General features: G+C 34.1%; 3 protein-coding genes and 1 long non-coding RNA gene across 5 annotated transcripts; all 4 read right to left on the bottom strand.

The window, feature by feature from the left end:
* Positions 1 to 6,478: 6,478 nt before the first annotated feature.
* Positions 6,479 to 17,642, bottom strand: LOC120085874 (P-loop containing nucleoside triphosphate hydrolases superfamily protein). Of its 2 annotated transcripts, XM_039042121.2 has the most exons (25): positions 17,324 to 17,642; positions 16,339 to 16,944; positions 16,122 to 16,246; positions 15,928 to 16,022; positions 15,592 to 15,825; positions 15,357 to 15,450; positions 14,856 to 14,907; positions 13,947 to 14,012; positions 11,836 to 11,987; positions 11,652 to 11,722; positions 10,791 to 10,985; positions 10,669 to 10,707; positions 10,480 to 10,587; positions 10,189 to 10,278; positions 9,935 to 10,010; positions 9,221 to 9,317; positions 9,048 to 9,114; positions 8,793 to 8,969; positions 8,571 to 8,693; positions 8,259 to 8,342; positions 7,806 to 7,990; positions 7,529 to 7,667; positions 7,392 to 7,451; positions 7,200 to 7,271; positions 6,479 to 6,833 (listed from the first exon to the last, which is right to left on the bottom strand). In XM_039042121.2, the coding sequence occupies exons 2-25, from the start codon at positions 16,917 to 16,919 to the stop codon at positions 6,720 to 6,722; spliced, it is 3,096 nt and encodes a 1,031-aa protein (XP_038898049.1). In that variant the 5' UTR covers positions 16,920 to 16,944; positions 17,324 to 17,642; the 3' UTR covers positions 6,479 to 6,719. The 2 variants fall into 2 exon arrangements, with proteins under 2 accessions (XP_038898049.1, XP_038898050.1); XM_039042122.2 differs by lacking the exon at positions 13,947 to 14,012.
* Positions 17,643 to 33,138: 15,496 nt separating this feature from the next.
* Positions 33,139 to 38,774, bottom strand: LOC120087112 (glutamine synthetase nodule isozyme-like). The gene is made up of 13 exons (XM_039043993.2): positions 38,431 to 38,774; positions 38,301 to 38,340; positions 37,460 to 37,563; positions 37,202 to 37,250; positions 36,992 to 37,098; positions 35,161 to 35,248; positions 34,564 to 34,692; positions 34,378 to 34,452; positions 34,231 to 34,284; positions 34,088 to 34,125; positions 33,828 to 33,987; positions 33,563 to 33,623; positions 33,139 to 33,462 (listed from the first exon to the last, which is right to left on the bottom strand). Exons 1-13 carry the CDS (start codon positions 38,502 to 38,504, stop codon positions 33,371 to 33,373), a joined length of 1,071 nt encoding a protein of 356 aa, XP_038899921.1. The 5' UTR covers positions 38,505 to 38,774; the 3' UTR covers positions 33,139 to 33,370.
* Positions 38,775 to 70,929: 32,155 nt separating this feature from the next.
* Positions 70,930 to 77,984, bottom strand: GH9C1 (glycosyl hydrolase 9C1). The gene is made up of 8 exons (XM_039043181.2): positions 77,772 to 77,984; positions 76,857 to 77,270; positions 75,912 to 75,998; positions 75,656 to 75,820; positions 74,719 to 74,842; positions 73,045 to 73,551; positions 72,886 to 72,957; positions 70,930 to 71,605 (listed from the first exon to the last, which is right to left on the bottom strand). The coding sequence occupies exons 1-8, from the start codon at positions 77,967 to 77,969 to the stop codon at positions 71,316 to 71,318; spliced, it is 1,857 nt and encodes a 618-aa protein (XP_038899109.1). The 5' UTR covers positions 77,970 to 77,984; the 3' UTR covers positions 70,930 to 71,315.
* Positions 77,985 to 91,301: 13,317 nt separating this feature from the next.
* LOC150033656 (uncharacterized) lies at positions 91,302 to 92,208 on the bottom strand. Its single transcript, XR_016532422.1, has 2 exons — positions 91,766 to 92,208; positions 91,302 to 91,661 (listed from the first exon to the last, which is right to left on the bottom strand). It is a non-coding gene; the product is annotated as an uncharacterized LOC150033656 (long non-coding RNA).
* Positions 92,209 to 111,229: the final 19,021 nt, after the last annotated feature.

Below are 111,229 nucleotides of genomic sequence, written 5' to 3'. Positions count from 1 at the left end.
GAAAGCTTAAGGATCTATTAAACAATTTTTAAAGCTCGTAAGCTTAGTGATATAAAATTGAACGTTCAAGCTCTATTAAGCACTTTTTAAAGATTTAGTGACCTATTAAATACAGACCTAAAAGTTAAAAGACTAAATTTTATAATTTAACCATTTATGTTTTAGTTTTAACGGGGAGAGCATATTTTTCTTTTTTTAAAAAAAATAAATCAAATATATACATAATTTAAATTTCTTTTCTTCCACATCAATTGGTCCATCCAATTATCACATGTGAATATATCTCAACAATAACGGATGAAATTTAAACTTTCTTACAAATCACAAATGTTTGGTTTAGGATTTTAAAAGGAATAATCAATTATAGAAACATGGATTCATCTCAAAATTAACTGAGAAAAGTAACTTATTACTTAGAAAATGAGACATGTTTGTATTAGTAACTTGATTTTTTCTAATTGTAACCTTCTCCTTTTATTTATATGTTATGTCATGTCAAATCAACCAATATTTTATTTAGGAAACGTTTGATATTGTCATTTAATTGATGATATTAATCCATCAAGAACTAATTAAAAGTTCAAAGTTCAAAGTACAAGCATAACGATATTAAAAACCAAAATAATGAATTGTTATGGATGAACGCTTTTTATGGTAAACGATAACACTTTATTTTGATTATTATTTTTACTTCTTTTTGTTAAAATAGAGTGCATGGTCCATAAAAAAATTAAAAAAAAAAAAAAAAAATTAATACATTGCTTAAAATAATAAGCATATTGTATTTATCGTTTTATTTTGTCTAGTTATTCATTTTTTTCCATTATTGATACGACGCATCATATCATGTCAAATCAATCAATATTTATTTAAGAAATGTACGACGTTATTACTTGATGAATGATATTAATAATATAAACTAATAAAAATCATAATTTAAACTCATGGACATTGTAAAAAGCTTCAAAAGTATTAAAATTAAATAGATACAAATAAAATGAAAGAATTAAATTGATAGTTTAATCTAAGAATTAAAACTTGCTCATCCACCACTTGTACTTTCATTCCTCCCAATTCAACTTTCATGGCAGCCAACAACGGCTAATCTACTCAACAACAAATCAACACTAGAATTATATCTTCAAGAATTCACACACATCAATTTTAGAGCATGTTAAAATTTGTCCATTTTCATATAACATACATTACATCTACACGTTATTTTTTAGATAAAATTTAAGTTTAAATACTACTTTAATCCCTATATTTTTTGTTTTGATTCATTTTGATCCCTATTACTTTGAAAGTGTTCATTTTGGTCTTTATACTTCCAACTTTGGTTAATTTTGATCGTTGTACACTTTCAAAATGTTCATTTTGGTTCTTATATTTTGAAAAGTGACCATCTTAGTCCATTCATTTTCAATTTTATTCATTATGGATTATTAAAATGGTCATTTTCTGAAAGTTTAAGGTCAAAGATGAACCGCAATTGAAAGTACAATGACTAAAATAAACATTTTGAAAATATAAAAACCAAAATAAACCAAAAGATAAAATACAGGAACCAAAATGAACATTTTGGAAGTATAGAGCAAAATGAACCAAAATTAAAATATAGAGACCAAAGTAGTATTCAAACTTAAAATTTACATTAAACTATAATTTAAACTAATACTAAATAGTTGACCTGTAAAGTTTAAGTCCACACGAAATTTTCTCCAAACAAGAATTATTAGAAAATTGTAATGAATAATTGATATACACAAGGACTATGTACAAAAACTATGAATATAGTTCGCATAATTATCATGTATTATTTTCTGCAAAATACAATTATAGCTTCTTTAGAACTTCCATTTTTGTTAATCAGTAGCTTGATTTGTTTTTCCTCTCCCATAGTCTGGCATTTAATCTATCAACTTTCTTTTTTTTTTTTTCTTTACTGAAAAGAGAAGGGAAAAAAAAACATCACTCAACCAACAAAATACACACAAATTGAATCATTTTTTTTAATAATTACACTTCTGGTTCTTCAAATTTAGTTTAGATTGCATTCGAGTCTCCTAATTTTCAAACTCGATAATTTTATCAATACTTAGTCCCTCTGTCATTTTTTTTTTTTTGTAATTACTAAGGGGAAGCTCACATACTATTTAAAAAAATTTCTCTCCATTCTCTCCACTTCTTTCTCTCTTTTGTTTTCTTTTTCCTTCGGTGTCACTTCAGAATTTCCAGTCATTTTCAGTGACACTCCAGAATTCGAAGTTTTTTTTAGTACAATTAGAGATAAGAAAATTTAAACTATAGACTTCGTAATTATTAATACAGTCCCATGTCAAGTGAGTTATCTCGAATTGAAGATAACCTATAAACTACATCATCTCTGTGAACTCTAAATCTGCTTTGAGAAACAACTTTCCTTCTCCTGCTCCATTCTCCACCACCAGGAGATCCATGACATTGATTTTGCTTGCTTCAATTCTTTTTAATTATTGAAGACTTAATTTAATTCTGGTTCAAAATATCGTTTTCGTCCCTAGATTTTGATATTGGTTCAATTTTGCCTCTATAATTTCAAATATCCAATTTTAATTTAATTACTTAATGGATCTTTGATTTAGTCACTACTAATTTATTATTGATTTTTTCAAAAACCTTTTATTATTTTTTTCATTTTAGAAACATATTCACATTATATTTAAAATTGTTATTATTGTTATTGAACCAATTTTGATAAATTAACTTCAAGACATTAATAGATGGTTTGGGGCGAGAATTGAGATAGAATATTTGGAGTTTATATGCATGTATTTGGAGTGTAGAATTATGCAATTTTTTAAACTTTTTTATTCAATAATATGCTTTTATGATTACTATTTTTGTTTTGAAACTTTTTTATTCAATAATTCTATCCGTCTTTGTTTGAATAAAATATAGATTGCAATTTTTTCTTTTAATTTTTAAAATTTTTCTTTTCTCTTTCTTTTTTGGGTAGTGAACAATTAACCCATTACATTTCTTGTAGAAATATGTTTAAATAAAATGAGAAACAAAAGCGAAATCAAAACTTTTGATTCTAGCTAATTTTTCTCCATGAATTTCGTTATCTTCTTCTTTTTCTTCTTCTTCCTATTATTGTTGCTCTATATTTTTACTATGTCATGAATTGTTTTGTAACAGCCAATGAAATGTCACCACATTTCTTCAACAATTTCACTTTCATTTCTTCTAAATTTGGAGAATCATCAGAAAATAAATCTCTATTTTCACTAATTTTTGCTAGAAAATGTTCTAAATTTTTTTTTTTTTCATTTTATGGTTTTTTTTTTGTTATATGTAACATGCTTTTCAACTACATACATACTTTTTATCTAAATCTTCTTAAGACTCATTTGATATATGAACTCAATTAAATAAAAATATTTTTTTACAAATTTTTATGTATAATTATTGCACTTAATGTAGACAAAATAATATATTTTTTTTTATATATAATCAACAACCCTACAACATACTTTTAACAATCATCAGTCTTATGTAGTCAGATGTGGTTGTCAAAGTTGATTATCAAAGAAGATCTTTGCTACAGTTCGTAGTCAGAGGTGGTTGTCGGAACCTGAAGTTGGTTGCATGAAGGTGGTTGTATTAGAGTTGGTTGTCAAAGTTGGTCATCGGAGGTGATTTTCGAATCCCGGAGTTGGATGGGCAAAAGTAGTTGTCAAAGTCGATCATCAAAGATGATTTTCATTAGAGATTATAGTCGAAGGTGACTGTCAGAGCCCAAAGTTAGTTGCATAAAGGTGGTATTAGAGTTGGTTGTTGGAGTTTGTCGTCGAAGGTGGTTGTCAAATCCCAAGTTGGTTGTCGAAGCTACTCGCTCAAACGTGATCATCGAAGGTGATTTTTATTGAAGTTTGTAGTCGGAGTTCATTGTCGGAGCTAATCGGTAGTCAGGGTTGGGTCACCGGAGGTCGTTGTCGGAGGCCAGAATTGGTTATTAGAGTTGATCGCATGAAGGTTGTTGAAGCTCGAAGTTGGTCGTCGGAGCTGTCATCGAAGGTAGTTTGTAAGAGTCCAGATTTCATCATCGGAATTGTCATTGAAGGTAGTTGTCGAAGCCTAAAGTTGGTCACCGAAGTTGTCATCAGAGATAATTGTCGGAGCCCAAAGTTAGTTCTCAGAGTATGAGAGTGGTCGATGGATAAAAGCATTGAAAACATGGGAAGAAGAGAGAGTTGGGATGAATTGGTAAAATATATCAACTCAATTCCACCAACATTTAAAGTTTGTAGGCCAAACAATGAATTGGTATATTATACAACTCAATTCAACTCATGTTAGCTAAACAGTCCCTAAGAGTTCGTTTGAGATTGTTGTAACTTTTAAAATAGTTGTTAGTAATTATGCTTCTAGAAAAATCAACTATGGATAGAGATGGCAAAATTCCCAAGCGGGTCCAACAACCCGATCGAGGCAAGGGATCCCTGATTTGATCGGATATGGGGGTCAAATCGGAGATTTACATCGGGTCCCCGATTGGGGACAGGGAAGGGTGGGACCCCGTCCCCACCCCTACCCCAATTTTTTTAATTACTAACACACACACACACATATATATAAACTAAAATAGTATAAAAACTACTTTTAATTATAATAATAATAATAATATTATTATTATTATTATTATTATTATTATTATTATTATAATATATATATAAACTACTAAAACGGTTTAAGTTAATTTTTTTTTAAAAAAAAAGTTTTTTAACAAAATAAATATATAATAAAAAATATAAAAATATTTTTTTAATGATTAATTTAAACAAATATATCTAATAATAATATTAATTTATTATAAAAAATTCACAATTTCAATATAAATATTAATTTTAGTTAATTTTAAATAATAAAATGATAATAAAAAACAGAATTTTTTTCCGCGGGGACAAGATTAAAAATCCCCACGAGGACGGGGAATGCATCCCCACCCTACCTCGACCTCGTTGCCATCCTTAGCTATGGATAGAATAAGAGAGTGTTCATTAAATTTTAATTTTAAATTAGAAAAAACAAGTTAAGGTGTTTGGTAAATTAATATTAAATTAGTATAGTTTGGTTATATAATTATTTGAACATATGATTTGAATTGTAACCATTTTTATTTAATTGAAAAATTTTATGATCTTTTTAAAAAATAATTATTATAAGAATTTAAACTAATTAGAATTTGGAATAAATGTGAGAATAAAATTGAGATAGGTAAGGGAAGATATTAAATTTTTAGGAAAGCTAAAATCTAAAAGTTTCATTAAATAACTTTTGCACGTTAAAACAATTTTAAAAGTGCATCTGATAGATTAATTAATAAGTTTTTACCGGTCAGCCTAGGCGGTTAAGATTATCTTAAAATAATTTTTTAGGATTTCAAAAGCAATCCAAACGTGTCTTAAATTTAAGATTTATTGAAAATACAAAAAATAAAATTGAACATTTGAAAGCATGAAAACTAAAATGGAACAAACATTAACCATTTATATAAGTTCATAAATTCAAATACTAATTTTGAACTTTCAATTTGATATTTTCATTGCACGTGTTCATTACTAGTCCAAACAAAGGGCAAAAAATATTGAAATCAGCCTCAAACAACCCTCCCAAATATAACATATGAAGCACAAATACAATTACACGATACGAATACGATCAGATATGATAATTCGTCCATTTCTAAAAAATTAAGATACAGATACGTTTAAGGATACGTCATTTTTTATATATTTTTTAATATATATATTTCTAAAAAACGAGAATACTGATATATTGAAGATACATTTTCTTTTTCTTAAAAAAAATCTAGGATATAAATAAACTTAACTTACGAGTTAACAACAATAGCACAAAATAGAATACAAACACTAAAATACAATACAAAAAATGCAATATCTAAGATGTTGAAGTACACTAGTTAATAAAATGCAATAGAAAAGTGACTTATATTACAAAGAAGAAAAAAAGATTAGAGGAAGAAGTATGAAGATAAACGAAGAACTTCTTCTGAAGATATCCAAATGGTTTATATTTTGATGGAGTTTATGGAAACTCAAATGCAAAGATGAAGATTAGATGATTTTAAGATTTTGTCTTTTATTTATTTTTTTCCTTTTAGTTTCAGACTCGAGTAGTAAACTTTTTAAATAGGTTGTCTAGTTTTAGATTGAGAAAAATTAGATGAGTTACTTGTCTTTTTTCTTTAAAAAATGTGCAGGTAGAAATAGATACGTCAAATTGTGTCAAATACGTATTTGGGAAGTATCTAGAAATATAAGTATCTGATACATGTCTGATGCAGATTTTTTGCCTCACATGAAGTATTTGTGCTTCATAGGATATAATCCGTTAAAATGTTAGGATTTCAAAGAGCCATTACAGCGAGAAAAATATGTAAAGATAAAAAAGAAAAACCCAACAAATCATATTGAAAAGAAAGAAATAACTTTTTAAAATATGAGAAGAATGGTTCCTATAATAATATGTTACAGGAAGAAAACTTGGGCAACAGACAATTGAAACTAATACATTCAACAAGAGATGAAGCCTAACTCTACTGGGACTCAAAAAGGAATGGGAAATGTGTTCCCGTTAGAAAAATAAATTAAAAGACTGTTTCTTTTTTCCTCTTCTTCTATTTTCTTTATTAATCAATCAAATGTGTTACCTTAGTTTCCAAAGCCGAAGGGCGATTTCCTCCGGCTACCGCCTTCTCCGTACTGTTCATTCCATTTTCTTAATTCATTCATGCTCGTAGCGTCGAAGGCGACCGATGGCCCCACCTGTTTGCATCAAAACAGAGTATGGGTTAGTTGATTGCAGAGAGCAAAAAAAACTACTTTTAAAATTAGTTTCTTGAAGACAAAAGAATAGAGCAACAATGACAACGGGGAAAATCTACTTCAGCCAGAAACCGAGCTTAGATAGTCATTCCAAACAGACATTTAATCTCATTACTATCTTCGATGGGAAAGTTAACAACATCGATAAGAGAACAAAAAAATAGGTACACAAATGGAAGATTAACCAGAGCAAATTACTATTGCAAATCTTATATAACTCTTTAAAATGCGTGGAATCCTTGAAACTTGTTTTAATCAAATAAAGATTTTAAAAAAAAGTTTAAATTGTTGAATATGAGGACATACCTTGGCTTTTGATTTAATAAAGTCATCCAAATTAAGTGGCCTCAGTGGAGTAGCACTGTCTTTTTGGCCTCCCTGTAGTGAAGTAAATGCAACAGTTTAAAATTACATCGGTAATCTTGCCAACAAAGGGGAACACATTTACAAATCAAATACATTCAACAGTTTATTTATTTGATTTAGCATATGATTTACCTGATTTTCTTCTTCTAAAAGTTCTTGGACGGGTCTATACGCCGCAGCAATACAAAGATTCTACAAATCAAAAAAACAATGTTTGGTAAGTTCGATCAATGACCTAGAATCTTTTTAATGTTATCGATTGCTGTTACCTTTAAATCACTGCCAGAGTATCCCTCCGTTGCATTTGCAAGTTCTTCAAACTGGAAATCAGGTACTATATTTTCTTGTGCAAGAAATATTTTAAGAATCTTCATACGGTTTGCAGCATCCGGTAGGTCTACGTATATCCTGATGAATAAGAAAACAAGAACTATCAACAATTAAATTGACATGTCGATTCCACTTAATTTGTTGTTTCTTAATTATCTTATTCTGCTGTTCTCTCAGTCCAGTTCTTCCGTACAGAAAGATGAACATCAAAGTTACCTTCTAGGTAGTCTTCGAATGACGGCGTCATCCAGGTCAAATGGCCGATTCGTTGCACCAAGGATAAGAATCCGTTGGTTGTCCTTTGTCCGTAACCCGTCCCATGCTGCCATAAACTCATTTCTCATTCTTCTTGTAGCTTCATGCTCAAAAGCACCACCACGGGCACCAAGTAAACTGTCAACCTAAAATAACGAATTCACATCTGAAAAATGTTAAATCAAATAAAGGAAGATATTTTTCCAAAATCCAAATAATAAAATCTTTGAATTGAAGAAAGGAAATATGATGTATACAGCTACTTTTATTAATTTTGGTAGCTAAGCTGTTTTCATCAGTTTCAGCAAAAATTATTATAAAAAGCTGACATTTTTTCAAATGAAATATAAAATTTGATTTCACATACAGTATCAAAAAGGAAAGTACGTCTCCATATTGATACGTACAACTCACCTCATCAACAAAAATAATGACAGGAGCTAGTTTACTGGCAAAGGAGAAGAGGGCCTTTGTAAGCTTTTCAGCATCACCAAACCACTGTTTGCGGAACAAAAAAACAACAATAATCTTCAGCCAACATAACACAATTTAAGACAGCGCCCTCCAAAAAAAAAAAAAAAAGAACAGTCACATAAATCTCACAGGCAGTTTCAAGTTATTCACTTTGCTAACATATTCGAGTGATATTCAAACTGGTTGTTCACAGACAGAACCAACCTTAAATCCAATAAAAAATGTCTGATATTTCGATATCCTAAGACAAACCTTAGATGTAAGTGTTGATCCGGTTATACTGATGAAGTTTGCTCCTGCTTCAGTAGCGAGTGCCTTGGCAAGAAGTGTTTTCCCAGTACCAGGAGGCCCGAAAAGTAATATGCCTTTACAAGGCTGATAAATTTTTTATGAAGTTAAAAGACTGCCACTCCAAGTAATGATAACTATTTTGAAATGTATATTAATCAGAGATAGAAGAGGAAAACCACATACTCGCAACAAGTTCCCACGAGAGAAAAGCTCGGGCCTTCTCATTGGAAGAATTACTAGTTCATTAAGTGCTTTTTTCACATCTTCAAGGGCACCTATATCTTCAAACTTCACACCAATCTCACCAGAAGGTACCACAGCTGAAACAAAGTTGCTCTCGTACTCATCCTTTGCAAGGTTCTGTAGCATGTAAATTTAAGATGTGAAGAAGTGTATAAAGATTTCCACTATCAACTCTCAAATTACTAGATTACAGACCTTCAAACTTTGAGAGGGTTTCCGAGAAGTTTCTTGATCCTTTAATCTTGCAATTGCAATCTCGAGGCTTTACAAAAGTAACAATAGAAATCAGACCATAGTGTTTGCACATCTGTCAAAAATCACCTCAATCTAGATATAAAAAGTAATATTTTAAAAACCAAAATTAAAACCTTTCACGTGGCAGCTGTAAGCAATCCCCTTTTATGCTTGGACGCAGGCATGACGATAAGTAATGATTTTTAGCCCAGCCAACAACCTTTTCAGCATCTGCTATTATCAGGATGTCAGAGCTTGATCTCAACCCCATCAAGATATATATATATATTATGAGAAACAGTCAATAACAATTTCATTGATGGTATGAAATTACAAAAGGGCAAATTGTGGTGAGAGATTACATAATACTATTCCACTATGAAATATGAGTGTAAGGTTGTAATTACAAAAGGATGGGGTGAACTTCCACCAAGTGAGAGCAATATACAAAAGATGATCAAAGAACCGAGTGAAATTCGTCTCTCAATAAATAAACTCTTTTGAAAGAACTATTAACTTACACCATACAAATATGTGTTCTTACCAAATGCTTCTAATTCTACATGTAAACATTTGGAGTTTCAAAAGCAAAGTATAAACAGAAAGAAATGAGTTACTCTTCTATGTTTCAATTTCTTAATGATCCTCATCTAATCATACACCAAAATCTTGTAACAGCCTATATATTTGAAACTGACGAAGAGATAACCGACCATTTGAAGTTTGAAAGGTAGAATGTAAAAAGCATGCAGTGTTTCAATTCCACCATACTCCAACATCAGAGTATATGAATTATGGATCAGTTTCGAAAGCAGGAAATTGAAATTTTAATTAAAGCTGTATCTTACTCTTCTTGGTTAATATAACTCCATCAGTAATTACATGCAACAGTTCCAAGCATGACAGCTCATTTTCCTCGAGAACCTGCAACGTAGTTTTAATTGAAAGTCAAATTAGACAATGAGATGGAGATACAATTAGGCATGTACCACATATTAAACTTCGTCTTCTAGAGACCAAAAGATATCCGAAAAGGAAGTTTTCAAAAAGTAACTCGTCAACTTGAGTACACCATTAAAGGCCATGCAATGCATTTCCCTACCTTATGTAATTCATTTAAATTACTCCGAGAAATCACAATTCTTCTGTCCTCTTCGAGTTGTTTACTGAAAGCTCTGAGGACTTCTTCTTCCTGGATGAGGAACGAAAGAGAGGTTACATGAAAGCCAAGGAAAAAATAAAGATCCATAAGAACATTGAATAGCAGAAACAATTTTCTTCAGTCTTCGGGGGCTTTTGTTTAGAGAGAGAGAAGAAAAAGAACCAATTTCATTGATGGTCTGAATTACAAAAGAAGGGGGAGACCCCAAAGAGGAGTTACAGTTCCAGCTACCTTGGGAGGATGCAGACACAAAATATTAGTGAAGAGCTTATATATTTCGTTGTCTTCGGATCTCTTTGTTGCCTTAAGCCCCTCAGTAAGACGCTTCAATGATAGAGGCTGAAAAATAAAAAATAAGAAATAGCATATAAAGAACAATGTAATAAAAGAAAAATAAGATATAAGTGTAAAGAATATTACCAACTTGGCAATGCGTGCAACGTTTGGAAGTATCATAGTCTGGGGGAAAAAAAGAGTTAAGCATTGCTTACAGATGTAGAAAGTCTAGTGACTAGGTACATTAGTAAAACCCTGGAGCTTACAAATTTTTCTTTCTCCTTTGAGCCTGATTCAATTTTATTCTGCCCACAGATCAAAACCACAGGGCCGGATATTTTGTCAAAGATTTCCTCCATCTTCTGAACATATTCTCTACGGTTGGCCTTGGGAACCGCCCGAGACAACCATTGAGAAGAGTCTGGAAAATAGACAATAATAGGTTGCATCGACTTAACCACCTGCGAGAAAAAAGAGCAAAAATCAATCACAAGTGAATGTCATAATAAGGCATAATAAGATAATAACTCATTCTTTTAGTTTTTTAGAAAAAAATTATAATATTCTATTAAAATATAAAATAATGGGGGGCACTGAGTTGAGTTATGAAGTATAGAGTTAATATGTTGGATTTAGGAAGTCTGTGTTTGGGATAAAGAGTTGTGAAGATAAAGTTCTTCGATGAATGAGCAAAAGAGAGAAAGAGGGAAATATAGGGTTCCTTCATAAATGCGCAACTTCAATAGTGAAGTTAGTTGAGTTGAGTTATTTAACACCGACTTATGAAGTCGGTGGGCCAAACACCCCATAAAGTTATTTTTCTCATTGATGTATCCAAAGAGTACGGGGAATATTTCTAGACTAGGGAAGAGCATTTAGGAGATAATAAAAGATTATTTCTCTCATTGATATTCACAGCACAAAAGCTCTTCTGGAACTTTCCTTTTCATTTTAATAATTACAAAATTTTGATGCCAAGAAAAGGATTTTTTGGTCCTTCCTCAGGCCGATGCCTTGTTACCCATTCAATTTCTGTGCCTTTTATTAAAAGGGCCCCTGATTCCTATAAATGAATATACAAAAAGATTCATTACAATAAGAAATTTGGAAATTTCTAAGATTTGTACCTCAGATAGAACCTCCATTGCAATAATGCAATCATCAGACTGTGTATCAAGATCATGCTCGATGTCCTTAGCTACAGGAGGGAATAAATATTATCATTTTGTTTGACACCTAAAGAATCTGAGGTCCAAACTAGTGAAACTAAATCATTGTTAGAAGCCACTATATCTGCAAAAATAAAATTACCATGTATCCAATAGATTGGAGGTTTTGGTGGAGACTCTGAGGATTTTTCATCTTTGTTTCCATCTGTTTTTACATCATTGACATCCAAAATTACGGCAACTCGATCTCCATCAACCTCATAGACTTCCCCACGTTGACCATTTGATAAAGGCCTACAAGTACATGAAACAAGCTTTCAAATCACACAACATACGTTGGTTTCATCAAAATGCTGAAAGAATTCCAAACACTTCAATATTTTCTTTCCTTCAAATCAGTATCATAGATTAGTTAAACATGAGAAAGAGGTCATATAATACGGTGAGAACAAGGTGGAGGCCAAAAACATCAAACCACCCATAAGCATTTTCCATGAGCAAAATAACATTCTAGTACTTGAACCAACTATAATACATAGCTGCATTGAAGAGATCACAAAATACTGTGAAAACTTACGTAATTTGAAAAAAATAATAATGAAAGCAACAAGGCTGCTGCTACAACTTACCAGAAAAGTAAGATAACAATAGATGAAAAAACCCCAGGAAATGACAGCATAAAACTCTCAGAAATTAAAGTAACTGTGCTTATCACCAAAGAATAAAAAAAAACGAAGCATATAAAAAGCATATTAATCAGAGCACTCCAAAGAAGGCTAAGAAACAAACAAGATCCCAAACTTCCACAGAGACCTACCAACTATTAAAAATCCTTCCACTGTCTCATGCCAAAGCTCCCAAATGATAACCCTACCCACAAAGAATTTGTCTATGAAAACATTGCCTTATCCTTGGATGAATGATCATAAAGCGTTTGGAGAAAGAAACAGTTACTATGCTTTGGACAAGCCATCTGATGGTAGGAAGAGGTGCAAGAAGTTGATCCGAAACTTGGCCCAAAGTGCACAGAAGAAACAAGCAGCAGGCATCAAAGGATTTAAATGCTGAAAAGAGAAAAGGCTAAAAAGGAAAGAATGTTTTCGCAATAGTGGAACATAGTTGGAATTGACCTGGTGCCCATCTGTCCACGATATCTTTGAAGTAATTCTCCTAGTTCAAGTCAAACAAGTGAAATTTTCCGTACTAATAAGTAATCATTGAGGTGGCTCCTCCTTGCCAACTCCCACAACCAAGCTTCTAGCTTCTCGAAACAGAAAACTCTCTCAGAAGGATATATATATTTTATCTAAGTACTAGTTTGTGCACAAAGATATATCAAAACTCCATGTATTTTTGTTTAAGAAAAAGGATGTCCAAGACCGACTTAAGCTACATTGACCAATTCTAAAGAACATTGGTTTGACACACATGTGATCTCAAGAAATTATGGTTATTAATATCCAATAAACGACCACCAAGGACCGAACTATCGCCTCAAAAGTGCCTAAGTTTACTACTTGTCTCTTGACATTGAACCAACCAAGGTAGTGACAATTACTCCTGTTTTGAAGAAACCCAATTGTTTAAATATACAATATATTATACTCCTCTATATAAAGCTAGAGAAGCAAAACACTACTTCCCAAAAGCACTACTTCTAAACTTTCACTTTTTATAACATTCTAACCAAGCCTTACATTTTTTAAAAAAATATATCTTTTTTTAAAAAAATAAATAAATAAGAGTGATGAAGGGCTGAATCTCAGTGGATCATGGCAGCAAAGCCAATCTGGTAACCAAGCCTTACATCTTTACATAATAAATGTACAAAATATTGAGACCTGAAAAAAAATAACCGGGGACAGAAATTAAGAATAACACTGAATGCCCTTTTTAAACTAGTCAACTAAAGGGTGTGCAATTATCTAGGAAGGTGACAAGGGATTATTGGTGTTTCAATAATTTTTGAAAGACCTAGCTGTACAACAATGAGAAAAATTATATCCTGAACTATAAAATACGTGGTACAATATCACTCAAGCTCAATGAAACCTATTAAGATCATCATGAAAGTTGCATAAAATAGAAATAAAAATACAAAAAACACAAACAACTTAGGGATATACGTATACCCTTGAACGAGAGGTCAGAAGTTTGAATTTCTTACCACATGTTGAACTCAAAAAATAAAATAGAAATTAAAAAAATGAGGAAGCTTCAGAATTCTATACATACGATGACTTACCAACCCACCTGCCACGAATAATGGTATAAGCACTTTTTGGACCTTCAGATGTTGAAATCTTCCCCAATGTGATCCTGTGATGCATTTTATTTCTTAAAATCAGGTTGGGAGTTCACATAGGGGACGAGATCTGTAGACCAATTTATTGAACTCCCAACAGAATGCTTTAAGTTGTTCAAATCAACAAGATCCAACCAACAAGCATTCCAGTAGCATGGCTATCTAAAACTAGATCCTAGCTATTTACCTAAGCCCCGACAACATCAAACCACATAAATTTAGAAGCTACATTCCACACAGCAAAAACACAAACATAAACATTATTTTCTGATAAGAGCCACAAGAAATTTCTACAGATACATTTCAGAATAAAAAATAAGAAACTGATCACATGAACAGTGAACACAAAAAACATACATGATGATACTGAATAGAAAAATAAAAACTTGCAGATGATAGGCTTTTGGGGAGAAATTCGAAATTCATAGAGCCAGTTACACATAATACATAAACAAACGATATTTTTCTATTTAACATGAAATGCCGGTATAGATATAGGGAAGAATGTTGAAGTCAAACTGCAAGGAAAAGGGAGATAATAACAGGCGTCTCTCATTTGGTTAAAGTAAAAAAGAAAAAAGAGAAAAAAGGAGGGTAAATAACAAAACTCATTGATGGGAACTGTCCAACACAACAACAATCATAAGAACTGAACCCTAATCTAAACTTCACTCTGCACTCTGTTTGAGCTATAAACAAAATCCTCCTATAACGCTCTTCTAAATCTCCAAAAGCAAAGTTAAAAAAGGCCCATCAATGTCCTATACATCTCACAGTCTTCCCTTCGGAATAAGAAATAATATTATCCTTTGTGTTCAAATCATATAGTGATGTAAAAAACAAAGTTAGAAAGCCACCTCTTATCAGCTTCAACATGTATAGAAGGGCCTACATACTTCACTCGATCACCTAGGGAAGAATATAAAAGTTAAGGAAAATTTTAAACTATGAATAAATTTTATATATATATATATATATATATATATATATATATAGATGAACAATTAAACTGGAAATACATAGAAAGGGGGAAAACTTCTCTTTTAAGATCAGGTTTATAAGTAAAGCAAGAATTTATTGATTATTAGACTAACTACAACAGCACCATACTACTTCTTAAAGAAATATTGGCCTTTAAATACAAATCTCATGATCTCGTCGCAACAGAGAACATTATGATTTCATAAAGAAAAATGAGAAGCATGCATGCATCAAAACACATACATACATGTGCAAATGTATAAAGAAGAACATGGAGCACAATCCAACACAAAGAGGAAAAGCTAATAGAAATATAGATGTATCAACTGGGACAAAGGTAACAGATCGTAAAACTAAAAATAGAATCTACGTCTTACCTTTCCTTAGCGGTCTGTTTGACTTAACAGAAGTTTCACTAGGCTCGGATTGTGATGATGACTCAGAAGAACCGTCAGATACTCCATTCACTCTCTGCCGCAAATGTAAACAATAATCAGAAACCTGGGGGGAAAAAAACAAAACAAAACAAACTAGATGTTCTTCTACATGGTGTGGGTTGTTCCAATAACACAGATTTTCTCTTTTTTATCAGAGTGGAGTGCATAAGCATACTTTCTCAAACTCTTCAATGCTGCATGGAAGAAGTTTTTTAAGGGCTGCTTCTGCAGTTGCCTCAACATCAACTTCATCACTCTCACTACAATCTGATTTTGACTCCCCACCGCTTGTCCACTCCTCGTTAATCGCACTGTTTTCATTCTCATCCTCTGAGTCTGATGCACAATCCTCACCAGATTCTGCTTCATCATCTGAGTCACACTCTGAGGAGCAATCATCACCAAAGTCCTGCATCAAAAGATGGATGACATAATTAGTAAAATTGTTAAATCTATAATTTACAAGAAAAGTTTTCATGACTTTAATTGGCTGATTTAGTTCATGTCTTACATAAGGAGCAAGAACACTGCTGTCTAGCACCAGTAAAGGAACTTTTAGATCTCGGGCAAGTGCTTTGACTAACCTCTCGCGATAGAGCTCAGTGCCTGCAGATGGAATCATTGAAAGGACGTCGTGAGCTAAGAAGTTCAGTAGACAATACTTTCAAATTGCATGACTGCTTGAGTGAAATGGTACTTTCCTACCTGGAATGCTTTGAAGTAGAATTCTGCCACTTGAGGAAGTCAAACGAGCACCATATAAGGAAGTGAAATTTTTGTGCTTCAAATGGGAAGCAGCACATTCCACCAATAAATTTTTTGAGTGTTCACTAAAGACCAAGAAAAATATCCGGACCATTATCAAAAAATATAATAGCATAATTGTCAAAAGAACAAGAAAAATCAAAGTGACAGTGATTACTTTAAGTAATATGGAAAGGTATCCCACGAAACAGAGATTTTCTCCCAAGGAACAATCCTTCGTAAGAACTCGTTTTTAAACCTTTCATATCTAGTGATGAATGGAGATTCTCGCTTTTTACTCTCCATTGCAAGCTTCTCATTCTTAAGCCATTCCTTTTGATCTTGTACTCCAAGTTCAGCATGAGGATCCGTATGTTTCGCATCTTCCCTGATTACTTCTTCCCTATCCTTTCCCTTTTCAAAATTTGCTGCATCCTTTACGGGTATGTGCTTACCCTCACTAGCATTCCTTCCATCACCATCTGAACTATACCGACGTAGCTGAGCACTTCTTAAAAATGAATTTGAAGTCCGATCCAAGTTAGCCTGACAATTTAAGTAGCTACCTCCTGCCCCCAAGGAAGCTAAAAGATGTCTTGTAATTGAATTATCACGTACAAACCTACTCCGAGAAAAACTTTTACAATTCAAATATTGATGATAACCACCATCCAGACCACCTGGCCTGCTTAAATATTTGGATGGCCGAAATACTAAATCCCATCTCTGATTTCTACACTTTATTCTTCTCGCGTACATTGCAACTTCTTCAACTTCTACCACTCTGCAGATATTAAAAATTCGATCCATCACCCATCGCATGTAAGTTCAAATACAGGAAAGAACAATAACTTCAACTTACTTTCATTAACAACAGAAAATAAACTATAAACAAATTCCATCCTAATCATGTTTCAAATCTGCAAACTGAGAGGGAAAACATAACGAGATAGCAAAGCAAAGTAATACTCCACCTAAATTCCTCAAATATACACTAAATAGAAATGAATAGATTAAAAAAACCATACAATGGATGCTTAACAGCAAAACTTACAAAAATCTAAATTTCTGAAAACAGAGTAATACTTAAACAAACTAGATTCCTTCCGCAACTTATTCGAAACAACTTCAAAGTTCCATGAATGAGGGAAAAAGGAGGGTACCTGACATTAAAAAGAAGAAAAAACCAATCTTGTTTTTTTCCCTCCAAAAACTCTGCCCCGGACAAATCTGAAAGTTAGAAGGATCCTGTAAATTGAAACAGTTGGTGATAGAAGAAGATGGAAAAAGGAATAAACATAGACGGCCAGCGGTAGCCCAAGATTAGCTGGTGGCCATGGTAGAGCGAAGGGAAGTGAGAGGAGGTGCGAGAAAAGCGAGGGACTGTGGGATGGAGGAAGGCAGAGATAAAAGAAAGCCCCAGAAACAGAAATAGGGTCTTTTTTTTCTCTTCTTCTTCTGTTTTTTCTCAGTGGAGCTGATAGGTGAAGACGAAAACAGGAGTTGGCCCAAACATTGTTTGCTGCAACATACAACATAATTTGGGCCGGCCCAACTTGTAACCTAATAAAGCCCCAATTCGAACGCTCATTCCCTTCCTTATATAGCACGTCTATCTTTTTAAATTAAAATATTATATTTATTTTTTTGACAAATTTTTTATATGTTTTAAATAATATGTTACTATTTTGTTGGTAACATGTTATTGTTACCATAGTATTAAATTTTCGTTGAAATGTCGATATTTCTATCAACATTTAACGTTTCCATAGGTCGACATGAGAGATAAAACGATATTTATATTGCATCGTAGAAAGCCCATGAAACACAAAAAAAAAAAAATCATCATCATCATCAAAATGCTATTTAAATATAATATAAATAATAGACATGTTAACTTGTTTGGAAATTATTAAATATTTATTTACTAATCTAAATTTATTTTTTGATTTTTTTGTTTTTATAATTTTTTTAGAAATATCCATAGAAATCAATATTTCTATTGAAATTTCTGTAAAATTAAGACCTCGATATTTTCATCGATATCGATATTTTGAACCTAGATTGTTATACATGTTTCATAGTTGAATTTGAGGGGGGAAAACTATATGTGTATTGTTAAATGTTAAATAAAACAAATCTCCTTTTGCCCAATTTCCTTTATACTATTAGGATATATTAGGTACTTTGATCAATGAAAATTGAAAAATATATTTAAAATCAAATTATGATTAAAAATCTATCTCCAACCTTCTAATTTAATTTTGATTTACGGGAAAAATAAAGAATTTAATTGGGTTCAAAATAAAATCAAATTAGGATTTGAAATCTTTATTTTTTATTTTTCTAGATTAAACCTCTTATCTCGTATTTTTTTAAACGAAGAATCAACTTTTAATTTTTCTTTTTATCCCTTTTATTTGATCACTATGAGGATATATTAGTTAATCTTATTAACAAAAATTTTAAAAATTTATTTAAAATCAAATTATGATTTAATATCTAATTTCAATATCCCAATCTTCTAACTAAATTGTGATTTATAAAATAAATAACAATCCATATATACTTGAAAAAAAATATATATAATTTGGTTCAAAAAATTAAATTAGGATTTGAAATTTAAAATCTCTCCATAAATGGCTAAATTAAACCTCTTACACCCTATTTTTATCAAAAATATTTATTTCGAAATTTGAGAGACTAAATAGACACCTATCTTAAAACTTGAGTATCGAAAGCATGTCCATAAAATTTTATGTTTTTTCTATAAGTATCACTAATTTCTCTAATGAATAATAAGGCATAGTCCAACTATGATCAAATCCCTCTCTAGCCAAGAGAGAGTGTGACGTCACATAGTTCAAGCCCCAGAATCAGCAATTTATCTACTTTCTCCGACATTGGGGAATGAGTGAATTTCATCTTCTATAGTTGTGTTCCAACTCCTCAATCAGACGAATCCCTAAAATGGTAGGCTTATTGGAACGAATCTGGCCACTCACTCATACAAATCAAAGGACCACCTTCATAGGCAGAAGTTCTGAAACGCATTCAAAAGTGCATTTTTTGGATTTAGAATTTAGTTAGTTTTGTGCTTAATTTGAGATATTTGATGCTTTTATTGTTTAATTTTAAGAAATCGAGCAATTGGATGAAAACAAACATTTTTTAAAGATTAATGACCAAAATACCTCCAAGAAGGTCAAAGTTTTGAACTAGGGTAATGATCAAAGAAGAAAAGGGAAAGAAAATGCATAAATCAGAGGCAGGGCAGCGTTGAACTGTAAGAGTATATCATCATGCAGAGGAAGCAACAAGGATCAATAAGCATTATGATTCATTAATTTTGGCAGAAATTAAAGCACACTCATCTAATATAAGAGAGTTTGAAGTTATACTTTTGTAGTATTCTCCAAGATCATGATCCTCAATAGTTGTCTTCTCCAAAACTTGTCGTGAACCACCTAAAGATCTTCCCCAATATCCTCTTGGAGCTTTAGAATGAGTTATGGGACTCAAGAACAGCTTGAATGAACAGAAAACTAGGGAGAACATCACTACAACAGTTCATTTGAATAACTCTTTCTTCAGCACGAATTTTTCTCAAAAATCACTTTGAATGCATCCCCAATTCTGCTCCAATCTTCTTTATTTATTGTAGGTGAACATACAAAAAAGATGGTTGCATGAGATGTAGATCATACTTGGAGTGAATGTTAACGGGTTTTGAGTGAGCTAGTTGAAGATAGTAATGGAAAAACTCATTTTTCCATTTTGTGCAATTTTCCAATATTTCTATTTTCATAAAAAATGATTTCAAAATCCACTTGATTTTAAAACCGAAAATATTATTAATTTTCTAGTAAAATTAATAAATAATTATTTAAATAATTTTAATTAATTTAATATCAAATATTAAATTATTTTTTACACAAATCCATATTCATATATTTAAATCATATTTAAATATAAATTCTCCGATTCCGTTTCATTCTAATTTGAACGTTTCAAATTAACTTATCATGCTACTCTAAAGCTTATCCATTTACGAGCTAGTAGGGGGACTGTAGGATTGTATTAACCGCAGCGAAAGCACAAGGATCATCTAAGCATTCAAATTCACTAATTTTGGCATAATATAAAGCATGCTTCTGCAGAAAAAATGGGTTTCAAGACATACCTCTTGTAGAACTTTTTCAAAGCTTATTCTCCAGCTGCAGTCTTCTCCATATCTTGTTGTAGACCACCTCAAGATCTTCCCCACTATTCTCTTGGTGCTCTAGATTGAGTTGTGGGACTCAAAACAAGCTTGAATCAAGGGATGAAGGAGAAAAGCTCACTGCAGCAACCTTGTTGAAGAACCATTCTTCAAATCGAATTTTCTCTCAAAATTCTGTAGATTGCATACCCGATTTTCACTCCAATCGCTTCATTATATTGCAAATAAATATGCAAAGAGAAGAGTTGCATGAGTTGCAGCTCATGCTTGGAGAAAACAAAGGCAAGACATTGCAATATGTGTGAGCTAGTTAGGTGATGGATAATGGAGAAATCCATTTTTCTATTTTGTGTTTTTGTTTTCTTTTCCTTTTTCAATTTTATCTAAAAATCAAATTTTGATTTCATAAAATCTATTTTGATTTTAAAAATAAAAAATTAATTAATTTCATAAATTAATTATTAAATAAAACTTAATTAATTTAATATCAAATATTAAATTAATTTTAACACATATTCATCTTTATATATTTAAATCATATTTAAATATATAAATTCTCTCATTCTGTTTAATTCTAAAATTAAACATAATTATATCTCATATAATTACTAATTTCCTTAATTCTAATTTGAACGTTTCAAATTAACTTATCACGCTATTCTAGAGCTAGTCCATTACGAGCTAGTAGAGGGACCTCACGGACCTACAGATCATGGGCTCCAACGATCCGAGATTAATTGGCTAAACTCATTAGACCAGATTAATCTCCATTCGTTAACTAATGGGTCATTCCACTAAAGCCCATAGTTGTATACTGTGGATATATTATGTCCACATGATTTAACTATAATCAGCAAGTCAACCCTTCACAAGTTGTTTGTAATAACGGTTGGGTCAAATATTTGTTTATCCCCGAGATTATGTCTTATTCCTCAAGTTCCTACTGATCCTCTAATGAACAACTGGTTTGTGATCCAATCACCAAACCAAACTCTCTCAACCCAATGAGAGGGTGAAGCCCCTTGTTCAAGACCTGGATTCAGTACTTGAGAGAACAACCTTTCTTCTATCCCTAAATCGGGTAGATGTGAACTTCATCTTGAAAGGCTATGTCTCCATCTATTCATCCGGTCTTATCCCCAAATTGGTAAGCTTATTGAGCAGTGTTGTTGAACTACTCTTACCGTTTGCAGATCAAAGGATAATCCCGAACAAACAAGAGTTCATAGCTAGCTCAGGATTAAGATTGAGTTAATCTAGGTTATATAGGTGAAATAGTCAGTCTTAAACAGTAAACAACGTTATAAAGTAAGAGTGACTTATTTCTTGGCTCTGATCTTATGCAAACTCATTGCATAGGACGCCCGCACTCCTCATGTCATAACATGTACGAATTAGGATCACATCGTATGTAGCACTTTACAACTCTTTGTAACAACTACAAAGTAGGCCACATCCAATGGTGTTACCAGAATAAGGTACCCAACCTCACTCATGTACCATAGATCATTTTAACTATTTACTCAAACCCGATCCACTCTTATGTCACCACATAAAGTTCAAGTACTCATACAATAGTCATGAGTCTTGGTTTATTGGATTTAGACTTTCATACAATTTATGAGATCAATAACAAGTATATTGATAATAGAAAATGTTTATCATTTTACAAACTGCGAGTTTTTAGGACATAAAACCTAACAAGGACCTCGCGGATCTATAGATCATGAGCTCCAACGATCTGAGATTAATTGGCTAAACTCATTATACCGAATTAATCCCCATTTGTTAACTAATGGGTCACTCCACTGTAGCCCGTAGTTGAACTCTTCTCTTTGTAGATATATTATGTTCACTTAATATAACTATAATCAGTAAGTCGATCATTCACAGGTTGTTCGTAATCACAACTGGATCAAGATTACCGTTTTACCCCTGTGAATACATCTTGTTCCTTAAGTTTCTATTGACCCTCTAATGAACAATTTGTTGGGGTCGATGCCCTAAAGTCTCGTGTTCTGTAGTTTGTAAACAGTTTGTACAAACGCTTGTGTTGTTAATATATGATATTTACTTCACATCTTGTAATTTTGTTCAGTTACTTATTTTATTTGCTTTATCACAAACCAATAAATATAAAATCCCTGGTTATTTGTGTGTGACTCAAGCATGTATGTGGTGACATACGAGTGGATCATGTCTTGAGAGATAACCAAAATGGTTTGTAGTATATGGATATAGGAGGGAAACCTTATCCTAGTAACGCTACGGATGCGGCTCGCTTTGTGGAGTGGTCACAAGTGTCGTGACTTGTCATAGATGGGCTGATCCTGATCATTCGTGTTGGGGACATGCGAGCGGGGGCGTCTTATACAAAGAGTTTATATGAGACCTGACTACGAAGTGTTAACGTCTCGTTATCTAATACCGTTCATGACAGAGACTTTACTTCACTAGGATGACCATAGGTAACGTGACCCCAATCTTGAGTAAGTTAGGAACTCCTACCATTGATGGTGGTTCTTTGATTTGTATGGGTGCGAGTGGCCAGTTCGTCAATTCAAACCTACCATTTTGGAGATTCGTCTGATTTGGGAGCTGACAATTCAGCTACACAAGATGGAATTCACTCCTTCCCCGAAACAGAGGTAAGTAGATAGATAGCTCCCTTAAGGGCTGATTTTGGGGCTTGAACGATGTGGCGCCACACACCTTCTCTTAGCTTGAGAGGTGTTCACACATAGTTGGACCATGTTGTATTGTTCATTAGAGGAATCAGTGGTACTTAAGGAGTAAGATGTAACTACAGGGGCATAACGGTAATTTGACCGAGCTGTACTTACAAGCATTTGTGAAAGGTCATTGTACTCATGATTGGTTATATCCGATGGACACAAAAATATATTTGTGGTAAGAAGAGTTCAGCTGTTGGTCTTTAATGGAATGCCTGACAGTTAACGGAAGGTGGATCTCGTGGCTAAAGAGTTTAGTTCAGCTATTGGTCTTTAGTGGAATGTCACCATAAAGTTTGTTCCTATGTGTTCTATCGAAATTTGACAATTATGAACTCTTTTTTTAATTACTAGAAACTTCATCTCTACATGTTTTTACTTCGTATTGCTTCTGTTGTTGTTGGAATACATCACTGCCGACTTATTATCACAAAATAAATTTTGTGGTTTTTTATGTCAACCACTATCCGCAACCTAGTGACAAAATTTTGCGACCATATTCCATGATTGGATGTCTCATAATATGCTATAAACTTTGTAGCCATGGTAGAAGAAGTCATAAGCGTTTATTTAACACTTTTCTAGAATACAGCTTCTCCAGCCAACATGAAGATATAGCCTGAAGTGGATCACAAAGTGTCTTGACATCTAACATAATCAGAATCAGAATACCCAATGGTCTCCAAAACTTTTGATCTCCGGTAAGTGAGCATATAATCTTCTGTTCTCTATAAATACCTCATAACTCATTTGGTTGCTTTCCAATGATCCATCACAGGGTTACTCAAATATTTTCCTAACACTTTAACTATGAACGCAATATTTGGACGCAGACATACTTGAGCATACATTAGTCTAATGGTTGTTGCATATGGAACCTTCTACATCTCCTTAGTATCGAGTGTGGTCTTGGGGCATTGACCTAAATGAAATTTATCACCTTTAGCGATCAGAGTATCTTCTAGTGCACAATCTTTCATGCCAAATCTAATCAAAATCTTTTCATTGTAGTTCTTTTGTGACAATCTCAAAATACCTTGAGAACGATCTCACAGTATTTAAATTCCTAATACAAAAGAAGCACCACCAAGATCCTTCATCTCAAAATTCCTTTTGAGAAATCTCTTAGCGTCATGCAATAAACCTACATCATTACTAGCTATGAATATGTCATCGACATATAACACTAGAAATATTGATTTACTCCCACTGAACTTGTGATATACACAATATTCCACTATGTTCGCCTTAAAACCAAAGGAGGTTATCACTTCATGGAATTTGTGGTACCGTTGATGAGAGGCTTGTTTGAGACCGTAGATGAATTTCTTCAATTTGCTCACCACAGACTTTGAATTATCAGACACAAAGATTTTCGGTTGCACTATATAAATCGTCTCATCAATGTTCCCATTGAGAAACACAGTTTATACGTCCATCTGGTGTAGCTCTAAATCAAAGTGAGCTACCAGTGCCATGATTACCCTAAAAGAGTCCTTCGATGAAACTGGAGAGAAAGTCTTTTTGTAATCAATGCCTTCCTTTTGAGTAAAACCCTTTGCAACAAGGCGAGCCTTATATCTTTCGATATTGTCATGTGAATCCTTTTTGGTTTTAAATATCTATTTACAACCTATGGGTTTCACTCCAGATGGCAGTTCAACAAGTTCCCAAACGTCATTGTCTTTCATGGATTTTATTTCCTCTTTCATATCACTTATCCACTTTTGAGAGTTAAAACTTTGTAAAGTTTGTTGGAAGTTGATTGGATCATCTTCCATTACGCCCACATCATCCCTATGTTCTTGAAGAAATACAATATAATCATCTAGAATTGCACTTATTCTCTCTTTAGTAGATCTTCTTAGTGGCACTTCTTGAGGTTGTTGGGTTTGAACTTCAGGTTCAACAACGAGGACTTTAATGTTGTCTTGTTCTATAATTGGTTCAATAATGAAGTCAGGAACTGGAGCTTGAACATCATTTATAACTACATGAGGAAAAGAAACCAAATCATCTTCAAAGAAAACTTTCCTTATGTTATCTCTCCCCCTCCCAAACTCAACATCCTCAAGGAATCTAGCATTTCCTGTCTCAAACAATAATCTAGAACTGGGATCACAAAACTTGAAATCCCGAGAGCACTCAGAATACCCAACAAAATAACAGCTAATAGTTCTTGAGTCCAATTTTCTTTCATTAAGCCTATAAGGCCTAGCCTCACCTAGACAACCCCATATGTGAAGATGTCTAATACTAGGCTTCTTTCCTGTCCACAGCTCATAAGGGGTTTTAGCTACTGCTTTACTAGGTACCCTATTAAGGATATATGATACAGTCTTTAGTGCCTCACCCCAGAGGGATTCTGGTAGAGAAGAACGACTAATCATACTTCTTACCATATCCTTGAGTATTTTATTTCGCCTTTCCGCTACACCATTCATGTTGGATTTGCTCGACATAGTGTATTGCGGGACAATTCCACATTTCTCTAGGTATTTGGCAAATAGCCTTGGACGTTGTTCACCTGATCCATCATATCTACCATAATATTCACCACCACGATCAGATTTAACAACCTTAATTTTCTTTCCAAGTTGAAGTTCAACTTCAGCTTTGAAAAACTTGAAAATGTCCGAGGATTACGACTTCTCATGAATTAAAGACTTGAAAACGTCTAAGTACAACTGAGCCAAAATTATTGTTTTATCTCTATAGGTATATTTAACTCCTCAAGTATCACTAATTTCTCTAATGAATAATAAGTCATAGTCCAACTATGACCAAACCTCTCTTGGGCCAAGAGAGAGTGTGACACCACATAGTTTAAGCCCCAAAATCAGCCTTTAAGGGAACAATTTATCTACTTTCTCCGACATTGGAGAAGAAGTGAATTCCGTCTTCTGTAGCTGTGTTCTAACTCCCTAATCAAACGAATCCTCAAAATAGTAGGCTTATTGGAATGAATCTGGCTACTTTTACCTATACAAATCAAAGGACCACCTTCATAGGCAGAAGTTCTGAAATGCATCTAAAAAGTGTGTTTTCTGAGCTTAGAATTTAGTTAGTTTTATGCTTAATTTGAGATCTTTGATGCTTTTATTGTTTGATTGTAGAAAATCGAGCAATTGGATGAAAATAAACAATTTTGAAAGATTAATGACCAAAATACCTCCAAGAGGGTAAAGTTTTGACCTAGGGTAATGATCAAAGGAGAAAAAGGAAAGAAAATGTAGAAATCAGATGCAGGGCAGCATTGAACAAGTGTTGCAATGCTGCAAGGTAGAGAACATATAAAAATAGGACAGCAAAACGTTGCGACGCTATGATTAATGCTGCACGCTACGGATTTAATTGATGCCAACGTTGCAATGCTTCCTTGGAACGTTGCAACACTGCGACCAATGTCTATATAAGCAATTTATGGCCGACTTGATTTGGGGAGGAGACTTTTAGGGCTATTTTGAGAGCGTAAAGTAATATTTAAGAGAGGCATCCCTAGGGAGTGTAATTTTGGATAGAGGCGACATCTCGGAGTTTCAAAAGATCGAAGATTTAAAGAGTTCGTTGGGTTGTGATTCAGGATTCGAGGACAAGAGTCAAGAACACGACTTGCAATTTATTCCTTCTCTTATTTTTGTCCTCTGTGTTTAGAAATCTCATGAATGGTCTATGTTTGTGTTGTAACCATGAGTGATTAATTTGCATTTCTAGGGTGTTGATTTAGTTTTATAGATTGTGAAAATTGAATTAGTTGCTTCTTGGATTGAATTTATGCATAATTATTTTAGCATATTTGTTCTCAATACTTTTGATTAACTGATCACTAATTGAATGTTCTTTACTTAATGTCTATCTCGAGAGAAGGTGTTGAGCTAGATCTAGCATGTTAAACTGTTAATCGAGTATGCACGAGAGTGATAGGAGATTAATAGAGATTGTTGATAGAGGAACTTAATGTTATGGCTAGTCAAGCGATAGAAGAGATTTGGGTCGATGGTTAGTCATTAGAAAGGGTTGAGCTCGATAGAGGATACCTGGATAAAAGACTCATAGATTTATAATTTACATGAATCAATCTAAGGTCAAAATAATTAATTTGGTTAACCCGTTTAACGAAACCATACCCTAAAACATGTCTTTGTCTAGTTTCATCCCAGTTTTATCTTTTCTTGATTTTTAGGATTAAATTAGTTAGGTTCTCATCACAGTCTGGTCCCCTAAATAAAAATAGAAGAATCTCTGACTAGCTAAAAGAGTCAAACCAATTCTTCAGAGGACGATACTCGATCTCTCGATCGTTTTACTATATTATATGTTGACATGTGCGCTTGCGCTGCCATTAAGTTCACGACTCACTCAAGATTCAAGTCATGTCACCTATAGTCATCTTGGTGAAATGTAAGCCTCTATGATGAATGATGTTATATAGTAAGACTAGTCATTTCATGGTCTGGTTTTATACAAACTCTTTTGTATAGAAAACCCCTGCTCACATGTCTCCACATGATTGATTAGGATCAGATCATTTGTAGCACTTTACAACAATTGTAACATCTATAAAAAGGGTCGTATTTGTAGTGTCACCAGGATAAGGTATCCAACCTTATCCATGTACTATAGATCATTTAGGTTATCACTTAAACATGATCCACCTATATGTCTATACATACATGTTTAAGCTACAAATGAGAACCTTGGATGTTAGTTTATTGGTTTGTGGGTTTTTAATTATACTAAATGTCAAATAAAACATCCCATATTTTATTAAATAAATAAATAATTTGTATAATACAATTATAAACTAAGGACCCAACGAGATTTAGGGCATCAACCCAAACACATGGAGCCGGTGAGGTGGAACTGAAATTTTAATCAGGGAAGAATCTCACCTTGAAAGATGTCCTGTACACTCCGGAGATAAGAAAAAAACTTGGTTTCGAGCTATCTCCTTAACAAGTTCGGGTTTACCTAGATAATATAGGAAGATTTATATACCCTTACTAAGAATAATGTATTTGTAGGGAAGGAAATGTTCAACTTAAATATAGACTGAAATAAAGTGAAATCTTTTGTTTATATGCTGTGTTCCTTGAATGTTTGGCATGTTATACTTTGTCATGTTAATAAGAGATTAATTAGTAACATGATTAGGCTGGAAATAATACCTAAGTTATCCATGAATGAATTTGATAAATGTGAGCATTGTAGTCAAGCTAAAATAACAATGACTCCGCTTAAATCTGTACTCAGGGAATCTAAGCCTTTAGATTTAATTCATTATGACTAATGTGAATTTGATGGCATCTTGACTAGGAATAGTAAAAGATATTTTTATTACTTTTATTGATGATTACTCTGATTTTACTTTTGTATATTTGCTAATAAACAAAAGTGATACATTTGGTGCTTCAAATTGTTTGTAATTGATGTAGAAAATCAGTTTAACAGAAAGGTTAAAAGACCTTGTAGGGATAGGGGAACTGAGTACAACTCAGATAGCTTTAATGAGTTCTTTAACTCACATGGAATAATACATAAAAAGACTACACCTTACTCTATTGAAATGAATGGAAAAGTCTAAAGGAAAAATAGAACTTTAGTTGAGCTAGTAATTGGTATTTTACTCAGTTTAGGAGCCGCATCTTATTGGTGGGGTGAAATAATCCTACCATATGTTATGTCCCAAATAGAATACCAAAATCTAAAAACACAACTTCACCTTACGAAGTCAACAAGAATAAGAAACCAAACTTGTCATATTTTAGAACTTGGGGATGTCCAGCCTTTGTAAGAATTCTATACTCTAAAAGAAGAAAGCTTGCTAGTAGAGCCTATGAGTGAAGTTATGTCATAAATAGTAAAGCCTATAGGTTCTATGACCTAGTAAACCAAGTAATCATTGAGTCAAATGATGTTGACTTGTTTGAGGATAGATTTCCCTTTAAATCGAGAAATAGTGGGGTTCAGGATCCAGTAGTCTAACCCCAGTTAGAAATCCTACCTCTACAGAGGAAGCCAATCCATAACCTAGAAGAAGTAAAAGAACTAGAACCGTCAAGGATTTTGGGGATGACTTCCAGACCTATAATGTAGAAGAAGATCCTAAAGACTTTTGTCCTTTGTAGATGTCAACTTATGGCAAGAAGTTATAGATGATGAGATGGACTCTCTTGAGTCAAATAGGACTTGACACTTAGTAGACCTACCTCCAGGTTGTAAGGCAATAAGGTGCAAATGGATCCTAAGGAAAAAGCTTAGACTTGATGGAACAGTTGACAAGTTTAAAGCCAAATTAGTGGAAAAGGACCTTAGACAAAGAGAAAACATAGACTTCTTTAATATCTTCTCCCCTGTCACTATAATTAACTCAATCTGTATTTTGTTTTCTCTCAATGCCCTTTATAACCTCGTAGTACATCAAATGGATGTAAAGACCACTTTCCTAAATGGTGAACTTGAAGAAGATATTTATATGGAAGAATCTGAGGGCTTTATAGTCCATGATTAAGAAAATAAGGTTTGTAAGCTAGATAAATCTCTCTATGATCTGAAACAAACTCCTAAGCAATGACATGAAAAGTTTGATAACCTAATCCTATCTAAAGGTTTCAAGGTTAATGAAAGTGAAAATGCATCTATTATAAGTTTGAAAATAATCTCTGCACTATCATGTATCTGTATATAGATGATTTTTTAATCTTTGGATCGAACTTGCACGTCATAAATGATGTAAAATCCACGTTGAGTGTAAACTTCGATATGAAAGACTTAAGAGAAGCGAGTGTAAACTTAGACATAAAAGTGACTAGGTTTGAAAAGGGAATTTATTTGGATCAATCTCACTATGTAGAAAATATTCTAAAGAAATATAATTACTTTGAATGTAAACCAACATGGACTCCCTATGACCCTGTGTTAAGTTGTTCAAGAACATTGGTGACAGTATTAGTCAAATTAAATATGCAAGCATTATAGGCAGTTTTAGATAGTTGCTGACTACACTAGGCCTAATATAGCTTATGCTATAGAATTACTTTGTAGGTTTACAAGCAGACTTCATATACAACATTTGAATGCGATAGAAAGGGTTATGAGGTACTTGAAGAAAACCCAAAACCTAGATTATACTATCAGAAGTTTCCTGCTCTCTTGGAAGGGTTTAGCGATGCTGACTGAAACTCCCTCTCGGATGATTCAAAGGCTATAAGTGGTCATATTTTCAATATAGCAGGCAGAGCTATCTCTTAGAAGCCCAAGAAATAATTGATACCAATCATATTGATCTATTGCGATAGTACTTGCAAAAATTGAAAAAGTTCAGAACCGTTATTACAATGGAAAGAGACGAAAAATACGTCATAATCACAATACCATCAAAGAGTTCCTCACTACTAGTACAGTTAGAGTGGATCACGTATGAACCGATGAAAACTTGGCAAATCCTTTAATGAAAGGACTGGCCAAAGAGAAGATTTTCAAAACCTAAAAAAATTCCTACAGAGAGATGAATCATCTGTGAGGAAAACCCAACCTATAGACTGAAGATCCCAATAAATAGGTTCAATGGATAATAACTAATCACAAGTGATATGTAGTGAATTATGCTAAAATGAACACAAAGTTCTCTTCCGATGACTTAGTGTTTGAGCATGATATCCTGAAGCGTAAGAAATATTGAACCTAGTTCTTTATGAAATCTATACTTGATTTTAAGTGAGGTACCTAGCTGCATGAGTACTATTGATAGACTCACCTGTGTAAATGTGGAAGTGGCGGTCGCTTCATATGGAGTTTTTGGCAAACTCTCTAGAACGTTCACTAAATCAGGATACACGTACTAGACCTTAAAGCATGGGCTTTTGAACTACACCCTAATGATATTGTGTGTGAAATGTTGTTAGAGATACAATTCAAAACCATGAGTTACTTTAGTATATTCTGAATCATCTACACTATGTAAAGGATCAAGTCGTAAGACACCTTTGCTTATGCACAATGTTGTATAGATTGATATTGCTCGACCACAAATGCTTTTCTTATGTTTTTAAATTTTCAAGTGGGGGATTGTTGCTGAAAATTCAAGTTTTTAAAAGGAAAAAAAAGCTTTGGTTGAGAATCCAACATTACTTATTTTTTAAAGATGAGTCTCCTTCTTATACTCCCACCTAAGGCTATGGGTTTGGGCCCCAATGGGTTACCATATTCTAGAGGGAGTGAAGAGATAGACAAATGTGGGTATGGTAGACATCCTACACGTGCGTCGCTGCTATTCGATCTGGCAGGCGAGTGTTATTATTGAAAAAAATATTTTTATTATTTATTTAATTTTTCTTTTTATTATTTAAAAATAAATAAAAGAAAAGGTCTCAGTCTTCCGCTTGCGTCGACAATTCAGTCTTCCATCCGCATCTTACGCACACATTCTATGGCTCTACGCGCCTCTCTCCCCGTCAGTTTTGTGCAGTAGTTGGCCTTCGAGGCCTATAAAAGGCTCGAGCCCTTTCATTAGTCTTAACATCTCATTTTTATATCTTCACAGATTTTCTCTCTCGATCTCTTATTCCTTTCCATTTTCCATTCCCATTTTTCGAGCATCTCAATCCTGAAGGTCGGGCCTAGTTCAACTCCGATCGAGACAGTTTTGTAAATTATGGGTTATTTTATCTTGGAGACGACATGACATTTCTGTAGAACTTCTTGCACACTTGGGTAGAGCCACGGACCACGGAACGTCTTAAAGAGAGCAAAATCCATGACTCAATCTATAACAAATTATTGTCTTGCAGATTCCGTTTTTTTTACGATTGTTGTTCGTGACTGTTAGTTGTTTTGAAATCTTGATCATTGGAGGGTAGCCGGTTCCAATGACAAATAATTTAATTATGGCATGGAAAGTGATGATAATTATAGTAGTAACATATTGTAGCCGGTTCCAACGACAACTAATTTAATTATGGCATGGAAAGTGATGATAATTGTAGTGATAACATATTTTAATTTCCAAAGCTCCCGAATTCTTTATTTTTGCTCAGGGGCGTTTGGAGAGGAGTTGGCTGGTTTTAAAAAATTTATAATACAAAAGTATTTTGTTCCCATTATGGCAAAAGACTCCACGCTAAAGTCAATTGATTTCACAACATTTTTAAAAATGTGTGACAAACTGTTAAAGGAGTTAAAATATTAATTTTTCATAGTAAAAAATTTTTTTTTTGGGTCAAATAGAATTATTAGCACTACTCATTGATTAGTCCAAAAAGGTGCTATAAATACACTCTTATGTTTCATAATTTATGAACTCCTTAGTCTAAGAGTGTCACGATTGAACCATTTAAGGAATAATTATCTGATTTATCCCTAAATTTTCTAAATATATCTTTTAGTCCATGAATTTTTAAAAATAAACTAAAAAAATCCTTGCTCTTCCCTGAAATTATTTTTTAAACATATTTTTTAAATTCAAGATTTCATATAATTATATAAATAGAATAAAAAATAATTTTTTTAAACCTATTCTTAAAAACTTGAGACAAAATACATTTTAAAAATTTAGGTACCTATTCTAAAAAGTCAAAAAGATGTTAGAAAAGTCAAAAACCAATTGCACCTATTTTCTAAAATTCGTGGACTTAAAAGGTAGATATTTATAAAAGATATCTATGAGGTGACATTTGACTTAGAGTTGAATTGGTAATTATTATAGGAATCGTAAATAACGAGATAATAAACCTTTTTAATAATTGTTGAACCAAATAGTGGTGAATTTTTTTACCCATCCAACCCAACCCAACTTGGGGGTGAAACATCCCTATGTATTATCTTATGCTCTATACATATATTTGTCAAAATTCCCCGAAATAAATAACGATAAATATTTTAAATTCTTTTTAGGTTATTTTAATCATTATTTTTTTCCATATGAAAGTGGGATGCACGCGTGCATTGTGCATTCGTTTGATGATCTAACAACAATTTTACCCCTTTCCCAAAAACAATAAATAACGATGAAGAAAGAGCGGAAGCATAAAAGAAAATAAATTTATTTTAGATTATTATTATAAATATAAAAGATAAAAAGGGGAACAACTAGATTCTAGTTTCTAGTTTAGTGGTTCAACAAGCAAATAATAAAATAAACCTGCAACTGAACACAATCACAAGAGGGCACAAATAAGAAATAGAAACCAAGTTTACGACATCCATCATGTATCAATCAAAAGCTTCAAACGGAGAACGCCGGCCAACCGAGAGACTGTTTAAGGCTTCCCCAGAATGGTTGTTTCGGCGATCATGGAAGTCACGACGTAAGGATCCATGTTTGAAGCTGGCCTTCGATCCTCGAAGTAGCCTGTAAACATTAGATTGGTTAAGAATAGAAGTTTTTAACTTCGATTTTTCTTAAGGACGATGGAGAGAATAATGGAAATAAAGGTTTCAAAGTAACTTGCCTTTGCCGGCCTTTTCAGTTTCGCGGCCAACACGAACAGAGGCTCCTCTGTTTGCAACTCCCTGTAATTTTACATCCACAACGTTTAGTCTCAGAATGTTAAAATAAACTAAACTTATATATGGAAAGTTTTTACGACTAAAATGTACCTTTCAAAAGTAAAATGAGATCTGAAACTAATTTTAAATGTTCAAATATTTCGATATGATCACAGGGACAGTACAAGCTGAAATTAAAATAAATAAAGGGGGCTATAAACAACATACCCAAGAGAAGGTGTTGATATCTGCAGTTTCATGGCGGCCAGTCAACCTCCTCTCGTTGCCTTCTCCATAAGCAGCAATGTGTTCTTTATGGCGCAAACTCAGTTTTTCGATGGCCTTCTTGATCACATCAATACCACCGTCGTTTCTCATTGATTTGGTGCTGAGGCCAACCGAAAATAAAACCCAAAATCATTTCAGATGATATGCTCAACTCAAATTATTACAGAATAGAACAAACAAGACAAAGAAGAAAACAACACCTGTAATTGGTGTGAGCACCAGCGCCATTCCAATCGCCCTGGTAGATATTCAAACAATATGTCACAAACCCAAATGATTCAGTGTGTAAGATCACAAGGCCAACATAGATTTAGTCGTCTACTAATTGAATTTAAACACACACCTGAATTGGCTTTGGGTCGAAGGTGACAACGACTCCTGCAATTTCTGCGATCCTCTGTTTCAACCACAAACCCAGGTTATTTCCATGTCTTAACCATGATCATACCATAAAATAAGTTAGTATTTTCATATTTGAATTAGAGTATACCTCGAGGATGTATCGGGACATCCATAGCTGATCACCAGAAGCAATACCAACGGCAGGACCGACTTGGTATTCCCACTGTCCACCCAATAAGATAAATAAATGAGAATCGTCATTTTAAGGGAGAAAAAGAAAACTCTGGGTATTTATACGTGTTTATGGATATAGGATATTATAATGGGGACGCACCTGTCCGGGCATGACTTCACCATTGATTCCACTAATATTGATTCCGGCATAAAGGCAGGCCTTATAGTGAGCGTCCACAATATCTCGACCGAAGGCCTTGTCTGCTCCTGTACCACAGTAGTAAGGACCCTGCATCCCACAGGTAATTAGATAAATACTTGGAACAAAACCTAGTTTAACAATGCATTACTCTTAATGTATTTACTTATGAAAAAAAAAAAACAACTTTCTGGAACTCTCAATCAAACAAGATAACTACTTTGAGTGAAAAGTATGCGCGTCCTCATTCCATTTTTTTAATCAAATTCCGAAAACAGAGACTACATAGTGTTAAAAACTGATTTTTTTTTCCCTAATTCAAAAATTTAACTTGAAAGTAGATTAAAATGGTAAACGAACATCGTTCTTAACAATAACAAACAAATAGAATTGCTATCCAATTGACTTGAAACCGTTTGAAACTTATTTATTCAATACTCAAATATTTTTCCTAAGGTTTTCTTTTAAATTATTGTAAATGATTTGGCAATAAAATATCTACACATTCGGCGAAGAAGAGCAGCTTTGATGATGATGAACAAACAGCATGTAGAGTACCTGTGGGCCTGGGAAGCCACCGACGGGCCAACCGAGGGGCCAGTGAATATCCTTTTGGAGGAGAGTGTATTCCTGTTCAATTCCATACCTGTTGCCACCATCAAAATACATCTAAGACATGAATGATACAACTGAACCAATAAGCTGTATGTTTATATCTAGATTTAATTACTTATAGTTATAATCATAAATTTATCATAAATTAAGACCCATAATATTCATATTCAATGAAAAAGAAATACCATTTAGAATAAGACAAAGCAAAAAGAAAATTATCATGTGGAAGTGGAAGTGGAACACGTGAAAAAAGGAACGGATGAGAGACACCAGATCAAAGAGTAAAAGAGGCAGGACCTTGAGAATTCGAAGTGCTTAACTTTAATGCTGAGATGTGATAAAATAAGTTATTGTGTTAAGCACGCATGGTACGTTGGTGAAGCACCTACCTAAAATATCAGCTTTTGCTGCATATGGGACCAATATTTTTTAGGTCCGCAAATTTATGGTTAATTTAATAAGCACGATCGCAAAATGCCACACACTATAATTATTAAAACCATAGTAGCATCACAGCACGGAGGAATTACAGTCAAAAGCTGACGGTGGACATATTTTAATTACGGCTCAAATTCAACATTTATCACACATTCCTGACAATTCCCAATTATATATTCGAACACCAACCCCACTCATGAAAAAAGTGACAGCTGCCAAGTTCCAAATCAATGGGGAGTGGAGACGTGTTCATGAATGTTTTTAGGAAAAGTAAAATAAGAAAAATAATCATGGGGCTATAAAGAATTCTTTTTAGCTTTTATTTCAATGTTTTTGATAATCGTGATGGAATGATCGGTAAAAGTCAACATTGTTTTTTACTTTGAAAATACCATTCCCCAATTTGTGATTATGAAAAGAATGGTTGGAAAATTAATTTGTTTCCTTCGAGCTAAGGAATCAAATAAATGGGAATGAATAAAGGGTAAATTGAAACCAACTGGAATAAGAATAGTAAAATCAAAATAAAATGTACCATAACTATGTATAAATTTCATCTTAACATGTGATATTTCCAATAAAATTTAAACATTTTATTCTATTAGATTTGACATCGACAAAGGAAAAAATTAACATTTTTATGATATCATGAAAATACATAAATATATTTTTTTTTTAACATAAAGCAAAAAAAATTCAAATATAGTATAAAACAATAAATAATTCAACTGGTTTAAAGTTATAAAACTTTTGTTTATCAATTTAAACAGTTTTTTTTCTTCATAATTTTTCTAAAAATATTAGATGGACATTTTAAACATTGATCATAACAAAATTGAGGAAAAGTTCAAAAAATTCAAAGCACTATTGAAACTTTTTGCTATAAAATGTAAATATTTCAAAATTTATACAGATATTTTAAATATACATATTAAGAATATATATTTTATTGTATACCACTGCACGTAATAATGATTAATTTATGTTAAATATGGTAAAAATCCCAAAACATATATATAATGCGCAAATGTAAATTGATAAAAGGAATGAGATTCGATCATTCTTCCTCCTGATTTTGTCTGAACTAAAAAAAAAATTATTCATTTAAAAAAACTGTAAAGAATTGTCAAAATTTTACTTTGGGCAATACTTAGATGTCCTTTCTCTATGTATCCCATTTTTAGCACTCATTTAAAAAAAAATCAAAAAGAAAATAAGAAGAGAATTTACTACATGATAGAATAATTTAATAGATTGTAATTAAGGTAGGTTTCGACTCGGTAATTATTTTTTTTGACAAATTTTTTTGTATTAATAATATTAGATGTCAGATTACCAAGGTTCCTCGGCAATGACGTCAGGGTTGCTAAAAATCTTGGCGGCGTTGAATCTCTTGTTGGTGGGAATCGGCTCTCCAGCTGGCGTATAGGCATCACACATCACCTAATATTTCGGGCCCATTTTCAAACAAAAAGACGAAATTACCCCTCAACTCGCTTTTAGAATACCAAAAATGACCGTAGAAAAACCGGTGAATCCACCATACCAGGATGTTGTTTCCTCTTCTGAACGGATCCTTGAAAACCGCCTGGGGACTGTTAACAGCCAAACAAAACTAACGCCGTTAAATGTGAAAATTTCAGATAGGAACAAAAAAGTCAAAGATTCTGCTTGAATCATGGAATATTCAACAATATTAATTTTGGATACTCTCGATCAGGACCGTTGATTACGATCCTGAGATAGCAACAGTTACATGATGGACAGGTGGCGTATGGTAATGGGGTGGGAGCGATGTACATACTATATGATGACTTCACTGTTGTCTCCGGGGGCTTGATTCGTACTGGAACCGTCGTAGTTCCACTTTGGGAGTTTCGCTGGATCGGTTACCGGGCCCGGAAGAGTCTGAAAATTGTTTTTAAAGAGAATCATTCAGAAAACGATGCAACGATCTGTACGGATACATTCCGAACAATTCCATAGAGAATAAAAATCTGTACTGAAATGCTTTCCAGAAAAAAAACGACCGATTATGATGTAAAACAAACGTTGAAATCTGAAGAAAGTATACGTAATTTCTCCAGAAAAGTATCAATACGTACAACTGTATTCAAGGAGGAAGAAAGGAAAAATAAATGAGAGCAACGTTCGTAATCGGAAGACACGATCTACACGGTATTGAAAATTTCTTAAGCGAATTGATACAGCAAGAAAAATCTCTAAAAATTAGCTTCTAAAAAATGAACGATTCAGAAGACTCGCACAAAAAATCGAAAAACCAACAAAAAAATAAAAAAAAAAACAGAGAGAAGCATTTGAAATCTGAAGAAATGATCTGCATATATGATTTTCCTAACGATTTCAAACATCCAGAAACCGAAAAATAAAACTTCAAATGATAAAACAAACAGAGAGAGAAACATCCGATATCTGAAGAAAATGATCTGTAAACATAAAGAAATTATCTCCAGAAAAAACTTCGAAAAAAGCACGATCGATTCGGAATTCTCAAACAAAAAATAGACTAAAAGGCAAGAAAACAAAAAAAACAGAGACAAACTCAGTAATCATCATCACAAACAGCGAAAACAAACAGAATCTGATCCAAACACGGAAGAAACGGAAAAAGAATCCATTCATACCCTAGCTTTGCTCCTCAAATCGAGTCCCGATCCTCCGATCCTGTAAGAGGAGAATTTTTTTTTTAAAAAAAGAAAATAGCCGATGATCAGGAGAAGATAATGGATAGAGCGATTGAGAGAAAGTAATTACCATACGTATTCGGCGATGATCTTCTCGGTGGTATCAGTGAGGTTAAGATTGATGAGATCGAAGAGGAGAGACATGGCGACTGAGGCAGAGGAAAATGAGCGAAAGAGAGAGAAGGGAAAATGATGAGAGAGACAACCAGGAAGGAGGGTTTTAATAGGGGACTGCCAATGCCTTCGCTACTTACGTCGCGGACGTTAGGACTTATGACAGGCCAAAATGACGGCCACTTTCCGAAAAGAAAATGGTTAAAATATTATTTCGCAATATACTCTTAAATTCATTTAATTTTCAATAAATTTTTAAATTAATCCTTTAAAATTAATTTTCGTTGAAATTAACTAAACAATAACAATATTTTGATGCAGCGAAATATATTATATGAATATGTTAACATTGGGCATTTGAAACTATTAAGATTGAGCAAATTTTAAGGTATGTGAATTGTAATAATATTTTAACAACAAATTAGTAAATTAAATTTGATTAAACTTAATTTAATTTAAATGGGGTCTTAGTCAGCAAGCAGAAGGAGAAAAGTTCCGAGAAATTTGGAATCGTCTCGTGATTTTTAGATTATTTCGGCAAAACTGGCAATGGGTAGCCACTCATACCTTTTATTATTATTATTATTATTATTATTATGGGAGTTAATCGCTAATGATAATTAAAATTGTAAAACTAATTAACTAAATGCCTAAAATAACCTTACCGCATCCGTACGCGATACGCGGTACGTCTGACACGAGAATTGTTTATTTATTTTTTGGATTAAATCCTCCCCTTGAATTTTATTATATTTTGATCAACCTTCAAACACTTTCGGTCTAGTCCCTAATTTTTTTTTTAAAAAAAAAATGTTTATTTTAATTTTTACTATTAAAATTATGATAATTTTTTAATAAATATGTGAAGGAGCTTATATTTTTAGATAACTATCCTCTAGATGTATTGAACAAGATGAAGGTAAAGTAAAATGTTAACAAGCCAAAATATTGAATGACAAAAAATTTGAATTAAAAATGTCTTTTAAATTCTCCGGCTTTGTCACCTTATTCAAAATTGAAAATCTAGATTTTCAGCGTAGTCAACTTATTTGGTAGCCTAGTCATCCAAATTTACAAATCACCTTGCCATTTTGTTAAAGAGTCAACAAAATCTTAATATAGTAGGGACTAAAATAAACATCTTTTAAAAGTTCAAGGACTAAAACGAACAATTTTAAAAGTTTAGGGACCAAAATAAAATAATATCCAAAGTTCAGAGACTAAAATAGACATTTTAAAAAATTTAAAGACCAAAATAGAACATTAGGTAAAATTTAGGAACCAAAATAATATTTAAACCTTATTCTTTTAAGGTTTATTTATTTATTAAAGCCCCGTTCAAAAACAATATATTCTTTAAAGGTTAAATTATAAGTTTAATTACTGATTGTTTGGGTCTATTTAATTTCTAACGTTCTGGTAACCATTTCGTAAATCGTTTTATTTTATTTATTTATGAAACTAGTACTTTTGTTTTATTTTCAAATTTTGGCTTATTTTAAAAATGTTGATAAAAGGTATAAAAAAAATTTAATAAATTTACGAGTGAAAGGACACTTCAAAGTCTTAATTTAAAATAATAATAATAATAATAAACCTATAAACACATATTTCCCCTCTAAATTTCTTGATCGGTTATCTATTTTCCATCAATTTTTTAAAACTAAAAAAGTATATATATATTTTTTAACGTTAGCTAATATTCAACTATTTTACTTAATAAATATGATTTTTTTTTTTAACGTTAGCTAATTTCCCCTCTAGATTTCCATTTTGTGTCTAACAGATCGTTTAACTTTAATAGTGTAATATTAGATCCTTCACTTTCAACTTTATTTATACAATATGATATTGATGCATTCAAAAACTAAACAATTAATTAATTAATTAGATATAAATTTGATTTTTTTTGTAACTAGAATGTTAAGACCATATTTGATAATCATTTGATTTTTAAATTTTGTTTAACAAGCCTTTTGAACCCTTAAATACAAAGTTGGCCACTATGATACTTACTTTTATTTTGTTTGAATTTCACACATAGACTCTTTTTTTTTCTTTCCCAAAGCTATCTAGATAAATTCATATTAGCTATTGTTGATGCCAATCTTTGACAAAGCCAATGTACTTGATCTTTAAAGGGCAACAATAGTAAATTTGTATTTTTGGAGGAAGAGAGTTCGTCTGCAAACAAACAGAAATTTGAATACCGATGTGGTGTAAGCCACAGCTACTCTGATGCTTAAGTCAGAATGTTGGAAGGAGAAGAAAATATTTTATTTTGTTTAGAGAACTTACTTCGTTTGTACTCTGCTCCGTCTTATTATAGATTATGGCCTTTTTCCTATTCCTTATCGATTAGGGTTTCTGACTAGGCTATCTGTTTATAAAATCCTTTTAGGTCGAGGCCGACCAACCCACATTCTCACCCAGCGCTAGGATTTCATCCCTTTCTAACTAAGCCTATGTTGGTTCGAACTGACCTCTGGTTGTCGTTAATAGGGTCAGCCTCGGTGCCGAGGCCAACCGAACCTACTTTTCTTTTGGTTTTATTTGACTCCTCTTCTTTTGTTCTTTGTTGTCCATTTCACTTTTGATTCCAAAATCCACCCAGAACATTAGCTTGTTGGGATCGGTGTCCTAATTCTCAAAAAGTCTCGTAGTTTGTAAACTGTACACATTGTTATGAATAAAACAAGAGTTATTTTATTTGGCATTTACTCATATCCAATAAACAAAACTCCATGGTTATTGTATGTAAACTTAAGCATGTATATGAGATATACAAGTGGATCATGCCTTAAGTAGGTTTGTAGTATAAGGATTAAGGAGTGATACCTCATCCTGGTGACACTACGGATACGACCTGCTTTGTAGAGGTTTACAAGTGTTGTGAACTATACAGATGGTAGATCCTAACCATGTGGAGACATGTGAGCGAGGGTGTCCTATACAAAGAGTTTGTATAAGACCGGACCACGAGATGACTAGTTTCTTTATATAACGTCGTTGATACTTGAGACTTACATCTCACCTAAATGACCATAGGTGACATGACCTCAATCTTGAGTGCTTTGAGAACTCCTGCCTTTGAGGGTGGTCCTTTGATCAGTATGGGACAGAGTGGCCAGATTTCCAACTCAACATGCCTACCTTTTTGGGAATTTGTCTGATTTGGGAGCTAGGAACTCAGTTACACAAGATGGAATTCACCCTTCCCCGAAGTAGGGGTAAGTAGATAGATTGCTCCCTTAAGGGCTGATTCTGGATCTTGAACATAGTGGCCACAGCTTCTCTTTGGAAGAGAGGACTCAGTCATAGTAGGACTATGATTTATGTTCATTAGAGGGATAAGTGATACTTAAGGAGTTAGATGTAACTACAGGGGCATAACCGACATTGGTCCAATTGTACTTACGAGCGATCTGTGAAGGGTTATTACACCGTTGATTGGTTGATATGGACACAAAATATATCTGTAGTAAGAGAGTGCAACTGTCGGTCTTTAGTGGAGTGTCCGACAGTTCACATATGGTGAATCCCGTGACTAAAGAGTTTAATTAGTTATTCACGTATCGTCGGAGCTTCAAGCTACAAGTCCATAAGATCCCCTTGATAACTCAATAGATACAAGTTGAGAATCAGTTCTTGGGGTTGATTTGAAATGTTCAAATTGACAAGAGGAAATTCAATTATATACGATATGATCAGTGTGATGTATGAGATACATCAAGTGGAGGATTAATGTAAATATGATTTACATTAAGTACCATAAAATAGAAAAAAAGCTATGGTTTATATGTTTCATGGAAATATTAAAACTATAGGTTATAAATATAATATGGTAAGTTGGTTATCATATATATTTATAATAATATTAATTATTGGATACTTATCTCTTTTTCTCTAATAACCAATTGAGTGGGAGGTTATTGGTAGTTTTATGGTAACCGTGACATCAAAGAAAAATGTTTTCCTAAATTTAGAGGAGTTTCTATTCTCGGAAAGGAACTCACAAAATTGCTATCAAGTGAAATTGTTTCACAAAAGGATAGCTGAAAGAGAGACTAAACGATCGTAGAGTGTACTATACGATAGTTCACTAAGTTGATTGTGGCTAAACGATCGTAAGGCATAATCTATATGATAAGTTTTCGTCTTCTAAACGATTGAGCATTCGTCTATACAATAGACTCTTCTCATCTCCCATTTGCTCAATCGTCTACACAATTGTTACTCCCCCAATCTCTTCCTCTAACCAAGTCCATACAGAGCCCACACTTCTGGATTCTCACACCAAGAATACCAAGGTAACACTTGTGGTGGTGTCCTCACTCAACTCGACTGAGTTCGAGGTTTTGGAGGCTATTCGTTGTGTGTTCGTGGTGTTTGTGTGGTGGTTACTGTTGATCATGTTGTGTTATAGTCATTGTGTTTGAGCGTTTGTGAATTGTTGTCTTGGAGACTGAACGAGCGTTCGTTATCGAGGGAGTTTGAAGAATGAGTCTTCAAAGGTATGTATTTGTTATCTCTTGATTATCTAAAACATGTTGTAATTACATATTGAGCATGACCTGTTAGTTTCCATTTCTTGTATTGTAATTGTGTATATTCAATATCGAATGGAATTTGGAACAATCATTCCGCTGCTCATGGAAATTCTCATGTCTGATTTCCTTCAATTGGTATCAGAGTTAAGTTGTTCTGATATTCCAAATTTCACTTCTGTTTTGAACTTCTTTTATAGTTGTAGTGGGTTTTATGCATTTGCGTTTAAGTGTTAAATGCATTTGTGGATGACGTTGATGAATGTTTACGGGTTAATTTCCTCTGTTTAAAGCTTTTTTTTTTTTTTATTACAAAGTGTTAATTTGTAAGGGCCACTGTGTTTTTTGGGCATAATTAACAAGTAATCGAGTCTGTAATTCGAAGTGTTTGAGTTTGTTGAGTCATTCGTGATGAAGTTTTGAAGCATGGAGATACGGTTCTCAATAAAGAAGAAGACCAAGGGCTGGTCGTATTGTGTAGCCTCAGGTAAACGATCGTTGGGATTTTGCTAAACGATCGTGTAGATTTTTCTATGTGATCGTGTAGTATTTACTAAACCATTGTTTAGCTGGGTTAAAGTGTTTGCTCTATCACGTATCATTGGTTGCTCGATCGTGTAGATGCTGGAGGTAAATGATCGAGTGGGAGCATATGATGCTCATCGTTTTACAAAAGGTGTGCGCACTAAACAATCGTATAGTTAGCATGCCTCATCGCATAGTTACTGACTACATAATCACGTGGTATATGAGACTTTGGTGCTCACTCAGTGATCATTTAGATGATCGTGCTTCATCGCATCATTGTCATTTAGACGATCATTTAAGGTTTGCATTATGCGTTGCACGCTGCATGATCGCGTACCTCATGCTTCATCGCATAGAAAAAGGTACACGATCGTTGCTAAACGATCATTTAGCTCTAGAAGTGTTGGTAAACGATTGAGTAAAGTGTTTACTCTTTCGTGTAGGCGATCATTCAAGTTTGGTACACGATCAGTGGAGACGCGGACTTCGACTGAACGGTTCAAGACCCAGTTTGCCTGTTTGAATTGGAGACTCTTTGCTTTTGTAATAGTTAGCTTTTGGTTTTTTGGATTTGAGGCTAATTATCCCGGTATACATGAAATGTATGTGGTTTATATGGCATAGTGTATGACATATAGATTTGAAACCCACCTTAGGTTGTGCAATTATTCATGCATCATGCATTATAAGTGTTATAATATAGCATGATGAAATTACAAGAGAGCATGTGCATGCATCACGAAATATAAGAGTTATATTTTTGGCATGCAGTAAGTATATTCATACATCATTTTTATATTATAAGCATTATAGTATAAGGGTGAATGGAAGCATGTTTTGCTTGATTCGTTGCTATTTTGTATAAGTGTTATATAAAAAGTAGCAATAAATGAATGATGCATGGAGCATGACACTTAGTCTATTTATAATCGTTATGAATGCCTTGTATGTGTTTGCTCTGCGTTGTGGTTAATTTTGGTTGTTTCCGTTATAAGCATTATAATAAAAATTATAACTAAAATCGATAAGAAAGAGTTGCATGTGGACTTAGGGTGAACTCATGTTTTAAAATGGTTTTAAAATTGGATTGAGATAGACCTAAGTTCAAGGTTCTATTGGGATTAGCAACTTAGTTTAATCTTTTTAAATCAGTTTAATAGGATTAAATTGATTGGCATAAAATATTAAAGTTGTATTAAATTTATCTATAAGAGACCTTTTGTCTAAGGTAGGTTCTATCTAGGCTGGGGTACTTAAGCTGGCGGAAACGGAACACCCCTACCTGGGAACCTACCTGGAAAGGTGAATTAGATAGATTTTCTGCAAGCATGCAATAGTTGGTCAAGGACTCTGTTAAATAGTTTAATGGATGATGATTAAAAGTTTTTCAACTATTCAAGGTAAAAGTTACTCTTGGGAAAACCTAAAAAGTCACTTAGTTAAAATTCTCAGTCGTGTTTTTTCTAAGTAAACTAAACTCTAAGCTATAAAATACTCAATGGGAAGAAGAGATATATATGGTATGTCAATTATTCCACTCGTGTTTCTCCCTGAATGTTCATGCTGTGAGATTCATGCTTGGCCTTGTGGTGCCCTGAGAGCATCCCCTTTCAGATGGTATTTGCATGAGTCAATATCAAGGTGGACAGAGAGAGTATTTATAGTAAGTGGGTGAAGGGTATGTGTCAACACATCCTACGGTCTTCTTCATTGGTACGCACCATGATATCATTCTTGCATTACTTCTCGTGGTGCCCTGGGAGAGTCCCTCTTTAGATGGGTTTTATGTGATTGGTCAACATCAAGGTGAACTCCAAAAATGGATAGGGTCACTTTAGTTTTTGCCCCAATCAGATTTTTTCCCTTTGGATTGGCTGCTTGGGACGGAACTCTAAGGCCTAAAATGGCGGGTCACACTTGCGAAAAATTGTTAAGTAAGTTAATGATTTCTTAACCAAATCAATGATGGCTAGTCGTTATAGGAGCAAGAGTTGTTCTAGTATTAATGACTGGTTAAGAATGTCTCAATTCAGAAGAGGGATAAATTGACCATCCTTTGGTGGCTTTTGTCCTAAACCTTTGGAGCATCATTGCGAAACTAGATGTCACATAGGTTTATGTTAGTTTTACTAAATCATATTGGATGATGTTTGTTTTTCAACGAGTATTTTTTTAAAACCTAACGTAGGTCAATGTGTTTTGTTTTCAGCAACATGTTTGATTTTCCATAAATGCCTCTAGTTTGACCGACTTCATACAGTGGAAAGTCTTGTAAAACGTATTTCGTGGTAGCGACCTCGAGTTTGTCATGGTCGAGGAGTGTTCTCAAGTTCTGACCCTTGATGCACCGCCGAAGTGTTCGTAATGCATATGAGGTGTGGATGAAGGCTAATTCATGGGCCCAACTTCACATATTGGCTAGCATACCTGATGCTTTAGCCAAAAAGGTTGAGAACATGGTCATTGTACGCATATCATGGATTAGTTGCAAGATTTGTTTAACGTCAGTTCTTACTTTTCGAGCACAGAGGGACGGATGACAAAGACACCAGTAGTATTAGTTCCCAAGTTAAACTCTTGGAAGAGAAAGCAAGTGTGGTTGACTTTGTTAAAGTTCATAGAAGATAAGTGTTATCTGAAATGGAACTTGGAGCTTATTTAAGTTCTGATGTTAATCTCACTACTCTCCAAAAGAGGAGAAAGTCTAAAGACAGTAAATATGATTTATTGGCCTTGTAGACGTGTTTGGTAGAGAATGATGATTCTGCCTGGATCCTTGATTCGGGTGCTACTAACCACGTCAATTCCTTTTACCAAGGATTCAGTTCCTGGTAAACATTGCCACAGAGAGAGATGACTCTTCGAGTCGGTACTGGTAAAGTTGTTTCAGCTATTGCTGTAGGCAGGCTAAAGTTATTTTCGGACAAGAAACGTTATCTGGTACTGGATACTATTTTCGTAGTTCCTCATATTAAGAGGAACTTAATCTCGGTTTCTTGTCTCATTGAACAAGGTTATACCGTCTCCTTTTCTGAGTGTAAAGTGTTTATTTTCAAGAATGAGATGGAGATTGGTTTTGGTTCGATGAAAAGTAACTTCTATGTACTAAGGTCGTTAGTCATAAAAGCCTTGTTTAATACTGAAATGTTTAGTACGACAACGACAGCTAAAAAACCAAAGGTTTCCCCTAAGGAAAACACCCATCTTTGGCATCTAAGGTTAGGTCATATCAACCTTAATAGGATTGAGTAGTTAGTGAAATGTGGACTTCTAAAGAGTTTAGAAGAAAACTTTTTGTCATTGTGTGAATCATGCCTCGAAGGCAAGATGACCAAACGACCTTTTGTTGGAAAAGGTTACTGAGCTAAGGAAGCCTTGGAGCTTGTACATTCTGACCTCTGTGATCTAATGAGTGTTAGGGCTCGAGGTGGGTATGAATATTTTATCACTTTCATAGATGATTATTCAAGGTACAGGTATCTATACTTAATGCGATGTAAGTCTAAATCCCTTGACAAGTTCAAGGAGTATAAGGCTGAAGTTGAAAACTTGTTAAATAAGAAGATAAAAACACTACGATTTGATCGTTGTGCAGAGTATATGGACCTTCAATTCCAGAACTATATGATATAATATGAAATTATGTCCCAACTTTCGGCCCTAGGTACATCTCAACAGAATGGTGTATCAGAAAGAAGAAACAGAACCTTGTTGGACATGGTTCGGTCTATGATGAGTTATGCTCACCTTCCAAACTCGTTTTGGGATTTTGCAGTGGAGACTGCATGTTATATTCTGAACAATGTTCCTTCGAAAAGTGTTTCTGAAACACCTTTTGAGTTGTGGAGAAGCCGTAAAGGTAGTTTACGCCATTTCAAGATTTGAGGGTGTCCAACCCATGAGCCTGTGGCTAACCCGAAGAAGTTGGAATTGTGTTTGAAAGTTTTCCTTTTTGTAGGATACCCCAGGGAAACGAGGGGTGGATACTTCTATGATCCCAGTTAGAATAAAGTGTTTTTTTCTACAAAAGCTATCTTCTTGAAAGATGACCACATCAGGGATCATTAGCCACAAAGTAAGCTTATTTTATGTGAGACTTCTAGTGAGACTATTGAGGGTTTAACAAGAATTGTTGAACAGACTGATAGATCAACAAGAATTGTTGAGGTCGATACATCTAGTCAACCATCTTAAGAGTTGAGATTGCCTCGATGTAGTAGGAGGGTTATGAACCCACCAGATTGCTACATGGATTTAACTGAAGCCCATAACGTCATTTCTAATGTTGGGGTCGATGATCCTGAAAGATTTCTTACCGAAGAGTTCCATGAACACGTTCGGATTGCTCCGATCTCACAATGATAAAAATACAACAATATACATTCAAACACACAGTTATGCAAACAAAACTTAATTAACGACATGCTATGAACAAGATATATCAAGGGAAAGAGTTTCATACTAGTTGAAGACAGTCTTCGAAATTTCAGAACTCACCACAACGAAAACCTCCATCCAATCATCAATGTAGCAGCGCACACAACCGCAAACTCATGACACCACTAGAAAAGAGCCCCGGGTATTCTCGGAGTGAGAACCAAGCGTGGTCTTTGGTGAATTTGGTAGAGGAAGGAGGAAACACGGATCGTGTAGGCGATAAGCAAGTGGGAGGAAAAAAGCGCTATTGCACAGCACGATGCTTATCGTTTAGGAGAAGCTACACAATCGTGTAGATTTTACTGAACGATCATTTAGGAAATGGTATATGATCATTTAGCAAACTCGAAACATATTACGATCGTTTAGAGAAGCTATGTGATGTGTAGGAACTAGTGTGCGATCGTTTAGGCACGAGGTGGACGATCGTTTAGGCAGAGATGAGCTAACGTATAGGCTCTCAATTTTCTTAATCGATCGTTTTCTTTTCACCAACATGTGCTCTCTCTCTTTTTCGGAGGGCGATTGAAAATGAAACAATTTCATTTTTATTTCATCGATTACAATAACTAGTGTGCGATCGTTTATCCTATAGTTTGATATCACATATCTACTATAATATTCTCTCCTCTACTTGATATAAATCATATTTATATCTTATTTCCTCCAAAATAATGTATCTCATACATTTTGCCAATTTTATCATATATAATTAACCCGTCCAATTCTATCATATATAATTGAACTTCCTCTTGTCAATTTGAACATTTCAAATTAACTTAAACACTGGTTCTCAACTTTATCCAAGCTACCCAGGGGACCTAATGGACCTGTGGCTCGAAGCTCAACGGTTTGTGAATAGCTGACTGAACTCTTTAGCCACAAGATCCACCATCCTTAACTGTCAGGCATTCCATTAAAGACCAACAGCTGAACTATTCTTACCACAGATATGTTTCTGTGTTCATCGGATATAACCAATCATGAGTACGATGGCACTTCATAGATGCTTATAAGTATAGTTGGGCCAAATTACCGTTTTGCTCCTGTAGTTACATCTCACGCCTTAAGTTCCACTGACTTCTCTAATGAACAATATAACATAGTCCAACTATGTGTGAACACCTCTCGGGCTAAGAGAAGATGTGTGGCGCCACATCGTTCAAGCCCTAGAATAAGCCCTTAAAGGAGCTATTTATTTACTTACTCCTGCCTCGGGGAAGAAGTGAATTCCATCTTGTGTAGCTGAGTTCCCAGCTCCAAAATCAGACGAATCCCCAAAATGGTAGGTTTGAATCGACGACCTGGTCACTCGCACCCATACAAATAAAAGGTCCGCCCTCAATGGCAAGAGTTCCCAACACACTCAGGATTAAGCCATGTTACCTATGGTCATCCTAGTGAAGTGAGGTATCTATCATGAACGGTGTTATATAACGAGACGTTAACACTTCGTGGTCAGGTCTTATACAAACTCTTTGTATAGACGCTCTCGCTTGCATATCCCCAACACGAATGATCAGGATCAGATCATCTGTGACAAGTCACAACACTTGTGACCATTCCACAAGGCAGGTCGCATCTGTACCGTTACCAGGATAAGGTTTCTCTCCTATATCCATATACTACAGACTATTTTTGTCATCACTCAAGACATGATCCACTTGTGTGTCACCACATACATGCTTGAGTCACATACAGATAACCAGAGATTTTATGTTTATTGGTTTGTGGTAAAGGAAATAAAACAAGCAACTGAGTAAAAATACAAGATGTGAAGTAAATATCATATATTATACAACACAAACGTTCGTACAAACTGTTTATAAACTACAGGACACGATAATTTAGGGCATCAACCTCAATAATCTCTCACTAGTCCTAAAGAGAAGTGGGATGTACAATAAACTAGGGCATAAAAGCCCAATACAAGAAAATCTCTCACATGCCTTAGTCCAGTCGCGGGCGATCCTGTAGACCCATGCTTCGTAGCTGACCTTCAAACATTGTAGCCATGAAAGCCTTTGTAAATGGGTCAACAACATTAAAATAGACCGGGTTAGATTGATCTATCTCATCTCCTCAAACACTGGAGGTGTCTTAGGACACATGATCTTAGACAAAGTGACTCCATGTCTGAACAGTAGTAAGCTCTTCTTGGAGTCCTGCATCGAGTACTTGAGCAACATCTTGTCAATGTACGATGCCTGAGATAGTGCTAGCACTTTGTTCTTACGTTCCTGAAAAATTTGTATACCTAGAACAAACTGAGCCTTTCCCAAATCTTTCATTTGGAATTGGGTCGCTAGCCAGTTCTTAACAGCAGTCAGTAGACCTACATCATTCCTAATGAATAGGATATCGTCTACGTACAACACTAAGAAGACTATTGAAGCATTGATGATCTTCTTGTAGACATAAGATTCATCAACGTTTTGGTCAAAACCATACAACTTGATCACAGTATCAAACCATATGTTCCAAAATCGAGACGCATGTTTCAGTCCATAAATGGACCGATTCAGTTTGCAAACCTTTTCCTCTTGACTTTGGGCTATGAATCCCTCGGGCTGCACCATATAAATGGTCTTCTCAAGATTGCCATTCAGAAAGGCCGTCTTGACGTCCATTTTCCAAATCTCATAATTGTAATAAGCCGCAATGGACAGAAGGATGCGAATCGACTTTAACATGGCAACAAGCGAGAAAGTCTCCTCATAGCCGACTCCCTCTACTTGGGTATAACCCTTTGCCACAAGTTGAGCCTTGAAGGTCTGTACCTTCCCATCAGCACCCCGTTTGCACTTGTAGATTCATTTACAACCTATAGGTCGAACCCATTAGGCTGATCTACAAGATCTCATACTGGGTTGAAGTACATCGACTCCATCTCGAGATCCATGGCCTTGACCCATCCATCCCAGCCAATATCCTACATTGACTTCTTATAAGACAACGGATCCTCAACGTCGTCATCTGCTACCATAGCAAGGATTTTCGTGAAACCCAGATAGTCAACGGGTAGGTTCGCAACCTTCCCACTACTTCGAGGTTCCTTCAACTCTTGAAGTGGAACCAACCTACTGGATGAACTCCTATCAACTACTCTTGCTGATATAGTAGGCTCTTCAACAACTCTTGTTAAAGTTTCAGTTGTTTCATTGGAAAGCTCACGCAATATGACTTTGCTTCGTGGACTGTGCTCTCTTATATGATCCTCCTCCAGGAAACAAATACCCTATTTTCTGTCGGATCATAAAAATAACCCCCTCGTGTATCTATGAGGTAGCCTACAAAGAGGTATAACCTCGACTGTGGTTCCAACTCCTTGGGATTAGCCTCAAGCACATGTGCAGGGTAACCCCAAATGTGGAAATGACGTAAATTAGCTTTACGCCCGTTCCACAACTCCAGAGGTGTTCTTGTAACACTCTTGGAGGGAACTTAGTTAAGTATGTATACCGCAATCTCCACTGGGAAACCCCAAAACGAGTTCGGTAAGGAAGCGTAACTCATCATCAAGCGAACCATGTCTAACAAGGTTCTATTTCTCCTCTTTGCTACACCATTCTGCCGAGGTGTACTCAACGCTGAAAGTTGGGAAATGATTCCATGTTTTATCAAATAGTCCTGGAATGTCGAGTCCAACCTTATACTATAACATCATAATATCAAGATGATACATGTCTATACTTTTTATTCATGCATAAATATAACTCTCATATTATATGATGCATGAGCATGCTCTTACATAATTAAATCATGCTTCTCTAAATTATAACAATCACAATAAAGAGATGATACATGACCATTGCATAACCTAAGGTATGATTTCCTATATGTACATACCATATGACATATAAAAAACATACATCACATGTAAAAATAAAGGATTAATGGACCGGGATGAGCCTTTAAAAAAAAAGGAATGAAAAAACCCTATCTATTACATTTTTCATCGAGAAAACTGGTGGTTCACAGACGAGCGTGGTCTTGAACTACCAGGAGGTCTTCATCGTGTAGCAAACACCACAGGTAGACGATCGTTCGGCGCACACTAGATGATAGAAGCATAATTAAACGATCACATAGACGACGACAAGGCTACGAAGCCTAATCGTCTATGTGATCGCATAACGCGACGACAGGTAAACGATTTACCATGCGTTACTAAGCGATCGTTTAGTCAGTTACTAAGCGATAAAGCTTGCTGACCTAAACGATCTTCTAGCACGTGCGTTAAACAATCCACGAGCATTTTATCGTCTACACGACGTGATACTCAGTGATCGCGTACCCGATCGTCAACACGATACAATCAACTTTTGATTGCATACCCCATCGTTTAGCCGATGCATTCAACAACGATCGGTACTCCATCGTCGATGCGATCAACAACGATCACGTACCACATGTTCTGCACAATGCGATCAACCCTAAATCGCCTCCTTCCTTGAAGAACCGCAACGCTTGCCCAGAACTTCTTCGAAAGACTCAAAACTTCAAACAAACTTTGAATACATACTCGATAACGATTATTAATGCCCAAAAATGCATGGGTCTTTACAAACAATCGCAAATGTAAAAGGATTTAAATAAAACCAAGGCTAATCATCCACGAAAACATCCATTAATCCCGCACATCCACAACACATTTAACCATTAAACATGTAGGAATGAACCCACCAAGAACGTAAATGTCATTTCGTTGCACCATATGAAATTGGAGTATCAGAACCCTACTCTGATACCAATTGAATGATCTCTTACCGAAGAGTTCCATGAGCAAGTTCAGATCGTTCCGATCTGACAGTGGCCGAAATACAACGATATACATTCAAACGCAAAGTTATCCAAAAAAATCTTAATTAACGACATACTATGAACAAGATATAATAGGGAAAAAATTCCATACCAGTTGAAGAAAGTCTTCGAAACTTCAGAACTCACCGCAGCGGAAGCCTCCACCCAATCGTCAACGTATCAACACGCACAACTGCAAACTCACGACCGCAACGGGGACAACACCACCAGAAAAGAGCTCCGGGTATTTTTGAAGTTAGAACCCAAAGTGTGGTCTTTCGTGAATTTAGTAGAGGAAGGAGGAAACATGGATCGTGTAGGCGATAAGCAAGTGGGAAGGAAAAAGACGCTATCGCATAGAAAAATGCTTATCATTTAGGAGAAGCTACACGATCGTGTAGGTTTTACTGAACGATTGTTTAGGAAATGGTATACGATCGTTTAACAAAATCGGCACATTATACGATCGTTTAGAGAAGCTATGCGATCGTGTAGAAAATAGTGTGCGATCGTTTATGCGCGAGGCAGATGATAGTTTAGGCTGAGAAAAGCTATCGTATAGGCTCTTGATTTTCTTAAGCGATCGTTTTTTTATTCACCAACGCGTGCTCTCTCTCTTTTTTGGACGGGCGATTCAAAATGAAACAATTTCATTTTTATTTCATCGGTTACAATAATCGATGCTGCCCCAGTAACCTACGTCCAAACATGATTTTTTAGATTAATTATCATATAATTAATCAACTAAAATATTAATAAATATAATCATATTATATTTTTATCCTATAGTTTGATATCACATATCTACTATAGTATTTTTTTCCTCTACTTGATATAAATCATATTTATATCTTATTTCCTCCAAAATAATGTATCTCATATATTTAGCCAATTAAATCATATATAATTAACCAGTCCAATTATATCATATATAATCGAACTTCCTCTTGTCAATTTGAACATTTCAAATTAACTCAAACATTGGTTCTCGACTTTATCTAAGCTGCATAGAGAACCTAACAGATCTGTGCTCGAAGCTCCAACGGTTCGTGAATAGCCGGCTAAACTATTTAGCCACGAGATCCACCATCCGTTAACTGTCAAGCATTCCATTAAAGACCAACAACTGAACTATTCTTACCACAGATATGTTTCTGTGTTCATCAGATATAACCAATCATGAGTATGATGACACTTCATAGATGCTTATAAGTATAGTTGGGCCAAATTACCATTTTGCTCATGTAGTTACATCTCACGCCTTAAGTTCCACTGACTCCTCTAATGAACAATACAACATAGTCCAACTATATGTGAACACCTCTTGGGCTAAGAGAAGGCGTGTGGCGTTACATCGTTCAAGCCCAGAATAAGCCCTTAAAGGAGCTATCTATCTACTTACCCCTGCCTCGGGGAAGCAGTGAATTCCATCTTGTCTAGCTGAGTTCCCAGCTCCCAAATCAGATGAATCCCCCAAAATGATAGGTTTGAATCGGCAACCTAGCCACTCGCATCCATACAAATCAAATGATTGCCCTCAATGGCAGGAGTTCCTAACTCACTCAGGATTAAGGTCATGTTATCTATGGTCATCCTAGTGAAGTGAAGTCTCTGTCATGAACGGTGTTATATAACGAGACGTTAACACTTCATGGTTAGGTCCTATACAAACTCTTTGTATAGGACGTCCCCGCTCGCATGTTCCCAACGTGAATGATTAGGATTAGATCATCTGTGACAAATCACAACACTTGTGACCATTCCACAAAGCGGGTCGCATTCGTAGCATTACCATGATAAGGTTTCCCTCCTATGTCCATATACTACAGACCATTTTGTTTATCACTTAAGACATGATCCACTTGTGTGTCACCACATACATGCTTAAGTCACATACAGATAACCAGGGATTTTATGTTTATTGGTTTATGGTAAAGCAAATAGAACAAGCAATTGAGCAAAAATACAAGATGTGAAGTAAATATCATATATTATACAGCACAAGCGTTCGTACAAACTGTTTACAAACTACAGGACACGAGACTTTAGAGCATCAACTCCAACAGATTCATTGTCTTATAAGCAAGCAATGGAGGATGTTGACAAGCATGATGGATTAAGACCATGAACTAGGAAATGGAGTCTATGTACTTCAATAACTTCTGGGAACTTGTGGATCAACCTGGTGGGGTAAATCCTATAGGGTGTAAGTGGATCTACAAGCGAAAACGAGGTGTAAATGGAAAGGTGTAAACCTTTAAGGCTAGACTCGTGATAAAGGGTTATATCCATGTCGAGGGAGTGGACTATGAGGAAACTTTCTCACTTGTTGTCATGCTAAAGTCTTTCAGGATACTCCTGTCCATAGCCACATTTTATGATTATGAGATATAGAAAATGGACATCAAGACTGCTTTTCTTAATGGTAATCTCGAGGAGACCATCTACATAGCTCAACTAGAGGGTTCGTAGTTCTAGATCAAGAGCAAAGAGTTTGCAAGCTTAATAGATCCATTTATGGGCTAAAACAAGCGTCTAGATCATGGAACATTAGATATGACGGTGCGATCAAATCGTTTGGCTTTGATCAGAACGTTGATGAGCCTTGTGTTTACAAGAAGATCATCAACAGCTCAGTAGCTTTTCTGGTACTGTATGTGGATGATATCCTACTCATTAGGAATGATGTAGGATTTTTGACTGACATTAAAAAGTGACTAGCTGTCAGTTCCAAAAGAAAGATTTGGGTGAGGCACAGTATGTTCTAGGGATCCAGATCATTCAGGATCGTAAGAACAAGAGGTTAGCCTTGTCTCAGGCATCGTACATCGATTAAATGTTGATCAGGTATAGGATGCAAGATTCCAAGAGAGGTTTATTACCTTTTAGGCATGGAATCGTTTTGTCTAAGGATCAATGTCCAAAGACACCTCAAGAGATTGAGGAGATGAGACGGATTCCCTATGCTTCAATGAAAGCTTAATGTATGCAATGTTGTGTACCAGACCCGACATTTTCTATGCTGTAGGGATTGTTAGTCGCTATCAATCCAATCCAGGATTAGATCACTGAATGGCGATGAAGACGATCCTCAAGTATCTTTGGAGAACGAAAGACTACATGCTCGTGTATGGAGATAAGGATTTGATCCTTACAGGATACACAAACTCTAACTTTCAGACTGATAGAGATTCTCGTAAATCAACATTGGGGTCAGTGTTCACTCTGAATGGAAGAGTTGTGGTGTAGCGAAGGATCAGGCAAGGATGCATCGTGGACTCCACTATGGAAGTCGAATACGTAGCACCTTATGAAGCTATTAAAGAGGTTGTTTGGCTGAGAAAATTCCTTACAGATTTGGAAGTTGTTCCAAATATGGATTTGCCAATCCTTCTTTATTGTCATAGCAGCGGGACTGTGAAAAATTCGAAAGAACCTTAGAGTCATTGTAAAGATAAGCATATCGAACTGAAATACTACTTGATCAGGGAGATTATGCATCGCGGTGATATGATAGTCATGAAAATCGCTTCGGAGGACAACGTTGCTTATCCGTTTATAAAGGCTCTCACGGCTAAACTGTTCGAGGGTCATCTAGAGATTCTGGGTCTACGGGACATGCGACATATTGTCTAGGGCAAGTGAGAGATGATACTGGGGTATAGAGTATGCCCTAGTTTATTATATATTGTACTTGTATTTTTCATGTATTGTACATTAGTCTCCCGAGGCATTAAGACAAGTGGGAGATTGTTAGGATGGTGTCCTAATTCTCCCGGAATCTTATAGTTTGTAAACTGTACATTGTTCTGAATAAAATAAGAGTTATTTTATTTGACATTTACTTATATCCAATAAACAAAGCTCCATGGTTATTGTATGTAAATTTAAGCATGTATATAAGATATACAAGTGGATCATGCCTTAAGTGATAACCTAAAAAGGTGTGTGGTATAAGGATTAAAAAGAGATACTTGATCCTGGGGACACTATGAATATGGCTCACTTTGTAGAGGTCTACAAGTGCTGTGAACAACTACAGATGGTAGATCCTGACCATTCATGTGGAGACATACGAGCGGGGGTGTCCTTTAGAAAGAGTTTGTATAAGACCGCACCACGAGATGACTAGTCTCTTTATATGACATTGCTGATACTTGAGACTTGTGTTTGTTATAAACATGGGAATGTTATGCTGTGTTTGTAAGGCTATTTTTAATCTTAAAGCATATGGACAAATATGAATATGAATGGTACAAGCTCATGTCCCCGGCAATAGCATCATAAACTTATTATGCGATAAAAATTAATCTTTCAGCATATGGACAATGTGAATATGAATCATACAAGCTCATGTCCCCGGCAACGGAGCCATAACTTGTTGCACGATAATCATGGAAGTGTTATGCTGTGTTTGTTTTGTATTGCTTATGCACATTACTAATGATGAAAATGATTCGAGTTCATATTGCCATAAACTTGATGACCGAAATTTATATCTTTATCTAACTCTAAGCCATGGCTTGTGAATGAAATGAATGATGTGCTAAATGCGTTCAAGTGCTTTGCGATAAAGACATTTTATGCGATACTACGTCTAAGTTATGCGTTGATAGTGATATGCTCGTAGTATGTGATGAAGTAGTGCGTGTCACAAGTTTCCTTACGTTGAAACCAAGTATAATTCTAATGCAAGTTTCTCATAATGATCCGAGGTCAAACACAGGGATTGTTGTCATTAATGCGATACTTATGTGATACATGTGACAAGTTTTAATAATGAATAAAGAATTTGGGTTTGTACAGAAATATAAATTGCGATAAAAGTAAAAATGTGTTAATAAAGCAAATTCCTAAGCTACTATGATACATGATACATAATACAGAAGTCAAGGACTGGTTATGAAGTTGTACAAAAGAGTCGATGGATGCGATGGCAAGTCTTATGAATGAATCAGAAAGAGAAAGAGTAAAGAGTAAAAACATTGCAAGTTTTTCAATCGCGTTAAGGATGTAACTAAGGTTCTACTTTTCCTTGGCGTACACCTCTTAGTGATCGGTCGCGTTCCCATATGTCTATGGTGAAACAGAGATGAATGTGATGAACGTAAGGTTGTTTCCATCTCTAGAAATATTTCTCGCTTTAGTTAACGCATTCTTCCCACCTTCTTTCGATAGGCAGAATAACATCTTCACTTCTGCTCTCACAGGTGAAGATATCGTCAAGCATGCTTTAGCTAAACTTAATTGATTCCTTAACACAAATTAATCACTCGCTTAATTCTCACTTTTTACCCTGGGGTTAAGAACACATCATGGAGAAAATGGATGATAAATGTGTGGAAAGAGACAAAAAGATGATAATGGTGACTATGATAACATTTAAATCTAAAATTAAGCATTTGATACATGTTGTGAATGAGAGATTAAAGAAGATGAATATAGAAGATGAAATAGAGAATAGAAATAAATACGGAAAGAGTGTCAACGTCTTGACACAGATCCCAATCGGATATTTTTGCTTGTCGGCGTGTGGATGTGGTGGAAAGGAAAGATTCCCTCTCAGGCTTGCTTTCCCGGTAGAATTGACCTTTGCACAGAGCTTCTACTTCGGGAATCGAAAGAATTCTCTGCTCAGAGACTCACCTCTCGGCCTTGTCTCATAGTTCTCCTGGATTTACTCTATAAGTCACTTCATACCAGTCTCTCTTTCAGTATCAGTATCAGCACCAATATATCATGCATACCTTTCAGCAAATTTGAGGGAGCTATTTATAGGCGATACCTTGGCTCTTTGAATTTGTGGTCCCCACTGTTTAATTTTGATAGTTCCTGAAATGGCGGAATAGGCAGTTCCTTTCTGTTACGCGATAAATCCGTCAGAAATGCACAATTAAAAGCTAGACACTTGTCAGAATCATCCGCAAATGCGTTACTCTTCACATTTTCGATCGATCGCCGTATGCGGTGTTATTTTTTATTACTGCATGCGGTTGAAATTGCGCTGTTCGCTAAAGCTCAAGATCGATTGTCGCATGCGCCTTCATTGCGTAGATCATTTCTTCGTTCTTAATTGATGGGTGCATGTGATGTAGATGCGTTGTTTATTTTGTCTTTGAGCCATTAACGCATGTGGTGACCTATTTCCTGCAAAACAGAAACTGAAACATTTTATCTCGCCATTGCAATGGTGTTAATGAGTGTGTTTACGACATTTCATAATTTTCGTATTTCTTAGCCAATTTGTATACTATCAATGCAACTTTCCTTTTTTTTTAGCCTCAATATCTAAATAAAACAGCATAAATAACTTTTATTTCTACAAGTTATCAATTTGCATCTCACCTAAATGACCATAATTAACATGACCTCAATCCTGAGTGTTTTGGGAACTTTTACCTTTGAGAGTGGTCCCTTGATTAGTATGGGTGAGAGTGGCCAGATTGTCAACTCAACATGTATACCTTTTTGGGGATTTGTCTGATTTGGGAGCTGGGAAATTACACAAGATGGAATTCACTCCTCCATCGAAACAGGGGTAAGTAGATAGATTGCTTCTTTAAGGGCTGATTCTGGGTCTTGAACATAGTGGCCACAACTTCTTTTTGGAAGAGAGAACTCGGTCATAGTATGACTATGACTTATATTCATTAGAGGGATCAGTGGTACTTAAGAAGATAGATGTAACTACACGTGCATAACGGTATATTTTTTGGGGTCGATACCCTAAACTCTTCTTGGGTCCTGTAGTTTGTAAACACAATATTGAAAAAATTCTTATGATGTAATCATTTATGATATTTTTCTTCACTATTGTCCATAGAACATTGGATGTTTTAATTGCTTTACTACAAACCAATAAACTAAGATCCCTGGTTGTCGTTGTAACTTAAGCATGTATGTGGAGACATGCAGGTGGATCACACCTTAAGTGATAACCAAAATGGTCTATAGTATATGGATATAAAAGGGAAACCTTATTCTGGTAACGCTATGAATGTGGTCTGCTTTGTAGATTGAAGCTCCAACGATACTTGAATAATTAATTAAACACTTTTAATTAAATTATTCAACATCCATTAACTGTCGGCCACTCCATTAAAGACCGACAGCTGCAATCTTTGTACTACAGATATATTTTTATGTCCATAGGATATAACCAGTCAACAGTTCAATGACCTTTCACAAATTGCTCGTAAGTACAACTATTAAAAAATTACCGTTTTTCCCCTATAGTTACATCTAACACCTTAAGCACCACTAATCCCTCTAATGAACAATAAGTCATAGTCCAATTATGACCAAACTCCTCCCAGGCCAAGAGAGGGTGTAGCACCACATTATTTAAGCCCCATAATAAGCTCTTAAGAGAGTAATTTATTTACTTACCCCGATTTTTGTCAGGAAAAAGAGTGAATTTCGTCTTGTGTAGCTGTGTTCCAAACTTTCCAATCAGAAAAATTATGAAAATGGTATGTTTATTGAGTCAGTGATCTGGCCGCTTTCACCCATACAAATCAAAGGACTGCCTTCATAGGTAGGAGTTCACAACTCACTCAAGATTCAAATAATGTCAATTATGGTCATCCTAGTAAAATGTAAGTCTCCATTATGAACGACGTTATATAATGAGACTAGTCATTTCGTGGTTCGGTCTTATACAAACTTCTTTGTATAGAATACCTCTACTCACACATCTCCACATGAGTGATTAGGATCGGATCATTTGTAGTACTTTACAACAATTGTAACATCTACAAAGTGTGTCGTATTCATAGTGTCACCAGGAGAAGGTATCCAGCCTTATCCATCTACTATAGACCATTTAGGTTATCACTTAAACATGATCCACATGTATATCTATACATACATATTTAAGCTACAGATGATGACCTTAGATATTAGTTTATTGGTTTTTTGGTTTAATTCTACTAAATGTCAAATAAAACATCTCATATTTTATTAATTAAATAAAATGTTTGTACAATACAATTACAAACTACAAAATCCTACAAGATTTAGGGCATTAACCCTAATAATTCAAAATTAACTATATACACTATATTAATTGTATCATATACAATTTACATATGTTTCTCTAAATTAATTTGAATATTTCAAATTATTCTTTAAAAAATTTGGTCCTTGTTAATCCATATTGAGCTAGCAGACCTAATGAACCTATAAATTATCAGCTTCAATGATCCAAGATTAATTAATTAAACCCTTTAATTAGTTAACCAATATTTATTTACTATATGGCAAACCACTATAGATCCATATTTTCGCTCTTATGTACTGTAGAACATGTTGCATCCACGGATGTAATCATGATGCATAAGTCGATCATTCACGAGTTGTAAATAATTACATCTAGGTCAAATGTCCATTTTACCTTTGTAATTAGCTTTGTATCCTTAACTACCACTTATCCTCTAAGGAACAATTTGTTTATGGTCTAACCATAGACCAAGTCCCTTTTGGGCCAATGAGAGGATAAAGATCTACTGTTCAAGACCTGGAGCCAGCATTTAAGAAAATTACTTATCTACTTACCCTATACGGGAATGAGCGAATTCCATATTGTGAAGTTATATTCTCAGCTCCTCACTCATCCAAGTCCCCAAATGAAGGAATCGAATCCCAATATGGAAGCGTGTGAACGTCAGTGTCAATGATTTCGATTTTGAAAAAAAAAAAAAAAGAAAAACATTAAAAAAAAATACAATATAGGCGAATGCATGCTTTTACAGGAGAAAAAAAATCTACCTTTGAAAACCGTCTTCAACTTAATTCCGTCCCATATGAACTCCTACATACAACAAACTTTTTCGTCAAACAAGATCCAACAAGACATTATTACTGGTATTAACTTGCTATTCTCAAGAAAGAACGGGATGGTAGGATCCAAATGTTTTGGAAGGAGAAAATGATTTTATAGAGGATTTTTTTGTAAAATACTTTTTTGAGAGAGAGAGAGCTTTTTTTTTATTATTATTTTTAGAAAAAAAAAATACCATTTTAGGTTTTGGGTCTAGTTTCTATTTAGTCCTTAAGTTTTGATTTTGGTTTTAATTTAGTCCTTAGGTTTCAAAATGCTACAATTTTACTCTTGACATTTAAAATTTGCCTCAATTTAGTCCATATATCTCGAGGTTCACACTTTTAATCTCAATTTTCATTAAATACTCATTTTCCGTCTCTTGGAGTCAATTTATGTTAATAAATTAAAAATCGTTAAAAGAATTATAATTAATTAAATTTCACTATTTTTATCACTTTTAAAATTAACTTTAACATTTCACTTCTAATTATTTTTAATTAATTAATAGAAATTGATATCGATGATTGAAAGTAAGTATTTAATGAAAATTTAAAGTTAAACAATCTTGAAATCCATTGAATAAATTGAAACAAAATTCAAATCTCAAAGGTGAAATTGTAACATTTTGAAACGTATAGACTAAATTGAAACAAAACTCAAAACTTAAGAATTAAATGCGTAACATTTTGAAACCTAGGGACCAAAAAAGCATTATTCTTTTTTTAGAACTGAGAGAGGGCACCTGGAATTAATTCAACGTCATATCCTCTTCTAAATCTCAAATAAGTGAGAGAGGGAGTTAATTGGAGTCAGAGTTACAACTCCCCTCCACTAACTTGTTGGATAACTCCCTATGAGAGTTATTTTATTTAAAAAGTTTATTTAATTTATATATTAAATTTAATTTAATATATAACTAAATAAATAACAATAATTAATCAATAAGTTAAATATCACATATTTAACTAAAATTATATTTGAATCATATTCAAATATAATTCTCTTTCATAACCCATAGTTTTGATATGAATCTCATACACATTAGTTTTAACCAATAGTTTTATAATATATATCTCTCTTGTATTATAAAGTTTAATTATGAATCTCATTCAAAATTAACTTTATATTATAATGTATCCATATACATGATATTTAATTACATCTCATACAATTAATTTATTTTCCCTTATTAATTTGAATTCAAATGACTCAAATGCTAAATGATTCTTGTTTTATCCTTAGGGACTATGTGGGGTGTGGTGTTGAGATATGATGTCTGGACTGTAGAGTTTATATCTCTATGTTTGGGTACAGAGTTTAGTTCATATGTCTGGGGTTCATATATATTCTACTTTTATTATTATTATTTTCATTTTGAAACTCTTTTATTCAATAATTCTACCCATATTTGATTGAATAAAATATGGCTTCCATTTTTTTCTTTTAATTTTTAATGTTTTTCTTTGTTTCTTTCTTTTTTTGGGTAATAAACAACAATTGATCCACTATATTTCTTACAAGAATATGGTTAAATAAAATGGAAAACCAAAGAGAGATAAAAACTTTTAGTTTCTAATTTTTCTCCATGAATTTCAACATCTTTCTTCTTCTTCTTCTGCTTCTTCTTCTTTTTTTTTTTTTTTTTTTTTGTCTTCTTGTTGTTGTTGTTTTGTATTTTTTCCCTATCGTGAATTTTTTTAAAAATTGAATCTCCTCCATTATATTAACAGCTAATGGAATTCCACCACATTTTTTTTTTGAACAATTTCACTTTTAATTCCTCCAAATTTGGAGGATCATCAGAGAACGAATCTCCATTTTTCACTATTTCTCGCTAGAGAATGTTCTAAGAAAAATCTCTATTCTATGGCTTTTCTTTATTATTTGTTACATACTTTTCAACTATATACATACTCTCTAAATATTCTTAACATTTACTTAACATGTGAATTCAATTAAATAAAAATGTATTTTACAAATTTCTAGATATAAATATTGCACTTATTGTAGAAAAAATACTATTACTTATATAATCAATAACTCTATAATATACTTTAATAGTCATCGATCTAATAATAGTTTGAAGTGGTTGTTGAAGTTGATTATTGAAGATGATTTTTGATTAAGTTTGTAGTTGGAGGTGGTTGTGGAGCCCAAAGTTGGTTGCATAAAGATGATATTGGAGTTGGTCTCTTGAGTATGTCATCGAAGATGGTTGTTGAAGCCTAAGTTGGTCGTCAGAGTTGCTAGCTCAAAAGTGGTCATTGAAGGTGATTTTTGCTGAAGTTTCCAATCGAATAGTCAAAACCTAGAGTTAGTTGCACGAAGGTAGTTGTCGGAGTTGGTCATCATACTTTATTGTTAGAGACTGAAATTGGTTGTGAGAGTTGGTTGCGTGAAGGTGGTCGTCGGAGTTGGTCACAGGAGTTGTCATTGGAGGTGGTTGTTGATGTCGAAATTGGTTTTCGGAGTTGGTCATGTGAAGTGGTCATCGGAGTTGGTTGGTAGAGTTTTCATCGAATATAGTTGCTATACTATGAAATTGGCCGTCGAAGTTGGTTTCGTGAAGGTGGTTGTCAAAGTTTTCATCGAAAGTAGTTGTCAGAGCTTGGAGTTGGTTCTCATAAAGTGGCAGCAATCGTTATGGATGGTAGCCAATAGGTGGAGCCATTGAAAATATTGGAAGAAGTGAGAGTTGAGGTGAGTTGTGGTGAATTGGTAAAATATACCAACTCAACTCCATCAACATCTAAAGTTGGTAGGTTGTGAAACATTGAGTTGGTATATTATACTAACTTAACTCAACTCATGTTGCTGAGCCAAACATCCTTTTAGTGAGCTAGTAATGGGACCTGATGAACCTACAGATTAGAAACTCTACTGATACGAGATTAATTATTTAAACTCTTTAATTAAGTTAATCAACATTAATTAATTGTGAGTTACCATACTAGAGATCAACAACTGCATTCTTCACACTGTAGATATATTTTTATATCCACGAATATAACCATTACCAGTAAGTCAACCCTTTACGAACTGCTTGTAATTACAACTGGGTCAAATCGTTTTACCCTGTAACTACCTGTTACTCCTCAAGTACCATTGATCTCTAATGAACAATCAGTTTATAATCCAGTAAATCCCCCTCGAGTCAATGAGAAGGTGATACCTCATTATTCAAGAACTGGAATCAACCCTTAAAGGAGCAATTCATCTACTTAATTATCCTAAAGACATGAATGAGAGAATTCCATCCTATGTAGCTTTGTTCCCAACTCCCTACTCGAACAAATCCTCAAAGTGGTAGGCATATTAAGTCGACATAACTGGTCACACATACAAATCGAAGGACCGTCCTATGAACTCCATATATTACAGACCTTTTAGGTTATTACTTGACTATGATCCACCTGTATATCTACCACATACTGTTCTAATTACATACAATAACATTAGATCTTAGTTTATTGGATTTAGTTCTAAACAAGTAAAATAACTCTTTATTTTATTAATTAAACAATTTATTTATACAAGATTACAAACTACGAGATTCACAAAATTTAGAGCACTAATCCCAACACTAAAATGGTAGGCTTATTGAGTAGGTGACTCGGTCCACTCTCACCCATACAAATCAAATAACATGTCCTCACAAGCAGAGTTCATGACTCACTTAGAATTAAGATCAAGTTACATATGATCATCATGTGAAATATTAATGATTTTGTGGTCCCGTCTTATACATACTTATTGTATATGATGCTCCCACTCACATGTCTCCCACATGAACAATTTGGTTCACATCGTTTGAAATAATTACAAAGTGGGTTGTATCTATAGCATTACCATGATAAGACATCCTAGGAGAACCGGTCGATAACAAACTCACGAGAGACCTGCAATGACGATGAATAAGTACAAATTGCCCATGTCGACAATAATTATTTTAAATTAATAATAAACTATTTTTGCCCTCATTATTTATTTTGTCTATGTTTTACTGTTTTAAAATATCTAGTATTATTGATTCATTCATGTGATACACGCTACAAACACAATCATTTTCATTTCTATATTCAAATGGCAACAAATATGCCTTTTATGATTGATTTCATATTTAAAATTTGTAACATACTTCTGTTTTCTTTTCTGCCATCAATCAACTCATTAGTCACATTCTATCTGTATCACACCATTTTTGTATGGTAAATTAAAGATGATTTATAGTTTTTTAAATATTATTTTGATCTATATATTTGGTTTGATTTTAGTTTTTTATTCTCAAATAGCAATAATAATTGCTATACTTGGAATAAATCTTAAATTTGGTTTCTCAAAATTAGCTTAATAATTAAAAATAATTTTCATAGTGAAAATGTAATAGATACTATAAAAGTTTTTGAAAATTTAATAATAAACTAGTAGTAGAGACTAAATTTAAGATTTAAAGTACAAAAACTAAAATTAAATATTTGAAATTTCACTTGACTAAAGTCGAACAAATCTCAAAATACATAAATCAAAATAATTTTAATTTTAAGAATAGTTTACAGAGGTTTAAGTTTATGTTTATTATGTCCATAAATTTGAAAGTATTTAAAAAGTTCTTAAACTTCTAACCTCCATCAACGTCATTTTTTAAAATTAATCTATCTAATATATATGTAGATAAAGTTAAGTCATAGATTTTTATTTTTGTGTAGATGTTTTTCCTTTTAAAATTTAAATAGTATAACAATTTATTAGAAAAAATTTAAAAATTTATTTGACATAGAAAGAGGACTTGTGAAACCCTTTCTAAGTTTCATAAATTTATTGGACACAGAGTTAAAACTAAAAAGTATATTGGATAGTTTTAAAGTTAAATACCAATCAATTAAATACAAAGTTGAGTGTAACGGTAAGAGATTGTTTGAAAGGTTTGAATGTAATTAAAATTATTTGGAATCAATAGAGTGTTAGAATGAGTGAGGAATTGAGGATGGACTAAAAATAGGATCGTGAAGCTGGAAAGAGGATAGGTTGAAAATTATGGGAACGGAATGAGTTTGATATTACAAATTATATCCAAAATGTTTAATCCAAACACGAATTTTAGATAATCACATTATATTACAATCTCATTCCGTTATGATGACTCAAAAAGTTCTTAAGTTCTTCGTCTAAATTTGTAATTTAAGTTATAAAATGCTTTCTAGAAAAGTTAGATTTAATTGTTTTTTTAAATTGCTAATCAATCATGAATGTTCAATCAAACAAACAAAAATATTTTTTCTGAATATATTAAGCATATGATAAAATGACATATTTTTAAATGATAAAAGAAAAAAGTTTATGTTTGCAATAAAACAATGTATACACCGTTGAGAATTTATCATTTGTTGTCTATTTCAACATTTTTTATTTTTAAAATTGACTGACATGGAATATAATATATATAATTATTGTAACTTACATATACTAGTGAAAAAAACACCTATGCACGTAGAATCTTGTAGTCTTTATCATAAAAATTTTAAAATAAATAAATTATTATAATTTTTAAGAGTTAGAAAATGTGACAATTTTTATTTTATTTTTTTATATTTTCATTTTTCATAAAACAAAATATTCTATAGTGTACAGTCCCAAACAATTTTTTGTTTTTGTTAGTAATTACTTGAGGAGAATAATAAAGAGAATTTTATGAAAAATTAAGAATTAATTAGTAAGACAAATATTCTCTGCTATAAGCCGTAAAATTTGTAACTTTAATTTAAAATAGTTAAAAAAATGTTTAATTCTTGTTTATATCATTTTTTTCATAATAAACATTATTTAAAGTTTGGTTTTATATCCCAAAATTTTATGAAAAAAATTAATACGATAGAATTTTAAAATTATATTTTGATTTTAAAAAACCAATACAATACATGTAAATATTTTAATTTCAAAACTAATAACTTCTTTTAGAATTAGTAATCTCAATTTTCTTAATTGTTTTGAAATATTTATTCTAATTTTTAAGTACAAAATCAAGATTTTTAACTGACTTATGCACGTGTGTGTAGGATTTAAGTCTTTGAACTTTTTTAATGTATAAATCTACTTATAAATTTGTCTCTTTAAAAGATGTTACTTTTTTTCCCTAAATTTTTGCTATATGAAACATCTTTTTAATCAAGAACATAATAAAAGTATTTAGTTTTTTTTATTTATTTTATATATGCATTTCATATCTACGTAAAAAGAAGCATATATTTGATGTGTAACCACTACCATCTAAATAGTCACATCTCATTGACATTATTTGCATAAATTTGTACTCATCAAAGATATATATTCAAAGAGTTGCGTCTTGCCAACACCAATTGCACTTATTCTACATAAAACTTTAATTTTTAAATAGATAAATATATTTTGTGAATTAAAAATTAGAAATGTCACATATATTATCTTTCGAATGGATACCTACATTTGAAAAGGCTCATTCTGTTAATAAAAAGTGTAATATAGTAATAGGGGTGAGCAACTGTCGGTTTTGTTCTTTGATCTTTTTTTTAAAAAAAATTTGTCGATTTGGAATTTTCTCAAACTGATACCAACCGACCCTTCTCCTTCTCCGATCGACCAACTTCGGTTCGATTGGTCGGTTCAATTTTTCCATCTATCATGCTCATCCCTATATAGTAATTTATTAAAAATAAAAGGGCAAAATAGGTATATAAAATTTATCTACTTCTAGCCCATTTTAATATATAGAATATATTAAAAAAAAATAAGTAAATATGAATCTAAACAAATCAATGTAGATACCTTGTTGCCGTAATGCCTTGGGAATGCCATAAAATCTTATCCAAATATATTGATTATTCACCTTTCGACAAAAAATCAAATGAATATAAAAATTATTCCTACAAAAATATAATCAAATGAAAATTGCTAATAAAAAAACACAAAAATGTGTATCTAAAAAAAAAAACAAACAACAACTAATTTGTGATTCCAACACATTCTAAAACATTTACAATGCACCTGTGCAACGCAAATCGTAAAAATTGCAAGACCATTAACATTTTATCCAAAAAGTAATTCGGACAAAAATAAAAGATAGGAAAAGAGAACATGGAATTATCATTTTGAAATTCATCCTTAATATTTCATTTTGGAATTTTCACTTGATCATATCAATTGTGACATAGATTTTAGAGTCACATGCTCTTTCCGGTCCCATTTTGATATCTAGTAATTTAGAAATAGTTACTTATTAACAACTAATAAAAACAAAATCCTACAAAGACTTAGGTGGTTATTGTAGAAGGGATAGAGTCTCTTTGCAGAAGGTTATTTCGATGAAAGGATTTAATTGATGAGGGTTTAAGGGATAGAGTCACGTATGCTTTTCGGTATCATTTCGATATCTCAAAAGATTTTAATCGAAGAGTAATAGATAGCGACAAGATGAGAATCGTTAAAAATTGTAAAGACAAAAAAAATTTAGAAAAAATATGCACTTATTGTCCTTTTTAATATAGTAAGCATAGATTATATGCATTTTATAAGTCATTCTATTAGAAGACAAAATGGAGTGGGGTTGACAAGTTAACATCAAACAGTGTCCAAATAAATTGGGTTATCTCATGATCCATCACTGGCAACGAATTTGCAATATTCTAAGTTGGGTTAAAATATAATTTTATTTCCTAACATTTAATTCATAAACTTCAATAACTAATAATTTAGTTGATCACAATGATTTAGTCTCTATCATAAAAATTATAGATAAGATTCAATAAAATTGTTTACATGTTTAAATGGATAAAATTGATGGTAAATAAGAATCAAATTTATTAATGAACTATAAAGACCAAATCATTATCTAATAAAATTGAGATTTATCTTTGAGGAGATGATTTTAGGATAAGAGTTAGAATGTTGAATTTTAAAGTATAGAATCTAAATTATTATATGATTAAATTGATAAATTTAAAAATTTATGACTCTTCATCCTCTAAAATTCAATTATTAAATTGTCACTTTTATTTTTAAAAAAATGATTAAAAAAAATCAAAAGTGCTTCCTGACCTAAATTATATATATTATTCTACTATGAAATTGATTAATTGCATTAGAAAAAAGAAATACCCAAAATAATACATCAAACACAATTGAAATTCTAGTTTTACTAAATAAAATTATTGGGTTGTTTTTTTTAAAAAAAAACTTTCCAAGATTGTATCTCCTAAATCTCTCAACTCCCTATTTTCATGTTTTAGCTAATTTTTTAGATATAAAATTTATTTATATGTCTGTTATTTTAAAAATTTTAGATATATTTAGGTCCCATTTGATAAGTATTTAGTTTTTTTTCCACATTTTTTACAATAACTTGCATATTTTTAAGTACAATGGTTGAATTCTTAGTCAAATTCTAAAATAAAAACAACTTTTTGAAAGCTACTTTTTTTAGTTCTCAAAATTTAGCTTGGGTTTTTAAACCATGGATAAAAAGGAGATAACAAATGAAGAAATTTGAAGGTGGAAGTATTGTCCATAAGCTTAATCTTCAAAAACAAAAATAAAAACAACCTTATTTTTTCGTTACAATAAAAATATGAGAATTTAAACTACAAACCTCTTGTCACTATAATATTCCTATGGCAGTTGAACTATATTTATTCATATAAATATTTTTAGGGGCTGGAGCACTGAGATGATATAGGATGTGGGAAGTTCTAATGTCTAGAGAGTTCTAATGTTTAGAGAGTTCTGATCGAGTATGTTCAAGCACTGAGATGATATACGATACATGGAAGAAAAATGACGATGAGATATGAAACACGTTCCAAAAATGGATGACGATGAGATATGAAACACGTTCCAAAAATGGATGACGATGAGATATGAAACACGTTAAAAAAATGGACACTGAGATGATATAGGATGTGTGAATATACCATCTACCATCTCATGTTAGGCCCCAAAACAGCCTCTTAGATTTATCATATACAAACTAATTTTAAGTTGATGATGATTGTTATAAAAAAAAAATTTAAAAAAAAAAACCTTGCTTAAAAATGATCAATGGGACTAACGTTCTCAAACTAGTACCTACTCTTGTGTCTAAATTATGAGTTTTTCTTTTATAAAAAAAATTATTCAATGGTGCTAGAACCCACATAAATATTAGAATATGACGTGACAATAAATTAATAGAAATAGTATCTGATTAAGGTTAAGTGATGAGGAGAATATTTGGATTATTTGTATAATTTAATAAATATTAGTGTAGATGTCAAACTCTTAAAAATGATTAGGCTTGACATGTAAAGAGTAAAATTTAAAAATTTCCACGTATTCATCATCTCTTTCACCTTTTTCCCAAATGAATAAAAATAGAAATCAAGAAGATTACAAGACTGATCCATCTTATATGGAGAGCCAAATCATGTTTCTCCCTCAAATCAACTCAAAGTATAACAAATCAAAAAACATCTCTCTCTTTTATATTACATGAAACTCTCTACATTCAAATTCTTCTCATTTTTCCACAAGAAAAAAATGAAAAGAGAAAAGAAATTAAGAAACACATCTCGTTGATGAAGAATTTGTTTAGATTGACTTTCTAAAAACGGGTTTCAAACCACTTTTGTAAGTGTTTAGAAAGTTATTCTAAACCAACACGAAACCAAACCTGCTTGGAAGGAAATAGAGTGTTTGTTAATGGTAGCTAGAAACAGTGACTTTGGCCTGAGGACCTTCCTGAATGTAGATAAAAACACATTCAGAGCCAGGTTGAAGCACTCTTAGCCACGTTGGAAGTTCGTAAATCCCTTTATGTTCTGTTGGAGAGAGTCCCCAAATGGGACCTGAGAGATTTTCGAGCTGGAGTCTTAAATTGTTGATTGACTTTCCTGATATGTTCTTGATCTTCACTTGGTGCCTGTAATAACTTTCCTTGTTTACCGTCCATGTACTCGTTATTGTGTGGATGAACTCCACTGGGCTCCCTATAAAATATTCACAAGTACGTGTTAAAGAATGTGAAGAAATATATCAGAGTTCTTATCATCTTTATTTTTAATCGTCGATCCAACATAGTTTAGTGAATAAGATGTCAATTATCATCTATGAGTCAATGATTTGATTAGTCACTCAATAGTTGTAGAAAAAAAAGAGAGAGAGAGATGTCTTAAGTTTTCTTTTTAAGTTGGTTGGTACGTTAAGATGGTAATTAACAAATAGAGTTAAGAAATTTTGATAATATGTGGACGAGGAGAATCAAACGTCTAATCTTTGAGATAATTTTTCTATAAAATATCTTGTGATAAGAAAGAAATTTATGATTTTTTTCTCGAACAATTTGTAAGATGGAAGAATCGAACATCTAATCTTAAGGTCTTAAACTAATCAAAAGTTACTTGACAGAACTAACCGTAGTTAAACTTAGCAAAAAAATGTCCCAAGTAAAATAATTTTGTATTTGACATGAAAAAGTTAAGAAATGGTCTTCACAAAAATAATAATATGAAAGAGACATTGAAAATAAAAAGTTTAATTGCAAGTTTAGTTTCTTAATTGAGCCCATAAACTTAAAAAAATATTTGAGTTCCCGAACTTCCAATTTTGTATATAATATGACTCCAAAAACTTTGGAAGTTTTTTAAATTAAATTATTTATTAAACGTGAATTTGATCTATATTTTTAATAAAATTCAAAACTTTATTGTAAACCTAACAAACAAAAGCTATTTCTTCGGTTTCTATAAAATCTCATTTGGTAATTATATTTTTTTAAAAAAATTAAATCTATGAACACTGTTATCTACCATTTTCACCAATAATTTTAAAAAACTAAGTCAAATTTTGAGAATTAAAAAAAATTATTTTCAAAAAATTATTTTTGTTTTTAGAATTTGGCTAAAATTTCAACCATTATAAAGATTCAAATCATTGTAAAAAAATATAAATGAAATAAGCTTAATTTTCAAAAATAAAAACAAAAAAACCAAATAATTACTAAATAGAACCTAAATTTTTAGCCAAATTTAAAAAATAAAAACAAAATTTGAGAAACTCTCCGACTTTTATTTTCAAAAATAAAAAACAAAAAATAAAATGATTGACCACCTAAATTTTTTATTTTTGAACTTCATAAACAAAATAAACACAAATTTAAAAATTCAAAACTAATTTTATAATTCAACTAAAATAAAATTAAAATTAAGATGGATAAATTAAGGAAATGAAACAGTTAATAGAAAAGATATCCCCTGCTTTTTCAGCTCACCTGCAGATACAGGGGCATTCCCGTCATGGGATTCATTTTCAGGTTTCACCGGCGGCTTATTTCCCCGTGATCCTGTTTTCAACGGACAAACATAAAATCAGCAAAGAAATTCACAAAAACAATCTCAAACCCTAAAATCAAATCCACCTCTGAAATTACCAGGAATGGAATCACCATTGACGGAGCTCTGCAACTTGGAGAAGAGACCAATCAGAGGAGCACAAGCGGTAAGAGTAGGCTCAGACTGTTCATAATCGGATCGATCGTCATCAAATCTGTCGTTCTTGTCGGGACCGCCGACGAGAGCGCCGAGAAGAATGTTAGGGTTTCCTTGAGGGCGATGGTACCAGAAATCGAAGCCTTGAACGCAGCCGATTGGAGAGGGATTAGTGAAAATTGAAGCGATGGAAGAGGCTCTGTGGTGGAGTTTTTGGGGGAATTTGGAACCGTAGCCAATTAAATAGCTGAGGGAGTTAGGGTTTTTGCCGAGGATGTAATCGATTTGGGATTGAGCGAAGTTGAGGAGATCTTTAGGCTGGAAGACGCCGTCGGGACAAGTGAGCTTCGCGTTGGCATCGGAGAGGTAGTCGGAGTAGACGGCCATGAGGAATGAGGCGGCGGAGACGTATTGCATATTGTTCCATTGGTGGGCGTACATCAATCCGCCTGCGTTTTTTCCCCCACGAAAATCAAATCAGAAAAAAATTAATCTGTTTTCCGTTCAATTATAATTAATTAATCACTTTTAAAAATTAATTTTAAAATTTCACTCATAATTGGTTTATTATTATTATTATTTTTGTCAAATATGCAAGTGTGAGAAAACCAACCATCTAATTTCAAGTTTAATAGGATAAGCACAATGAAGACTAAAGTTGGTAAAAAATTAAGGTAAAAAATGTAAAATTTAAAATCTAAAAACAGAAGTTAAAATTGAAACAAAATCTAAATTTTAATGGTAAAATTATAATTTAGAGAGTAAATTAAAATAAAATTCAAAATTTAATGATAAAAAATGTAACATTTTAAAAAATAGATACTAAATGAAAATTAGACTTAAGATGTAATGACCAAAAAGAAAAAGATATTTTCTCAATTTAAATTTGCATATATTGGACACTTATACATATTCTAAATTAGATAAACATAAATCGTAGGTTCCGCTTGGTAACCATTTGATTTGTAGTTATTGTCTTTGAAAAATTAAGTTTGTAAACAATATTTTTATCTCCAAATTTCTTTATTTGTTATCGACTTTTTGCCAATAATTAAAAAATCAAGCCAAAAATTGAAAAATAAAAAATACTTTTTAAAAAAACTTGTTTTTTTTTTTTTGAAATTTAACTAATAATTCAATCATTGTACTTGATGTAAATCATTGTAAAAAAAAAAAAAATGAAGAAATTAGCTTAATTTTCAAAAACCAACTACTTAATTTTTTTTTTTTTTTAGAAAGCTGAACTTACAAACCTCAAAGTTATCAAACATATGATTTAATCCTTCTACTTCCTATCTGTACATTTATTTATAACTATCATCTAACAACTTTAATACTTCATGTTTTAACAAATAGATCAGAGTAACAATCTAGTAGTCAAAACGACCATAATTCAACTAGCATTCGAAAGTATTATTGATTATGAGTTTTATGGTTCTAATCTCCTTAATAATAGTTCTACTTCTATTTGAGATTAGAGGTTCGATTTCTCTACTCCAGTATTTAATTATAATATCTTTGTAAATAATAATAATAATAGTTCTACTTCTTTTTGAGGTCTACCCTCATACAAAAATTAAAAACTTAAAAATTTATATGGAAGTATTTGTGCTTACCAGGAGTTTTATTGATGTTGAATCCATCATTCTTCTGAAGACAGGCACAAGCAAAATAGTCAGCTTTCGCCTGATATTGCCTCAACGTTGACTCATAACCACCGCCCCGTCCTTCCAACAGCACCTAATAAATCAAATAGTTTCCATTAAAAATCATTTGAGAAGAACTTATTAGGCATTTGATTTAAGGGAATTTACCATGGGTGACAAATCTAGAATGTATAATGAGGAACATGCCTTTAATATATGGAGAATTGTAGATATGATAAAATTTTCAAATTTAAATTTCCATTTATTCGGTATTCCAGTTTTTCCTTTTTAATAAATCCATGTTTTGTGGTATATGAGTCAACTATTATACCAGATTTAAAGTATATCAGTTGTGTATTTTTCTCCATTGATTTGAATACCTTTTGCATCTTTCGTTTGTAGCAATATGAATTATTACTTACTATAATTTTTGTATTCGCTACATTTTTTTTATCTCTCTTGTAGTTCCCCCTTTTTAATGATGTTTCTTTCATTTTTAAATACAAATGTACAATAGGTCAGAGAAAATCAATCTAAAGTTCACTAACACTCAGTTTAGTATACTTGTTTTAACAATTTAGTCGTGTTTGGAATAACTACAGAAAAAGTATTTTTCAATAAAATCATTTTTATGATCCTTTTTAAAATAATTAAATACCGTGTATCAACGAGCAATGCATCTAGTGTATCAGACATATACTAGTAGTATATTAAGTGTAAATCGATAGTGTATAAGGATATCGAGTATATCAAGTGAGTTGAACTTGCTTTTTATTATTTTTGCAGAGTAATAAGTCTAAACTACAAATCTAATTTTTTAAACTTATTTTACCAAATTTGTAACAAGCCCTTGATTTAATTTATATTCAAAGGAAAAAATAAAACTTAAATATGAATTAAGTTTTACCTTAGTTAAAAGAACTTGAACGCCGGCATATTTGTTATCCCAAGAGAACTCTTTCATTGCCCATCCAGTTCCACCAAACGACACCGCTTTATCTACCGTGTACTTCAAGTAATATTCGTCTCCGGTAGCTCTGAACAACCACGCCGCCGCCCACAGCAGTTCATCCTTCAATTTTACAAAATAATAACTAATTAATTAATTAAGTAAATCGAAATTGAGGAATTAATCAGAGGAAAGAGGGATTCAAAATTCTTACCCAATATCCTGATGAAGTGTAGAACCCTGAAGCACATGGAATAGAATCATCGTATACACCTCTAAATGTGTCTGCAAATGTGAACAACTGAAAAAAAATATCGTGAGAAAGATAATTATATATAGTAAAAATAGTTAACTACATCGTAAACTACACTCATTTTTGTATATTATCTAATAGTTCAATCATAATTTGACGTGTAAATTTTTTTTATTTTTTTATTTTAAATAATTTTAGTAAGATATATGCAGATGAATGTATCTAATATTATTATTATATGTGCGTCTTTTTAAGTTTAAATTTTAGGTGTTTTGTAATACTTTAATTCTTATTATTTGGATATTTTGTTTAACTATAAGCTGTTAAAATGAAGTCAACCAAAAATTCAACTCATTAGTAATTATCTAACTTTTTTTTAATTAATTTTAAAAGTAAAAAAAAAAAAAATCCTGTTTGTAACCATTTATTTTTTTGTTTTTTGTTTTTGAAAATTAAACATATAGACGCTACTTAGTACTTACTTCTCCAATTTTTTTCATTTGTTATATATTCTGTACCAATAGTTTAAAAATATAGCCAAAATTAGAAAACTAAAAAATATATATTTTCAAAACTTGTCTTTATTTTTAAAATTTAGTTAAGAATTCAACCATCATAATTGTGGAATATGCAAATCACGGTTAGAAATAGGGAGGAAATAAATTTAATTTTTAAAAATCAAAACAAAAACCAAAATGATTAGTCTTAATTAATTATAAATCTTTTAATTAATAAACATTAACACTAAAAACTAAAATTCAGTATTTAATGAAAAAATTGAGATTAAAAATATAAATATTAAAAACCATCAAAATTAAAACAAAAAATGTAAAATTGTTACACTAAATTAAAATTAAACGTAAGACAAATTTTCCAAAAGGAGAAGGAATAACGATGATATCTAACCTCCTTAGCATGAACCAACAAGAGATCAGAATAAGAAGAGTTGTACGTCTTGAAAGCAATGGAAGCGGCAGCCAAAGCGGCGGAGGTTTCGCCGGCGAGGTCGGAGCCAGGATGGGACTCATCGATCTTGAAAGCGGTCCGAGGAGTGCTCATATCCTCGGGCCGCTCCCAGCAGAAGTGATCGGAGGCGCCATCGCCGACCTGTCCCCAAAGAACGTTGGGCTGAGGGTGGGCCTTGATCAAGTAATCAGTAGCCCATTTAATAGCCTTCAAAGCGTTGTCTATATGGTTGAGATGTGTAATTTCCTTGTTGAAATCAATGACTCCCCATGAAAGAATTGTTGTCACGAATGCCATTGGTAGCCCGAACTTCACGTTGTCTCCCGCATCGTAGTACCCTCCCACTAAATTCACCTGCCATTTCTCATCAAATCACTTCCATTAATGAAATCATCCATTTGAAAATTAAAGTGTAAGTTCTTTTTTTGTTATCTATTTTTTCCATTAGTCAAAATTTATAATATAGTTCAACTGATATCATAATATATTAGTAAGTTTTTTATTTGAATCCTTTTATTTCTATTATACTAAAAAATTAAGTTAATTTGTTAAAACTAACTCTCGATTTGATAATCATTTGAATTTTTAGTTTTTGATTTTCATCTCATTTTCTTATTATAAAGTAAAATAAATTGAATGTTCAGTCAAATTTTATTTAAAAGTTATCTTTTTAATTTTCAAAATTTGGTTTCTTTTTTGAAAATATTGGTAAAAAGTAGATAATGCAAAAGTATTTATTTAAATAAGCTTTAAGTTTCAAAGATTATTATTTTTTAATTTGTTGTGCAAATTGGCGCCATATAGAGTTTTAAAATAAAAAATGACAAATAACCAATTTTATTGCCCGAAACTTACTCCTTGTGCAAAACCATCCTTAAGGCCAGAGTCCCCCCGCCACTTAACACGGCGGTCCGCCGGAAGTTTACCGGACCTTTGCGCCTCCATGTACAAGAAACTCAAATCCAGAGCATCGCCGTAGTTAAATTCACCGGCAGCGGCAGCTTCAAAACAGAGCACAGCGGCGATCAAAGCCAATAAGAAGCCACGCGCCATTGTACTTCGATGATCTTCTAAGTTTTCTTTTTTTCTTTGTGAATTGAAGATTTCAAATTTTCGTTTGCTTTTTATAACAAACTGGAAATTAGCAGAAATTTGAAAAAAATTTATTAAGTGGTAGCCTTCACGTTTGTTGAAGAAGGGCTGCTTTACGACACTGTCGGATCGAGGCCCTCACGTCGTTTCTTAGTGGGGCGCAAATATGAAGTGTCGTTTCGGTATTTCTTTATTGTGGTCAGCTGTTTCATCTGGGCCGTCCATTGCGCCGGGATTGTTTTGATGGAGTTTCTATCGTTGACTGTGATCTGACTTTTTGAAGGAATGCTAATTTATTTATTGGAAATTTGGAATAAAATCCAAAGGATTTGGATTTTATTTTCTGCTTTTTAGTTCATTAGATATGGAATGTTAGGAAGCCACGTGGTGGCTTGTGTGTCGTTTGATTTGGGAACAGGGAGTAGACCGTGCGTTTTTTTTTTTCTCGAGAAAAGTAGACCGTGTGATTATTTATATAAATTAATTAAAAGAATATTCTGAACTAATTAATCATGAATCAAAACCCAGGTACATGTACATTTTCTTTTTAAAATTAATTTCTTTTTAGTTCCATATACATTTTGTTAACAACAAGGGGGTATATACATTGGATTGGGAAAATTTATTGGACCAACTTAAAAATTCAGATTGGTCGAATTGACTATCCAAATAATCTGAATAGGGTCTCCAACCCAATCCAACCCTTAAAATATAGATTGAGTTGGATTAGGTTGTTGGATTATTTATTTTTTTAATTACATTTTTTATTAACTTAAAATACTTAAATTTATGTACATCACATATAAATAACTAAATTTTCATGAAACTCAAATGTTAAATATCAAATTCAAGATATCTACTACAAACTTCAAATAAACATCATAAAATATATATGAGTTATAACTAACCCAGGGTTGGGTAGTTCGGGTTGTTCGGGTCATTTGAACACCCCTATTAACAACATTGTAGCATGATATATGTAGAATCGAGGATTTGAACTAAGGTGTCTCTTGAGATACTAAGGTTGATCATCCTCCAGATTTGGGAAAATTAGTTTTAACAATTACTACTCGTAGAAACTAGGATTTTATTAAAAGTAAGTGTAAATTGGATTTTTTATAGCTAATGAAAAATTGCAATGGGTGGCAAAATAGATTAACTATTTGCAATATGCCTTTGAAGTTTGTGAATTTGCAAATATACCAAAATCCTCACTTTCAGATCTTTATTTTAATTTATTCCAATTTTACCCTTTTTAACAAATTCGTTATTTTCCCTCTCGTTTTCTTCTATTCGGATTCTTTTTCCTTTTCCAAAATTATAGAGAAAAATAAGGATCTAAAATCCAGTTGGAAGGTTGCATATAATCATGGACATCAAATTCGTCGTTGAGGATGTTGTCGCTACCTCCATCATTAATGTCGAGATTACCGATGGTGGAAACTCTGTTACTCCTCGTCATCCTCCTCTCGATGGAGCGGATTTTTGAAATTCGGCAGGGATAGGACTTTTGTTGTAAACCTCAAACCCTGTTTTTCCTATATAAGTATGTTAATTAGTGTATTAAGTGCGATTGATTTATGATAAAACTATGATTGTAGGAAAAGGGTTTGAGAAGGACAAAAGAAGAAAAAAATAATTCTAAGTGTTGAAAGCATATGACTCTCGGGTAAGTAGTTGCTTGCGCACCTAGTAAAAAGAAGGAATGTGCCTACGTGTTGAACTTAGCGTTGAAGGCTTGATGGCCAAGGAAGTATACGACAACAAAATGCATTTGTTGAGGTTAGGTTGGGTGCAAAACTTACGTGAGGCAAGGAGTAGGCGCTGGCCAAGTGATGGCCGAGGATGAGACCAAGCGTGAGCAAGGATTATGCGCAGGTCAAGCTTTGTGTTGAGGTTAGAAGGCATGGATGCATACGACATTGGACAAGGTTGCCTTAGGCGCTATGGCAGTGTATGTGTGTGACGGTCGGGCAAGGGCGTGCGTACAAGTGAGGCTATGTGATGGCCGCAAGACTAAGCGATGGCATGGGGAGGTGCAGAAGCACGCGTTGCCCGAGTATGGTACATGCATCCGAGTGAGCCTTGTGTTGATGAATATTTGAAGAATGAGCTATGCGTTGGTGATTTAAGGAAGCCCTCAGCTTAATCACCGACCTAAGTGGGTCAGCTGTCGAGGTTAAGGAAATTAAACTCATTTATTGGGCTAGCTGGCATGTTAAGTTTAAGTTGAGGCATGCAGCTTCTACTATAAAAAGAAGTTTCATTTCAGGCTTCCGGTTTAGCCAATCCTTTCGTGAAAAAGAAAAGTTTTTAAAGTTCAATTGAAAGTTGATGAATGTTGTTGATGCTCTTAAGCTGCTGGAAGAAAAATCCTACGAAATCGAGTTGATATCTAAAGATTTTCTCAAGAAGGTCAAACTCTCGGGTGTTTGAGAACAAGGTGTGAAGATTGATTGATTTCAGTCAGATTAAGAAGAATTTGAAGTTCATATTTTAAGGTAAGCAAGTTAAGACATTTTAAATCAAGCTTGTAGAAGGAAATTTTCCAAAATAAAGTTTGGAAAAAGAGTTATTCGAGCTCAAAGTTGAATATGGATATTTTGGTTGAATAAGTAGGCAGTTGCTTCAGCTGAGTAAACAGGCAACTCGACCAGCCAGGCGGAAGTGCTGGTAGATTTGCGCGCAAGGACGAGGTTGGGGCTAGTCGTTGTGCTAGACGTGCGCGCAAGGGTTGTGCGAGGTTGTGAGCACAAGGTGTGAGCGAGGAAGCATGCACAGTTGCATTAGGTAGGAAGCGTTGGCACACAGGCAAGGTGCACAGCGCATATGCTTGTGAGTGAGGCTTAGCGCAAAGGGTGAACACTTATTGCTGCATCACCTAGCCATTCGACCTAAGGTATTCCTTGAGTATGCCATGTGTTGGTAGCCATGCATTGAGGGAAAGATTGGCACTCACGATTAAATGTTAAGCTTGTTTTTATATGTTAGGCTCATTGGGAAGTTAATAACATTTACCAAAAATGTTTATCATTTTTACCGAACACATGCCAATAGGGGAAGCTTATCAACCCTATAAAAGACGTCCAAGATAGTGAGTGACAAACTAAGTGTTTACAAATGTTTAGTAAATGCATGTTGATTTAAAAGATTAGTTTCATACTTGTCTTCATTTCTAAGTATGATTAAAACGGTTTCCAAGCAAACTAGCTTCCAAAGATTTTTGAATGCATATTTAGTTTAAAGGTGTTTATGAAAGCATGATTTAAGTATTTCCATTCTTAATGTTCACGAGGCATGTGTTGATAGTTTTCATGCTATACGATGAATTTGATTTTAGCATATGACTTAAGGAACTTATGCTTTCAAGTATGCTTATCTCAAAGAATGAGTTTTGTGATGATTACGATGAACTCGATACAGAAGGACTTAAAAAGGTATTTGGACTCTAGTACCTAAGGTATGATGGTACTTAGTTATTACCATGTGCACGTAGGTAGAATTGATATTGGTTGTGTTGAGGTTACTCTGTACCAACTAAGGTTTGGCATTGAGGGATTAAGCAAAAGGGTTCTCTCTCAACTAAGGATTACGTCAATTAATGATTTCCAACAGTTTTATGTTTAAAGGTTTTAAGTATGAGTTTACTTGGTAGTTTTCAGTACATATATTTTATATGTTCACCCATTGGGCCAGTAGCTCACTCTTTCAAATGTTTCATTTTCCCTAGGTAGTGGCCATCTTGTTAATAAAATAAGTGTTATTTTATAAGCATATACTCAATACAATAAACTAAGATCCTAGGTTATTTTGTGTAATTTAAACTAGTATGTAGATACATACAAGTGGATCTTGTTTAAATAATAACCAAAACAGTTTGTAGTAGATGGATAAGGCTAGGTACCTTATCCTGGTGACACTACAAATATGGCCCGCTTTGTAGGTGTTACAAGTGTTGTAAAGTGTTACAAATGATCTGATCCTGATCATTCATCTAGAGACATGTGAGAGAGGGTATCTTATACAAAAAGTTTGTATAAGATAGGACCACGAAATGATTAGTTTCTTTATATAACGCCGTTAATAATAAAGACTTACATTTCACTAGGATGACCATAGGTGACATGACTTGAATCCTAAGTGAGTTGTGTACTCTTACTCATGAAGGCGGTCATTTAATTTGTATGGGTGAGAGTGGCCAGATTGCCAACTTAATAAGCATACCATTTTAAGGATTGGTCTGACTGGGGCGTTGGGAATATAGCTACACGAGACAGAATTCACTCCTTAACCGATACAAGGGCATTGCTCCCCTAAGGGCTGATTCCGGGGCATGAACATAGTGGTCACTCTCTCCTTTGATCCGAGAGGGACTTGGTCATAGTTGGACTATGACTTATTGTTCATTAGAGGGATCAGTGGTACTTAAGAAGTTAGATGTAAATATAAGGGCAAAACGGTAATCTTGGCCCAGTTGTACTTACGAGCAATTTTTGAAAGGTCATCGCTCTGTTGATTGGTTATATCCAATGAACATAAAAATATATCTGTAATGCGAAAAATGTAGCTATCGGTCTTTAGTGGAATGACCGGCAGTTAGTAGATGTTGGGTAGTTTAATTAATTATCCAACGATTGTTGGAGCTTTAATCTACAGGTCCATGAAGTCCCTTCTGTAGTTCAACAGGGATTTAATAGAGAATTATTTTTTAATTAATTTGAAGTGTTCAAATTAATTGAGGGAATTAATTGTATATGATATAATTAATTAAATTAATTATAAATGTGATATAGTTTATTTGATACATTATAATATAAAGTAATATGAGAGGAATTTGAATATGATTCAAATACTAATTATATGAATGAGATTCATGTAATTAAATTTAACATAAATATTATTTATATTAAATTCCATAATTATGTTGAGATGAATTAAATATTTGAATATGATTCAAATACTAATTATGTGAATGAGATTCATAATTATTTATATTAAATGCCATGTATTAATGAAAGAAAATAACACTAGATTATATTGTATTCGATACAATATAAAACTATAGGTTATATGTTATATTTGATATAACATATAGTATACATATATATAATAAAATAGTTATTATATATTATTATTAATTTAATTAAAGGGGGGAGTTACAACTACTCCATATTTTTCTCTCATCTTTTTATGTGCAAAGAGTTATGGTTGTCTTCTTCCACAAAAAGTGGACCTGATATTTGGTTCTCTGAAAAAAAAAAAAAAAAACTCACTGCCAAAAAAAAAAAAAAAATGCAGAGAAGAAAGGTTCTTCTTTTCCCTTTATCAATCCTCTCTTTCCCTTTACCAAATCTAAGGCTGAGCCCATACCTCCTACAAATTCTCAAACCCTAAAGAGAATATAAGAGGCTTATTTTTAGTAGTGTCCCATTTGGGAGATCCGTTCGTGTCTTTGTTCGAGGGATTACATGAAGAAAAGGTTTCTTCAAAGGTAAAGTTTTTTCTTCTCCCTTCTATCTAATTAGAAAAGCATGTTGTAGGTTAAATTTTAATGCATAATCCTTATTTTTTTAATTCTGTAATTTTTGTAAGTTCTGTGAAAAACGAAAATTGGGACCGATCCCCGCATTGAGCTGCATAAACCTTCAATGGTTTTCCCTTCATATCTCTCCAGAGATTAGCTACCCTGCTACTCTGCCACTAAATAACTCAACTTAAAACTCAAAGACATGAGTGAAGTTTAGGTGTTTATCATAGTTATGTCCTTACTTATGTTATGTTCACGCTTAAGGACTTGTAAAGGGTTTTGGGAACCTAGTAGGTTTTGATTTCTGTAATTATGTCATATGTACAGTGTATATACTGGACCTGGTCACTCAAGTTATTTTATTAAGTTACATTCAGATTTGTTTTGTAGTAGTATCTTATATCCAGGATTCTTTAAGTAGGTTAAGAAAGTCTAGAAAGTCTAGATAGGTAGCAAGGTCCATAAACACTGCTAGGGCATTCGTCAGACCGAACGAAATCATAATGAACTCATAATGCCCATATCTCGAACGGAATGCTGTCTTGGGTATATCACCATCCTTTATCCTCAACTGATGGTATCCTGACTGAAGATCTTAAGGAAATTGGATTCGAGATTTCCATGAGTAGCGGAAGAAAGATTATTCCAAATCACAATCATGAATGAACGTACATTTACAGTCGACTTCAAACAAGCGATTATACAATTCATATAGAAATTACAGCATGAAAACTCAAATGCACAAAGGGAAAAACTATACGAACAATTGAATATGCGTCTCCACGCTCCTTGGCACACGACCGCTCAAACAACAGCAACCTCGAACGCTCGATCTACACGACCGCAACACAGCACGAACTCTTCGCACTCGTCCTCAACGATCGCCTCGGTCACGAACTCCTTAGCAACAGCACGAACGGCCTCCAGAAAACCTCGATGGTATCGAGTTGAGTCCGACACCACCAACAAAGCTACCTTGGTATTCTTGGTGTGAGAATCCAGAGGGTGGGTTCTGTTCAAACTTGGAATGAGGCAGACAAAGGAGGAAATACCGATCGCTACACAACTGGGCAAGTGGGAGATGGCGGAGACCTATCGTATAGGTCGATGCCTAATCGTTTAGAGAAAGCTATGCGATCGTCTAGCAAAAGCTATGCGGTTATCTAGCAAAAGCTATGTGATCGTTTAGCTCGGTCTGTCGCCTACAGACTCTACACAATCGTTTAGTTTGGACAAGCGATCGTCTAGAAAAACTATGCGATCGTTTAGCTCGCCACTGCACGATCGTTTAGCTCGCCATTGCACGATCATTTAGCTCACCTAGCCGTCATTCAGTAAATCCGTATTTACTTGACGACTACCGTGAGATCCATTTTTTTCGCCGAGAAAAATCTCAAAAAATTTTATCAACCTTTTTTAAACTTCTTATTCAAAATAGGAAAACCACGTTCCTTTTAAACTCATGGTTACCATGAATCCAATAACCACCCACTTACTTGGTTATTAAAGAAAAAGAATTAATTATCCAATAATTAATATTATTATAAATATAAATGATAACCAACTTATCATACTATATTTATAACCTATAGTTTTAATATTTCATCTCATGAAGCATAAAAACCATAGTTCTTTTTCTATTCCATGGTACTTAATGTAAATCTCATATACATCAATCCTCCACTAGATGTATCTCAAACATCATACCGATTATATCATATATAATCAAAATACCTCTTGTCAATTTGAACATTTCAAAACAACACCAAGAACTGATCCTCAATTGAATTCATTGAGCTACCGAGGAGACCTTATGGACCTGTAGCTCGAAGCTTCAACGGTACGTGAATAACTGACTAAACTCTTTAGTCACAGGATCCACCATCCGTTAACTGTCAGGCACTCCACTAAAGACCAACAGTTGAACTCTCCTTACCACAAATATCTTGTGTGTCCATCTTAACCAATTAGCAGTGCGACAACCCTTCACAGATCGCTCGTAAATACAGCTGGGCCAATAACGTTATACCCCTATAGTTACATCTATCTCCTTAAGTACCACTGATCCTTCTAATGAATTTAAGTCATAGTCTTACTATGACTGAGTCTTCTCTTCCAAAAAGAAGTTGTGGCCACTATGTTCAATCCCCGGAATCAGCTCTTAAGAGAGCAATCTCTCTACTTATCTCTGCTTCGGGAAAGGAGTGAATTCCATTTTGTAGATAGAGTTCCCAACTCCCAGATTAGACAAGTCCCCAAAAGGATAGGCATGTTGAGTTGGTAATCTGGTCACTCTCACCCATACTAATCAAAGGACTGCCCTCAAAGGCAGAAGTTTCCAAAACACTCGGAATTGAGGTCGTGTCACCTATGGTCGTTTAGGTGAAATGTAAGTCTCTAGTATTAATGGCGTTATATATAGAGTTTAGTCATCTCGTGGTCCATGTCTTATACAAACTCTTTGTATAGAACACCCTCGTTCGCACGTCTCCACATGAATGGTTAGGATCTACCATCTATAGTAGTTTACAACACTTGCAAATCTCTACAAAGCGGGCCGTATCCGTAGTGTCACCAGGATCAGGTATCCCACCATAATCCTTATACTACAGACCTATTTAGGTTATCACTTAAGGCATGATCCACTTGTATATCACATATACATGCTTAAGTTCACATAAGATAACCAAGGAGCTTTGTTTATTGGATGTGTATAAATGCTAGAATTAAATAACACTTATTTTATTCATTAAACAATGTGTATCTTTACAAAACAATGAGACTCCGGGAGAATTAGGACACCAATCCCAACAAGATCAATCTTTGAGAACTGTAGCTCCCTGCAAATGGTTGAACAAGTCATCAATCCTGGGAAGTGGATATTTATTCTTTATGGTCACTTTATTTAATTCTCTATAGTCAATGCACAGACGCAATGATACATCCTTCTTCTTTACAAAAAGTACTAACGCACCCCATGGTGATACATTGAGTCGTATGAAGCCCTTATCCAACAACTCTTGCAACTGGACTTTAAGTTTCCTCAACTCTGCTGGTGCCATCTTGGATGGAGCTTTCCAAATGGGAGTTATGCTTGACTCCAACTCAATAGAAAAATCTATCTCCTGCTGCGGGGGCAATTGATAACGGGCATTAATGCACGTTATTACAGCGCAAAGATATAAAACAATGAAGGATTGTGATGGTAAAAATATATAAAATTGCGTCCAAAAGCATTAAATTTATAATATTACGATCGCATGCATCCATCGCATTAAAAACAACTAACTTATGTATTTTGTGCAGAAAATACGTTGGCGCAAGGCGGAATTGCGATCCAAAGAAATTAATGTCTGAGCGCATTAAGAGATTGCGACCGCAAGGCTATACGATCATTTGCGTTCGCGAAAATCTGCTCAAGAAGGTGGCCGCATAGAGCCAATGCATCAAAGTGAAAGCTTAATAAATCACAATGGGACAAAAAGCTGATGACGGTCAATTTTGAATTAAGTTGACAAGCCATTAACGACACTGTAGCAAGTACACTCAACTTTTCGGTGATAATTATTCGGCGCATCAAATAGAGAATTAATGACATCCCATCAGTACAATCATTTGAGAAAAAAAGCTCTTCACCCTGAAGCTCTATAAATACCGAAGGCCACCTTCATTGAAGGAGTTTGGTTTTTCATTCCAGTTGAGCCATATAGAAGATAGTTAGCCCTTATTTATAGTTTCCTTATACTTAGAAGACAGAAGCAAGAGAAGAGAGAAGATGCTGGAAGATCATCCTGGTCAGCTCGAGAGAGTGCCAAGGAGCGTGGAAAATAGAGAGAGGGCCGACTCTTGCGAAAGCAAGAATATCTTTTGAGCAGGGTAGAGAAAACAGTGTAAAAGCCTTGGGAAGAAAGAAATTGCTAATAGGCTCCTTATCTTTATTTCACATTGTCATTCTGTATTTCGATTTCATTTATAGAATGGAACATGCATTTCTACATCTATTCACCCTCTTTACAATACGCATGAGTAACTAAACTTTTGAATGGGTTGAGAAGTACTTAGCTAACATGACCTAGGATCTTCATTGCATGCGATTATCTTGTCTTATGTTGCGTCCATGACCCCTTTAGAGCTACTTGAGAGAGAGTCTAAAGAAAGAACCTAAAACTTGAAAGAGCTAGGTTAGAATCTAGACTTGAGAAAGTAAGATTAGATCTGCATAAACAAGAGATAGAGACTTAGAGATAAGCTCTATTTGCCAACATGTATCGCATGCACCCTAGAAATAGGTTATGGTAGTATGCGGTCGCCTTGTGTATGTGTATGCCATTCATCATCGCATAAACAAAAATAAAGTCTTAGACGTAGATCCTATAGACATCATCGCATACATCACATGCGTTCTAAAACTAGAAGCCATAGCATTTGCATTGAAAGATGACTTGTTGTTGTATGTATGTAGCATGATCGCATAACATGAATGCAATCTTAGGAAGTGTTTGCTAAAAACCTTCTCAACCCGTTTCCTTGCATACTCATTGTACTTTCGTATTATTAACTTTTTTCTCAAATCCGCCTCATAAACTTTATTCTTTAAACAATATACCAACCAACGCATTGATTTATTTGTTACCGCAAAATAATCGAAAATTACCATCGCATATTGTTTCCTTAGTCCTTGTATTTGACCCTGGGCTTACCAGGTAACTCAGTAGGATTTATACTTGGATCTTGCTGCGAAAACTTGCATGCACAATGCATATTCCACCATCAAATTCTACACCATTATTTCATGGCATTAACAACGCATCAGCAGTCCGGGAAGATCCTCTGGAAAAACATCTAGAAAGTCTCTTACTACTAGTTCTGAAGTCAATGAGACTTCAGTCTCTCCAGTGTCAACCACACTGGCTATAATACCCTAGGCTCCTTGGTCAAACAGTCTATTGACCTTCAATGCTGAAATCACTTTGGGTAGGACCACAGTCCCAACCTCCTTAAACATAAACTGGCTTTGGTAGAAGGGTTAAAGATGATCTCCATACGAGAGCAATCTATGCTGGCATGATTAGCAGCTAACCAATCCATGCTCAGTATCACATCAAAATCATGCATGTCTAGAATTATCAAGGTTACATCTAATGCATGATTTTCTATCTCGACTTGACATGCCTTTATCTTTTTAGTAGCTAACATGATTTCTCCTGATGGAGTGGAAATTGACAGAGTATACTGTAAGGGTTCTGATCTTAACATGGCATGCTTTACAAATGTTGAGTATATGAAAGAGTGCAAAGAATCGGAGTCAAACAAAACTAGAGCATGGTATCCCAAGATGGGAAGCATACCTATCACAATTGTGCCTGACTTCTCGGCCTCACGCCGAGTAGTATAAAACACTCTACCCTGTTGTTGTTGACGACTTGGGCCTCCTAAAACAAGCTTGTGGGCTGGCCCCTGATCTCAGACACGTTCCTCCTTGGGCATTTCTCTGACATATGCCCCTTCTGACCACACCGGAAACAAACTCCAACACTAGCCAGACAATGCCCCCAATGACATCTACCATAGGTTGTAGAAATCGGCTTATCTTTCTTGACAGTTACAGCTTGAGAGACCTATTGTCCCCACTGACGCGGAGCATTAACTGCATTCTGTTTCCTTTGTTGAGGCTCATGAGCCCTTGGCTCAACCTTCCTTTTCTAACCTGTAGAGGTCCTAATTCCAAGCGATTTTCTGTACTCTTCTCCATCATGGGAGTCAGCATCAATCCTCATGGCTGCCCATAGTGCCGCAACATATGTCTTGTGGTCCAAGGCATGTACCATACCTCGCAATCCACTCCTCAGACCCTGGATGAACCTCTATGTCCTTGTTACCTCGGTGGCTACCAACTTAGGGGCAAAGTGGGATAGCTTATCAAATTCTTGCTCATATTCCTCCACCGGCATAACACCTTGTTTCAAATTCAAGATCTCTGCTTGCTTGTTATATCAGGTGTTGGCTGATAAATATTTCTCGTAAAAATGTTCCTTAAACTGCTCCCAGGTCGCAAGTCCTCCACTGGTATCAATCATTTTCTCCATTGAACGCCACCAAATTTCTGCGTTGCCAATCAGCATAAAAACTACACATTGGAGCTTGTGCCCTACCGGGCACCTCATATAACGAAAAATCGTCTCAATTGAGGACAGCCACATTTTTGCTTTAGTGGGATCCTTCAATGATCTATCGAATGGACAAAGGTTAAACTTCCTGAAATCCCTTGAGTGCTTAGCTTCATGGGACAGACCCTGTTGCAACTGGGTCTGCTGCAACTGAACTGGTGGTACTTGCTCATTCTGAGCCTGGTTCTAGGCAGTCTGTTCTGCCATCGTATTACGGATCAACTTCTGTAGTCTTTCCATCAAGGAGGACGCAATGACTTCCCCAATTCTTTCATCTATTGCCTTTTCATCATCTTGAGTCATAGGTGGATTCAGAGCTGTGGAGACAGTATGGCTACCATCGGCTGCCTCTTCCTACACCCTTGGCAGGGAAGGATCCTGAACTTGTGGATGTTGCACTTGGAGGTCCTGAACCCCTCCTCTAACTGATTTTCTTGGTCTGAGCTTAGGTGCCATGTCCTGTCATGAACTCACAAATCAGCTCTCTTTCTCTGGATCTTTCTTAAGAAAACATGCTACTGAAAGATTACATCAATTAATCTCATGCATGTACTGAAAACTTTCAATAGTAGGACATACCTGGCGATGATGAGGAATCTGTTACTGGGTCACAGGGACTATCTAGACTTACGTAGTAAGTCAGTCTTCAGAACCCAAAACATGGGCTCTGATACCGACTGTAACGACCCAACCCCTAGGACTCAAGCTAAGTCGTTATTAAACACATTCATGCATTGAAGTTAAAAGGACATCCTTTTTATAGTGAAATAAATGTTAAATAAATAATGTAGCTTAAAAGATTTTTATTAAATCCAAATAATAAATTCAAATGATAGGGTATCCAAAAGTCATAAACTGAAATAAATAATTTTGGAAGCAAATCTCAACAGTAAGTTCCAAATACCAAAACTGAAAGTGAATAAAAACATAAAGAAAATCTTGAAATATGAGTGGAAGCTTAAAACTGGTCCCCAGTGACTCGTTCAAGGATTCCTCGTGTCATTCGCCAGTGTGACCTTACCCTTACCTGAAATATAAATATGAGAAAGGGTGAGTATAAAATACTTAGTAAGTAACCCCACTACTGGGGTCAGGCTAGGCATATATGTCCTCTAGATGCCTACCTTCTGTGGAACATATAAACTTCTCTAGTCCTTATGAGATGTGTATATACATGAATTACTGCATTTCATCCTACTGTAGTTAAGTATACCCACTACCTCTAGTAAGTCCCGTAGGACCCACAACCTCTAGTGAACCCTGAAGGAGATACCACCTCTAGTGAATCCCGAAGGAAACACGACCTCTGGTGAATCCCGAAGGAAAGCACCGCCTCTAGTGAATCTCAAAGGAAACACAACCTCTGGTGGATCCCGAAGGAAACCCCACTTCTAGTGAATCCCGAAAGACACACAACCTTTGGTGAATCCCGAAGGAAAGCACCACCTCTAGTGAATCCCAAAGGACACACAACCTCAAGTGGCCATCTAACTAATCAGTGAGGACACTATCACGATCTCAACGTCACAAGTATCATAGCATGGTTCTAAAATATACATGTACATACAACCCATCAACCTCAAATCAAACATACTCATAAAATAAAATATACTTTAATCATGCTAGCAATCAAACATCTTTATGTACATCTAGTCCTTTCAAACCTCAATCAATGAAGGCATACATAAACATCATGATCACTAATAATCTTCAATAAATCATAATTATCATTATCTGATTTCTTACCTCGAATTGAAATTCCAAAAAAAATTAATCCAAATAATCAAACACCAGCAGCAACTCAAATTAACGTTCCCAAACTGTGTCGAAATTGGTCTTCAAATTTATGAACACGACCTTAAAATCTTCCCAGACTTGAATCCACTTACAAAATCACGACAAAACTGAGAACAAACCCACTGGACAGCAACACCGACTTTCTTGAAACCACGATTTCAACTTAAAAAATTTAAGGATAAAATCAGTCATTGCCCAAGGCTTAAATCAATATTAATGGACATCCAAAACAACCCCAATCTTATCCAAAACAAACCAACTAATACCTGAAGTCAACTTCTCTGGCGAGACACGACAGATTCTGACGATGAACAGGGCTGCGTGGCGAGGAAGGCGGCAGACGGAAGGCTGGTTCGAACGACGCTAGTGCGGTGTGAGGGGGGTTGGGCCGTTAGGCGTCAGGCTGAAGGCTGGCTTGACCGGCGCTAGTGCGACGAGCGGCGACTAGCAGACAGCTCTGGCGCGCGGCGTAGGGCGGCTAAAGACTCACGGCTGGGACTTCGACACCGGACAGACGTGAAGCACGCGGCTGGCTGGGCTTGCGCAACCCGAAGGCGAGGGAAAAGGGGAGGCTTAGGCGCGGGTCTAACGGAGAGTGGCAGCTTCGACGCGAACTTTTAAGCAAGGAGGCGACACGGCTGGAGGCGTCAACCAGGCAAACACGTGCGACGGAGAAGACTGGAGAGGGAAACGGAACAGGGGGGTCACGTGACGAAGAGAGAGGGAAGGAGTTTGATTTTTAAAAAGAAAAGAAGATTATTTTAAATAAAGAAAAATAAACTTTATTTTATTTTATTCCCTTTTATTTCATTTTATTCAAACATTTCCTTCAACATAAGAATATATATATATATATATTAAAACTCTTTCCTTTTTCTCTTCCAATTCCAAAATCAAAATCAAATTAATTTCTTCAATTTAAATTAAATTTTTTATATTAACCTAAAAATCAAAATAATTCGACATAAAACCCAAATTTTCCTTTAAACGAACTGAATTTCAAAATTAACAATGTCCTCAATTATTAAAAAAAATGTTGAATTTAAATTAAGAACACTCGGAATGTTACAACAAAGGTAGTAATGCTGAAATCCCATTGCTTTGAAACTATGTGTTTGCATGCTTGTTACTCAAATTAATGTAATTAGAGTTTAATGATTTTGTTAGCTTCCATGTATTGCATGTTTACTTTATCACACCTTTCGTTATCAATCTTGTCATATTTTTTTGGAGTTCTAACTTCTCAAAATATGTACTAACTTTCTCTATTGTATTTAATTTAACTTTTATATATACTAGTTCGATATTACATGTATAGTGTTATGAATAAGGGACTTTGTCTCCTATAAAAATCATAAGACAGTTATAAAAATTTTAGAAGTTGGAAGGGGTAAAAATAAAAGTTATTTTATATTAATTATGGCTAATTCTGTTTAAAATATAGAGTTACTTGCAAAAATAATAATAATAATAATAATAATAATTAGGCAGGTAGCCTACACATTTGTTATTTGCGAAAAAAAGAAGAAGCAAACAACGATGCCCAACCACATATAAAAGAAAATGTAAAATGTCATAAATATCCTCGCTATTCAAATAACGAATGACAATACTTGATACACTACTGATATACACTTACTGTTATATTTGATATACTTGATAATGATGCACTTTATTGATATACTTGTCAATTATGCACCTGTTTATATTGCTAATAAACTTGATACATTTGATTGATATACTGTTGATAAACTTGTCAATCATACACTCATTTATACTACTAATAAATTTGATACAGTTGATTGATATACTTGATAATGATACAGTTGATTGATATACTTGATAATGATACACTTGAATGATATACTGCTAACCTTGATAATTATGCACTCGTTTGTAATGTTGATACACTTGATGGACATAATGTTAATAAATTTGATAATTACGCATTCGTTTATATTGTTGATTTAGTTAACTGATATATTATCTATAAACTTAATGATGATGCAATCGTTTATACTGTCTATATACTTAATTGATTTAGTGTCAAGAAACTTAATAATGATGTACTCGTTTGTATTGTTGATACATTTTACTGATATAATGTTAATTAACTTTATAACGATGCACTTTGTTTATGCGTTGAAACACTTAACTGATATATTGTTGATATAGTTAATAATGATACATTGATTTATAATGTTAATATACTCTAAGATTATACATTGGCTTATACTATTCATACACTTGATATAAAATATATCAAGTTTAGATTTAAAAAGAAGAAAAGAAAAAAAAAAAAAAAAAAAAAAAAAAAAGTCACCCAATTGTCTTCTTCCTTGCACGCAATAGACTAGCCTCACATCTCTCTCTTTTGTCAATCATCGTTGCTGCCCACGCCTTCCATCATCTACCACCGCCACATGTCTGGTCGCTACAAGTAAGCTCATCTCATCCATTTCTCTTTATCTTTTTTCTTTCCCTGTTCCAACCGAACCGAGGAATAAAAGCACAAGTTTGTTAAAAGGGCAAAGTTTCAGAATTTTTTCGTATAAGCAATTTTTCATACATCCGAGATAATAATAGTATCAATTTAAACCCTGAAATTTAGAATAGTATCAATTTTAACTCTATGCTAATAATTGTATTAATTTAAATCATAAAGTATATCAATGTAAATCTAATTTTTTTTTTAAGTATATTAATTTACACATTGCCATTATATCCTACCCCTATTATCCCACATGTGCATCACACATTGGAAGTGCAATAAAAAATTGAAAAAATAATGTCCTCGAACAAAATGGAAAAAAAAAAAAACTCGATCAATTGGTTTATTTTGGTTTTTCATTATAAGATTGGATTTTTTGGTTTGTATATGTAGAGAATACTTGGTTTTTCATTATAAGATTGGACTTTTTGGTTTGTATATGTAGAGAAAATCAAGAAATATTGGTTCTTAACAATTTTTATTGGAAAAAACTAATCAAAATCAAATCGGATTGAGAGTACATATATACTCTTAAAAATACATTCTAACCTTAGTTATCTTTTAATATTTTAAATATTGAACTGGATTTATATTTCTTACTTGGGGGGAAATCCAATTATTGTGGAGCAGATGAATTTATTATTTAGGAAAAGTGTCAAAAATAAAACAAATTAAGATTTAGAATATAAATTTCCTCTACAATTTCTAGGATTGGCAATGTGGTTGGGCGAGAACGGGGATACACTCCCCATCCCCGTCCGCGTGTGGATTTTTAATCCATGTCTCCATCCCATTTTCCGTTTTAAAGAATTGGAGTTGGGGTCGGAAATCTCCATAGAAAAAATTTCTCGTCTATTGTTTTTTATTTAAAATCAATAAATTTTTGTTTTATATTAAAATGATACACTTTTTAGGTAACAAGTTAGTATTATTATTGTTTTATTTATTTAAATTAATAATAAAAATAAATTTTAACATTTCTTCTTTAATAAAAAGTTAAAAATTAATTATATTATGAAATGAACTAAACAAGTAAAAATAAAAATAAAAACAAAAATGCTTTAAAGCTACTGATATATATGTGTATGTGAGATTTATATATTATTCTAGGAAATTTTTAATGGGTAACAAATTTAAAAGGTAGAATTGCACTTTAGAATTTAAATTGATATAATTTCCAAAGTTCAAGCTTATAATGATATTTGCACTATATTATATATTACTTATAACAATATAAATACAACATAGCAAAAGGGCTAGCATAAACATTAAAAAACGCAATGACCACTAGAAATTTAGAATTTTCTCATATAAATTATAATCAATAGCAATGTTTCAACTTTTTATTGTTTGGATAATTGTAATCCACTCACAATTTTAACTTTTAGTTATTTATTATTGCAATTCCATATTAAAAAAAAGTTACAAATCACTTTTAGTCCCTAAACTTTCATATAAGTAACGATTTGGTCCCTAAACTTTGGTTTGTAACAATTTAGATCTTATACTTTAAATTTTGACAATTTAGTCCCTAAACATCACTATGTAACAATTTAGTCAATGAACTTTAGAATTTGTAATAATTTAATCCCTATAATGGAAATTAGTAATATGGTTTAATGAGATTTCTGTTAGTATAATTTCTTTAAATCTATATTAAATAGATTAACTCTAGGATCATTCATGTCAAATTGTCAAAAATTAATAACATACTGGATTCTATTGAGAGATTGATGATAGCTTCAAGATGATAATAGTTTTAATATGACTACTGTCTTCCTCAACCAAATCTCCGAATGCCCTTAATGGGATATCTCTTTAGATGAGATTAAAAAAATAGCATATTATTTTGGTATATTAGGGACATAGCCTTATGGTCTCTTTATATATACTAGTTCAATTAGGATTCTCATTAAACCCTAATCAACTAAGAATGAACTTTTACCTATTAAGTCCATACTCATTTAAGAATCTAGGGCATTAATTAAATATATCACATAGTAGAGTCCAATCTAATAAAATAACCCAATGTGATAAAATAAGTCACACATGTAGATCATGCTTTAATTATACATCTTATTTTTTAAATATATCCAACAATCTCCCACTTGGGCTATGTTTTTGTGCCTGATGTAATTATATCCTATAAATCTTAAGTGTGTATAAACATGTTATTTCAATAATATAATTCTCCTTTATTTATATCTAGTCCATCTCCTGCATTAGTAAGGAATCAAGGCGGCTTTTGTCATTACCTTTGTAACTAAACCTTATGAGACTGAGTCAATTTATAGTGGGCGGTTTTATTTTGAGTATTTTGTATGAAAAGTATATAAGTATGCTATGATTTGTGAAATATGTTGGCATGATCTATTTTGTTTGACTATAATTTTAAAAATGCTTTGAATAATGATTTCTGAATTCTTGTGAATTTATATGAACTTGAATTATTAATATGTAGTTCAGAGCCTGATATTGCCTTACTGTAATTTGTATGGTTTGTAAATGAACCTGATGGTGGTGGTTTTGAGGTTTTTAATGATTTGTGAAAATGTTCCAAGCTATTGAGTCTTGTACCCATGAGATGTGATTTCCCTGTGGGTTATGTGAATGTGTTTCCGTAGTGCCACTGTGGTTGTGCACTAGAAGAAATTCGGGCTTTAATGTCGGTTGAAAAAAGTGAAATTAGATGTATAATGTCGGTTTTTAAAAAAGAAAACGGATCTTTAATGTTGGTTTTAAACTGACATTGAAGATGGGCTTTAATGTCGGTTTAAAACCGACATTAAAGGTGTAATGTTTTTTTTCTTATTTTATTAAATAATATAATCCTAAATCGCGGCTCATTCTCTTCTTTACCTTTCACGCCGACACTAAATAATATAACCCTAAATCGCCATTGCTCCTTCTCTTCATTATCAGCTTTCTTCCCTCGCCGTCCGTTGATCGTTTATCACGGCGATTCATGGGTTCTCCTTGATTGCTTCCAAACTCCATGGAAAATCAGGCTATTTAGAAGTCAAAATCTAAATGTACACGACCTGGGTTTTCTTCTTGTCCGCGATGCTCACCTTCTTCATGGAGAACATTGCTATACAAAGACTATTAGACAAGGTTTTGTCGATGATTGAGCTTGATTCTTCAATGAACAGATTGAGAATCTATCTGATCTTTGACAAGCCATTTAGAAACTGTTTTTCTCTTTCTTGTGGATCCTCTTTCCAATATCTTGATATTTTGATAGGGCATAAATTTCAAGCATTAGGGTTTAACCTATAACAATAATGTTAAGCAGGGGATTTTCTTGTTCTTAAATGCTTTGGGATTGGGAATCTATGGTGGGATGGTTTTGCTTTGATTGTCATGATGGTTAAGCAAGGGATTCTGACTGGTGAAACGCAAATTGTTTTATGATTGAATGCCATGTTGCTGCTCATTATTCAGTCTGCTTCTAGTGAAAATTATGTCTTGGACTCCCTTTGGGACTTGAGAATAAAATTCAATTTGTGTTAATTTTTTCATCTTCTATGATCCCATTGAGTTTTTTCTGGCCCATGTATTATTTTTGCACTCTTTTTATGTATAAAAACTGTATACATAACATGTCCATATTTTTCAATGACTTTGTCATTAGATTCATTAATAGCTAGCAGATTTCTCTTATAACTTTGACCATTAGTTCTAACATAGTTATTGTTGGGGAAAATAATCAAAATGCGATGTTTGAAGCTGGTAGCATTATTACACCATGAATCTTCGGTAATAGTTCACGAGCCCTAAAAACGATCTTAGCTTGATCCCTTTTCGACATGAAATTCTTTATTGAGCTTGGAAAGTGGCAGGAAATAGCAGACCACCTACGGATCATCCCGTGCCTGGCTATTTTGACCGTCCTCCCCCACACCAAGTAGTGCTCTAGATAGAAGATGTGCATTATTTTTTCTTTCATTTCCTTCTTTCTTTTAGGAGACCTCTACTCTCTACAACATCAAAAAACACTTAGTATTTTACGCTTCTAATGTTGTATAAAGTACCTATTATTATTATCATACTCATTTTGTTAGTTTAGTGCATTCTTTTATCACTGCAAAGTCATACCTACAATAACCCTCCCTTTGATATAGCATGGATAGAATGTAATTGAAGTTTGTTGGTCTCATTCTTTGAAGGTTGAGAATGGTTTTGGTTTTGTTGTGCCACTCTTAGAGTGTTTTGTAATTTTTCAATGGAGGATGTCATATTCCTTGATTTCTCTTGGTAAATGTTATGTATAGTATATATTATTTTTATGTTGAATTGAGTTTTCAAGATGTTAGTGATAAGGACTCCAAGTGCCTCAAGTTCTGCGAAAGTACGCCTCATTTGGTACCGTTTTCTTTCTTTCCCCTTCTTATATGCATTGAAATCAGAATTGGATCATTTCAATTTTCTCAAACTATTATTGATCATTTCAACATAATTACTGCTATTGATTGTGTGGTTTTCTTGTTGAAAATCTCTTGGTGTCGATTAAGGTTTTCGAACTAAGTTCTAACCATGGTAGATTTTGAATTCATTAGAATTTTGTGAGTATGCTATGTCATTTGGCTACTTTTTTTGGTAATTTATTGCAAGGGGAGTTTGTGTTGTAGCTATTCGAGGAGAGCTGGAAAATACATTTGTTTTACTAGAAGCAAAGAGGAGATCATGCCTTTCCAAAATTTTATGTCTTCTTTATTTATTTTTATGATCATGACTATGTATCTGTTATGCGACATTTCTAAACTTTGCCCTTGAGTTTTTTTGATAGAGATTTTATATAAATGGATCAAAACTTAGTCAATGTAGCCACTATTTTCAATCTTTATGAGCTTTTCGGAAGAAAATTTTCATGAAGATCATTTAGGAAAAAAGTTTTGTTTTGGTGATATTAGTGCCTAAGACCATATCAGTAACCCCAAGTGCAAGAAAATATATTCTCTGCTACTCTCTATCTTCAAACTTTTTTCAGCTTTTAATTGTTCTGTTTTTGCAGTTTTTCTTTTATCATTCTTGCCTTCTACATAGATTTTATCTAGAGTTGTAAATTTGATATATTCTTTTCTTTGTCTAACTCATGATAATTGATTTTCCTAAATCTTTAGTTCACTACAGTAAAATATTGAAAACTTGTGTTTTGGCTAAATAATAACTATTGCTTGCAGAGGATATTGTGAAATTTTATAGTGGAGACTGCTACATCATTCTTTACACCTACCACTCTGGTGAGAGGAAAGAATATTATTTCTTATGCTCTTGGTTTGGAAAGGATAACATCGAGGTTAGTTAGCATTTAGGGTTTATTTTGAGAAAATCTAACTATTGTAAGTTACATACTTAAACTTGGAATGTGGTGGTACACTTGCCAATTCAGTTGAATAACTAGTGCTGATTCTCTAAGAAAGAGAATAATGGAAGATGGTTTCCTTGATCTAATGAAAGTACTCTTGATTCCTGTAAAAGAATAATTGCCTGTAAACAAGTGTAGGGATGTTTTCTCATTCCTTACATTTTCACATCATGACATATTTAAGTGCATTTGTACATAAACATATGTGTTTATTGCTGTTAAACCATTTTCTATTATTTCAAAACTCAGGAAGATCAAAAGATCGCTATACGGTTGACGAATACAATGTCCAACTCGTTGAAAGAGAGATCTCTTTAGGTACCATAAACAAAAAGTATACGTGATAAATAGTTTCTATCTTTTGGAATTTCCTTATCATATGCTTTTTTCTTTTGGCAGGGTCGTATATTTCAAGGTAAAGAGCCACCCCAATTTATTTCCCTCTTTCAACCTTTTGTGGTGCTCAAGGTGGTATCTTATAAAGCTTCTTTCTTAACTCATCTCTTTTGATTAGAATCACGTTGTAATTTCTTTTACAAGGTTCTGATGTGGAACTGAGAGGGTCCTTGAGAGACACAGATAACCATCATTTTCTTAATGAATTCTGGTGTAGGGTGGCTTGAGCTCTAGTTACAAGAAACTCATAGTAGATAAAGCTTTGGCTAATGAAACTTACACGGAAGATTCTGTTGCCCTTATTAGGATATTACAAACATCCATTCACAACAATAAAACAGTGCAAGTTGAAGTTGTACGTAGTAGTGATTTTGATCATTTTCATTCTATTTTAAGTGCGATTCATGCTTTTTATGCGATTCATGTTTTTTAAAATGCCTTTCAATCTTTCCTCTTGAGGTTTGAAATATATGTATGCATACATATTCAAGCTGACTGGAAATAATGTGATAACATTGTCATTGGGTCATGTTTCATGTTTATGCTAAAAGCCTGTACTAATTTGAGCTATTGCAAGTCTTATGGTAACGTCTCAACTTATGATTATCTAGGTTGCAACCTCACTGAACTCTACTGAGTGTTTTGTCCTGCAATCCGACTCTTCTGTTTTCTCTTGGCATGGAAACCAAAGTACATTCGAGCAACAACAGTTAGCTAGCAAAAGTTGTAGAGTTTCTAAGGGTAAGGTCTCAAACATTTTATCCATATATATATATATATATTTGAATAGATACAATCTTCCGTTGTATGTGTTACGCTTACACCCAAACCTTTATTGTTTGTGATCCTTTGAACAACAGTGGTCAGACAAAGATGCCTATAACCAGACACTGTTGAAGCTGGGGGGTTTGTTCAAGAAGAATTATGAAGGGATCCATACTTACCAAGTGGAGAGGGACAGTAAATTCATAATGTTTGTAAAATCATAATCTTTTTATTACTTGTAATTTGTGTTTTCAAGGCTTGAATTATTGTACGCCTTTTAAATTATAATTCTATAGCAGAAATTGCGAATTAAATGTAATAGATTTACAATCCATACATGAATAATATGTCATAGCCATAGCGTTCGATGATGATGTGTCATGTTATACTTTTTTATCAAAAAAATGGATTTGGCAAGGGAACTTTAAAAAACGGACAATAATTGATAAAACGGACATATTCGAACTTCAATGTCGGTTAAGAATTTAAAAAAAAAAGGCTTCAATGTCGGTTGCAACCAACAAGCTTTAATCACTAAAGACCTTTAATGTCGGTTGCAACTGACATTAAAGGTTGGTTATTGGTGTTATTGAAGCTCTTTAATATCGGTTTAAAACCGACATTAAAGGGCTTTAATAACACTATCTTTAATGTCGGTTTAAAACCGACATTAAAGCTCGAATTTCTTCTCGTGGTGTTGTGATATGTTGATGGCTTGGAGCCATGACTTGCCTGCCGGGCTAATATGCATACATATAACCTTACTATTAGTATTTTTATTTATCACTGCTAGTTGTTCTGAATGTGTGTAAGCTCGCATGTTCTACCATAGTTATGGAATGTGTGTGAGCTCTGTTCGGCCGTATATTTAGAATATATCGTAGTGGTAGTGGAAAATTGGGTACAAACTGTTGGGATTGGTGTCCTAATTCTTCTCAAGTCTCATAGTTTGTAAACTTTGTACACATTGTTATTAATAAAATAAGAGTTATTTTATTTGTATTTACTCATATCCAATAAACAAAGATCCATGGTTATTGTATGTAAACTTAAGCATGTATATGAGATATACAAGTGGATCACACATTAAGTAATAACCTAAATAGTCTGTAGTATAAGGATAAATGAGGGATACCTTATCCTGGTGACACTATGGATACGATCCGCTTTGTAGAGGTTTACAAGTGTTGTGAACTACTACTGATGGTCTGATCCTGACCATTCATGTGGAGACATGCGAGCAGGGGTGTCCTATACAAAGAGTTTGTATAAGACCGAACCACGAGATGATTAGTCTCTTTATATAACGTCGTTGATAATTGAGACTTACATCTCACTAAAACGACCATAGGTGACATGACCTTAAACCTGGGTGTTTAGGGAACTCTTGTCTATGAGGGTGGTCCTTTGATTAGTATGGGTGAGAGTGGCCAGATTGTCAACTTTACAAGCTTACCTTTTTGGGGATTTGTCTGATTGAGGAGTTGGGAACTCAATTACACAAGACAGAATTCACTCCTTCTCCGAAGTAGGGGTAAGTAGATAGATTGCTCCCTTAAGGGCTGATTCCGGGTCTTGAACATAGTGATCACACCCTCTCTTTGGAAGAGAGAACCCGATCATAGTAGGACTATGACTTATTGTTCATTAGTGGAATCAGTGGTACTTAAGAAGCTAGATGTAACTATAAGGGCAAAATGGTAAATTGGCCCAACTGTACTTACGAGCGATCTGTGAAGGGTTATCGTACTGTTGATTGGTTAATATGGACACAGAAATATATCTGTAGCAACAAGAGTGCAATTGTCGGTCTTTAGTGGAGTGCGCGACAATTAACAGATGGTAGATCCCGTGACTAAAGAGTTTAGTCAGTTATTCATGTACCGTTGGAGTTTCGAGCTACAGGTCCATAAGGTCCCCTTGGTAGCTGAATGGATTTAAGTTGAGAATCAGTTCTTGGGGTTGATTTGAAGTGTTCAAATTAACAAGAGGAAATTCAATTATATATGATTTAATTGGTGTGATGTATGAGATACATCAAGTGGAGGAATTAATGTAAATGTGATTTACATTAAGTGCCATAAAATAGAAAAAGAACTATTGTTTATATGTTTCATGAGATGAAATATTAAAACTATAGGTTATAAATATAATATGGTAAGTTGGTTATCATATTTATTTATAATATATTAATTATATGATAATTAATTTCTTTTTCTCTAATAACCGATTGAGTGGGAGGTTATTGGTGGTTTTATGGTAACCATGAGATAAAAGAAAAATTATTTTCCTAAATTAAAGAATTATTTCATTCGGAAAGTTACTCATGAATTAAGCTATCAAGTGAAAAAGTTTCACTACGCGATAGTTGTGCAGAGACTAAACGATCGCTTACCTTTGACTATGTGATAGTCATTCAGCTGATCGTAGTTAAACGATCAAGTGGCATAGTCTGTACGAATGGCTACCATTTATTAAATGATCGAGTTCATCGTTTATACAATAGACGCTTCTTATCTCCCACTTGCTCGATCATCTATTCGATCGTAGACCTCCAGTCTCTTCCTTAAGCCAATATCATACAGAGCCCATAACTCCTGGATTCTCACACCAAGAATACCAAGGTAACCATTATGGTGGTGTCCTGACTCTGTTCATTGAGTTCGTGGAGGCTGCGTTTGTTGTTCGTGTTGTTCATTGGCTGTACCGATCGTTACGTTCTAGTGTGTTATTCTTGGATGCTTGTAGATTAATTGAGGGATTCGAGAAGAATGGTTCTTCAAAGGTAAACATACTCTACCCCTTGATACTATTGTAGTATGCTGTAATTTCATTTTGTGCATAACCTGTTAGTTTCCATTTTAAGACTGTGATTGTTTATGTTCAATCTGAATGAAATTTGGAACGATCTCTTTCGCTGCTCATGGAAATCCTCATGTTTGATTTCCTTCAATTGGTATCAAAGCAAGGTTGTTTTGATATTCCAAATTTCATTTCTGTTTTGAACTTCTTTTATAGTCGTGGTGGGTTTACCCCTTGATACTATTGTAGTATGCTTGGTTGTACAAATGTTATATAAAAATAGCAATGAATGAACAATGCATGGAACATGACACTTAGGCTTGTTTATAAAAGTTATGAATGCCTTGTATGTGTAGCTTCACATTGTGTTGGTTTTAGTTATTTCCGGTTGTAAGCGTTATATTGGAAATTAGAACTAAAATCGATAAGAAAGTGTTGCATGCAGACTTAGGGTGAACTCATGTTTTAAAAGGGTTTTAAAATTGGATTGAGATAGACCTAAGTTTAAGGTTCTAATGAGATTAGATACCTAAGTTTAATCTTTTGAATCGGTTTAATAGGATTAAATTGATTGGCATAAAAGAGTAAATTTGTATTAAATGTATCTATAAGGGACCTTTTGTCTAAGGCGAGTCTTGTCTAGGCTGGGGTATTTAAGCTGACGAAAATGGAACACCCATACCTGGGAACCTACTTGGAAAGATGAATTAGATAGATTTTCTATAAGCATGCGACAGTTGATCAAAGACTTCGTTAAAGAGTTTAATGAATGATGATCAAAAGTTGTTCAACTTTCCAAGGTAAAAGTTACTCTTGGGCAAACCTAAAAAGTCACTTAATTAAAATTCTTAGCCGTGTTTTTTCTAAGTAAACTAAACCCTAGGTTATAAAATACTCAGTGAGAGGAAGAGATATATATAATATGTCAATGATTCTACTCACGTTTTGTTTGAAATGGCAAGGCCCTCAGAACGACGAACTGTAAATCGTCAAGGCACGACGGTCAAGCGAAGAGCAAAACCTGCAAAACAGAAACTTGTTATAGTTTGAGTCGTGAAGCTCGTTCTCTTTAAGACATTTCGCGGCTCTGCCCAAGTGTGCAAGCAGGTCTGAAAATTGCCACGTCGTCCCCAGGATAAAACAGCCAAATGAAAACCGATCGGAAATGCACTGTTACCGACTGGAATATACACCCTTTCTAAAATCACTACTTGGAAAGCTAAGATGGAGGAGGAGAGGAAAATGAAGTGGGGAATTAAGAAATGAATTCTGTGTTACGAACTGCTGAAGGCCTCGCCTTTTATAGGCCTTCAGCGTAGGGAGCGAGAAGAGTGCCCTGCCACAGAACGTGCATGGACGGTACGGATGGGTGAACGAATGGACCTTTTCCCCCTTTTTTCGGTTAAAAATAATAATAATAAAATAAAATAATATTTTTTTATTAAAAATAATCATCACACACACACGTGCCATGCCCGACCGGACGGATGGCGACAACGCGCGTATGGAACGTCCACCAAACCCACATTGGTCTATCTTCTCACTCCCTCCAAAACATGGGTACCCCTTGGGGCCCAAACCCAAAACACAAGGTTGAAGTACATAAAGGAGACTTCCAACACCAAATTTTCCAATGTGGGATTCTCCAACAAAAAAAAGTTGGTTCTCTTTAGTTTTGAAAGTTAAATTTTCACCCAACAATCCCCCACTTGGAAATTTAAACAAAAAAGAAAAGAGAGGAAAGATTTTCATCGAGCAGTTTCAATCTATACAACACTGTGCATAAGCAAATGTGTCTTATGATTTGAACCTTTACATAGTGTAGATGATTCATAATATACTAGAGTAACCCTTGGTTTTGAACTCTATCTCTAATAGCATCACACACAGAGTGTTATTAGGGTGTAGTACGAAAGCCCGTGCTTTTAAGGACTAGCTCGTGAATCCCGATTTAGTGAATGCTCTAGAGAGTTTGTCTAAAAACTCCATAGGAAGCGGCCCTCACTTCCACATTCACACAGGTGAATCTATCAAGGGTACTCCTGTAGCTAGATACCCCATTTATCATCAAGTATAAATCTTATTAAGAACTGAATTCAACCTTTCTTATGCTTCAGGATATAATGCTCAGACTTTAGTTCATAGGAATGGAACTCTGTGTTTGGTTTAGCATGATTCACTATATATCATTCGTGATCAGTTATTACCCGTTGAACCTGTTTCTTGGGATCTCCAGTCTACTGGTTGGGTTTTTCTCACTGTGATTTATCTTTCGATAGGCATGAGCCCCATCCTTTCTGAGGTTCTGAAAACTTTTTCTCTGGCCAGTCCTTTCGTCCAAGGATCTACCAAATTTTCATCAGTCCGTATGTGATCCACTCTAACTGCACCAGTAGTAAGAAACTCTCTATTGGTACTGTGCTTACGACGTATTTGACGTCTCTTTCCGTTGTAGTAACAGTTTTGAACTTTTGCGATTGCTGCAGTACTATCGTAATGGATCAATATGGCTGGTACTGGGTTTTTCCATAAAGGAATCTCTTATAGCAGACTTCTAAGCCAGCCTGCTTCTTTACTAGCTATCGCTAGTGCTATCATTTCTGACTCCATTGTAGATTGGCCTAAAATAGTCACTTTCTTAGACTTCCAAGAGATAGCTTCGCCAGCTATATTAAAGATATAGCCACTTGTAGCCTTTGAATCATCCGAAAGAGAGTTCCAATCAACATCGCTGAACCCTTCCAGGACAGTGGGAAACTTTTGATAATGTAATCCTAGGTTTTGAGTTTTCTTTAAGTATCTCACGACCCTTTCTATAGCATTTCAATGCTCTTTACTAGATCTACTTGTAAACTGCAAAGTAATCCTATAACATAAGCTATGTCAGGCCTACTGCAGTCGCCAGCGTATCTAAGATTGCCTATGATGCTCGCATACTCAGATTGATTAACATTGTCACTAGTGTTCTTGAATAACTTGACACTAGGGTCATAAGGAGTATAGGCTGGTTTACACTCAAATTAATTATATTTCTTTATAATCTTTTCTATATAGTGAGATTGATCCAAGGAAATTCCCTTTTCAGACCTATTTACTTTTATGCCTAAGATTACATTAGCTTCTCCTAAGTCTTTCATGTCGAAGTTCGCACTCAATATTGATTTTACATCATTTATGACGTGCAAGTTCGACCTAAAGATCAATAAATCATCTATATATAGACATAAGATAGTGCAGAGGTTATTTCCAAACTTATAGTAGATGCATTTGTCACTTTCATTGACCTTGAAACCTTTAGATAGGATAAGGTTGTCAAATTTTTCATGCCATTGCTTAGGATCTTGTTTTAGTCCATAGAGAGATTTTTCTAATTTACACACCTTATTTTCTCGACCATGGACAATAAAACCCTCAGGTTGTTCTATGTAAATCTGTTCTTCAAGTTCACCATTTAGGAAAGCAGTTTTTACATCCATCTGTTGTATTACGAGGTTATAAAGGGCAGCGAGAGAGAACAGGACACAGATAGAGGTAATTCTAGTGACAGGGGAGAAGGTGTCAAAGAAATCTACGTTTTCTCTCTGTCTAAAGCCCTTCGCTACTAACCTAGCTTTAAATGTGTAGACAGCCCCATGAGGTCTAAGTTTCCTCCTTAAGATCCATTTGCACCCTATTACCTTACATCCTAGGGGTAGATCTACTAAGTGCCAAGTTCTATTTGGCTCAAGTGAGTCCATCTCATCATTTATGGCTTTTTGCCATAGGTTGGCATCTACTGAGGACAGAGCAACTCTTAAATCTTTAGGGTCTTCTTCTACATTGTAGGTCAGGAAGTCATTTTCGAAATCTTTGGCGGTTCTAGCTCTTTTGCTTATTCTAGGTTCTAGGTCAGTTTCCTCTCTAGGGCTAGGATTTCTAACTAGGGTTATACCACTTGATCTAGAGCCCCACTATTCCTTGATGTAAAAGGAAACCTATCTTCAAAGAAGTCGGCATCATTTGACTCAATGATCACTTGGTTCACTAGATCATAGAACCTGTAGGCTTTACTATTTAAGGCATAACCTATAAAGACACACTCGTAAGCTCTACTAGCCAACTTTCTCCTTTTTGGGTCATGAATCCCTACAAAGGCTAGACAACCCCATGTTCTAAAGTAGGACAAGTTTGGGTTCTTATTCTTGAGAATTTCGTAAGGTGAAGTTTTGTTTTTAGATTTTGGGATTCTATTTAGGACATAACACACGGTAAGGATGATTTCACCCCACCAATAAGATGCAGCTCCTGAACTAAGTAAAATAGCAACTACTAGCTCAGCTAAAGTTCTTTTTTTCCTTTCGACTTTTTCGTTCATTTCAGGGGAATAAGGTGCGGTCTTTTCGTGTATTATTCCATGTGAGTTAAAGAATTCATTAAAACTGTCCGGGAGAATTCATTAAAACTGTCAGGGTCATACTCGGTTCCCTATCACTACGAAGTCTTTTAACTTTTCTATTAAACTAATTCTCTATTTCAGAAACAAAAAGTTTTAAGGCATCAAAAGCATCACTTTTGTTTTTCAGCAAGTATACAAAAGTAAAATCAGAGCAATCGTCAATAAAAGTAATGAAATATTTTTTACTGTTCCTAGTCAATAAGCCATCAAATTCACAGACATCAAAATAAATCAAATCTAGAGGCTTAGAATTCCTAAGTAAAGATTTATGCGGAGTTTTAGTAATTTTAGCATGACTACAATACTCGCATTTATCAAAATCATTCGTGGACAACTTAGGTATAATTTCTAGCCTAATCATGTTACTAATTAAATTCTTATTCACATGACAGAGTCTAGCATGCCAAATATTCATAGAACACAGCATATACACAGAAGATTTTATTTTATTAAAGTCTAAATTTAATTTGAACATTCCTTCAATTGCATACCCTTTTCCTAGAAATACATTACTTTTGGTAAGGGTATATAGGTCTGCCTCTATAGTTTGAGTAAACCCAACTTTGTTGAGAAGATAGCCTGAAACAAAATTCTTTTGTATCTCCGGAGTGTGCAGAACGTCCTTCAACGTGAAGGTTTTCTCAGATGTAAACTTTAGTTCCACCTCGCCGGTTCCAGCAACTTTCGTAGAATGGTGATCTCCCAACAGAATATTCTTATCCTTAGTTTCAGTATAAGTTTTAAACAGACTAAGGTCGTGACAGACATGGCGCGTCGTGCCAGTGTCTATCCACCACCCTTCATCACCACTGATCACATTTACTTTTGTGATTATGGTGACTAATGGTTCTTCTGTCAGGTTCGCTTTATCAGCAGGACGACACCTGTTCCTACAGTTCCTAGCCATGTGCCCAAGTTTATTACAATTGAAGCAAAGAAACTGTACCGTTTCTCCTGAAGGGGCTTCTATTTTTTCTGTTGGCTCTGGTTGCTGGAGCCATGGTTCTAAACTTTTCTCTTTGTCCCCTTAGATTTTTTGTCAAGTTTTACCACGACAGAGGCGTGTTTTCTAGGTACTGCATTCACCTCCTCCCTCTAGTCCTGCTTCCGGGTTTTCTCCTCGATCCTTAGCTGGGTTATAAGACTCTCCAAGGAGAACTCCTTGGTCTTATGCCTCAAAGTGTTCTTAAAGTCCTTCCACAAGGGGAGTAGTTCATCAATAATAACAGCAACTTGGAATTGTTCGTCTAGAGGCATACCTTCAATAATTATCTCGTGGGCTATCTTCTGGAGTTCATGGGATTGAGCCTCCACAGATTTGTCATCCGTCATCTGGAACTTGAGATAACGACTAACCGCATATTCTTCGACCTGGCCTCCTCGGTGTCATACTTCTTTTTTCAGGGCATCCCAGACCTCCTTCGCTGTCTTCATTGTACTATAGTACTCATAAGACCATCAATCAAACCATTTAAAATTAAATTCTTACATATAAAGTCTTTCTCCTCTCAATCAGCAGCTTCTTTTATCTATTGTTCAATTGGTTCTTCTAAAGGGACGATTGGCTTAGTGCTGGTACAAGCTTCGACAACTTTCTTGACGGTGAGGAAAAACAACATCTTTTGCTTCCACCACTTGAAGTTCGCCCCTTCGTATCGGAATGGACGGTTGAGGCCAGATATCATAACGTCATTGCTGCTACTGAGAGCCATTGATGATGTGGAAATGTCTTAAAATTGTTAGAAACAGTAGGGCCCTCAGAACGATGAACTGTAAACTATCAAGGCACGGCGGTCAAGCGAAGAGTAAAACCTGCCCAAGTGTGCAAGCAGGTCTGAAAATTTTCACGTCGTCCACAGGATAAAACAGCCAAATGAAAATCGATCGAAAATGCATCGTTACCGACCGTACGTCGAATGGTAGAGAGTGAGAAGAGCACTTCACCAAAGAACGTGCATGGACAGTACGGATGGGAGGATAAAACACGCGGATGAATGGACCGTTTCCCTCTTTTTCGGTTAAAAAATAATAACAAAAATAAAATAATATTTTTTTAATAAAAGTAATCATCACACACACGCGCCTCGCCCGACCGACCACGGATGGCGGCGGCGCGCATCTGGGAGGTCCACCGAACCCACATTAGTCTATCTCTTCACTCCCTCCAAAACATGGGTACCCCTTGGGGCCTAAACCCAAAACACAAGGTTGGAGTATATAAAGGAGACATCCAGCACCAAATTTTCCAACGTGTGTTTCTCCAACCAAAAAAGTTGGTTCCATCTAGTTTTGAAAGTTAAATCTTCACCTAACACATTTCTCCTTGAATGTTCATGCTCTGAGATTCATGTTTGGCCTCGTGGTGCCCTACGAGCATCCCCCTTCGGATGGTGTTTGCATGAGTCAATATCTAGGTGGACAGAGAGAGTATTTATCGTAAGTGGATGAAGGGGTTGTGTCAACACGTCCTGCGGTCTCCTTTATTGGTTCGCACCGTGAGATCTTCTTGCACTCCCTTGTGGTACCCTGGGAACGTCCTCCTTCGAATGGGATTTGTGCAGTTGGTCAATATCAAGGTGAACTCCAAAAATGGATAGGGTCACTTTAGTTTCTGCCCCAATCGGATTTTTTCCCTTCGGATTGGCTGTCACGGGCGGAACTTTAGGGCCTAAAATGATGGGTCACACTTATGGGAAATTGTTAAGTAACTTAATGATTTCTTAACCAATGATGGCTAGTCGTTATAGAAGCAAGAGTTGTTCTGGTATTAATAGTTGGTTGAGAATGTCTCAATTCAAAGGAGGGATAAATTGACCACCTTTCGACGGCTTTTGTCCTAAAACTTTGAAGCATCATTGTGAAACTAGATATCACATGGGGTTCATTTTAGTTTTGCTAAACCATATTGAATGTTGTTCAGGATATAACTCATCATAGACCGAACCATATCCAACAATGTTATGTTTCTCCTTTCAGATACACCATGTTGATGAGGTGTACCAGGGGCCGAGAGTTGGAACGCAAACCTATGTTCTATCATATATTTCTAGAATTTGAGGTCCATATACTCTCCACCACGATCAGATCGTAGTGTTTTTATCTTCTTACCTAACAAGTTTTCAACTTCAGCCCTATATACCTTAAACTTGTCAAGGGCTTCAGACTTATGTTGCATTAGGTAGAGATACCCGAACCTTGAATAATCATCTATGAAAGAGATGAAATATTCATACCTACCCCGAGCTCTAACATTCAATAGACCACACAGGTCTGAATGTACAAGCTCCATTGCTTCCTTGGTCGTTTAGTCATCTTTCCTTCGAGGCATGATTCATATACCTGCAAGGAGTTTTCTTCTAAACTCTTTAGAAGTCCACTTTTCACAACCTTCTCAATCTTATTGAGGTTGATGGGACCTAACCTAAAATGCTAAAGATGGGTGTTTTCCTTAGGAGAAACCTTTGGTCTTTTAG

Source organism: Benincasa hispida, chromosome 9 (assembly GCF_027475165.1).
Source record: "Benincasa hispida cultivar pf3 chromosome 9, pf3_genome.v1.1, whole genome shotgun sequence".
NCBI lineage: Eukaryota > Viridiplantae > Streptophyta > Magnoliopsida > Cucurbitales > Cucurbitaceae > Benincasa > Benincasa hispida.
This window is presented reverse-complemented; position numbering and strand designations above follow the sequence as displayed.

Coding starts and splice junctions, on each gene's coding strand:
- LOC120085874 (XM_039042121.2), bottom strand. CDS start 16,919: ATGTACGCGAGAAGAATAAAGTGTAGAAATCAGAGATGGGATTTAGTA. Junction 9,115..9,220: donor TTACAGCTGCCACGTGAAAG/GTTTTAATTTTG, acceptor ACTTTTGTAAAG/CCTCGAGATTGCAATTGCAA. Junction 8,343..8,570: donor GATCAACACTTACATCTAAG/GTTTGTCTTAGG, acceptor TTCCGCAAACAG/TGGTTTGGTGATGCTGAAAA.
- LOC120087112 (XM_039043993.2), bottom strand. CDS start 38,504: ATGTCTCTCCTCTTCGATCTCATCAATCTTAACCTCACTGATACCACC. Junction 34,693..35,160: donor GTGGCTTCCCAGGCCCACAG/GTACTCTACATG, acceptor TGTGGGATGCAG/GGTCCTTACTACTGTGGTAC. Junction 33,988..34,087: donor GGTGCTCACACCAATTACAG/GTGTTGTTTTCT, acceptor GGTTGGCCTCAG/CACCAAATCAATGAGAAACG.
- GH9C1 (XM_039043181.2), bottom strand. CDS start 77,969: ATGGCGCGTGGCTTCTTATTGGCTTTGATCGCCGCTGTGCTCTGTTTT. Junction 72,958..73,044: donor CAATGGTGATTCCATTCCTG/GTAATTTCAGAG, acceptor CGTTGAAAACAG/GATCACGGGGAAATAAGCCG. Junction 71,606..72,885: donor GAATGCCCCTGTATCTGCAG/GTGAGCTGAAAA, acceptor AATATTTTATAG/GGAGCCCAGTGGAGTTCATC.